Source organism: Callospermophilus lateralis, chromosome 3 (genome assembly GCF_048772815.1).
Source record: "Callospermophilus lateralis isolate mCalLat2 chromosome 3, mCalLat2.hap1, whole genome shotgun sequence".
NCBI classification, from domain to species: Eukaryota; Metazoa; Chordata; class Mammalia; order Rodentia; family Sciuridae; genus Callospermophilus; species Callospermophilus lateralis.
Window position 1 is genome coordinate 13,029,816 of NC_135307.1, and position 120,494 is coordinate 13,150,309.

The window sequence follows — 120,494 nt, forward strand, 5'->3', positions numbered from 1 at the left end:
TGTCATCTAATTCAATTCAGTTCTGACACTTGAGATTCTACCTAGAGATAGCAATAGATCCTCCGGGTAAGGGCTCAGTTGCATGGGCTGTCGCTCACTTCCGAGGCCAATTGCTAGTCCCAGGCTGTTTTAACTATGCTTCTGACCCACTACTCACCTCTTTGGGTTCAATTACTGTGTTAGAACAGCTCACAGAATTCAGAAAACACTTGTGATTTATTATAAAGGATATTGTAAAGATACAGATAAAGACATACATATGCTGTTCAGCTATCCAGAAGTTCTCCAAACTGGTCAGCATAGGTGGGTAGCTAGAGATAAGCAAGAATGGGAGAAGGGGAAAATGAGAAATGGGCAGCTGTAAAAGGACCCTTGACCAGCAATTGACCCAGAGGACTCAATACCTATCATGAAGGCCATAAGGACATAAATCTGCCCCCCCTGGTGTGGGGTGAGGCTGTGGAAGAAATCCATCTTAGGAAGGTAGGCAGACTGGTCAGAACCACCAAAGGTCCCACCACTCCTCGTTCCACATAGTCCACAAAATAGGGGCCTCAAATCCCTTGTCCATAGGTATCGCCAGCTGGCGAGGCTGATGAGATGAGCTGGGTTCAAAGGAGCTGGCTGTACCAATAACTGAGAAAACTGTGAAGAAACCACGCAGCACACAAACATGAGTTTCTAAGATGGAGGGCGGGTGCTGTGTGGGATCACAGGTAGAGTAAGAGAAAAGGCACATTTGCATCTCACAGTCCAGTCAGTGTGCAACGCCAGACCAGTCCCCTCATACACTAAGACGCACATAGCTCACACACACAGCCCATGGATGTCTCACGACACATAGGTTTATGGGCACACATCACAGTCCCATGTGTCCAGAAGCTGTTCTGAGGATCAGTTGACTATTACATGATCTTCCACCAGTGGCAGTAGGCCCCAAAGTGCAAAAGGACCCAGGTATGCAGATGCATACCCTCAATATTCACACAACACAGGCAAGCCTACAACATTCTCCAAATGGGCCAGAGCTGTGCAAGTTCCTGGGCCTGAAAAGGCCTGGCTACCTGCCACTCCAAAGTTTCCCACTGCAAATTCCCACCCCATCCTAACAAAACCCCAAGGTCTAATCATTCTGGTGCACTTTTGGTGCCTAGTCAATCTGCCCCCCCACCCCACCCCACCCCCGCCTTTCCCTCACCTTGCAATAATCCTGCTCCAATTACTCTCTGGGAACGTGTTGTACTTCAGTTTCTACACTGGGGTAATCGTCCTAATCTTAGGTATTACAACCAAGGCCCAACTCTCAAACTTCAGTAACAAATGCTGCCCTTTGTGGGTTTTATGAAGGTGTTATTACATAGGCATGTTGACTAAATCATTGGCCTTTAGGGATCAACCTAACCTTCAATCCCAGTCCTTTCCCCAGGGGTTAGGAAGTAGGGCTGGAAGTCCCAATTTTCTAATTCTGCCTTGATCTTTCTGGTAACCAGCCCCCATCCTAGAGCTACTTACAGGCTGCCTGACATTAGTAATTCTTTAGAATACAAAAAGACACCTATCACTTTGATGATTCCAAGAAAATTATGATTCTTATGCTAGGAAATGACCACGAAGGCCAAATGTATATTTCATAACATCATAATTTGTAAATTGAGTAAATTCAGTATTTCAAAAGTACAGCAAGTGGTACAATAAGAAAATAAAAAGTGGATGAATTAAGAGCAGAGAGAATCATGGAACACTTATGCATAGCCTCTGTACCAAAACAGTTTTCCAGAGTTCTCCAAATGTACAAATAGATAAAAAGATAAGGTGGAACCAGCAGCCAGCAAAACTTTTTGGCTTTTCTAGAAATCTTGGATAGATTTCCACATCAAAGGCAACATAACCAAAGTAATGAAGATTGTGAACAAATGACAAAGTGCTAAAAATGGGGGAATAATCTTGTTTAACATTTTAATAAATCATCAAGAAACAGTGTAGACAAGGAAATTTGTGGTGGTGGGGGTTTGCTGGAGATTGAACCCAGGGGCACTTAACACTGAGCCACATCCTTAGCCCTTTTCATTTTTTATTTTGAGACAGGTTCTCACTAAGTTGCTGAGACTAGCCTTGAACTTGTGATCCTCCTGCCTCAGCCTCCCAAGTCAGAGATTACAGGTATGCACCTCCGCACATTTCCCTCTACAAATATTAATGCCCCCGACCATTTGCTATCTCTTGTTTTGGAAATGACCTGCATTCTTATTTGAATGTGCATCTGCTTTCCCAAAGAAATATGTCTTTGTCTCTAACTGTAGGTGCTGATTTTTTTTTTCCTTTTTCTTCTTTTTGCCACATAAGTCAAGGATTCCAAATGTTCTGAAACCAGAACCCCTCTCTGGGAACTCCTCCAGTGATATTATCACTCAGTTACATTGCCAGTCCTTTTTAGTTTGTTTGGGGTTATAAATTTGTTTTGTTCCATTCTGAATTTTTAGATAGGGTCTTGCTATGTTGCCCAGGCTGGCCCTAAACTGTGATACTCCTACATCAGCCTACTATGTAGCAGGGATTACAGGTGTGCACCACAACAAAGGAGTTTTTCATTTTAGATCATGGCTAAGTACCACTTCAAGGTTTTATGCTACTGCAAATTCCACCCTATATCCTTACAAAAGCCCTAAACCTAATCATTTTGTCACATTTCAATCCCTAGTCAATTTGCCTGCCTTTCTTTTCAGGGTGTATCTAACTTTCTCTTGCCTTTTCAGTTAATTCAATAAAAACAGAATAAATAAAAGGAAGTAAAAGGAGATTACAACAATCTGAAAGCCTTGTGTTAAAGTTCCTAATATGTTTCCTCCCAGGCCAGTTTTTCTCCCAGGCTTGTCATTCCCAAATTTCTAAGAAATCTACAAATTTAAAAGTTATTGTAAATTCACTCATCTATGAAAATTGCCTCATTGTAATTAAAATGCAAGAGCACTGTTAAACACACAATGTATTTTCAGATTAGATCAAACACAGGGAGGTGCATTTTAAGAAACCTACACCATAGACACATTTCAAATGTTATCTAGATAAAAGAGGCAATGTCAACCTGAAGATCCTGAAAGATGAGACCACCACAAACCTCCTGGGATTGCCACACTCTGCTGTTCCCAGATACCTTCCCCTGCCCATGCCTAGATAACCTTCATTCTGCTCTGAGAATGTGTACCTCCACCTCTCCCTTTCTTTTTATTTTTATTTTTTAAAGAGAGAGAGAGAGAGAGAGAGAGAGAGAGAGAGAGAATTTTAATATTTATTTTTTAGTTTTCAGCGGACACAACATCTTTGTTTGTATGTGGTGCTGAGGATCGAACCCGGGCCGCATACATGCCAGGCGAGCGCACTACCGCTTGAGCCACATCCCCAGCCCCAACTTGTCCCTTTCTAATAAAAATCTTCCTCTTTGCTAAAATCTGACTCGTCCTTAAATTCTTTTCTGCAATGTGTCAAGAGCAGGAAAGGTCTAGGTGGAGATCCTCTGCCTTTGGAGAGACCACCTGGAACCCCTTAACAGTGACATAACGTTTAGTTGATGAGGACAAAGGTCAAATAATGGAAAATAATGGTAGGTGGCTTCAATTTATAATTTAAATTATAAATTTAGGAGAAGTATAACAGTAGGGGAATAGGAGGTAGACACTCAGAACTAATCATTGGCTCCAACTAGATGGGCCTATTTTCTTTGATTTTCTCAATTTTCCATCTACTTCTTTCCCATTATCTACAGCTGGGTGCACGGTTGGTAAGATTTGTCAGCTAGAGGGGAATCCTTTTTTGAATCCTTACTACAATATACTATAATCTCCAAATCTTCAAGGATTAAAGTAGGGGAGACACATAGGATAGAAGAGGAAAGAGTAAACTAATACAAATTGGAAAGAACTGTCTTTTCAAAAAGGGATGTGGTGGATGAACACAAGGAAGAAATAACAAATCTGAAGAAAGAACAAAAAAAAAGCAATGACGTTGGAAGATATCTTAAAAAATATAAGTCCTGCAACTGATTACAAAATGGATAAAATAATAAGGGATCAAGAGATGGTTTAAAACACATAACAAAACTCCACATTGCTTTTATCCCGTGGAGCTTGGAGTTGCATGAAACAGAGTACACCCAATACTGAAATAATGAATTTTGCAAAACAGAAAGAATCTATTCATGAGGCAGCCAAGCATGTGGAGACTAGAGAGTAAGACTTAAATCCACCTCCCCAAATAGGATTTGGGAATATTTATTAGACCAAACTTCATCAACTGTCACCATTATAATCTACACCTCAGAGGTGTTAACTTTTAGTCAACTAAATGACTAATACTTAGTAAAAAGAAAAATTACATAGCTCAGAGTATATAAAGTGGGTTAAGTCTAGAAAAGCAAGTAACTAAGAGCAACTTAAATCTAAAGGGTTTGTTCAGGTTTTCCCCTGGTTTCAGAGGTTTAAAAACAACTCAAAAGGGCTGGGGTCTTAGCTCAGTGGCAGAGCGCTTGAATAGTGCTTGCCTAGCACCCATGAGGCATTGGATTTGATCCTCAGCACCACAAAAAATAAATAAATAAAGGTATTGCGTCCATCTACAACTAAAAATAATTTTTAAAAAACTTAAAAGAGGCCTGCCAGCTACCCATCTTAAAGAGTGGATAGAGATGGAAAATACAAATACTTTTAAATAAATTCCTGGAAGAATTTACAGCAGTATTGTTTAAACCTGTCAGAGGCTAGTGAATGCAATAGTGCTCATTGGCCAGAGTCAGAAGCCTGTATGCTAGTCTTGGCTTGCTTATTTAGCTGAAAATTGGCAATAGTAACACCTGTTCCAACTACCTCAAAGGGTGGTTTTTGGCGTTCAAATGAGACCATGTATTTAACTGCTTTGAAAATTGTAAGAGTGCTTCATAAATATAAGGTGTTTTTGTTGTTGTAACGTTGAAATTATTGCAGACTCCCAAACAAGGTTTATCCAAGGAAGCAATTTGGCTCTTCCAAGTGCGGATTGTAAGCTTCCATGAGTGCTGTCCTGTGTTTAGTGGGATCTTGAGAGGGAAACCACAGTGCCTTTATGATCTGGGACTGGGACCCGGGGCCCTGTGCATGCTAAGTACGCGTTCTACCACGGAGTTCACCCCTAAGACTTTTTTTTTTTTATAGCCACTATACAAATTAGCAAGGTGGTGCCTGTAAAGGGATCACGCAGGCAAATGCTTAAGAAACACTGCCAAGAAGCAGCCACCGAAGAGCCAAGTCTGTCAGAGTACTTTTCCACGGAATTGCAGTTCCCTGAAACAATGATGCATCATGCCCGATCACTCCAAGGATGTCGGCCGCCGAGCAGAACGTGAACTGATAGAACTGATCGTCCAGTGACGCAGTTATTATGATTTCATTCTGATACATTTAATAATGTGCCACAGTTCCCTGAAATAAGCGAGATGCTACAACAAGCTGCAAATACAGAACGATCTGTCACCCCACACCTAGGAAATGAGCAGGAATAAAGAGCTTGCACTCGGCTCCCACGGGTCCAGGCCCCAAGAACGCGCCTCCCCAGTGCTCCTCGCCCCCGACTCAGGCGCAGGCGCCGACGCCGCATCACGTGACCCGGCGCGCCGCCGGCGAGGGCGGGCGGGGCTGGGTGGGCTCCGCAGCGCCGCGCAGGCGCCCCAGGGCCGCGCCGAGCCGAGCCCCTCCTGCTCCCTGGAGGAGTCAAAATGGCGGCGTGGGGAACCTGGAGCAGTCCCGGAGCCTGAGCCACTGACAGGAGAGGAGAGGAGAGGGCGGCGGCGGCAGGAGGAGGATGGCCGCGGGTGCTGGCGCTGGTGCGGACGGCGGTGCTGGGGGCGGCGGCGGCGGCGGAGGCGACGGCAGCGGTCCCAGCAGCAGCAGCAGCGGGAGGAGCCTCCGTGGTGAGTGTCCCTGGGTCTCTGAGGCTGTGGAGCCGACGCGCTCTCCAGCGGAGCACTGGGCGTCCAGGCGAGGAAGGGGATGTCCCTGGGCGTAGGGTCCCTCGGCTGGGCCGGGCCGCCGCGGGAGGCAGTGGAGCGCGGGGCGGGGAAGAGGGAGTCGTCCGTCTGGGGTTCGCGGCGCGCCGGCGCCGGACTGGCCGGTCCCGGTGCGCTCCGAGGGGCGGGCCGGGCAGCGCGCCGCCGTCCCGGGGGCTGAGGTTCGAGGTGTGGCGCTCGGGACAGGAGGGTGGCCCGAGGTCGCCTCGGCGGCGGCGGCGGCGGCCCTGTCGGCTTTGGGCTCAGGCTCTGGGCTCCGAGGGGCGGGACCCTCCGCTCCCAGGACACGGGGAAACCGCTCCCGAGCCCCCTGCGCCGCTTTACGCGGAGCGGGGCTGCGATCTCCGGGGGTGGGAGTGAGGGCGGCGGGCCTGGGCGTGGGGAGCCCGCAGGCCTTGGGCCGGCGAGTCTCAGGGGGAGAAGTTAGGTGGTCCGGTCAGCTGTTAATGGGGGGGGGGGGAAACTGGGACTGAGCTTTGACAGGTAGGGAAACAATACAGTGTGTCTGGTAATGAAGAGGAGGAAGGGGAATACAGAAACGGCTGAAGGGTGCCTTTTTCATTGCCAGGTCCTTTCCTGGCTGTTTACTACCTTACCGCCACCCCCCGCCCCCACCCCGAGAACTTTCTCACCGATTTTGGAGAAACTCTGAGGAATGTTGTTTGTGCTTTGAGCTACAATAGCACCCCTCCACATACCAGCACAGATAATAAGTACTGTGAAGTAGGCCTTCAGTCATTTACAGCAGTTTGTTATCTTTACCACAGCACTGTTTCCTCTACTAAAACATCTAACTGTGACGAGGAAGAGGCTTTTATTTTCTTTAAGAATCACTTAGCTTTTTCAACAGAATCTTTTGTCTCTGAATAGCATCCACATTTTTTGTATTGCTGAAATAAATTGTTTTCTTCCTGAAATGTGGAAGAGAGATTGAAATCGCTTTATAAGAATCATACATTTAACAGCAGCTACGATTAGACTTTTTTGGAGACAGAAAAACCTTTAGAGATCTGGTGTGACTCATTTTAAAACTGGAACTCTAGACCCAGGGAGGTAAGTGAGTTGCTTTGGGTCTTACTGCTGTGAGGAGCAAGCTCAAAACTAGGACCTAGCCCTTTAGAGAACTCTACACTGCTGAGCTCAGTCTTCATTGAATTCTTCACTACCACTACCAATTCCAGTCCTAGGTCTTTATGCAATAAAGTTGAAAGCAGAAAGGAGAGCTCCTGTCTCTGATTATGACCTTTAATAACTGATGAAGACCCCCTCCCTGACCTGAATCTATTAAAAATGGAGTGACATTTGGGCTTGGGTTGTGGCTCAGTGATAGAGGGCTTGCCTAGCACACAAGAGGCATAAAAATAAATAAATAGAGAAATTATGTCCATCTACACTTTTAAAAAAATGGAGAGACATTTAATTTGGAGTTTTCATAGGCCTGTGACTACATTCTATTTCATCCAAATGTAGCAGGGCTCCTCTTGCATGAATTCAGTGAAGCCTACAGGTCATTATTATGTCCACAAAAACCTAACTAGTATATTGTTCTGTGCCCAACACCAGCATTTGAACAAGTTCTTTGTCTCTGACTCTTAATTTTAGGATTTAAAATACCTGTGGTTGTTTTCCAAATTATACTGCCTACTTTCTGTCTTTTTGGACCACAGCAATTTTATTTATAGTGTGTTACAGGCAAACCTTCAGAATTACAATAAAACCAAGTGATTCTGATTTCATATTCTAGTTGCTGAAACACATCCAAAATTATACAGGTGATTCTTGAAAGTCTCCTTTGTGTTTTGCATTACATTAGCACTATGGGATGGAAAGGAGTACAATATAAAGATTTTTGCCCCCAGATTCTTGTTGGAAAGATAAGATGTACCTACGGAAATCTAGAAGACAGCCTAGTGAGTTCTGCTTATACAAAAAATGTGGGTATTCAGAGGAGAGGGAGATTGAGTGAGCCTTTAGGAGTATAAAGAACTTCCTGGAAGGATTGCAAGTTTAAAGCCAGCCTCAGCAACTTACTGAGACCCTATCTCAAAATAAAAAATTAAAAAGAGCTGGGGATGTGGCTCAGAAGTCAGTGAAGTGTCTTTGGGTTCAATCCTTGGTGCCATTATTTAAAAAAAAAAAAAAAAAAAAAAAGATGGGGCTGGGTTGTGGTTCAGAGTGCTTGCTTCACGTTTGTGAGGCACTGGATTCAATTCTCAGCACTGCATATAAATAAGTGAATAAAATAAAGGTCCATCAACACTAAAAAAAAAAAAAGAAGAAAGAAAAAAAACTTCCTGCAACACTTGAGACTTGAACTGACCAATGAAAATTTATAGGGAAAAACAGGACTATAAATTGAAGATTAGTTTTGGGAGGGGAATAGAGGGAAACTAAGATGAATTTCCTTTGGAGAATGTTTTCCATAAGGACATTAGACAGTTGGAATGTTATCTGCTTGTAGAAAGGTTTGAATGCTAAATTGAGATTTGGATTTTTATTCTCTTGCGCGAGGCATAGAGAACTTTTGAAAGTTTGGAGGCCAGAAATTAATGTGATAAACAGCAAAGTGAACTTATCAATGATCTATAGGTTGAGTTAGAATGAAGAGAGAATGGAATGAACTGGGGAAGGCAATAGCTGGCTGTTGAGTTACCTACCTATGAGTAGATAAGATCCTAAACTAGAGTAAAGTAAGTAGGAAGGATTGTATAGCAAGTATGTGTGTACATGTGTGAATACTTACTGTGATAAAATACATATAACATAAAATTTAATCATTTAGTCACTGAATGTTGTATAGTTCTATGCATTTATACATTCACATCACTATGCACCCATTACTCCTATCCATCTACAAAATCCTTTTTTGGCGGGGGGTATGCTGGGAATTGAACCCAGGGCCCCACACATGCTTAGTATGCGCTCTACCACTGAATTATACTCCCAGCCCCCGTCTGCAGGATTCTTTCCGTCTTCTTAAACTGAAATCTGAACTCGGTAAACACTTTGTTACTCCTACCCCCTGACAGCCACCATTCTACCCTCTGTCTCTGTGAATTTAGCTACTCTAGGTATCACATGTAAGTAGAATCATGAAATCATGAGTATTTATGACTGGCTTATTTAACTTAACATCACATCTTCAAGTTCCATCCATGTTGTGGCATGTATCCAAATTTCCTTTCTTGTTTCTTTTTGGTACTGGGAATTGAACCCAGGAGCACTTAACCACTGAGCTACATCCTTAGCCCTTTTATATATTTTATTTACAGACATGGTCTTGCTAAGTTGTTGAGGCTGGCTTTGAACTCACAATCCTTCTACCTCAGTCTCCTGAGCGCTGGGATTATAGGTATGCACCACCACACCCAGCTCCTCCCCTTTTAAGGATGAATGATATCTATTTTGTGTATATACTACATTTTGTTTATTTATTTGCCCGATGAGAACACTTGAATTGCTTCTAGTTTTGACTGTGTATTATGCTGTGTATTATGACTGTGTATTATGAACATGGATATTAAAAAATCTGTTCAAGACCCTGTTTTGACCTGGCTCAGTGGCACATGCCTGGAATCCCAGTGGTTTGGGAGTCTGTGGCAGGAGGATTATGAGTTCAAAGCCAGCGTCAGCATTTTAGTGAGGCTCTAAGTAACTCAGCAAGACCCTATCTCTAAATAAAATAGAAAAATGGCTGGGGATGTGGCTCAGTTTAAATGCCCCTGATTTCAGTCCACTAGTACAAAAAACAAACAAATGACCCTGTTTTCATTTCTTTTGGGTATAATACCAGGAAAATTTTATCATTCCCACCAGCAGTGCATAAGGGTTCCATTCTAGCCATATCCTGGCCAACTCTTGGGTTTTTTTTTTTTTTTTTTTCTTTTCCTTTTTGATACGCCATCCTAATGAGTGTGAAGTAGTATCTCACTATGGTTTTGATCTGCATTTCACTAATGATTAGTGTGTTGAGCATCTTTTCCTGTATTTATTACCTTTTTGTGTATCTCCTTTGGAAAAATAATTTTTTACCCATTTTTAAATCAGATTGTTTTGTTATAGGATTCTTTGTCTTTTTTTGAATATCAGTCCATTATCAGATATGGTTCGCAGACATTTTCTTCCGATCTATGGGTTGCCTTTTCACCATCCTTTGATGTGCAAAAGTTTTTAATCTTGGTGAAGTTCTACTTCCTAGTTTTTCTTTTGTTGCTTATGCTTTTGGTATCATATCCAAGAAATCATTGCCAAATCCAATATCATGTCATGAAGTTTTTCCTTTTGTTGTCTTTTAAGAATTTCATAGTATACGTTTTTATTTTTTAAGTCTTTTCCAATTGAATGGTCTTGGCATCCTTATTGAAAAATCATTTGAGAGGCTGGAGGTGTTGCTCAGTAGTAGAGCGTTTGCCTAGCATGTGCTAGGCCCTGGCTCAATCTCCAGCATTAAACAAAACAAAACAAATGAAGAAAAAAGAAAGAATAACAACAAAAGTCTTTTTTTTTTTTTTTTTAATGGTGCTTGGGATCAAACCCAGGGTCTTGTGCATGCAAGGCAAGCATTCTACCAGCTGATCTATATCCTCAGCCCAACAACAAAAGTCATTTGACCATAAATGCAAGAGCTTATTTCTGGGATCTCTATTCTGTTGCATTGATCTATAAGTCTGTCTTTATGCCAAAACCACACTTTTAATTATTGTGGTGTTATATATATAATTTTTTTTTTTCAATAAAAGTGTGAGACCTCCACTTTGCTCTTCTTTTTCAAGATTGTTGTGCTATTTGGGAATCCCTTGATATGACGTATGAATAATTGGATAGTTTTTTTTATTATAAAAAAAAGTTATTGGGATTTTGTTAGGAATTGCATTAAATATGTAGATTTCACTGGGTAGTTTTAACATTTAAATGATATTAAATCTTCCAGTGAAGGAACACTGGATGTCCTTCCATTTATTTGTGTGTATGGTTGTTTGGGGGGTATCTGGGATTGAACTCAGGGGCACTTGACCATTGAGCCACATCCCCAGCCCTTTTTTGTATTTTATTTAGAGATAGGGTCTTGTCTTAGTGCCTTGCTGTTGCTGATGCTGGCTTTGAACTCTCCATCCTCTGGCCTCAGCCTCCTGAGCCACTGAAATTATAGGTGTTCACTACTGTGCCTGGCTTTATATGTGTTTTTAACTTTGCCAGCTTGCTTTTCTTCCTTTTCTTTCTGCCATACTGACCCTCTACGTCATTTTCATTTTAGGACATGTACTGCTAGAACAAATACCTTCAGCAACATTTTATGGTTTTCAGTAGAAGAGTTTTTAATCTCCTTGATTAAGTTTATTTCTTATTTTGTTATTTTTTAAATGCTGTTGTAAATAGGACTGTTTTCTTATTGTTCTTGTCAGGGTATAATAATGCAACTTTTTTTTTTCCTGTTGATTTTTGTATTCTTCAGCTTTGCTGAATTTGTTTATTATTTCTAACTTTTTTTTGTGAAATATTACATATAAAATCTGTGTTCTATAAACAGAATTAATTTACTACTTTCTTTCTAATTCAGATGCCTTTTATGTTTTTCTTCCCCAGTTGCTCAGCCTGGATTTGCAATACTATGTTGATTAGAAGTGTTGAAAATAGGCACTTTGGCTTGTTACAGATAGAGGGAAGTTTTTCCATTTTTTGCCATTGAGGATGATATTAGCATGAGTTTTTCCATGTATGGCATTTATTATGTTGATACTTTTCTTACATTCTGGATTTCTTTGAGTGTTTTTTTTTTTTTTTTTTTTTTTAATTTACTTTTTAGTTTTCGGCGGACACAACATCTTTGTATGTGGTGCTGAAGATCGAACCCGGGTCGCATGCATGCCAGGCTTGAGCCACATCCCCAGCCCCTCATTGAGTGTTTTAAAAAATCAATTGTGAGTGCTGAAAGAGAGCTTCTGGCTTGGTGAATAAGAAAATTCTGGTGTCATTGGCAGAATGATATCTTCTTACCTGACATTAATCAAAAAGTCACACAGATGTATGCATGAATAACTCTAGTTCACTTTTACTTATAATAGTATTCATCTAGTGTACTATGGCACATTGGTACTCACAAAGATATTATTAATTGAGTTGAAAAGCAGAAGACCAGAAAGCTAAAAAGTGTATAGTTTATGTTTTGTTAGTGGAAAAAATGCTTATTTTTATTTTAAACCATCTTCCCTATTAACCCACTCTTGGTACAGTGGTAATAAAACAAAGTCAAACTTGTCCATTCTACATAAAAATAGTCACTTTACAAAGTGGCTTTTTCTAAAACAGGTATCTTTTTTTAAAAAAAAATTAAATTGTAGATTGATTGATTTATTATTTATTTTTATGTGGTGCTAAGGATTGAACCCAGTGCCTCAGACATGCCAGGCAAGTACTCTATCACTGAGCTATAAGTGGTACCCCCCAAAAACAGATACCTTCTTAAAAGTGAGTTTTTCCTTAAGTTGTTGCAAGTAGCAGTCAGTTATCAGAATGCAAAATTTCAAAGGGAGATGATTTAGAAGAAACTTTTCTAATGCTTTCTGACTCCAGATTTTTAATGAAACACATTCAGTACTTAATTTATTTTCAAAGCATTAAACAAACATTCAATGCAAGTTTTAGTAGTTTTAGTTTTCTTTTTTATTTTTAAAACATTTCAGTCTATAAATTTGACATTTCAAGCTGAATCAGATATTCTTACTATCTCAATTTATATAGAAGCTTTAGAAACATAATGCTCCAACTTTTATAGATTATCTTTAAATCCATGTCATAAAATAACACATGATTATGGTTTGTTTGGTTTTGTTTTTTTAGAGATTTTTGGTACTAGGGATTGAATTCAGGGTCTTTCAGCCACTGAGCCACATCCCCAGCCCTATTTTGTATTTTATTTAGAGACAGGGTCTCACTAGTAGCTTTAGCACCTCACTTTTGCTGAGACTGGCTTTGAACCTGCAATCCTCCTGCTTCAGCCTCCCGAGCTGCTGAGATTGCAGGCATGTGTCACTGTGCCCAGAAAATATTATGTTAAGGGTGGAATAAATAGGAATCACTTTAACATAGAGAAATCCTTTAAGCTGCAGGATTCAAAACCATTTTCTTTCTTGATCATTCTTGGGATTTTTTTAGCTATAATTGTGATGTAATAGAATACTGACCTGGGAATTGGACCTCCATGCAGATTCTACTACTTTTATGGTTTTAGGAGCTTAAGCAAATCACTTTAAGCTATCTGAAGCCTAATTTCACCTGTTAAAAAACAAATAGGTATAGAAAGGTCTGTCTTAGATTTTCTACCTTGGTTTTTTTTGTTGTTTGTTTGTTTGTTTTTGTTTTGTTCCATCCTTTTCTTCTCCACTACCCTAACCTTATTAGTCTGGACTATTTATTGAACTGAGTCTTTGCCACTTGTTCTCCTACTCTCCCTCTCTGAATGTTCTTTGTATTGCTACTAGAGCCCAGTTAGAGCATGTTACTTCTCTACTTTAAAAACTTGTTATCTTTAGGGCTGGGGATGTGGCTCAAGCAGTAACACGCTTGCCTGGCATGCACAGGGCGCTGGGTTCGATCCTCAGCACCACATAAAAATAAAATAAAGATGTTGTATCCACCGAAAACTGAAAAATAAATATTTTAAAAAAAATTCTCTCTCTCCCTCCCCCCCATTAAAAAAAAAAAACATGTTAACTTCCTGTTGTGTGGGATAAAGTCCAAACTCAAAAGTTTATAAACGGTGTCCAACCCTAGCTTTCCCATCACTTGAGCCATACCAAACTCTTTCTTTTTCCCTGTGTTGTGGTTTTCATGTTTATCCCAGTGCTTGGAGTTTGCTTTGTTCTTTGTCATCAACTCTATTACTGTCTGTCTAGTATCTGTTTTCCTAATAGAAATCTGCTTTTGGTCACACACATAGGAGGTTTGGAGAAGGTGATTCATTACCAACTCCAGGGATTGATTTTGACTAGTCCAAGCCAATTAAATCAGTTCATAGCATTTCCCTGTAAACTGTTATTTGTCATAATAATTTGAAGGGAAAAAAATCACCATTTCTTGGGGGAAGACTTGTTTCCCTTCTTGTTTAAGAACAAGGCAGCTTGGGGCCCCTTTTGCTCCAGAGAGCTGTGAAAACAGGGAATCAGACATTCCTTGATGATGGCAGAGAGGTAGAAGGAATCTCGTTCTTTGATAACGTTATTCAGTCACATACTATTGAGTCTGGAGTCTTCCCTACCTCGAGACTTCTCATGACAGATAAATTTCTTATTGTTTATGCCAGTTCTTTTTTAAATATATATATATATATATATATATATATATATATATATATATTAGTTGTAGTTGGACACAATATACAATAAGTGTATTGTGTTTACTTATTTTTATGTGGTGCTGAGAATCGAACCCAGGGCCTTGCACATACTAGGCGATCACACTACCGTTGAGCCACACCCCCAGCCCCCCCAGTGCCCCCATTCATGCCAGCTCTTTGGAATTGTTTGTCATTAAATCTTCTGGAAGTTATAGTGTCTTTTGTTCTTCAAAATTTAATTGTGATTCCTTTACCAATTGTGTTTTCAGTCTGTTGGTACTTTGGACCTGTCTTATAGGCCATATTGTAATCTATTATAGTCACTTGCTTGTATGTCTGATCCTTCCAAGTGACTCTGTATTCTTTGAACTATAGCATGTACTACAGTGTCTGGCATAATAGGTATTCAGTAAGTTCATTGTTAGGTTGAAATAATAACATGAAAGAGTACTGTGTAAGGAATTTTAAAATGAGCATGAGGTATGTTATTGTCTTTAAAGTGGAAATGGAGAAATCAATTAAAACATGCATTGTTCTTTGCTTGCCCTTTATTTTTGTCCAGACAGTTCCTCTTAGATAAAAAAGTTTGAGCTGCCTCTGGCCACTGTCCCTTATGGAAGGAGTGGTAATGAATTGTGCTATTATTGTGCTATTTTCCTCTCTTTCTCTAAGGACTTTTTTTTGGGGGGGGGGCGGATACCAGTATTGAACCCAGGGGCACTTAATCATGGAGCCACATTCCCAGCCCTTATTTTGTACTTAAATTTATTTAGACTTAGGGCCTCACTGAAGTGCTGAGGCTGTTTTTGAACTTATGATCTCAGGCCTCAGCTTCCTGAGCTACTGAATTACAGGTGTGAGCCTCTGCACCCAGTTAGGCAAATTCTTGCATTCTATGTATAATGTGTCATCTTAAAAGTTGCAAATAATTTTTCTTTAGCTGTAGATGGACACAATACTTTTATTTATTTTGTTTTTATGTGGTGTTGAAGATTGAACCCAGTGCCTCACACATGCTAGGCACACACTGTACCACTGAACTATAACCCCAGCCCTAGATAAAATTTTTGATTGATATAATATACATATTTATGAGGTGCAATGTGATGTTTTGATTCATGTATACATTGGATAGTGTGTCTTTTTCTCCCAGGTTTTGAACCATATTTAGGTCTGTTTTAACTAGCATTCCTTGTGAATTATTCTTTAGAGAAGGATTCTATAATATGCTTCATAAGACCTAATTATTCTTGTCTTAAACCTTCCCAAAATACTTTTTGCTTGCTTGAGACTAGACATGAGAATTTTCTTGTAGGCAAAGAGCTTTGTGGCATAACTAGATAAGTTTGTAGCAAATGTTAATAATAGCTAATGATAGAGAAGTCTCATTATAGCCTAATTATAGTCATAGTTCTGTCACATGCTTCAGCAATAATGTCTGACAAGAGTGGAAGGATGGGAAAGGAGTTAACATTTACAGACTTAGTGTACTTCATCATGTTTAATCAAATAAATTTCATAGTAATTTTTAAAACAATAAACTTTAAAACAAGGAAAAAGGGAATTAGAATATACATTTAGAAATTTGTTATATATTTTGGATGATTATGAAAAGATTTGTTACATACGGTTATAAACATCTTCTTATTTGTTGGCTTTTTACTTTACTAAGGCACAGTTAATGCTACTCTATGTGCCTTAGTTTCCACATTTGTAAAGGGAGTAGTATTACTCTCTATTAGGTCTCTCATTTGACTAAATAAGGTAATCTGCGTAAAAATATTTGATATGGCAAATGGAACACAGGTACCCAAACATTTCCTTTTTGTCCATCAACTTTACAAAATTATGCAAATGTCTTAATGCCGTTCAGATTTTAGATTTTGAGGGACTGAACCAAGATCTCTGCTATATTTTGCATGTGTTCTTTATGTCTATGGGCTTATTAATTCTTTTTTTCTTGTGGCCATGTTGAAGATAAATTCCAGTGCCTCATGCATGCTGGTCAGTCAGGCTACCACTAACTTATGCCCCCAGCATTATTAATTTTTCAATAACAAAAAGATTGCTACTTAATTCAAGAAATAGTATTAATTTTTAAAAAACAAAACAAACTCTCTCTAGAATCCTTCTCATGAAACACATAACTCATATCTTAGTACTGCTCTATTCCCTGCATACTGCACTCTATATGGAATTCTTTTATTTCCTTAGTGAACCAGGTTTTGTTCTGTCCTCGGGTCCTCACATAGATTCCTCTTCTGTTTGGAACATTGTTTTGGCATTCCTTCACCAAGAAAGGGGAAAAGTTCAAATTTATTATTATCGATCTTAGGTATGTCACTTTCTCAAAATCCCTATAAAGTGGGCATTTTTATTATCTGCCACAAAGAAACTGAAATATTTTCCCAAGATCATATAATTTAGAAATGGCTGAGCCAGATCCAAACCAGGCAGTTTGGCTCTAGAGTTCTTCATCTGTACCGATCTACACTTCCTCTACCTTGTAATCACCTATTTATTGATTTGCCCCACTAGATTTTAAACACTTTTTAAAACAAAAATTAGGCCTATCCTGTTTATGCCCCCTTTTGCATAGCATATAATAGGCATTTAGAAAATATTTAGATGAATAAAAAAAACTCTCGGGCTGGGGATGTGGCTCACGTGGTAGCGCGCCCACCTGGCATGCATGGGGCACTGGGTTCGATCCTCAGCACCACATAAAAATAAAATAAAGATATTATGTGCACCTAAAAAACTAAAATATAAATATTTAAAACAAAACAAAACCCTTATTTGAGAGCAGAAAGAGTGGTGGTTTTTGTTTGTTTGTTTTTTAGGTACTGGGGATTGAACCCAGGAGCACTTAACCACTGAGCCCTATCCCCCAGCCCTTTTTTATTTTTATTTTTGTAACAGGGTTTCACTGAGTTTCTTAGGGCCTTGCTAAGTTGCTGAGGCTGGCTTTGAATTTCTCCTGCCTCAGCCTCCTAAGCCATGGGATTACAAGCATGTGCCACCATGCCCGCCTTGTTTGTTTTGTTTGTAGGATCTTTTGAGAGGGTGGTTGCCCACATTGGCTCAGAACTCCTTGGCAAGCAATCCTCCTTTCTAAGCCTCTGATGTAACTAGGACTGCACCCACCTAAGAGACATAGTTTTGATTAAATTTTTGAAGAGCCTTTCACAGAATAATTCTTACTTATGACACAAAGTCAAATTTTTATGATCAGTTATTTTAGGAGAACTAATTTGATGGTGGTATACTAGATGAATTAGTGTGGGAGCAGAGACCAAGTTTGTTTTGTTTTGTTTTATTTATTTATTTATTGTAATATTGAAATGATTAATGAATTCTTGATCTAAGTTGTTTGCATTGGGATTGGTGAACCAGGTTGTTGTAGAGGAGAGAGTTTTGACTCTGATTGCCCAGGGTGTCTTCAGCAAAAACGAGATGTTTATATAGGGAGAACTGATTGAGTTTCCTTTTCTACCTTTATCTTTCACACATTCATAGAAAGCCTAGTGTGTATCAGGTGCTTTAAAAAATTATCCTTTAAACTTTTGGTATGCTGAATTTGAGCTTTTGGTAATTCATCAGAGATTAATATCCCACTGGAAATTTAAGATTTAAGATTGGAGATTGGGAGAAGAGATGAAGCTGGAATTGTATTATTTTCAACTAATTTTTTTTTAATTTTTATTTTTTTCAATGCAGGGGATCAAACACAAGGTTGTGGCAAGCATTCTATCACTGAACTAACCCGTGGCTTCAGTATTTATTCTTGTGTTACTAATACCAATGATGTTGATTCTCAGGAAAGAGTAGAGAGAAATAGAAAAGACCACACCAAGAACAGAGCATTGGGGCAGCCTGTGTTTTGGAATGAAAGGAAAAGGAGTCATAAATGGGAAAACCATAACATATGATGTCCTGAGGGAAGTAACTGTTTCAAGAAAAGTGATAATTCTTAATGTCATGAAGACTTCAAAGAAGGAAAAACTGGGGAGAAACATTCAGTTTGGAAAGTTTCATTAGGGAAAGGTTTGCAAATTAACATCTCCAGCTTCATTTAAAAGGGATTAAGATGTAGGATATTGAGAAGTGAATACCAGAATATATATATTACTTTTAAGAAATAGTTGGTAAAAGGAAGGAGAAGACTTTAACAATATTCGAAGATATTGAGGTAGAAAGAATACTTGTTTGACTTCAGTCGTTGCTTAGGGCCTCTGTCTCTCAAGCCACTGGGATTACAGGCATGCGCCTCTGCGCTGGGCTTGACTTCAGTCTTATCAGTGAAGTAGGAAATGAAGTTATCTGCTGAGCGAGGTAAATGAGCAGGAGACTGGAAAAAATTGGAACAGCTATAAAAGGAAATTCAAAAATAGTTAAATCAGATTTTAAGATCTCATGCAATACAAAAATTAAAGCTTGCTTATGAATTTGATCAAGTCTGAATTATCTATATAGACAATTTCTAAATTTTCCACAGCAAAATTAATGATCCTTTTACCATCCTGAATATAAAATATTCCTTTATCTCTGCTAATTAGTGTGTTCGGAGAAAGGAAAAAAATTTTACTAATCATGCATTCAGCAAAGTATATTGTGCACTTACTATATGCACCACACAAAGTTCTGGCTCTGGAGATAAAACAGTGAAAAAACCCCCAAATCCACCCTTGTATAGTTTATGCTGGAAAAAGGAAAAGAAAGAACAGAAAGTAAACAAAAAGGCAGTGATTCCCAAGAAGCTGGCTCCTGGCTCAGCTTCCCACATATGATACAGTCTAACTGAGTTTTCCACATGGACCTCAATATTGTGACCCTCTGGTCTCAGACTCCCAAGTACCTGGAACTACAGATTTCCTAAGGGTGCCGTCGTATTTGTCTTTAGATCTTCAGTATGCCAGGCATGATGGTTAGATTAAAATTGTTTACCAAGCCTGTTGATGTCAATTTTGGACCATTGTAAACAGGAATCTTCTAGGAAATAGCTTCAGATACTTCCACATTCTCATTCCATTTTGTGGGGACAGGTAGGAGGTAGAAAGGACTTCTGCTTAATTATCAACATATTCACCAGTACACCTCTGTACATAAATTATATTGCTGAATTCCTACCAAGCTTTGTCTGATTTCTTAAGGGTAGATTTGGCTTTGAAACTGCAGTATCTGAAATAGTGCTACTTACATAGAAATTGTTCATCAAAGACTGTCTATGAAAGTTGGACAGTGAAAATAGAAATCTTTCAGCAAAATAACCCCAACATACCCATTTTCACAGTTTTTTTATGGAAGTGCAGATTTGTGAGGGATTTCATAGTATGTATCCTGCACCCACATGGCCTTTGTTCAACTCATGTCCCACCACTTTCTAGCTGGGTGAACATGTCATTCTTATGTAATTACTTCTTCCTCAGTTTAAATCATGAGTAAAAGGAGATTGGATGGTACTTTGCTGCTACTGTTATTGGAGCGTGCATGCCAATATGTGCGTGACCCATATGAAGCACTATAGGAGTGTTAGTTATTGGTTTATTATTTGTCACTATCTAATCTTGGCTTGAGAGATTTAATTAGTATACTGAAGATTTCCTAGCTTAGATAAAAAAAAAAAAAATCCTTATATAAGATTGGCCTTGTTTGTCAAACTTTAATTATTGGGTATTAGTAATATTATAGTTTCGGATGTTATTTTTTTTTCACCTTCTATTTTCTCCAGCAATTCCTTTTTTGATGTTTTTACATTCATAATCTCTTCCAGAAAAGTACATAGACACCTTGTAGGGCCTCCTTCTCAATTATTTGTAGTAAGAAATGCCACATGTTTTCATTTTGTTCCCAGATGTGTGTGTTAGAGAAAATAGTCCCACCATTTCAATAGTGCTGGGGCATCTTTTACATAAAATACAGGTTATTCAGTCAAGTCCTGAGAGATATTCAGCTGCTGGGCAGTAGGAACCACATCAAGTGTTCTTCAGTTAATCTTTCATATGTGTCCAGAGTTCTGTGGGTACATGGTGACATCACACTGAATAACAGGGCTATGGGTTGACTCAGGAATTTTACTCAATCATTTTATCCCACACCTAAAATTTTGGATCTGTATAACACTGTGAAAGTGGCTAAAATTTCTTCCTCAGTCTCCATATGAATAGTAAGAATGATGGAATAAATGATTGAATGGTCAGAATGGTCAAAAAAAGAAAATAATCAAAGATACATTTTAGTTTCACTCCTAGTTATATACTCAGAAGACATGAAACATGTCCATACAGTTTGTACAAAATGTTTATAACAGCATTATTCATAATGACAAAAGTGGAAACAATTCAAATATAATCTATCAATGCATGGATGAATGAATAAAAATAAATGTGGTATATCCATACACTGGAATATTATACAACAGATAAAATAGAAATGAAATGCTCGTACATGTTCCATTTTGGATGAACCTTAAACATTATATTTAAGTGAAAGAAGGTAGTCACGAAAGACCATGTGTAATATAATTCCATTTATACCAGTGTTCAAAATATATAGAGGTAGAAATTTGATTAGTAGTTTTTCTACAGTTAGGGAATTAAGGGGAAGTTGGGAGTAACTGCTAATGGTTATGGACCTTTTTGGAGGTGATAAGTGTTCTAAAATTGGTTATGAGGCTCCATGAACATAATAAAAAGTACTGAATTGTGAAAACAGTTTTTTTCTGTGATTTTAAAGAAGATTAAGTAAACTTAGAAGTTGAGAATAACTGAAGTCATGTGAGCTAGAAAAAAATAATAGCTTGTTTGTCTTAGGTTTTCAGAGGTTTGTTACCAACTGATTAAATCCATATTTCTCTTAAGAGAAAATGTAATCGGGAATACATGGAGAACTATACTCTGAGAGTCACATCTTTACATAGCACAAGAGAATGACATTTGGTTCCTTAAGAATCAGCAAAGGGGGGCTGGGGTTGTAGCTTAGCGGTAGAGTGCTCGCCTAGCGCGCCCAAGGACCTGGGTTCGATCCTCAGCGCCACATAAAATAAATAAATAAGTAAAACAAAGGTAAAAAAAAATCAACAAAGAGGGGCCAGGGTTGTGGCTCAGTAGTACAGTACTTTCCTCACATGTGCAAGGCACTGGGGTTTGATCCTTAGCACCATATAAAAATAAATAAAATAAAGGTATTGTGTTCATCTACAACTAAAATAATTTTAAAAAATCAACAAAGATGCCACTCTTTGGAAGTTGAGTGGTTAATTTATCAAATCAAACACACAGAAGGGATTATGCAAGTTTAAAATATATACATTGCAAAAATAAACAGATGTTTCAGATATTCCTGGTGCAGGACAGTGTAAAGTGCGTTTTTGCCAGCTGGTGATGGAACTCAGGGCCTCACACTTGATAGGTGCTCTACCACTGAGCTAAGGGCTTGTGGGTTTTTTTTTTTTTTAATGGTTCTGTCATGGAATACTGCTGATAACGGTGACTGGGCATGAAGGAGGAGAGGAATGAGCTGTTTGGCTATTTGGTCGAAGGCTTTTTCAGTTGGAAGGGTAGCAATTACTAAAGCTCTGAGGTGAGAAAATGCATGGCATGTTTTAAAAAAGAACAGCAGGGAGAAGATTGTTTAAAGTGGAGCAAGGTAAAAGGAAAGTGATAAGGTGAGTTTAGAAGGTAATGGATAAACATAACAGAATTTTTGAAGCATATCTATTAGAAAAAAATATGTGTATTCCAAATTTTATGTGTATTTGCAGTTCAGGGAATTGTTCATATTGCTTCAGTTTTTTTTCCCCCCCCCCAGGAAAGTTAATAATTGACTATATAAGAATGACATTTTGGGACTGGGTCTGTAGCTCAGTGGTAGAGCTTCTGTTTTGCACATGTGAGGCATTGGGTTCCATCCTCAGCACACCACATAAAAATAAAAATAAAGATATTGTGTCCATCTACAACTAAAAATATTTTTTTTAAAAGTGATATTTTTCCATGGAAATTTAATAGTCTTTTAATTTTATCTTGAAATTGCTTAACTGTAAACTATTTGTGTTTACATTAAGAATGGAGCCAAATAAAACATTTTTGGCTACTACTTGAGTTAAAATTTGACATATTTTTAAAAATGTGAAAAATACAAGGCTGTTATTTGAGAGATTATTTCAGTGTACTTTTTCTGTTTGTCATTTGTGTTTAAAATTTATTATTATTTGAAAACCTCATTAGCATTTAAGAGTTTGTGGCATAGGCAAGCTCTCATCTGCAGTGTTGTCCATCTTTTAGTAGTGTGAAGCTCTACAACCTTTAATACCATTCACTTATCTGTTAAGCTTCTGGCAACCTCAGCTTACATGAACATCTGCAAAGTTATGAGTAAGTAAACTTTTAAAACTATCAGGTTAAAATAACATGAATCCTGCCATGCACAGTGGCACACACCTATAATCCCAGCAACTAGGGAGGCTGAGACAGGAAGATTGCAAATTTGAGGCCAGCTTCAGCAATTGAGCAAAGCTCTGTCTTACAATAATAAGGGCAGGGGATGTGCCTCAGTGGTTTAAATGCCCCTGGTTCAATCTCTGGTACCAAAAAAATTAATAGTAATAAAATAAAGAAATAAGTATACTTGAATTTCTGAGGTATAGTGATGACAAAGCTTTTACTTTACCACTACTTGAGGATAGAGATTTCCTTATTTTGGCATAATGTTTTTTCATCTGACCCTTGTCAGTCCTTATGTGTTTTCTAGTTTGTAGTCAAAAACAGAAAGGCATTAACAAAAGCTTAGGAAAGGCAGTTTAGAAATGGTTTAGGTAGTACTCTAGAGGTCAGGCCTATTGATGACTGAAGAGAAATACCTGTTGTATAAATAACAGGACAAAGGGCTCAGAGGACTCAGGAAGTTGAAGTGGAGGACAGACTGAACACTGTGCATTTCTGTGGCTACTCAAAGCATCCTTCAGGTATTTAGGAAAACTATCCATATCATTTCCCAGAAACAGGTAATTGAGTTATAGTCATATTTAGGATTTAATAAAAATATTTGAAATGGTACACTGAATTACCTAAGCAATAATAATTGTACTATAAATTCTAATTTGAGCTTTCTGTCCTGATTAAAGTGTTTACCCTCGTAGTCTAATTTAGAGATTATAACACAAATTGAAAGAATTTTATCAAATATTGTCCTAACTCCTTACATATAAATTTGTTTTCTGACAAAAACGTTTACAGCAAGAAATGTGAAAGCCAGAAGTTGAAAAGGAGAAGACTGACAATATTGACTATGTAAAAAAAAAAAAAAAAAAAAAAAAAAAAACTGGGCTGGGAATATAACTCAGTTGGTAGAGTACTTGCCTTGCATACACAAGGCCCTGGGTTCAAACCCTAGCACCACCAAAAAAAAAAAAAAAAAGAAAGAAAGAAACCTAAAAATTTATGACAAAAGCCATGAAATTTTAACAAGTTAATTTGAGTAGTCTCTTTATATTTTCACATTAATATAGAAAATGTTGCAAATCAATTAAAAGAACAGCCGAATAGGGGGAAAAAATGGGCAAAAATTATAAAGCAATAAAGGGATGGGCTGGGATTGTAGCTCAGTGGTAGAGCGCTCACCTAGAATAGGTGGGACCTGGGTTCAATCCTCAGCACCACATTAAAAATAAATAAATAAATAAATAAATAAAGGCATTGTGTTGTGTTCATCTACACCTAAAAAATAAATATTAGAAAAGGGACTAATAAATATATTGAAATTCAGTTTCCCTAATAATTAATAATTAAAATAACAATGGCATCATTTCTCATCTATCAGATTGCAGAAGTTAGTAACACCCAGCGTTTTGTACATTTTCATGAAAGGAGCCATAAGTATAAATTGCACCTTTTCTGACAGCACATCTCAGAACTAGAAATATATATCTTTTAATCTAATAATCATACTTTTTGAAATTTATTCTAATGAGATCAAATGGGTAAAAATGTAACAGCATTGTAACACTGTTTATAATATTGAAAACTTGGATGTGAACCTCTATAGATTTGGCTGTGTAAATTATGGCATATATACATAATGCAGTTCTATGTGGACATCTATTTTTTTTTAATTTTTTTTTAATTGTCAGTGGGCTTTGTTTATTTATATGTGGTGCTGAGACTCAAAATCAGTGCCTCACTCGTGCTAGGCAGTCAGTATACCACTGAGCCACAATTCCAGCCCATAGTTTTGAAAGAGGGGCTCACCATATTGCCCAGGCTGGTCTTGAATTCCTGAGCTCAGATGATTCTTCTACCTCATCTTCCTGAGTGTTGGGATTACAGGTTCATGCCTTAGGATTTTTAAAGGCAAAGTAAAATTTTTCATGTGGCAGTGTTCCTACAATGCTGATATGCTATGAAAGTAACTTTTTACAAAACTCTTGTTATATTCTGTTTAAAGTTATGTTAAAACCCTAGAAAAATTGAAATTAGATTGTTCAAGTTATCTTTGTGGGGAGAGTAGATTTTAGGGAATTACCTTTCTCTATATTCTTATGAGTAATTTTTAAAACTTAAAACAACAAACGTATTATTCTTCTAAATGAGGTTAGGAAAAAATTAAGATTTTGGGGTAGATGGAGAAGAGAACATTTAGCAGATATGCTCTGTGTATTGTGATATGTTCCTGTAACCTTTAAAATTGTCTTAAGACTCAGAACAAATCCCAACTTTGCAAACTCTATTAATAGAAGGCAAAAACATTTCCTTAAGGGTAACCGTAAATATTGACATACTAGTTAAATTAAATCTTAATATACATCTGATTACACAGTAGTTTTCAAGTTTAGTATTTAATATAGATTTAATTTTCATGAATGAGAAAATACATTTACCACTCCTGGTTATTTACCTGAAGGAATCAAAATGGGCATATAAAAGAGATAACCTGTGTATCCATGTTTATCGCAACACTGTAAGTTATGGAATCAGCCTAGATGCTCATTGGTGGATGAATGGATATAGAAAATGTGATACACAATGGAATAATAGTATTCACCCAAAAAGAAAGATTTGTCATTTGCAGAAAATTATGTCATCTCCAGGATGGAACTAGAGACCATCATATTCAAGGAAGTCAGTCAGACTCAGAAAGACAAGTGTTGATGTTTTCTCATGTGGAATCTGGGAAGAGGGGATGACAATGTGAAATTAATAGGGGAACTATCAGGAAAGAGGAAGAAGACCAGGGTTAGGGTGAAGGGGTTACAGGAGATAATAGGGAAGATGTGATCAAAGCATGTTATATGCATATATGGAAATCTCACAGTGAAACTCATTATTTGCTACAATTAATATACACTACTGCTGATAATTACTTTAAAAACATCATTTTAGAACTCTAATAATTGAATATCTCTTTTAATGATTCTTTTATTGATTTGGGTTTTCTTACCCTCTTTAAGAAATATTATCTATAAGACTTCCTTAGTGACTATTCCTAGGTTATAACTCTTTGAAGATTTTCTTTTTCAAATAATTTTTAAAAGCTGAGAGAATGAACTTTAGACCATGCTTATTACATTTATAGCAGATATTTTTTTCCATAACTGGGTTAGAATGCTTGGTTAGAATGTGATGAGGATTTACTTTCCATCAACAACACCACAAAACATTTTTTTAAAAAATTATAACTAGAAATACTAAGAGAACACTAACAATATATAATTTTATTTTAGAAAAGTCAATCAAACATACCTCCTACTCCCAAAATTAAATTAACTCCTCACTAGAGCCAAAATTCTAAACCATGTTCATCTCATGTCTCAGTGTTCTTTCCCTCATTTTTTTTTAGCTTGAAAATTCTTAGTTACACCTAAAAGACTGTTGCATAGATTAGTATTAGTGTGATATACTTTAATCTTCTTTGAAAAATGCATTTTAATAGGGGAAAAAGATATCATTGGGACAGCTGTTTCAAATAATAGGTTATATTAGAAAAACCCCCACAAATGTCTGGTAGAATTCAGCTGAGAATCTATCCTGTCCTGGGCTTTTCTTTGTTGGAATGCTTTCAATAGCTACTTTAATTTGATAAAAAAAAAAAGTGAATCTTAGAACATGTCTGGCTCCAAAGGTTTCTACTTCTTAAGGGGCCCTTTATTCTTTTTTTATAAGGAGAATATTATACATTTATTTAAGTATGTATTCAGTTTGGGATATCATTTCTGAAAAGAAAATTGAATTCTAGTAACAATGACAAAAACATTTTAAATTAAAAAAATATTTATCATATAAAAAAAGACTAAAGGGTTTTATCTAAACAGGAAAAGCCGGAGCCTTATTTAATTTCTGCATTCACTCAAAGGTTTTTTCTCCTTCACTGCTATAAGGGAAACATGTCCCTTATTTAGGGAAGAATTTCTCAGTATTGAATGATGAGGAATGGGAATGGGCAACCGAGGGATCTTAGAGAACTTCATTTTCCAGAGAAGCATGGATTAGGCATCAAGTTGATTTATGACAGAGGCATGAATAAGATCATCTTTCCTTGTGCTTTTCAGTGTTATAGATAAGTGAGAGACCAATTAAAATAGACGGTTTCTAGCTGCTTTGATAAAATGAATATCCACTTGATGATGGTTGATATATTCTATATATGTCAGTTAAGTCTAGGTTATTGATTATGTTATTGAGTTCTATAGTTTTTTTATTCAACTTTTGTTTGGAGGATCTGTCCAATGGTGAGAGAGGTGTGTTGAAGTCACCCATAATTTTTGTGTTGTGGTCTATTTGATTCTTGAACTTGAGGAGAGTTTGTTTTATGAACGTTGCAGCACCATTATTTTGTGCATACATATTGATAATTGTTATGTCTTGTTGGTGAATGATTCCTTTTAACAGTATATAGTGTCTTTCTTTATCCCTTTTGATTAACTTAGGTTTGAAGTTGATTTTATTTGAAAGGAGTATGACCACTTCTGCTTGCTTCCGTGGACCATGTGAGTGGTATGATTTTTCCCAACCCTTCACCTTCAGCCTGTGTATGTCTTTTCCTATCATATGAGTCTTGTGAAGGCAGCATATTGTTGGATCTGTTTTTTTTAATCCAAGTTACTAGCCTATGTCGCTTAATTGGTGAGTTTAAGCCATTAACATTTAGGGTTACTATTGATATTTTTTGTTTGTACTTCTAGTCATGTTTGTTTGTTTGTTTGTTTATTTATTTTAATTTGGCTTGTTTTTCCTCTTTGATTATTTTCCCCCCCTTTACTGAGTTACCTCCCACTGTTGGTTTTGGATGCTGTTTTTCATTTCCTCTTCTTGTAGTGTTTTGCTCAAAATGCTTTGCAGTGCTGGTTTTCTGGCTTCGAATTCTTTTAACTTTTGTTTATCGTGAAATATTTTAATTTCATTGTCAAACCTGAAGCTTAATTTTGCTGGATACAATATTCTTGATTGAAATCCATTATCTTTCAGTGTTTGAAATACGTTGTTCCAGGATCTTCTCGCTTTCAACATCTGTGATGAAAAATCAGCCGTTAACCTAATTGGTTTACCCCTGAAAGTAATCTGCCTCCTTTCTCTTGTAGCTTTTAATATTCTCTCCTTGTTCTGTATGTTTGGTATAATGTGTCTTGGAGTTGGTCTATTACGGTTTTGTATGTTTGGAGTCCTGTAGGCTTCCAGGGTTTGGCAATCCATTCCATCTTTCATGTCTGGAAAGTTTTCTAAAATTATTTCATTCAACAGATTGCTCATTCCTTTGGTTTGGACCTCTCTATACCTTCCTCTATCCCAATGACTCTTAAGTTTGGTTTTTTTTATGACATTCCATATCCCTTGCTCGTGGTTTCTTACCAGCCTTTCTGCGTTGACTATACTCTTTTCGAGTTGATATACTTTGTCTGCATTATCTGATGTTCTGACTTCTATTTGATCTAGTCTACTTGTAATATTCTCATTTGAGTTTTTGATTTGGTTTATGGTTTCCTGCATTTCTAGGAGTACTGTTTGATTTTTTTTTTTAATCTCTATCTCCTGGTAGGAGTTGATTTTTTGCTTCTGTTTATGTAATTCATTTTCAAAATATTCTTTCATTGTTTGGACCTGCTGTCTAATGACTTTTTTAAGATTCCATTCCATCTGAGTCAGGTGTGCCTTGAGTTCTTTATCTCTCCATTTTTCTGATATCTCTAGGTTCTCCTGTAAATTTAAAGTTATCCTGCATTGTTTGTAATCCTTTTTTTCCCTTGTTTTTTCATGGTGCTCACGTTACTTTCCAACTCTGTTTGACTGCTGTGTTTCTGTTTTCTTTTATAAATTTGTTTTGGTTTTGTATAGCTCCAAGATCTCTCCTTTGTGTTGGGAGAGAATGTTTAGAGATGCTGGATTTAATTGTGATTTAAGGTAAATTCTTTAGTTTCATTAAAGGCCTACAGGTTTTGATGGCATATAGAGAATTAAGGTTTGAACTTAGGATTTTATGTTAAGGTCGGGAGATATGGTGGTATGGAGGTTAGTATATCTTAGCTTCTTTGGGGGTTGCTCAAATGCAGGCGGATATTAACAAGAGAATAGACAGGAGTATTTGGGGATAGTTAAGGGCTTAGGCGGACTATAGACCGACTCATAATATTCATCTATTTGCATTTAGTAAATTACACATAATCAGAGTGATCATGCTTGGGAGGAAAGATAGGGAAAAGGTAAGGAAGCAACCAAGAAAGAGAGAGGGAGAGCAGAAAGAGAAAAAAATAGAAAAGAAAAAGGAAATTTGTTTGTACTTCTAGTCATGTTTGTTTGTTTGTTTATTTATTTATTTTAATTTGGCTTGTTTTTCCTCTTTGATTATTTTCCCCCCCTTTACTGAGTTACCTCCCACTGTTGGTTTTGGATGCTGTTTTTCATTTCCTCTTCTTGTAGTGTTTTGCTCAAAATGCTTTGCGGGGGGGGGGGGGTCCAACCTATAGTTTGTTGAGGGGGAAATAATAATAAAATAAAGTAAAATAAATTACAATTTAAAAAATGGACTGTTGGGCTTCTATTTTCTTCGCTTCCAGAAGGTGGACCTGTGCTTTCCTGACCAAGATTTTGCCCTTCAGGCTGTAGGAAACAATCAGTATGGGGCCGCTCCCTCCTCCCCCACCTGGTGTCTCTCCAATCCAGTCCACTTAGGGTTGTTCCTGGCCTCTAGTTTCCTCGCTTCTCCTGCCAGCTAGGCCTTCCCCAGTGTGGTACCTCTCCACAGTTCAAGCTACACTCTGGGCCTGCAGTTTCCTGGATGTGGAGCGCTGGAATCGGGAACCGGCCCCCTATTCTTTCGATTCCTTCCAATAGCCACTCCTCCGAGAGCTGGCGAGACAGGTTTCGTTTTCGCTGCTGGTGGGAGAGGGGAGTTGAAGGTCAGATGCCTTTACCTTTCCCCACGCCTCTATTCACGCTCACTCTGATAATCAGGGCCCCGGAAAGCTGGGGAGAGATTTTATGCGATTTCCCTGCTGTATGGGAGAAGGGCTAAATGTCACACACCTATTCTATCACTGAACTTGCGATGGGGTCTGATCTGTCGGAAACTGGCGATGGTGAAGTCAGCTCCCCACTATGGTGGCCGCTGGCTTCCTCCGTGGGGTGTCCGGTGTGGAGGGCAGATCTGGACTGTTTCTCTCCCCCATCACAAACTCAGAACTCAGCCTGGAGCACCGTGAGGGCACAGTTGGCAGGACCCCACAGAATACGAAGCACCATTTCTCTGAGTTGCTGGCACGTCCGCGCGAAGGCTAGGCGCACAGACTCCAGCTGCAGGGTGGGCCGCTGATCAGTCAGCCTGAGTCTCCAGGTGCATGGTTCACTCGCGATTGAGCCTCAGTAACTGATCCTCGGGTGTTGAAATTCTTCCTCCAGGTTTCAGTGCACCCCAATTTTGCTGGACATTCCTAACAAGATAGCTTCTGGCCGTTCTAAACTTGCTCATCACCTGCACAGTGACGCGGTGGCGGGGGGGGGGGGGGGGGGGGGGGGGGTCCAGCCTATAGTTTGTTGAGGGGAAAATATTAGTAGCTAGTCACTGTCTAATAGTCCTTTACTATATGTCAAACATTCTGATATTTTATTATTTGTTTATTTATTTAGAGTACCCAGGATTGAACTCAAGGACACTTGACCACTGAGTGACATCCCCAGCCCTATTTTTTTTTTTTTTTTTTGTATTTTATTTAGAGACAAGGTCTCATTGAGTTGCTTAATACCTCACTTTTGCTGGCTTTGAAGTCACGATCCTCCTGCCTCATCCTCCCTAGCTGCTGGGATTACAGTCGTGCACTACTGCACTCGGCTGATATTTTAAATGCCTGATTTTATTTAATTTTTACAATAATCCTAGGATGTATGTATTAACCTTATCTTCATAATACAGATATAGCAACAACAATCCAGAGGTTTTGAGAGGCAGAAGAACTCACTCAAGGGCCCATAACTAACTTGTGGAGCCACAATTCATGTAAAATGTACGAGCATGCATTTGATCATTACTCCACATCTCATACTATACTCTAGATAGGTGATACTCATAATAACAATAATAGAATGCTTTCAGGAGTGAGGATGAAGCAATCGATTTCAATTTGGAATCATTGGAAATTTTTGATAAAAAGTCATTGTTTTGGAAGATAGCTAGCTGTCAGCCATAATGTGTGTTCTCCCTTTCACAGTGGAGCTATCAAATTGGGAGTAGTTGCTCAATTACCAATGACATTTCCTGACCTTGTCCTGGATGGCTGGTTCTCATAGTCAAATCTGAGTGGAAGTGATGTAAAGTCCCTTCTTTATAGAGGCAGCAAAGATGCAGATGTACCTCCACCTTTTCCTTCTTCCTACTGGCCAGGATAACTATAGAACTGCTGGTTTCAGAGGGTCTCAGTCCATAGGTGACTGGTTCCATTCCTCTGGGCCCAAGGTAAAGCAGAACATCATGTCGGAAAGATGTGGAGGAGGAAAGTAGCTCTCAGGATATGACAATCAGGAAGCAGAGAGCTATATTCTTTATAATGGTCTTTAGTACTTTAAACTGGTAATAAATGTTAAATACATATTTTGCTGATAGAACTAAGATTGACTCTGAAGTGTATAATCACTATATAGTTTTATAAATTAGTTTATCAAAACTGGAGAGAACATGTAAAATGTACAGTAAGCTCACTAATTACCTATAAGCATTAATTAAATAAAAACATATTACTTTAGCCAGGCGCCTGTAATCCCCATAGCTCAGGAGGCTGAGGCAGGAGGATCATGGGTTCAAAGCCAACCTCAGCAAAAGTGAGGTGCTAAGCAACTCAGTGAAACCCTATCTCTAAAAAAAAAATACAAACTAAGCTTGGGATGTGACTTAGTGGTCAGGTGCCCCTGAGTTTAATCCCTGTACCACCCCGCCCCCCCAAAAAACTATGTTACTTTAGATACTGGGGAGAGACAGGAGGAAGAAGTTACTAATTTCAGTATTGCTCACTGTAGGAAACCAATGGATAGTAACCCCAAAAGAGAATTTGGAGTATGTGATAAAAATATAGAAAAATTATCTATGGGGCCAGGAGAGACTAGTATAGACAGGGATAGCAACTAGTTCTTTTTTAAATTTTTTATTTTAACTTGAAACCCACTTAAATATTTATATAATTAATGTAATAAAGTTAAATTGAAAATACAATAACTAAAGTCAAAGGTAGTAAATCATAAAGTGATCTATTTAGTTATATATATAATCAAAGTTAACTAGTCCAGGTGACTTACATTCGCAGTAATTTGTAAAATATTCCAAGTTGGTCATATCCCAAGGGTAATTACTCAACAAGAATTTTAATATATCACATTGTTGATGGTAGTGTTGATGCTTTTATACTTAGGCTGTTGTTTGAATATTGTGAAATAAAGTAAATGAGCAATTTATGGGCAGCATTGAGAATAGTGAGTTTTACCATATGAGAGGGGAGAAACAGATATGAGATCAACGAGTAAATAAAAATCCTATAAACCAGAATTTGAATTGGAAGCATTAGTATAAATTTATGACGTGTATGTCTATGTACATGTGTAAATACATATGTGTGAATATAGTTTTCTTAATTGTGTATGCTGAGAATGTCATGAGCATCCCTCACATCGAGACTGGGGCTTCTGGAATTAGATCTTCTTTAAAGAAATGACTGGTCCAAGTCTAAGGCAAAAAAAAAAAACAGAAAAAACAAGATATGCCTAGAATAAGATATAACCTCAGAAAGTAATGATTCTTCATCAAAGGTGAGTAAGGTTGTGTTATAAGGTCCCAGGAGCCAATTTGAATAGACTTATACTGTTCAAAGATAAGATAATTTGGGCTGGGGTTGTGGCTCAGTGGTAGAGCGCTTGCCTTGCATGTGTGAGGCACTAGGTTCAATTCTCAGCACTGCATATAAATAAATGAACAAAATAAAGGTCTATCAACAAGTAAAAAAAGTTTTAAAAAGATGAGATAATTTGAGATAAGGATAACTATATAGGGTTAAAATATATCAAATGTGTAAATTTAAATCCATGAATTCATAAATTATTTTTTTAAACTCACTATTTAAAGGATACTAAGAAACTAATTGCTGATGATTATTTGGAATGATTCTTTATTTACCAATTTTCATTTATTCTCCATCTATACAAACTGCACACAGAAAAAATGAAGCTCTTGAGTTTCTATAGAACTATTCCAGCAAATGACTATAGAAGGACTAGTAGTTCACCATTTTGCAACCTCTAATGAATTAGTGACTCTGGTGTTGATCATTGATTTCTGTTAATGTCCCAGAATGAGAATCCAGTAGATACTTTTTTCCTGCTATTGGAAGCACACACTACAACCTCTGAGGCAGTCTTATAACTACCAGCTGATAATATTTGGCAAAATCCAGACTATGAGAACCTACCAGATAATCTGATTTCTTTAATGACAACTTTTTTCACATGGAAGAAAAAGAAAGGAGGGAAAAATTAAAGAAGATTCAAGAGACATGGTGCCGGGAATGGTGACGCACGCCTCTAATCTCAGCAGCTCAGGAGGCTGAGGCTGGAGGATCACAAGTTCAAAGCCAGCCTCAACACCTTAACAAGACCTAAGTCTGCAGCGCAACCAGCACTCGAGCTTCATAAAAGAGGTTCGAAGCATAGAAATTAACTAGTGAGTTTTAAAATTGAAGAGACATACTCTTGTTACCTTTAATGCCCAGCTCCGGAGACGGCTTCTCCTAGCTCCCGCCTCCAGCCACCTAATGCGGTGGTGAGGTTTACGAGGGCGGGGGCATGCCAGGGAGAGAGCTTTTATTGGGGAACAAAAAATTCAAGGGAAAAATCCCATCCAGTGAAGGTTGAGGAGGGGCAGCATTCCAAGGTCAGGGTCAGTGATTGGTCTTCGGGTCAGTGGCCAGGCACACCTCTACAGGGACAAGCCCTCGCACCTGGGACAGGGTGGGGAAGGCTCTGAGACAGTTGTCTAAGCGCCTCTCACCCAGCCAGGGAGGTAACTCAAATCACGTGTGAGAATGGCTTCCCACACCTAAGCAACTCAGTGGAGGACAATCAGATGCGTCAGGGAGACCAGTCAAGGCTCCCAGCCAGTGACAAAAAGCTGGACGGTTAGCCATGCCCTGGGGTAACACCACCCACTCATATCTTTGGTTTGTCCCCTGGAGGTTAACAGAGGGAACAGAGAAGGCAAACTTCTTATAGTCTGGGGATCAAGGGGAATAGAAAAGAAGCAATCCTTGATATCAATCACAATGAGAGTCAAATCCCGAGGGATGGAGGGGATCCAGGGTAGCCTTCGCGAGGGAGTACCCACGGGAGTCATCCGCTTATTAATCTTTCTCAGGTCCTGTAACATTCTCCATTTCCCTGTGGCCTTTTATATAACAAATACAGAACTATTCCAAGAGCTCAGGGGGCCTTAATATTCCTAGGGTCAGTTGTTCTGGTATTATCTCTTAACTTTTGTAGTTTATCTAGGGGAAGTGGCCACTGTTCCACCCACACTGGAGGGCCCGGAAGCCATTGAATGGTGGGTTCGGTAGGAACAGTGGCCTTTAGGATTTGGGGTGAGGCCTCACACGGGGTGCAGGAGTGCTCCGCCTCAATGTCTCAAAAAATAGATCCCCCTGGTAATTGCTAAGGGGACCTGATAGGCCAAACTGTTCCTGGTACTCCTCTTCTCTGGGATATCGTCATCTATCCCTTTGTGATCTGTGGTGATAAACACCTCAGCTTCCCCCAAAATATCCTGTCCCCAGCAGATTAGCTGTTAGGCCAGATGCCACCAGAGGGCGAACCTCTCCCTGACTACCATCTATATCCTTCCAAGTAAGCCAATCCTTGGTTTCTTCAGACCTTGTATCACCCCCCACCTCCAATAACTGAGGTCCGGGAATCAGCTTCTATTGTGGGGGAACCTCCTCTTTCTTTAATACTGTCCGATCCACTCCAGTGTCAATGAAGCAGCGGAACTTTTCCCCTGCTATGAAGATATCCATTTTTGGCCTAATTCCCGGGATTATTGGGACTGTCCAGTGGGCCCTAGGTGGGGCGCCTCCTTTGGGTGATGGGGCTGGAGGGCACCCCGTTATTAGTTTAAAGGCTTCCCCTCAATATCAAATTTGGACTTACAATCCCTTTGCCAATGAAATTCCTTTCTACACTGGGGGCAGGGCTTCTTAGGCGAATTTTGACCTTTAGTCTGGCCTGGGGGATGTCCGGCACCCAGCCCTCCCTCTCCCGAGGACAATCAGCAGGGAGACCAGTCAAAGCAGGATCTCAGTTTATTGAGAAAACACTCACAGCTAATATAATGTACAGGAGCCAGTCAGGATAAAGATCAGCAGGGTGGGGAGAGTTCACGTGTACACCCATCCTCCAGGCACAAGCTGTTCACCAGGGCAGAAGGGTTCTGAGCCTATCCTAGAGGTGGTCCAATCTTTTGTCACACCCACAGTAACACATTCTGGCTGATCGCCAGGTGCTATCTTAGCCACATGTGGCCCCCAGACCGGGAAGCGAGTAGCAAGTTAGTTTTCCTCTTTTCTGATGCAACATGCCCCACATGTTATATCATGCGCTATAGTGGTAGGGTATACTCCCTAAATTAGTGATTGGTAGATCTGGTATCTAGTCTTGGCTTGGACATTTTTCTGTTTTTGATTTGAGTTAAGTCATTTTATCCTCCACCTTAAAATGATCCAGGAATAGAGAGTGATGTCTGTACTGTCTACATGGAGGACCTGGTGTGAGAAGAAAATGACTTAATGCATGAAAAAGCCCTTTGTACACTAAATACTTCTGGTTTGATATAAAATAATCCCATTATAGTTGATGAAAGAACTGTTGATTGGGAAGAATATTCTTTAAAAGAAAAAAAAAGATAGGTTAGTGCTTTTATGTTTTAATGTTTTTTCTTTTTTTTTTTTTTTTTAAAGGTAGATTCAAAATATATGACATGTCTGTATCTGTTTTTCTTTTTTGTGGTGCTATGGAGGGATCACATCTGGGGTTTTGAACATGCTAGGCAACTGCTGGACCACTGAGCTATACCTTAAGCCCCCAAATACATAACATGATATTTGCCATTTTTACCAGTTTTAGGTTCATAGTTCTGTGATATTCACATTGTTGTGCAACTATCTGTCTTCAGAACTTTTTCATCTTCCCCAAATGAAACTCCACAACTCCCTAAACCCTGGTAATCACCATTTTACTTTCTTTTTCTATGAATTTGACTATTTTCCTTATATACATCATATCAAGTGGGATCATACAATATTTGTTCTTTTGTGACTACCTTATTTCATTTAACATAATGTCCTCAAGATTTATGAGGACATGTTTTAGTATGTGTCAGAATGTCTATCCTTCCCTCCCCCATTCCCTCCCCTTTTTTTTTTCCAATGCTTGGGGAGCAAACCCAGGGCCTCAAGAATATTAGGCAAGTGCTCTACCACTAATCTAGATACCCCTAGATCTCCTTTCTTTTTAAGGCTGAATAATATTCCATTATATGTATAAAATACATTTTGATTATCCATTCATCCATTTATGCATACTTGATTGAGTTGCTTCCACTTTTTGCTATTATGAATAATGTTACTATGAATGTGGGTGTATAAATATTTGTTTGAGTCTCTGTTTTCACTTTCTGGGGTATTTATCCACAAGTAGACTTACTGATCATATATATATAACTGTTTAATTTTTTGAGGAAGCAGTGTATTTTCAAATAATTTTTGCTTATATATTTGAAACATCTCAGCAGCCATATTTGAGGCTCTTTTTACACTGTGATACAGGAGTCTTTTCCAGGAAATTATCCGCCCCCCCTCCAAATACTAGTTGGATTTTTAAATCACATTCTTCCAAGAGGCTTAGATTATAAATAAATATGAATCCCAAGAAACAGTTTTGGGACTAAAAAGATTAAGGAATTGTTACAAATAAATCTTATATTGCTTGATGTGTATTTTTTAAAACTGATTTCATTCATCTATTTTTAACTTAATGCCTCCTAAGTCACTGTTCTGTGTGGTCAAGATTCAGTGTTGAATAAATGAAGTTCTAGCCCTTGTAGAGTCTACTTTGAAATGTGTTAGACAGTTGACAAGCAAACAATATATAATGTAATCTCAAATGATGAAAAATAAATGGAAGAAAGGATAGAGAGTGATGGATGGGATGGATTGTTACTTTTTGTGGGACAGTAAATAAGAAAGGTCTCAGAGGGGTTGGCATTTTAAAAATGCAAAGACTTGAATGAAATGAGAGCAGGAACCACATGAAGAGTGCATAGAAAAGTTTTCTAGGCAAAGGAAATGTCATAGAAACAGGGAGTGCACTATAAGGAGGCAGTTCGGTAACCAAATAGCCTATTTCAACCAGTCCCCATGTGAGGAAACATGTTGGTTTAATATCACCCAGAAAGAAAAGCAGAGAAAAATTAAACCTAAGAAAAGGCCAGGGGTAATTTTTTTGTATATTATGTTAAAAATTTTAGAAAACAGCATGTTCATTTGTGGGGTGGGAGATGCTGGCAAGATATTACTACTGACAAGATATTCCAATAATAATTACCACATAAAAGACATGTCCTCTTCCTGTGAGATGTTATTTTCTTGGCATGTGAACATGTGCAATAAACCCAAAAGTATATTATCTCTGTTCAGATAAGGCAGAAATGAGACAACTGGTAAAGAGAATCTTGATTTCAGGAAGTGATATCTAAAAATCCCATTTAGGGTAAGATATGTAACTCAGTGGTAGAGCACTTGCCTAGTTTGTAAGAGGTTCTAGATTCAAAATCTCCAGAATTATAATAAATAAATTATTTTAATATAATTGTCAAGATATTTTACTGATATTATATATGACAATAACACAGGTATTATTGGAAGACCACAGAGATCTCCAATAGAGCTTGGAGATCACCTTTATTTTGCTGGATGCTGTGCAGTAATGCGAAGTTATGCCAGAAATAACTTTGACCCTCAAGGAAATTATTACCATCACTTTCCAGACTCTACATTCATCTTTTTGCAAATGATGATAGGATTATTTTGGGGGGGGGTACTAGGGATTAAACCCAAGAGGGTTTAATGCTTTACCATTGAGTCATATCCCCAACCCTTTTTTTTTTTTTTTTTTTTTGAGACAGGTCTTGCTAAGTTACTTAGGACCTCACTAAATTACTAAGGTTGGCCTCAAACATCATCCTCATCCTCATCCTCCCAAGTCACAGGTGTGTGCCACTGTGCCTAGTTATAGGATATTTTAAATCATACCCACAGGCAGAAGTAAATAATTATCATCTGTAGAAAATGCTGCATTTTAATATAAGACCCTTATCTCTAGAAATGAAATATTAGTTTTAGGAAACTCTTGTTTAAATTTCTATGCATGTTCTCTTTGCTTTCTGGGTTCTCACACCCAATACCGCAGTTCACCCACAGATTGCTTCACCTGTATTTCTTCTTGGTTCACAGCATTGATAACCACCCAGTCACTCATGCAAGATAAAGAGAACTCGGTCATCTTTTCATCCTTTCTTTCTACCACTTGCAAATTTAGTGAGCATTCATTGTGAGCTCTATGACAAAGATTTGATATGTATTATCTTAAATTTTTATTATAGATGCCCTAAACAGATGCAAAAATAGGGTTTTAAGATACAGACTGGGGCTGGGGATATAGCTCAGTTGGTAGAGTGCTTGCCTTACATTCACAAGGCCCTGGGTTCAATCCCTAGCACCCCCCCCTCCAAAAAAAAAGATGTAGACTTTCATTGCATAAACAAGCCCTAGGATATCTGTTCTAGTCTGATATCTGAATGGTAATAGCCTCTGCCAGTTCTTCTAAAAGGGCATAGCATAGGATGAATGGTGGCGGTGAAGAAAAAAATTATTCTAGTTCTAATATTGCTTATGAGGGTTAGAGTTTTGTCTTTTTTTTTTTTTTAACTTGTTTTTCCTAGGAGGTCTTGTTTTCTTTGCAAGCATCGTTTAGAGCCAGTTCCACTGGGTTCACTGTATACAAGATTCCTTTTTTTTTTCTTTTCCTTTCCCTTCTTTTTCCTTCCCCTTTCTTTTGTACTTGGGATTGAATCCAGAACTTTGTGCATACTAGGTAAGCACTCTACCACTGGAACTACCCCCCTACCGAAGTAAAATAAAGAAAAAAATAAATTTTTACTTTATTTTATTCTGAAACAGAATCTCCTTAAGTTGCCCAAGTTGGCCTGGAATCTGAGATCTGCCTGGCTCAGCTTCCCAAGTCCCTATGATTATAGGCATGTGTCACTGTAGCTGACTATAAAATTCTTTCTAACTGTAGACTTCAGGAGAAGTTTAGGAAGATCAGGCAACTTAGCAAGACCCTGCTCAAAATAAAAAAATAAAAAGGTTTGGGGATATAGCTCAGTGGGCAAATTCTGTAGGTTCAATTTCTAGCATTATGTATAAAAACAAAAATCTTCATTTGACATGCCAACAAAGATTCTACAATATAGGAACTCAGATGGGCAGAAGATCATGAGAGTGGAGTGCCATTAATAAGCCATTATATAGAGATTTTATTTCCTTTTCACTGAAAATTTAAAGCAGTGGGTTTTCTTTCTATACATATTTGGTCTCTTTTGGTCTCAATGTGAGAAAAAATTGAATTGAATTATCTCCAGTTCCTAATTACTATATTCCTAATTATTAGAACTTGAATAATTCATAGGACCATGCACATGACTATTCCCTTGAATAGTTTGGAATTTCAACTGTCCTAATGAAGACTGCCATGGATGAGAGCACTTTAGGTGTCTGAATTCATGTTTCTGTTTTCTTTATTTGCTTCTTCTCCATGTGCGGGCTTACTATCAGGTTCACCCAGCATGTTTTCTTATTTTATCTCTCCAACTCTACCAGTGGAACTCATAATAACCTGTCATGAAGAAATACACCCTTGTTTGTTTGTTTGTTTGTTTTTTATAGTTGTAGATGGACAGCATGCCTTTGTTTGTTTAGTTTTTTATGTGGTGCTAAGGATCGAACCCAGTGCCTCACACATGCGAGGCAAGCGCTCTGCCACTGAGCTACAGCCCCAGCCCACACCCTTGTATTTTTAACATTTGCTAGGTCAATGTCAGAAACTTTTGAGTATTTTGGTTTTTAGTGGAGTTTATGAGAGTTTTTTTTTTCCTTCTTTTAAATTCAGTAGCTTAAAATGTATTCATTTTTAATTATTTTTTATTCTAATATGTTATATATTTTACAATTCATATTATACATATAGAACACATTTTTTTCATATCTCTGGTTGTATACAAAGTATACTTACACCATTAGTGTCTTCATACCTGTACTTCAGGTAATGATGTCCATCTCATTCCACTATCTTTTTTACCCCCATTCCCCCTCCAATCCCCTCCCACACCTTTGCTCTATCTAGAGTTCGTCTGATCTTCCCATGCTCCCCCTCCCAACCCCACTATGAATCAGCCTCCTAATATAAGAGAAAACATTTGGCATTTCGGTTTTTGGGATTGGCTATCCCAATGCTAGGCTTCACTTAGCATTATATTCTCCAACTCCATCCATTTACCTGCAAATGCCATGAGTTTATTTTCTTTTATTGCTGAGTAACATTCCATTGTGTATGTATACCACAGTTTCTCTATCAGCTTTGTTTCGCTCTTCAAATCCTCTGTAAGCACAAAGCCAAACTCAGATTTCTTATCACCTTCTCTTAATCATCCAGAGCTGCCTTTCTGTATTGCTAAATAGTAAAAACCATTGCCCCTGATTTATTTGGTTAAATATTATATGCCTGCTTCCGAGCTAGTCTAACAAACACCATTACTCTGCTTATAGCTTTTTTTTTTTTTTTTTTTTGTAGCTTTTGAGAAAAATAATTCCTACTCCTTTCAGAGCTGCCTCAGTTTGCAGGGAGATAGCTGCTAGGAGAAGACAGCAGAAGCTTTGATGCTGTTCATGACTGGACCAAGGCCATTCCTGTGCTAGCTGCTATGGGCATCACTGCTCTGGCCCTGATTGCCCCACTAGGTCTCAGCTACCTCTCTGGAAGACCCACCTCCTTCTTAGAGGTGGCCTTTTCTGCCCTTTTCCCATTTCGTCCCTTATTTCAGAAGGATTTACTTAGATTGTAGGTAAGGTGAAGCATTTTGAGTGTAAGATCTGTAAAACTCGCCCCGTCTTCACAGTACAGCCACATAGATACTTTACTCACAGCTATTTAGGAAATACTCTTCAGCTTTAAATGCCTAGAAACCAAACTTTTCAGAACACCACAACATCTTTAAGATGTATTTTATCCATGCCAGGCCTGGCAGAAGCCCAGGCCCCTTAAAAGATGGCATTTCTCTTGTAGTAAGCTGCTGCTGTGGCTTTCTAGTGGCAATCAGTATCATTTTATTTAACTCTTCAAACAGTCTGGTGAAGTAGATAATATTAGCTCTGTTTTGGATATGAAAAAAGCCAGGTCCTTTTAACACTTTTCTGAACTGTAAGCAATAATTCTGTAATAAGTCTTCCGCAAAAGGGTTTTTGCTTTAAGGATCTTGCCTTCAAGTCATACATAACCTTTTTTAAAAATTTTTTTAGAGAGAGAGAATTTTTAAATATTTATTTATTTATTTATTTTAGTTTTTGGCAGACACAACATCTTTGTATGTGGTGCTGAGGATCAAACCCGGGCCGCATGCATGCCAGGCGAGCGCGCTACCGCTTGAGCCACATCCCCAAGCCTGTACATAATCTTTGTAAAACACAAATATGCTTCTCTCTGACTAATCTTTGCTTTGCTCCATTAATTCCCCTGTTGTGTTCTGAACAAAACCATCCTTATTAAAGTGTATTCTTTCCCATTATTCAGTCAAATATTGTATGTCTGACCCAAAGCTAGTCTTTTGGTAGTATGGCATTGGTATTTGAGATTTTTTGATCTTTCTCCTATGTATGTTCACAACGTACTTGAACCTCTTGGGCCTTAGACGTGTTATTTATCAATATTCATGGCGATAGCTAACATGTTTTCATTCACATACTATGTGCCCACTTGGTGTTCTGAGGTTGATGGTAAGGATTCTAAGATTACTAAGCAGAATACCTATCCTTAGGAAACCTACAATTTAGTGGAAATATAAATAATTATGCTACAATATTAGTTGATGATACAGGGAAAGAGTTTTGAAAACTGGGATTGGGACCAAACTGGAACATGAGTTATGCTACTTATGTATCCTCTGTATTCTACCTTGAATGACCTTTCCTTTTTACTTGAGACACTCCTGCCAGATGGCAGTGGATGGATGGGTGGCTGGATGGATGATCCAGCATAAGAAAACTGTCATCCTATCATCAAGGAACATGTATTCTAGATGTGAAAATTCAGAAAGGCACTTATTGTTTTGCTTTGATTTCAGAAGCTCTCCTTTCAGTTAAATCATTTTTGCTTTATTTGAGAGAGCTTCTTTTTAGTACCAAAAGTAAAAATTAGGTGTGTACTCATTTCCCATTTCTGGAGTGCAGCTGTATTTGTCTGCCTGTACATTTTATACAGGCAAACTGTATTTGTCTGCCTGTACATAAATATTTGGGAGGAAAAAAAATGCAAAGATATGATTATAAATTTAATAACCTGAAAGCCAAGCCTGCTTCTGTAACTTACCTGTCCTTAAACTCAGATACCTGCCTAAGCCTTTCATGCCTCATTTTCCTAAACTTCCAATCTCCCCTTGTATAAAGTAATGATGATAATAATAGACCTTTGTTGGGAAAAAAAGAAGTCCTTAATTCACTTAAATTGCTTAAGAATGGTTGGCTTATAGTCAGTATTCAGTAACTGAAGAACATTATGATTATTCTTTTAATTATATATGTAGGTAGATAGATAGCTTTTCTTTATTTCTTTCTCTCTCTCTCTCTCTTTCTTTAGTTGAATACAATACCTTTATTTTATTTATTTTTATGTACTGCTGTTGAGAGCCACAGCGAAGGGGCCCCAGCAAACTTTCAGACTGCCAGCTGATGAGCTGAAGGGGCCCCAGCAAACTTTCAGACTGCCAGCTGATGATTGGCTCACAGCGGCCCCAGCAACATCTAGCTGATTGGCTCCTCTGCGGTGATGCTCATTGGGCTGTTTCCCTGCCCTTTCAGACCACGGAGCTGCTCATTGGGGGACTTTCTTGGCTCCGCCCATGCGACCCAGCCAATCGGCCTCAAGAGCAGGAGGATTGTGGGAGGAAGAGGTTGTTGGGGTGTGTGGCTTGTGGGAAGCCAGTGGTGTTAGTTGGGCTCTGAGGGTTTTTTCCTGAGGAGCTGTTTTGTTTATCGTGTGTGGTTCCAAAAATAAAGTTAGTTTCTTTTGACAAGTGGCTCCTGAATTATGCCCAGCCAGACTGCGGCATACTGCTAAGGATCAAACCCAGGGCCTCACATGTTCTAGACAAGCACATTACTGCTGAGCCACAACTTCAGCCCAGCTTCCCTTTATTTTTATAACAAGACAGTAACATTATTTCTAGTATCAGTTGCACCCTGTACTCATTAACCATCTCCATCCCCTCTCCATCCTCCCCTCTTCTGTACTCCTCCCAGGCTAAGGTAATTATTATTCTACTTCTTTGATATCAACTTTTTAAGCATCTTCTTATAAGAAAGAATATATGATATTTGTCTTTCTGTGTCTTACCTATTTCATTTAACATAACACAGTTCCATCCATGTGGCTGCAAATGACAGAATTTCATTCTTTTTTGTGGGGGGAGGATTGAACTCAGAGACACTTGCCATTGAGCCACATCTCCAGCCCTAATTTGTATTTTATTTAGAGACAGGGTCTCACTGAGTTGTTTAGCACCTTGCTTTTTGCTGAGACTGACTTTGAACTCTCAATTCTCCTGCCTCCCGAGCCACACAGATTACAGGCATGCGCCACGGTTCCCGGCCAGAATTTCATTCTTTTTACGACCCAGTCATTTTCCATTGTGCTTATATACCATATTTTCTTTATTCATCTGGTAGTAGATACCTAGGTTAATTTCATATTTTAGCTATTATGAACAGTGCTGTAGTAACATGTAAATGCAAATGACTCTGACATACTATTTTCAGTTCCTTTGAATATATACTCAGTAATGGGCTTGCTGGATCATATGGTTAATTCTATTTATAGTTTTCTGAGGAACCTCCATTCTGTTTTCCACAGTGGCTTTACTAATCTACATACATACCATAATTTTTTTTTTTCTTTCTTGGTACTAGTTCTAACTGGGGAATGGCAGCCACCATTCTACTATCTATGAATGACTACTTTAGAGGTACGGCATGTAAGTGGTACAAAATCTTAACAGTATATGTCTTTTTGTGACTGACTTTTTTCACTTAACATAATATCCTCAGGGTTTATCCAAGCAGAATCACCTTCCTTTTTTAAGACTGAATAACATGCCATAATATGTATATACCACAATTGCTCATCATTCTCTGTTGAGAGGTACTTGGGTTGTTTCTACTTTTTAGCTTCTGTGAATAATGCTACTATGAACATGGATGTACTGATGCCACTTCAACTTCCTGCTATATCAGTCAACCAACTGTTCACAGAGATTCCAATTTTTCCACATTCTCACCAACACCTTTCGTGTGTTTATAGTAGTCATCCTAATGGGTATGAAGTGGTATCTTGTTTGACCCAGGGCACTTAACCCCTGAGCCACATTCCCAGCCCTATTGTTATATTTTATTTAGAGACAGGATGTCCCTGAGTTGCTTTAGGGCCTTACTAAGTGCACAGTCTGGCTGGGCACAAATCATGAGCCATTCAAGCAGGAACAAACTTTATTTCCGAACTCCCGCGAAAGCCACCCACACGGCCCTCCTAGACACACTACACACCAACTGGAACTCCCTCCACCGGAACTTCATCAACCAACACGACCTCCCCAGGAATCCCCGCAAGAACTCCAAAGTATCGGGCGCCCAAGGCGGACAGCAGGGGTCTATATACAATTGAATACACAGCCTGTTTTAATCCAGCATCATCTTAATGGCTCGCCTCTCAACCATTACTTCTGGCAAAAATCCAGGGGCCATTCCAACTCAGCTGTGGCTCTCAACATCTCCCCCATTCTGTTTAATTAAACAACAAGCATGTGGCTTGGGGACCTTGCCTGTCTTAGGTTGTCCAATACTACATATGGTTCTTACCCATCATCGGATGAGCTGACTTCAAGGCGTCAGCCTCCTGTCTTAGGTTGGTACCATTGCAATTGGATCTTACCCATCATTGACTACCGGTCCAGCATACAGCCATACTTGTGGATAGGCCTTTGCACCAGTGGGGGGGTAAGGTTCTTTGCCTCACCTCTGTTGGCCCCCAAATTTGGCCTTTGCACCAGTGGGGGGGGTGAATTTGGATCTGATGGACCTTTTAGGATATCAAATAAAGGTCCCAACTCTCCTGTTGGTATGCCTAGATAAGGCCTTATCCAATTTATGTCTCCTAATAACTTTTGAAAGTTGTTAAGTGATTTGAGTTGATCTATTTGTATTTGAATTTTTGGTGGATGGACCATGGTTGAGGATAATAGAACTCCTAAATACTTAATTGGAAAATTTAGTTGTACTTTTTCTATTACTATCTCTAGATTATAATTTTTTAATAAGTTTGTAAGTGTGGCATAATATTCTAGCAATGTGTTTTTATCTTTGTGTGCTAACAATACATCATCCATATAGTGAAATATTTGTAGTTCAGGATTTTGATTTCTAAGTGGCTGGATTGCTTTGTTAACATAAATTTGACACATAGTTGGGCTGTTAACCATCCCTTGAGGGAGTACTTTCCATTCGTATCTCTGATCAGGACCTTCATGATTCATTGCAGGGATAGTAAATGCAAAATGTGGACTATCCTCAGGATGAATTGGAATTGAAAAAAAAAAACAATCTTTAATATCTATAGCTAAAACATACCAGGTTTTTGGCAAAGCAGACAATTGGGGAATCCCCGATTGAGCAGGTCCCATAATGACCATCTCATTATTAATGGCTCTTAAATCTTGAAGTAACCTCCATCTACCAGATTTCTTTTTAATGACAAAAATGGGAGTATTATGGGGAGATATGGAAGGTTGTATATGTCCCTCCACTAATTGTTGTTTGACCTGGTCATGGGCTGCTTATATCTTTTCTTTACTCAGGGGCCACTGAGGAACCCATACTGGCCTTTCTGATTTCCAAGTAATTTTTATTGTCTCAGTGACCACTCCTAAAAATCCAATCCATGTCTCTCTGTTCCTTTATCTATTTGTATTGGTGCTGCTATACCTTGTTCTTGTTCTCCTAATCTTTTTCCTTTCCTAAAACCTTGTCTAGCCATAATAGTGTGCGCATTTGGATTGATGTTATTTGTTAATGTCAAACCTAATTGATCTAGGACATCTCATCCCCATAAATTTATAGGAAGATGATCCAATACACATGGCTGTATAGTTCCTTCACATCCTTTAGGATCCTTTCAATCTAATACCATTGCACTTCTATTGGGATTAGTTGCCACTCCGAGGCCTCGAATCGTTTGAGTGGTTTGTTGTAACGGTCAATGTTTTGGCTATTCTTGACGAGAGATGATGCTAAGATCTGCACCTGTATCCAGTAGCCCATTAAATTCATGTCCTTGAATATTTAGTTTTAGCATGGGGCGAGAATCTAAATTTAAAGAAAGCATAGCCCAATCTACACCTGTGGAGCCTAATCTCCTGGAACCTCTTTCTATACTACTACTGGAAAATGTATCATGTAGGCTGGGTATTACTAATAACTGTGCTATTCTATCTCCTGGTGAAATTACTGATATACCCTTTGGAGAACTGGCTATAATTTTTATTTTACCTTCATAATCAGGATCAACTACCCCAGACTTATCTTAAGTCCTTTTAGAGTAGAAGAACTGCGTCCCAATAATAAGCCTACTGTTCCTTGGGGAAGAGGTCCTTTTACTCCTGTGGGAATGATTGGAACTCCCATCTCTGGAGTTAGTACTGCTCTGGCAGAGGTGCAGATGTCCAGCCCTGCACTCCCTCTGGTTTGTCTGATGAGAGATCTAATGGATAATGTGTCCTGGGCACTACCCTGATGGTGTTGCTGGGTTCCTCCAATGCCCCATATATTTGTAGTCGTGGACCCGGAGCATTGGGCTCCCCTGTCTGTTTTTTGGCACTGGAGCCCGATGCCTTTCTCCACGATACCGTGGGTAAACACCTGGTCCTTGTCCATTTTTTGATAACGGAGTATCCTCTGTGGTGGTTTGAGAACGGCATTCATTAGCCTAATGTCTCCCTCTATGGCATCGTGGGCAAATACCCGGTATTCTACCCCTTTGATACTTAGTTTTGTTAAACCCTCCTCCTATGGGGCAACTCCTTTTAAAATGTCCTGTTTGTTCACAATTGTAGCATGTTTTTTGTCTGGCATCTAAAACCTGTTGTACTACAGCTGCAAAGACTTGTCCTTATTCATTAATGTCTCTACATAATTTAATATGTGTGTTTAAATCTTCATGTTTCCATGGTCTAATGGCCTCCTTGCACCATCGATTTGCTTGCTCAAAGGCTAGCTGTTTAATTAATGGCATTGCTTGTTCTGTATCCCCAAAAACTCTGGTAGCTGTTTGAATAAGCCTATCTACAAATTCAGCGTAAGGTTCATTAGCTCCTTGTATTACCTTAGATAACTGACCTTGTAAATCTCCATGTCCTTGTAAAGTCTTCCATGCCCTAACTGCATCTGCAGCAATTTGTGAGTATATGGCAGGATCATATGCAATTTGTTGCTGCTGACCCTCATAAGGTCCCTTTCCTAACAACATATCTAGATTTCTCTGAGGATAACCGGCTGCTGCTTTTGCCTAGCCATCTCTGTGCTAAATTCCTCATTGGCAACCTTCCATAACAGGTATTGTCCTCCATTTAGCACAGCTTTACACATGCTAGCCCAATCTGCTGGCGTCATGTCCAAGTTGGTAATGGATTCGACCATGCTTACAGTGAAGGGTGCTTGGGGACCATAGGTTGTTACAGCCTCTTTTAACTGTTTCACTGTTTTGAAATCTAAAGCACAGTGAATTCGCTGCCCTCCTGTCTGCTCAAATACAGGGCATGTTAATCTTTGAGGTCCTGTCTCAGGATCCCATCTATCAACTACGGGGGTTGGGGGCCCCCCAGCATATGTTGTCTCTCCATAGGTGGAGCTGTTGGTTGGACACTTACGCCCTCTGGTGATAGAAAGGTATTAGTAGCAGTCTCCTGTTGTAACTTTATCCCTGATAGCCCTTCCTCCTTTAAATTTTCTTCCTCTGTCTGACTAGCTCGAGAGACCTTCTCTTTTATTTGATCTAAAATGTCTTCTACCATAGTCTGAACTTAGGCAAACAAGATCGTATCATCACCCAGAATGGCAATGTGCCAACTGGCAGAGTTCCTGGGTTTTTCTTTTCCCTCTCCCTTAAATCTTCACCATGATGGTCCCATTGTGATATATTCAACAACTCCTCCTTAAAAAGCCATGGGCTACATTTTTGTATTGTATCAACATATGCCCTAACTGTTCTTGATTTTACTGGGGTGCCTCCTTCCTCTAACAATTTACTTAACAATCTTTCAGTTTGTTTTTTGCTAATTTCTGACCCCATATTTCTGCTACAAGGATAATGCAACTCAACAAGATAACACAAAACAGAACCGAAACAGAATGAAACAAAAACGGAACAAAAAATCATTGTATCAGTTTTTCTGTTTTCTTGATATGTGTAGCCATGGTTTATCTCTATCTCTTCCTCAGGGCCGAACAACTTCAAACCCTGAGCTAACCATTTTTCCCAGTTTGCCTGAGAAAGTTCTAGGGACAGGCAGCTTGAAACAAAAACAAAACAAATCAAAACAAGAACACATTGTTTTTTGAAATGGTCACCCATTCTCTCGCCTTCCCTCAGGGGCAAGCAATTTCACTTACCTGCAAGCTTCAGGTGTTCCCCGGCTGGGCCACCAAATGCTGCAGTCTGGCTGGGCACAAATCACAAGCCACTCAAGCAGGAACAAACTTTATTTCCGAACTCCCGCAAAAGCCACCCACGCGGCCCTCCTAGGCACACCACACACCACCCGGAACTCCCTCCACTGGAACTTCACCATCCAACACGACCTCCCCAGAAATCCCCGCGAGAACTCCAAAGTATCGGGCGCCCAAGGTGGACTGCAGGGGTCTATATACAATTGAATACACAGCCTGTTTCAATCCAGCATCATCTTAATGGCTCTCCTCTCAACTGTTACTTCTGGCAAAATGCCAGGGGCCATTCCAACTCAGCTGTGGCTCTCAACAACTAAGTTGCTGAGGCTGGCTTTGAACTCACGATCCTCTGATCCTCTTGCCTCAACCTCCCGAGCTGCTGGAATTACAAGTGTGCACCACTGCAGCCTCATTTGGTTTTGACTTACATTTCACTGATTATTAGTCATGTTGAGCATCTTTTCAGGTTATAGCCATTCATAGATAATCTTTGTAGAAATAACTTCTTTTTCTAATTTTGAATGGAGTTGTTTATGTTGAATTTTAGGAGTACTCTATTCTGGTACGTTTTCTCTCATTTTTCTGTTTAAAATAAGATTGATAATAAGTTTGAAACCTCTTTCTAGTTCCATGATTCTGACTTCCCTGCCTTAGTAAATATGTGTGGTGGAATACAATTTAGCCTTTCCTTAATGAATTGCCACTATCATAAATATTGTTATACTATGCCATTTTAGGGTTTTCTGTGCAGGGTAGAGGTCATGTGTCTCTATGTTAGAATGCCCCAGAGAGATGTATTAGTCTAGTTGTGGCATTCTAAACTTCCCATTCAGTCTCATCTTTTTGAAGATGGCCTTCAAAAGGTAAGGGTTTATTGCTGACGGCTTCTGCTTGCTGTTCATGGTCTCTTTTTGTCTTGTTGGACTTGAACCATACCTAAGGATAGAACTTCTGAAGGTATACAGAGAAACAAAATAATCCTAGCTCTTTCAGAAAACATCTGTGTGCCTTAGGCAATTTACTTACCTCTCAGCTTCATCAGTAAAAAAAAAAAAAAAAGTTATCAGGAGAATGAAATGAGTTAATATGTGTGGAAGCTTTTAGACCAGAGTGACACAGTAAACTTCAATAAGTGAGTTGTTAAGTTAGCTAAAACATGCTTGTCATATTGAAACTGGAGTTTTTCTACTACTATTGGCAGGAGGGGTCTTTGTAGGCTACAGGCCTCTATAGCCCAGAAAACCCACTTTAGTGTTAGTAGCTAATCAAGGCAGGGGATACCTGCCAGCATCAACTCCGAAGGTCACAGTGGACAAAGCCAGAGAGTGACACTTTGTAGTTCTTAATGCCAGACTATGCCCTCCAGTGTTGAAGTAGACCTTAGTTGCTCACCACCAATTTTTTCTTTCACTGTTCTTGTCTCTCTAAATACACACACAACAGAAGGCAAGAGTAAAAGGAGTAAGATTTATTGAAATTGGAAGAATAGAGAACTCTTGACAGGATGAAAGGGGACCTGATTGCAGGTTACTACTTGAGTGTGCTAGTTTAGGGCTTTCTATAGCTCTTAGGTCAGCTATTGGTTCCAAATTTATGCTAATCAGGTCTTGGAAAGTACCAATGCTATTGATTGGCCCTTGAGTCTGAACTTTCAGGTCTGCCTCTTCTGTTCTTTCCACTTAGGGAAACAGAAAGTTGAGGATCATGGATGCTTGGTCTTCTGGGCTACCATGTTTTGTGGACCAGGAATCCGCACTGGCCCAGACCAAGTTGCTGCTGTGTGATACATCAGAGTGTTTTGGCTCACCTCTGTTCTGGCTTGCTGGGCCTAAGGCCTGCACTGGCACAATGAGCTCTCCACGGCCACAGCCCATGCTTGCCACCCCGTACTCCAGCCCACCAGGTCTGTTGCTCCAGGACAAGGGCTTGGCTTCGTTATGAGAAGAATATAGGAAGTCATTTTCTTTTAACTTTGGTTTTTGGGTTTCCTTTTTTAATATAGTTTTATTTCTAACTCGTCTGGCAATGTGAGGTTTAGCTACAAGTGACCATCCTACTTTGCTTGGTCACAACTGGGCTACACATGTGCTGGCTTCCCATCTGGTTTGTATGCCTTTTCACTCACATTCATTCTAGTTTGAATGATACATTCATTATACGGTGACCTTAGATTTCACACAAGTGAAAACTAACAAACTGTAGTTTTGAATTATGAATTACTTTTAATATTTGCATTTGCTCCACATTCTTATCCTCTGCATAATAATAAGACAAAGGGGAAATATGTTTAAAATACAAGGTCCAAGTGCCATTTCTTTTCTCTGTACACTAACATTTAGTATGGAAATAACCCCCATCCCCATATTTATTTCCTAAGTTTTAGGAAATCTTTTTCAGCTTCCCTATTTTATAGATGGGGAAACTGAGGTTCATCAAGCTAAGTGACTCTTTCTACATACTTTGTAAATCAGTGACAGAGAACTCAGTCTGATACTTTAATTCCCACTATTCTCTCTACTATATAAAGCAGTAAAAAGTGTATTATGGCGAAGAGATGCAATTTTTCCAAAGTGTTTTATGTAAGTTTATTCCTTTGGTTTTAGTCAAGGAACAGGATTCCTGTAGATCACGTACCCTTCATACTTTTAAGGTGCTAAAAAGTCTTGAGGTAAAGAGCCCTATCTGACTTTGTTTAACACTGCTTTTTTCAGAGTTTGAGAAAACTCTTTGGAAAATACTGACCTAGGATTTTGTTTTGTTTTGTTTTTGATGTTGTTGTTTGTCTTGGAGGATGGGGAGGAAAGAAGGAGTTAGGGTGTACATATGTGTACATGTTTCAATTTCTCATAGGATTTTTATTCTTGTTGTTGCATTCAAAGTGATTTTTTCTGTTGGGTTTGCTGCAATTGCTGAAGCATGTCACGTTATCTGATTGGGATCGGTCATGCATAGGATTAATAAAGGGAGCTCCCTAGGATGGTGGTTCTGGAAAAAGGATATATCAGCTTCTGGGACCATTTACATCCTTTGAGCCTCTCTTGTCCTGTAAGCCCTCCCTTTCCTTTCCTTTCATTTTATTTTATTTTGCTTTGTTTTGCTTTCCTTTTCCTTTCCTGTTACATCATTCAAAGATTGGGTTTCATTCTGTTGTCTGTAGGAAATGAAGCAGACTTGCCTGGAAAAAAAAACATCTCCTAGAGAGATGAAAATGTTATTAATTCTCATTTCTATCATCTAAATGCATCAGATTAGATTAAAAAATAAATAACATTCTGCTCCATTTGCAATAGATATTTGGTTACCTGAGAAGCAGTGAAATTATTCCCTGGGGATTTTGAGAAGAAACATGGATTTGGAACTGGAGGATACAAGGTGGATTTAAGGGTTATAGCTGACAAACCCACCCCCATTTCTATATCTTTGTAAAGCCTCTGTTTATTTTAGTATTCATGCTTCCATAGGGGATGTGAATGTCACCCAAATCAGTTTATCCTAAAGTGGAGGAAGAGCTACTACCACAAAGAGAGCTACCACAAATTTGTCCCTAAATTTTCCAAACACCCTTTCATTTCAGTCCACCTCTCCAGGTGAAACCCCCAGCTCTTCCCATACTACTTATCAGAATGGTGAATAGCCAAGCATCCTTAGCTCAGCTTCTACTCTCCTAATGCTTGTTATGTGCTTTTGTTTCTCTGTTGCTAGGCTGGCTTTGAACCTGTGATTCTTCTGCCTCAGCTTCCCAAGCTGCTGAGATTATGGATATGCACCATTGCACCTGGCCAAAAAGCCATTAAAAAAAAAAAAAAAAAAAATATATATATATATATATATATATATATATATATATATAATTTTTTTTCAGTTGTAGTTGGACAACAATACCTTTATTTTATTTATTTTTATGTGGTGCTGAGAATTGAACCCAGTGCCTCACATGTGCTAGGCCAGCGCTCTATTACTGAGCCCCCCTCCGCCTCCCCCCCCCCTTTTTTTTTAATGGTGCTGAGGATTGAACCCAGGGCCTTGTGCATGCAAGGCAATCACTCTACCAACTGAGCTATATCCCCAGCCCTCCAAAAAGCCATTTTTGATGTGGTTTAAATCCCAGACAGACCAATGTAGTAGTGTCTTGACTCCTTACAAATTATTCAGAATTTTCAGTTGAAAATAATTCTCATGTATGTGTATGCACATATTTGTGGAACTAAGAGAAATCAAGTCTGTTCACTTCCCTGGACCCTCCTTATATTTCTTCATCTGGAAGCAGCGCTCATTCTTCCTGAGTTTTAGCAAACTCTGTGCCATTGGCAGGCTTTGAGTTCTTAATGAATTTGCTGTATAGTCAATAGAAATTAAGAAAGCAAAACTAACAAAAATGAAGCAGTAGAGAACTCCAAGAATGCGTACAGGAAGTAAAAAGCAGCCTACCGCAGGAGTGACATCATGAATTTGTTTATTCGGAAACTTCTTTGACCCATAATTTTCATATCTGCCATTACAACTAAATTCAAATTTTATTTTTTTAGCTATTTTTTCTCCTTCATTTTGGTAAAGGCTTTTTATTTTGCATAATGTTTTTATTCTGGATTTTTCTTAACATATTTCATACATTTTGAAAAAGTTTTGTCTGTGCTATTTTTGCTTTAAATGTAAATTTTTAATGAGTAAGATTAGGATCTGACCTGTATACAAAGCACACATTTGGTTTCTAGGACCCTATTTTATTTGAAAGAATGCCTAAAAATACCTGATAAAATCTTTCTTTTTTTTTTCCCCTGGTACCATAGATTGAACCTAGGGGTACTTAACCACTGAACCACATTCCCAGTCCTTTTTTATATTTTATTTTGAGACAGTGTCTCTCTTAGTTACTTAGGGCATCGCTAAATTGCTGAGACTGGCTTTGAATTTGTGATCCTCCTGCCTCAGCCTCCTGAACTTCTGGATTACAGGCACATGCCACAGTGCCTAGCTTGAATCACCTGAGTTTTCTTTAAGGCTCAACTTGAAAACTAGGATTTATCAGAGTTAGAGTTTAAGTTTGAACTGAAATTGATAGTCTCAATTTCTATTTTGCAACATTCAAAATGAATTACCCAGGGGGGAAAAAAGGCATCAACTTTTTCTACATTTCTATTATTCAGGGATGGAAAGCTGTGACACTCCCCACCAGACTTTTTAAAAATTATCTATTTTCAAACAGACTTTGCTGGAAGAGTTAATTTATATATGTAGTGCTGGGGATCAAACCCAGAACCTCACAAATGCAAGCACCTTACCACAGAGCTACATCCTCAATCCTATGGGGTGTTTCTTGTTTGTCTTATACCACTTAATATATAAAATAGTATAATAAATTCTTTCGCTTTCTTGCTGTACAGTTCTTTTGAAATGCACTGTAATGTCTTATCCCATAGCCATTCAGATTTCCCATAATATACACTGAAGCAAAATGTGGGGGGGATTGTATTCCCATAGATAGGCAGGTAAGTTTCAATAGGAAATTTATTCATAAATGATTTAGTGGAGTTAATTACCATACTGCTACTTTACATTATCTACATCTAGTTACTCGGAAGTTTCCTGGTCTTATCCTGAATACTATAAGTAGAGGTCTACATGCTTAGGTAAATAAATTTATACATACACAAGTGTTCACACACACACACACACACACACACACACACATCTGTGTGCATGTGTATAATAAGAGAATACAAATGTTAATAATGATTTTTTTTAAATGTGAATTTCCCCTACCCCCGTACTGGGATTTAACCTCAGGGGCACTATACCATTGAGTGGTACCCCCAGCCCTTGAAAAAAATGTTTGTTGATTTTTGAGACAGTTTCTCCCTAAGTTGCTGAAGCTGGCCTCAAACTTAAAATCCTCCTGCTTTGGCCTCCCAAGTTGCTGGGATTACAGTCATACACCATCTTACCCAGCTTAAATGTGTATTTTTTAGGTTATGCTATATCAATAATGAGGATCACAATACATTTCAAGAATCTGGACACCATTCTGTTTTCCAGTGATTATTTGTATTTATTTGTTAACAACTTGTTAAAATACTTTGTTTTCATTTTGAGTCTGGATTAGCTGCCTGCTTGCTGATTTATTTTCCTAACAGTTTCAATAATAGATTTTAAGTTATTTTTATTCTTCTTAAATCATTATCCCTTTGAGTCAGATAAATTTTATATAACCAGATGGTATAAAGGTTTAGGTGTGTTCTTGTTAACCCTGTGTCCTCTCTTAAAGAGTTTCTTCTCTTTCAGCATGTATCCCCTGCTAGTAGCTCTGAGAGTTGAGATTCTGTGATTCAGAATTCAATCTGTAATTGCTAAAATTATCTCTTATTGCTTAGATGCCCTATCCATGCTAATCACAATATCAGATAATAGTAGTATTTTTATTTTCAGGTTTTATGAGGAGTATAGGTTAAAAATTTTTTTTCTTATGTGTCACTCCATTTATAATAGCTTCTCTCAAAATTAAACTCTACTTAGCCAAAACATATTTAGCTTTGTCCACCTTTACTTCCCCCTCTTTTAGTAAAATGCCCAATTACACAGATGAAAGATCAATTTAAGCAATTTTATCTTAAAGTAGAAAAACAACAAACCAATCTTTTAATTATCCATCTTTGTATATGTCTAGTACTGGTATTGACCTGTTAAGTGTTTGTAAATTTCCTAGAATGTTAGATTATGATTACTGGTGATTGCCTCTAAGCATTTTTATAAAAATTTAAAAATACTTTTCCCTGCATTTTCAAATACTCTTCCTATAACTGTAATTTAAATTAGTCTGATATGTTTCTTGTTTGCTCTCTTAGAAAGTACCTAATTGATACATTTTATGGCTCAAAATTGTAGCTAGCACAGTCATAATTCAAGGTTAATGGTTCCTTTACATTTTCTGAAAATTTTATGTGTGAACTTGACAGCATATCATTATTTGCAGTAAAAGCAGTTTTCAGTAAACTTGCCTTGTTTCTGTGTGACTTTACATACATTTGGAAAAAATAAATAAAATTATTTTTGTTTTATATCAAGAAATGGATGAAAAGAGGCTGCTGGATCCAGGGTTGAAAGTGCATAAAAGCCATTGGGATTATACTTTGAAGAACCAGCAGATGAAATGCCTGAGTGACTGAAGAAAATGGGTGCTAATGCATCTAACTATCCTCACTCATGCTCCCCGAGGGTAGGGGGAAACTCACAGGCCCAGCAGACTTTTATAGGTAAATTTTAGTTTTTCTAACTATATTTTCTTTCGCAACTATAAGTAGAATTGTGTTTTCAGTGGTCTTTGTGGATAAAAAGAGAATTGAGGTATGGGAAAGTTATTGTAAATCATAATTCTACAGCATTTAGATTTCCCGCAACATATTAATCTGATTTGTGTGAGTTTTATTATAAATAATCTGCTTATAATACAACTGACCTTTTCTTTGGTTATCTTAACCAAAATTGCCAATTACTTACCTAGACAAACTAGTAATCTCCATTTGTGTGTCCTGGTCTATTTACTTTCTCTATTCAAGTGCAGCCTTAGTGTAGTTAAGAAAAAGAAGTATTTCACAATTATATACAAGTGATATTCTTAATTTACAGTTCTACCTATGTTTCATTTCCTAAAAATTCATAATTAAGATCCATGATATCAGCCTTTGATTGCCAGAGAAGCAAAGGCATTTTAAAAAAATTTGGACTGATTCATTCTATTTGTCTCTTTCTTTTTAATATAAAAATTATTATAATTTTAATATAAAATTGTTTGAAATTTTTATGTTCCCTTATAAAAATAAAAGATTTATTTGAGTGGTTCAGAAGTGTCTATAACATTTTTGAGCATTCAAACAGGTTATGTGAAAATGAATGTTAAAATAAAAAGAAACAAATTATCATGTATTTAATTTTCTTCTTAGGGACATCGTCCTATTCTCAACAAGGCTATGGTTGTGAATCAAAATTGTATAGCCTTGAACATGGCCATGAGAAACCACAAGACAAAAAAAAGAGAACCTCTGGCCTTGCCACCCTCAAAAAGAAGTTTATTAAGCGTCGAAAATCTAATAGGTCTGCTGATCACGCCAAGCAGATGCGAGAACTCCTCTCTGGATGGGATGTTAGAGATGTCAATGCATTAGTGGAGGAATATGAGGGAACATCAGCCTTAAAGGAGCTTTCTCTACAAGCCAGTTTGGCTAGACCAGAAGCCCGGACATTGCAGAAAGATATGGCTGATCTTTATGAGTACAAGTATTGTACTGATGTAGACTTAATATTTCAAGAAACTTGTTTTCCTGTTCATCGTGCCATTTTGGCAGCAAGGTGTCCATTTTTTAAAACACTGCTTTCTTCCTCACCCGAGTATGGGGCAGAGATAATAATGGACATCAATACAGCTGGTATTGATATGCCCATGTTTTCTGCTTTGTTACACTACCTTTATACGGGTGAGTTTGGAATGGAGGACTCGAGGTTTCAAAATGTCGATATCCTTGTTCAGCTTAGTGAAGAATTTGGAACACCGAATTCCCTTGATGTAGATATGCGTGGACTTTTTGATTACATGTGTTATTATGATGTCGTCCTTAGTTTTTCTTCAGACTCTGAGTTGGTTGAAGCTTTTGGAGGAAATCAGAACTGCTTGGATGAAGAGCTCAAAGCCCACAAGGCTATTATTTCTGCACGGTCCCCATTTTTCCGAAATTTATTACAAAGGAGGATACGGACTGGAGAAGAAATCACAGACCGAACTTTGAGGACTCCCACAAGAATTATATTAGACGAGTCCATTATACCAAAAAAATATGCTAAAGTAATACTACACTGTATGTACACTGATGTGGTTGACCTCTCCGTTTTGCACTGTAGCCCCTCTGTGGGGAGTCTAAGTGAAGTTCAGGCTCTCGTTGCAGGGAAGCCAAATATGACCAGGGCAGAAGAAGCCATGGAACTTTACCACATAGCACTGTTCTTGGAATTTAACATGCTTGCACAAGGTATGAAATCCTGATTTTTAATTTTTATTTCTAAAATTACTTCCTAATTGTACATACAACCAATTTCTTTCTATGGTTTCAGTGTTTGGTATGTTCAGGGTCAGTTTTGAGCCTACAATTATGACATCTGTGACAGATGAAGGGTCAGTATTAATGTGGTTCTTTATTTAATATTAAAATCAGGCATTCAGTAATAGTGACTAAAAGCATTAGATGCAATTTGAGGCTCTTTCTTTCCTAATGTAATATTTAGGAATATGTAATTTAGATTTAGGAATATGTAATTACCCACCTGTACTCTGTCTGGTATTTATATTTTTTGCTTTCTTGATCCTTAAATATTTGGAATTAGAATAAGTTCATTACAAAATGAAAACAACAAAATTTAGATATAAATTTATTTGAATCAATTGGGGTTTCTATTTTAAATTTTCAAATATTTAGTATCTTATTTTTAGGCTTAATTTGTATACAAAACAATAGCCTATAACACAGAACTGAACTCATTTGCCTTTTTCAATTACTTTTTTTTTATTATTATTGGTTGTTCAAAACATTACAAAGCTCATGACATATCATCTTTCATACATTTGACTCAAGTGGGTTATGAACTCCCATTTTTACCCCAAATACAAATTGCAGAATCACATCGGTTACACATTCACATTTTTACATAATGGCATATTAGTGACTGTTGTATTCTGCTACCTTTCCTATCCCCTACTATACCCCCTCCCCTCCCCTCCCATCTTCCCTCTCTACCTCATCTGCTGTTGTTCAGTTCTCTCCCTTGTTCCCCCCCCTTTCCCCTCACAACCTCTTATATGTAATTTTGTGTAACATTGAGGGTCTCCTACCATTTCCATACGATTTCCCTTCTCTCTCCCTTTCTCTCCCCCCACTCGTCTCTGTTTAATGTTAATCTTTTCCTCATGCTCTTCCTCCCTGTTCTGTTCTTAGTTGCTCTCTTTATATCAAAGAAGACATTTGGCATTTGTTTTTTAAGGATTGGCTAGCTTTGCTTAGCATAATCTGCTCTAATGCCATCCATTTCCCTGCAAATTCCATGATTTTGTCATTTTTTAGTGCTGCATAATACTCCATTGTGTGTAAATGCCACATTTTTTTTATCCATTCATCTATTGAGGGGCATCGGGGTTGGTTCCACAGTCTAGCTATTGTGAATTGTGCTGCTATGATCATTGATGTGGCAGTATCCCTATAGTACACTCTTTTAAGATCCTCAGAGAATAGTCTGAGAAGGGCGATAGCTGGGTCAAATGATGGATCCATTCCCAGCTTTCCCAGGAATCTCCATACTGCTTTCCAAATTGGCCGAACCAATTTGCAGTCCCACCAGCAGTGTACAAGTGTACCCTTTTCCCCACATCCTCACCAGCACTTATTGTTGTTTGACTTCATAATGGCTGCCAATCTTCCTGGAGTAAGATGGTATCTTAGGGTGTTTTGATTTGCATTTCTCTGACTGCTAGAGATGGTGAGCATTTTTTCATGTACTTGTTGATTGATTGTATGTCCTCCTCTGAGAAGTGTCTGTTCAGGTCCTTGGCCCATTTGTTGATTGGGTTATTTGTTATCTTATTGTTTAATTTTTTGACTTTTTCAGTTACTTTTAAACTAAAAAATTTAAATTAGGAGAGGACTTTTTTATGTTATAAGTGAATGGAAACATGAAAGTTAAATTAAATTAAAAGAAATATATTGGAGCTGGGGGAGCTGGGGGTGTAGCTTGGTGATAGAGCATGTGCTTTAGCATGCTCAGTACTTTATGTATGATCCACAGCACCAAAAGGAAAAAGTAAGGGGGCCGCGGTTGTGGCTCAGCAGTAGACCGCTCACCTAGAGGTGGGAGGCCCTGGGTTCGATCCTCAGCACCACATTAAAATAAAGGTATTGTGTCCAACTACAACTAAAAAATAAATATTTAAAAAGAAGGAAATGAACAAAGTATGTATCTGTTGGTAAATGTTAGAATCCTAACATTTTAGAGATGGAAAGAGATCTTCGGTGCTGGGTACAGTGGTGCACACCTGTATTCTAGCATTGCAGGAGGCTCAGGCAGGATTGCAGATTTGAGGACAGCCTGGGCAACTTGACCAGTGAAACCCTGTATCAAAGTTTTAATAAAGGCCTGGGGATGTAGCTCATTGGTAGAGTACCAGAGGTTTAATCCCCTGTACTGCAGGTTGGGGGTGGAGAGGCTTTTTATGGGAGAGCAAAAGGAGTTTACTAACTTATGCAAAGAGAGAATACACACTTAGCATGTTCAAGACCCCTAGGTTTCATTCCCAACACCCCAAAAAAGGGAAAGAAGGGAAAACATATGAATCAATTAATAGGGCTTTGAGAAATTAAAAAATAAAAGTCTCAGTTAAATAACAAGGCCAATCATAAGATGGGAAGAATAGTACAGAAAGCACCAATAAAAATAAATACAAAAATGCTATGGTTTCTTTTATGTAAACAATCTTTTTAAATATTTTATTTCACCATTATCTTTTTAGTAATAGTTTATTTTTTTTTGCCACAATGAAAATGTCATTAAAATACATTTTTACTAATTCAAAATAAGAGTTATTATGTTAGTAAGACAAAAAAAAAATGTTTTTGGAAGAAATCTAGCAGTTGACCTACCATTTCTTTGTTGTATAAAATCAAATTTGTCAGAGGTTTTGAATGAGAGCCAGATGCAGTGATGCATACCCATAATCCCAGTGACTCAGAAGTCTGAGGCAGGAGAATGGCAAGTTCAAAGTCAACCTCAGCAACTTAGCAAAGCCCTAAGCAATTTAACGAGATCCTGTCTCAAAATCAAAAATAAAGGCACTGGGCTTGATCCTCAGCACCATATAAAAACTAAATAAAGATACTGTGTGTCCATCTACAACTCAATAAATATTTTAAAAAATATAATAATACGGGCTGGGGTTGTGGCTCAGTGGTAAAGTGCTTGCCTAGCACATGCAAAGTCCTGGGTTCAATCCTCATCACTACATAAAAATAAATAAATAAAATAAAGGTATTGTGTCCAACTACAAATAAAAAATTAATAATAATAATAATAATAGGGCTGGGATGTAGTGATAAATTGCTTTTGGGTTAAATCCCAGTACCAAAAAAAAATAAATAAAAGAAGAAGAACTGAATAAAGAGTAAAATTGTAAGCCAGTTTTGGATCTTTGAATGATACTGATTACTTATCTTTTCATAAATGAGAGGGGGTTTTTTGGCTTTTTGTTTTGTCATTTAGCTAGAAATTGTATTTTATGTGTTATATGAAACAAATCTTGTATTAATCTAGTTACTCTAAACAAAAACAATATTATACCTGCTTCTGTTTCCTTCCATTATTCAAAATACAGTTGGAGGTTTTTTAAGTCTGCTGTTTTGTTGTGTTCCATGTGGGATATATCTTTCCTCCATACCTATGATAATATTCAATTAGAGTTTATAATGCACCATAACTTTGCTTAACTTTTACCTCATTTCCATGGGAAGTAGACTATTTGGTCATTTGGGGAGTGATTTTTATACCATAAAACTTAAGATCTCAGGTTGTGGAACCAGACAGGCTGGGTTTGAATCCTTTTCCATCATGTCTTAACTTTTTTGTCCTTAAACAAATTGCACAACCTCTCTAAAGCCATTTTCTCATTTTAAAAAACAATAATATTAATAATAAACTGCAAGCTTTATGAGGATTAAAGGAAATGATGAATGGTGCCTGATAAATTCAATAATTGTTAGCTGCAAAGTGATAATCATTATGGCAACATCTGACTGTATTGAGTACCACTGAACTAAACACTTATAACATTAAATTTACCACTCTATTTTTATGTATTTTACCATAATTTAATTATTTAATTTTGGTACTAGGGATTGAACCCAGAGGCCCTCTACCACTGAGCCACATCCCTAGTCATCTTTTTAAATTTTTTAACAGAGTCTCAGTAAGTTGCTCAGGGTCTCACTAACTGGCCTTGAGATTGTCATCCTCCTGCTTCAGCCTCCTGAATTACTGGGATTATAAATGGGTGCTACTGTGCCTGGCTTACCCCAATTTTAAGAATTGAAAAATAAAAATAAAGCCCAATTTGAAAAGGATACACATTCTAACAAGGGGGGCTGGGACCCTGAGACTACCTACACTCTTCAAGGTAGACAAAGAAACTTAAGAGCAATATTTAAAACAAGCAGTAGAAGCAGACAACCAGGGTGGTTTGGCAAGGAAGTAAAAGAAACTTGTTGCCCTACACAGACTGCTTTTTATGCAGTGGTATTAGGCAAGAGCAGCCAGGAGGCAATCTCAAGTAGGTAGGAGGGCCTCAACTACAGCTCTATGCCTGGCATTTTAGGACCAGATTTAACTTCACTTGATTTCCATGTATATGTCACAAATTGAACTTGAATTTATTTTTGTTTCCCTCAAAGCCCTGGTATTCTTCTAAAAGGAATAAAAAAAGTATAATTTCTCCAGGAAAGGGGCATCTAGAAGAAAATAGCAGTTGGATAAAGGGATATTGAAAATTTTAGAAGATAAAAAGTAAATAGAGAAATAATGATTAGCATAACAGAGACAGGGGCCTGTAATTTTAGAGCTTAAGGGGGCTACTCCAGAGAAGGGAGGTCATTCATCCGCAGAACTCTGGAATGACCTAGACCAGTTGGTACTAAGTACTCTGGAAAGAAGAGAGAAGCAAAGTGAATAACTAAAGATAGGGATTCAGATTTAAGTCTCAGTATGGAGTGTTTGGGCCCTTTCCTCCGCCCTGGAATTCATCTTTGTATTATGCTATTAGAAAGGGATGCAGTTTTGCAATACTCTATATATTGAGCTGAGTATCCTCTTTTTTTTTGGTACCAGGGATTGAACTCGGGGGCACTTGACTACTGAGCCACATCCCCAGCCCTATTTTGTATTTTATTTAGAGACAGGGTCTCCCTGAGTTGCTCAGCACCTTCATTTTGCTGAAGCTGGCATTGAACTTGTGATCTTCCTGCCTCAGCCTCCTGAGCCACTCTGATTATACCTCCCAAGCCACTGGGATTGCATGTGTGCACCACCACACCTGGCGAGTATCCTATATTAAACAAGCCATTCCCCCTTAATTTGTGCTACCCTTAAAGTTTCTGTGTGTACATAAATTCTATATATAGGTCAGTACTCATTCTTTTGTTTTCTTCCAATAATCCATTTGCCTGTTTTTGTATTAATAACACTCTAACCAAGTGATAAACCCTTTTCTTCTCCCTCACTTACCCTATCAATTGCCCTCTCCAACCAAACATAAAAACAGACCTGAAATTCCCTAAAATTTTCCGAACTTTGTAAAGAAATTGAGCTAGAGAGATTCTCAATTTGGAAATATCTGTAGAGGAGTATTGGAATGAGCCACAGGATTGAAATTGGGAATTATGTGAAAGCCTACAAACTAGATGGTAAGATCACCTACTCCTTTCCCCTGCTCTAGTACTAGCCAGGCAAGTATAAGAAGGAATTGGAGCTCTGGAATGATGAACAGCCCAAAAGTATAGACACTTATAGACACTGATGTTTTGGGTTTCCACAATGAGATTAGATTCATTGCACATTGAAAACTCCAGTTTGCTTCTGTTTGTTGTACAAGTAAGACTACAATCAGCAATCCTTCCTACACAGCAACGTTTCCACTTATTTATTGTTTACTTGAACTTATATATATGAAAACCTGTCCAAGGTAACTAGACATTTGAGGAAAGCTAACTAATTGAGACAGATCAGAACAAAAATAACAAATTAATAGCAGAGACAGAATGGAGAAGAAAATTTCCATGGAATTAAAATTGTCCATGTATAAAAAACAACATTTAATGGAATCAGTGAGTCATATGTGGGATGATATAAAAGTAAAAACATGGCTCAGGGTATAGTACAGTAGAGCGCTTGCCTACTGTACACAAAGCCGTTGGTTTCATCCCCAGCACTGCAAAATAAATATTGAATTTAAAAAACAAAAAAGCAAAAACAGGAGCTCTTGGAAATAGCAGAATGAAAAGTAAAATTAACTGTAGAAAGTAGCTAATAACAAAGATGGTCAAAAAGGGTGATTATGTAAGAAAACTAGAGTATTTATCTGGAAGATCTGACATCTTAGAAAATAGGAATTTTAGAATTTTATATACCAGAGAAGAACAAAGAAAAGATGATATCTAATAAGTAATGTAAGAATTATGGCCCAAACTTAAAGGAATTTCCATATGAAAAAGTTCCTTCCTTTTTAGAACACTAAGCCAAAAGAGATGATTCTAAAATTATAATAGGGGAAAAAATAGGCCTTATAATAGAGAAATAGGAATCAGATGGTTTTAAACTTTATCATAGCAGCTACTGAATACTACAATACACAGGTGTAGTGCCTTCAAAGAGCTGACGGAAAATTCTGTATTTAGCTAAATCACCAATCAAGGGTAAGACTAAATGAGGACATTTTCAGTCATGCCTCAAAAAATCTATCTCCCCTGCTTCCATACTCAAGAAGCTACTGAGGATGTGTTCCACCAAAGAAAAGAGAGGTATGAGATCCAGAAAACTGGGGTTCAGCACAGGAGAGAAGCAAAGGGAAACCTTAGTTTGAGCTGAGTAGTTGCTCTAGTGAATGTCCAATCCAACTGGACTAGGAGGGTGAAAAGCTTCAGGAAGGAGGTGTCTGGGAGGAAATCTGAAACTCACATGTTTCAGCATTTAAGTAGCACTGAAAGAGATTTTATGGATCTTTTGCATTCATGAAGAATTAGCATTAAATTCATAGACAAGCAAATGGTTAAGAGAAAATATCTCTAAGTAATTTAAAATTGCATGTGAAAGAAAATATAATTCTAGTATACAGCTTTAGAGCAATAAGCAATATTTAATCATGAACACAGAATAGTACTTTAGTAAAACTTATAATATGGAGGTAATATCAGAAGAAAAACCAAGGAACTGGCAGTAGTTGCTTCTGGGGAGGAAAACTAAGAGTGGAAGAGATACTGTAGATTTTCTTAGAACTTTAACAACCCACAGGCATAAGTGCTACTGACCTCAGAACAAAATAGCTCAGAATTATCAACATCTACATGAATATTTCAGTGCTGGACATTTTACAGAAGACTTTAAACTTTTTCTCTGGATCAAAAATGCATTTTTAATCTTTGGAAGATGAAATTTATTTATAACTTTCATTCCAAAATGGACTTCATATTGCATTTGCCATATTTTTAATCATGAACATGATTACATTTTATTGAATTAAAAATCTGACAGAGAAGCAACTGAACAAAATGACCTAATTTTTCTTTAGCAATCTGGTCAGCTTCCAAGAGTGTGTGACTTGAAATAAATGCAAACTAGCAGACTCACTGTCCCCACTCACCCACCCATTACTCCCTCTTCTCCTCCTCTCCATTGTTCCAGTGTTCCAGTGGATTTGGCAGTTCATTTTACTTCTGTTTGTAATTGTTTCCTCTTCAGCAGATTAGTCTGAATGTACTTCCTAGAGAATAATGGAACTAAGCTAAAGACCATTATCAATAGATCAGAGTAGTAAATGCAGGTTTCAGTTAAACATACAACAGATTAAAATTAATTTTAGTTTCTTGAATGACAGTTAAGGGACTCTGAGATTATATATCTGTAATCATAATGAAATAACATTTTAAAACAATTTTTACTTAAAGTCTGAGTTTTAAAGCATAGTACTTGATTGCATATTTTATTTTCAAACAAACCATTTTTTATAAACTCTCCCTCTGGGCTTTGTTTTTCTTTTTCCTGGAGTAGATTTGCCTTTTATTGCTAAATCTTCAAATTCTATCTAAACCTTTTAAGACCAAACTGACATGCTACTCACATACCTTGTTTCATCCTAGTCATTCCAAGTTAAAGATATTTTCTACTTCCTGACAACTTTCAAAACATTTATTTTTCTTAGTTTTTTTTCATTTTCTAACTTGTTTGCAATTACATATGCACCTGCTTCATTTACTCTGTCACCTAGTATATTATTATATTGTATAATAAGAGTTGGTCATCTTTGAATCACCCAAGATATTACACAGAGCTTTGCTCTTACTAGACTCATATTTTGAATTATTTTTAATACCTATGAAAACTGAGTAACCTTTTTACAAAAAAGAAAAAGGGGGACTTGAGAGTGTGGTTCAGTGGTGAAATGCTTTCCTAGTATGCACAAGACCTGGATTCGATACCCATTACTGCAAAAAAGGCAAGGGGTGTGTGTGTGTGTAATGCTTAGCCCTAGAAGTTGCAAACAAAATGAAAACACTTTAATTCCAATCCAGGAGATAAATTTGAAGTATTTAGAGATATAAATTTAAATATAGTCTAAACAATGTGTAACTGTCTTCTAACTCAGAATTTTAAGTTACATTTCAAATAAAATTGTCTCATCAGCTGTTTACTTGTTGTCCATTGATATGAAGTAGAATATCAGTTGAATTTTAAATGTCACTGTTTTGTTTGTTTTTGTTTGGATTGAATCCAGGACTTTGTGCATGCGAGGCAAGCATGCTACCAACAGAGCTATATACTCAGCCATGTTCATATTCGGAAGCCAAAATAGTTTAATCCAAGGGCAACCATAACCTTTTGCACTAGTTTACAATTTAGATTAAATAATTAATCATGCATCTAAAATTCAGAAATAAAAATGTATTTACAGTGATTATGACAATGATTTATATTCACAATAAGTAATATAACTCAGCATTAAAGTAACTTGGAAATTCTTACTCTAAATTACCTTTACTTGTTTAATTTATTATGGGAAAATAAAATTGTAAGAAGTCGCCATATTTGTTTTCAGTCTGTTGAAATGGAACGTTCATTCACCCCTGTTTATAAACATAAAAGACAATACATATAAATGAATAGTATGGTTTTTTATATGACTTTTTAAATGTAAATGTATATCTTGTGTCTTATAGCTATAACAAGAAGTGTTTCTAAAATATGTACAGTTCATTTGTAGTAGAATCTGTTGTGTTTCTTCTTTTTTTTTGGTACTGGCGATTGAACTCGGGGGGCACTCAACCACTGAGCCAGATCCCCAGCCTTATTTCATATTTTATTTTGAGACAGGGTCTCATTGAGTTGTTTAGGGCCTCGCTTTCGCTGAGGCTGGCTTTGAACTCAAGATCCTGCTGCCTCAGCCTCCCAAGCTGCTGGGATTACAGGTGTGCACCACTACGCCTGTCTGTGTTTCTTATTTTTATTTAAAATTATGTGGAATTTAGTTAGAAGTCTTTTCTCAACAGTAAGCAAACCTTTTTTCTGTGATAATGAAATTCCAAGGATTGCTAAAAGGAAAAGGTAAAATAGCAGGAGATTTGTAAATTTTTGATACCACATTTTATTTTGAATTATTGAGAAACTGTCCTTCATTACCACCTTGCACATATCACTATTTATATATAACTTTCAAATTAAAGTATAATAGTTAATTAACATTGGTTGATCAGAACTTATGATGTCAGTCTTAAAATAAGACATAGAGTAAGCTAATTTTTATATTTAAGGTTACCATTTATTGAACATCATTGTTATGTTATTCCAGGGAAAAGAGAAATGAAACAAATAGGTTTTGAATTCCACTATCACTTAGCTTCATGACAGGCACTTCACATATGTTGTTTCATTTCCTCTTCATTGCCCTGAGAAGCTTCAAAAATGGGTTTTCCATTTGTACAGGTTCTGAGATAAGTAATAGTGCTCCTATACAATGGTATTTTGTAAATATGAGCTTTGAAATTAGACCTGTGCTCCAATCCTGGCTCTGCCACACACTAACCATATAAACTCCATCTGGGCTTCTCAATTTGAGCTAGTTTCCTTATAGATGTGCAGGCACTGACCACTCTTGTGGCTCACAGTGGGAGGGCCTTTTCACATGTGTTTTAAAAACTGACTTGTGTTAACAGTTCTGTAGGAGTTTTCTGTTGGTAAGAATTGTTTTCCTTGCACATATTTGACAGCACAGTTCCAAGTATAAAAGTTCACCAGATTCAGACTCTTTAAACATTCAGCCTCAGCACTTACATGATTACAGTTGTGAGGAACATTCCAATTTTGATGGTAGAACATCATAAAAAATGGTCCATAGAGCATTCCCAAGGTAGCATAGGTATTATTTGGTATAAACTCCCACTCTAGTTTAATTTGATGCACTTAGAGCCCCCTTTTCTCTTAGAAACACTCAGAGAAATGGCCTAATTGTCACCTTTCTTAAAGTCAATTTATTTTGTAACTTGCCATTGTCAAATTTTGAGTACTCTTAGGCCTTCCAGTGCAGAGGACAAAAACTAATGGGAGTCCAAGATGCAGGTTATTTGATATTAAATAAAATAAGATTGGGGGAGTATACAAGTGACTAAGGTAGGAAAATGACAGAAGGAGGGGCTGGAGTTGTGGCTCAATGGCAGAGCACTTGCCTAGCATGTGTGAGGCCCTGGGTTCTATCCTCAGCACCACATAAAAATAAAATAAAGCTGTTGTATCCAACTACAACTAAAAAAATAAATATTTGATTAAGAAAAAAGACAATGTCCGAAGAAGGAAGACACTCTGGGCTTTTCAAACCCAGAATTACGGTACAAAGTTGAAGTTTCAGCTTTAAAATCAAATTCTGCTGTTATCCCCTAAAATATCCAAAGGATTCTGACCAAATGTAAGCAGTCTGTCTACTTTTGGCTTTGGAAGTGCTTAGAAGAAAGTATTTAAGACTCTAGATGAGTAATGATCTTACTTAACTATTACTGTGGGAAAGGCACTGGGCTGAACTTTTTTTTTTTTTTTTTTTTAAGGGATACTTTATTTGTTCTTTATAGTGACCTGTGTGGTAGCTGCTGTCTTCTTCCCATTTTAAAGATGAGGAAGCAATTGCCTACATTGTTTTCTCTCCAAGGCTACTTCTGTTGACCAAAAGATGGACTTGAAAGCAAAAATAACTAAATACCTACATACACTCAGGATCTGAGCTTCCACATACAACTTGTACTTTGAAAGGCTTTAGATTATATGTTTTATAACATTTATAAATAAACCATCCTCAACAGCTCTATGCCAAAACTTTAAATTTGAGTTAATTCATTTCAACAGCAATTTGTGCTTATTGTTGAAAAAGTGGGAAATGATACAGAAATATGATGTAAAGTGTATTTTCACCCATGACCACTGCTTTCCCTGGACTCTTATCAATGATGCTCTGAACAGGGGTTTCCTTACAGATCTTTGTGTGTGCACGTGAATGTGTTTCACATACCTCAACCTCCCAAGTTACAGAGATTACAGGTGTGTGTTATGATGCCCAGCTAGAGTTTATTTTTAATAACTATAAAGTTATTTTCTAAAAATTATAAGCAATAGATGCACTAGTGGCTGGATTCAGGCAGTAATGCAGAATATTTCACAACTCCTAATCTCCCTTCCATTGATAAGTACTGTTAACAATACTACCTTTTTATCATTGTCTCCAAAGGACTGCTAAAACATTGAGTGACTGTAAACTGTCCAGAAACTACATGATTTTACATTTTTTCATATATTTCAGGGTAATGACTGTCAGGCTCTATTATTAAAATGATGTGGGTTAGTATGTCCCCCAAAAGGGGGATGACTTTGTTTTATTAAAAGACTTCAAGTTCTGTTGTAGTTCTTTGCACTAAAACATTTTTATTCACCTCATACTTAGTATTGACGTATATACAAAACTGCTGATAATGTTTTTACATCTCATAGTATTTAAAGGTAAATGTCCATATATCTGAAAGTGGCAATAGAAAACCAAAAATATATAATGACAAATCTTATCTTTTTTGTTGGGGAGGGGTACTGGGGATTGAACTCAAGAGCACTTAACCACTGAGCCACTTCCCCAGCCCTTTTTTTGTATTTTATTTTGAGACAAGGTCTCACTGAGTTGCTTAGGGCCTCAGCCTCCCAAGCTGCTGGGATTATAGACATGCACCACTGGGCCCAGAAAATCCCATCATTATTTATAACTACAATGCACCAATAAAAAATCTGGAGAGGGAAAAAAATACATTTATACATTTAGATGTTTTTGTTTGTCTTTGTTTCTAAACATATTTCTCTTCCGCCTCAATAGAATTAGGCCTTTACTAAAGTGATTTTTTTTAAGAATTTAACCTTTATTTTGTTTGTTTTTTAGGTAGTACTGAGGATTAAACCCAGTTCCTCACCTATACTAGGCAAGCACGCTACCATTGAGCTACAACCCCATCCCATGATTTGGTTTTAATATTAGGTTTCTACTCAGTTTTCCTTACTAATTGAAGTTTACTTCAAAGAGCAATGCTGGATTTTGAAACTGTGATCCATTACAATGATTCTAGAAAGTACATGAACATCACATTGTTTTTCTAAATCTATTAACATTTGAGCTTATATTTACTTATGAAAGGTTTAGAAATTTTCTTAAGCTAAACTGTATGACTAAATAGTTTTGTTATCCTTATACCTCATTTTTTAGTAAATTGATAGTTTTTTTTATATATATATAAACCTAAAGTCTTCACTGTGTGAATACTACTCCTAAGCTATTTTTTAGATGAATTGGATTAAATAGAAGTAAATGAGACTGGGAGTATAGTTAGAAGTGGAGCGCTTGCCTAGAATACAAAAGGCCCTGGGTTCCATCCCCAGCACTGCCAAAAAGTGGAGGGTGGCTTGAGGAGGGAGATGGATGCAATGTTGTAAGTCTTATTATCATAGCAGGCCTATAAACTTGAAGGAGGAGCTGCTGCGTGAATTTTCAAGCAAATAAAGGTAAAAATGGGACGTTATTGAAGCAGAAAATATATAGCCTGTCAATTCATACAGGCCCCTTGGCATAGAATTACATTATGAATTCCTGTATTTTATTTATTCTGCAAACACTTACTTAGCTCTTACTCTGTGCTAGGCCCTGAGGTTAAAGTAATGGGTACAATAGTCCAGTGGCAAGTACCAGCCAGCAATTATACAGAAGTGCCCTAATGAAACAGGGTCCTAGATTCTAGGAGAGCACCTAGGAGGAAGAGGAGTCCCAGACCCAGTGTAGAGTAGGAATTGGAGAACATCTTCAGAAACTTCCCAGAGAAGCAAGACCTGGAGAAAGAATAGGATTTGAGTAAAGATTGGAGGTAAAAGGAGCAAGTCAGACAGAAGGAACAGCAGCTATGAAAGCCTGAAGAGGAAGGCACTTTGGGCTGGGGGGAAAAAAATGAGGTTGCAAAGATAAGAGGGGTGGGTAAGAAGTGAGGCTACAGAGGCAAACAGGGCTAGATGATATAAAGAACTTTGTATGCCATGGTGAAATCATAAAGCCTCATCCTCCTGTGCATGGTGGTGCATGCCTATAATCTTAGCTATTCAGGAAGCTGAGGCAGAGGATTGAAAGCTTGAGGCCAACCTAGTCAACTTAGTGAGAACCCTGTCTCAAAATAAAATTTTAAAAGAACTAGAGATGTAGCTCAGTGTTAGGGCACTTACCTAGGTTGTGCAGGCCCCATGTTCAATCCTATCTACAGCAAGCTGTGTAGCCTGATCACATTTGCATTTTTCGAAAGCTCTTTTGGCTACCAGATTTAGAAACTGTAAGAAAGGTTCTAGAAATCATGGGTTTAAAAAAGTGCATACAGGGCTGGGGTTGTGGCTCAGAGGTAGACTGCTCACCTAGCATGCGAGAGCACTAGGTTCGATCCTCAGAACCATATAAAAATAAACTAAAGATACTGTGTTCACCTCTAACTAAAAAAAAATATTTTTTCAGAAAAAGATGCATAAAATTCTGTAAGCAGATTAAAATCTATAAATTATAGGTCACTTTTTTTTTCCTTTTTGTTTGGAATCACACTCAAGGCCTTGCTTGTGCCAGACAGGTGCTCTACTCCTGAGCTACATATCCAGCCCCTACTAATTCTTTAAAAAGTTTTATACTGTACTCACTTATTCAGAAGAATTTATTGAGTATCTGTTCCTTGCCAGCCACTGTGTTAAGCACCTTATTCACATTATTCTCTTTAGATATTATTCCACACATGAGCAAAGGTTCTATAACCTAGTTTACAGCTAGGAAGCCTGTGAGTGCCCCTTCTGACTCTGGAGCTTCTCTCATTTGGGATTAGAGGGAATATGTGTCCAAGAGATGCATTGTTGTAAAGTCAGCACATGATCATGTAAGAGGTGACCAACCAGGAGATGTCCAGAAGTTTTCTGAAAAGAATAATCATGGCTCTACCCCACTAAGTTCTAGACTTTTTCCTTTTTTACTATAATAGAAATAAGACTACTAATTTACTATTTGTCACTAGTGGAATGGTGGTTTAAGAATAGTGATCATGCTACAGTTATCTTTATACCCAAGGTAAACCACCATCTTCTGTTTTTAGATACAGAGGTATAAATCTACTGAGCTTTTCACACACTGAATAGAGTTTGTTGTGTGTTGTTGTTGTTGTTGTTTTTTAATTTAGTACTTTGACAAATCTGCAACAGAGAAGTATATAATACATTTGGGTTGTTAATATTTCAATTCCCTTTATGGATCTTTAATTAGCTCTGCTCTTAGGAGATTATACTCTCTTCCTACCCTCATATTCCCCACAAATCCTGTGCTTGCTCTTGAATTAGAACATACCAGTATTGTTGGTGTCCTTAAATGCCATTTATATAATATTTCCCTTAAATTAAACATTAGTAAGTGCTATGTATGTGTTATAAAATGCTCAAAATAACCAAATGAGATATACAGTATCATCCACATTTTTCAGGTAAGCAAATAGGTGAAAACGTCACACATCTCACAGATAAAAGAAAATTAGAATTGAGTCTCTGGTCAATTCTAGTGTAGTGGTGTATCCTGTATTTAAGAATGTGTTTATTTTCAGGGTATTCAGGCCTCCTATAGGTCCTAGTTTCACATTTCTCTCTTACACACACACACACACACACACACACACACACCCCTTCACCCCACCCAATCCTACCCTCTCCTCCCCCATATAGCAAAGGATTTTTACATGCTGTCTACATACAGAGAACTTATGCCCTCATGATTATCTTTCCCATTCATATGCTGCTCTCCCTCAGAGCACTCACTATAAACACTTAAAATGTCCTGCTTTATAAACACTAATTTATAAAGTAAAATAGAGGAATATCATTAAGTATCTTAAGGTTTGTTAAACTTGAGAGAGAAAGAGAGACTGTGTGTGTGTGTGTGTGTGTGTGTGTGTGTGTGTGTGTGTGTGTTTATTTCAGTTTCATGGTCTAAAGAGAAATTTTGACTCCTGTCAGTTTCCTGTGTGTTTTACCCTCTTCCTTTTCTGAGTTACCAAAGTTTTTCTCCAGAAGTTTTTAGCATCTTTTCCATCTTTGTCTGCTTTTCTCTCTTATAGGGCTTGGCAACATATATAGGAATAAAGAATATAGCATTCAGTGCATATATATTCATATTCTCATTCTCTCTCTCTCTCTCTCTCTCTCTCTCTCACACACACACACACACACACCATGAATGTCAGTGATTGCCTCCTTCCTGTAAAAGGAAGTAATGTTCTCAGGATACAGAACCTTCTCATTTCTTTTCCAACATTTGCTTGGGTTTTGTGGTCAGTGGTTGATTTTACTGAGTGGTAAGGGAAGGAATTCTTGGCAACTTCCATAGCATGGTGGTGGTGGTTAATTTTTGGAATAGATAATATCTTCACATAGGACAGAATTCAAAAAAAGTGAAGGTTCTTGCCCTTTCAACCTTGTCTCCCAGCCACTCAGTTCCTCTCCAGAGACAGTGTCACCAGTTTCTTGTATATCCTTCCAGATGGACAATCCAGAGAGTGTACATGACTTTTAAACCACATTAAAGGGGAACACAAAATATTTAGGTGATAGCTACAATATGACCAATTACTTCTGGCATTTAGCTAATGCAAGAAAATCTCATAAGATTATAATAGGACCAGACCTTGGAAGATGCACTTCCGTGTGGCTAAATGTTACATTTTAAGACAATACCTTGATCATGCCGCTCTACCCAAAGGAACAATAAAATTCTGAGTATTAGCTACATGAGTATGAGCAATAAAACCCAGAAACACCCAATTTAATTCCCCACCATACTCTGATGCATACCTAAAATATTGATAGCATTCTTACCTCTCTTTAGAGAAGTAAAATTAGATATTCTGCCGGGAAGAACAAAAATAGATGAAAGAGATGGGGGTGCTTAAGGGCAGAGTAAGTGATAAGGCTTGTCTGACTACATATTGCTTAGGTGGTCATAAATGTACTGGAACAGGTAGACAAAGAGGAGGCCTTCAGTGGTCCCTGTGTTCTGGTATTCAGACTGTTATATAATCCCCTCTTCCTATGTGTAATCTGTGATCAAAGGCAAAAACTATGGGGTGTCATTCCTATGATTAGATTATCTTATAGAACTCCATCTCAAAGCCAAGTGATGCTAGAAACTCTTCCCCAGCTTTAGTGAGATTTCATCTTTGGTGAGATGTCCTGATGAGAAAACCACAAGGTGAGAATTGGGCTTAGTCTACTGCCATAGAGAAAGAAGTCTGCCAACAGTCTGGATTAATTTGGAGAGGCGTATTCTTTATATATATATATATATATATATATATATATATATATATATATTTGTTTATAGAACTTTATTTTATTCATTTATTTATGTGTGGTGTTGAGAATCGAAACCAGTACACATGTGAAGCAAGCACTGTACCACTGAGCCACAACCCCAGCCCCTGGAGGCATATTCTTTCCCAGTTGAGCCTTTAGGTGACATGCAAGCCCAGTTGACACCTTCATTGCCCATGAACAAAACCCTGACTGAAGAGCCAGCCAGCTCGCCATGCCCAGGCTCCTTCTGACCCACACAGAAAGTACAGGATGATAAAAGTGTTGTTTTAGCCAACTAAGTTTATGGTAATTTTTACTCTGATAATATTTTCATAGGTCAGATCAGTTAATACCAACAATTTTTATGGATTAATTAAATAATTAGAAGAAAACAAATTTATTGAAGCCTTATACAAGTACTTTGATTTTGAAGAGAAAATTTTATTTTTTTTTTCTAGGAGAGTGGGTTCAAAGTATTTGAAACACTCCAGGTGACAGATTTATAATGCTGGTGGAATGTAGACAACTAGAATTGGTGAAGAGAACTAGATTTTATTATAAATATTCTTCTTCTTCAACAAACCATTTTTTGAAACTACGTATTCTGCGGTCACTTCAACAGCTGCTACATGCATGCACGCACATTCTTCCTTTGCCTGGAATACCATTTCTTCCCATTTCTTTAAAAAGGTGTATTTTCAATGTCGCCTCAACTGAAAAGCTATAGTCACCACAGCCTTTTGTCTATCCCTCTTATGGCTTTATGCATAGAGGTGAAATCACCTACTTTGTTTTCTGCTTCTCCTAGAATTTTGTTAGCTTCCTGAGATCAAGAACAGTATTGTTTATATCATTGTATCTCCTGCATCTAATATAGAATCTGGCACATGGCTCAATAAATAAAGATTTTTAAATAAAAGTCTAGAAAATTAACCTGAAATCTAGGGCTGAATGAACCATTGATTTGAGCAAAACCCAGAGTAGCAATTTAAAGTGACTTTCTTATTGACCATTGTCAGGAGTAGGGATTTTTTATCTGTATGTTAGTCTAGCTTTCCTTCTGAAAGTGAAATCTACTATAAGGATATCCATGTAGATAGTTAATTTGGGGAAATTCTTCCAGAGAATGGGAATGGAAGACTGGGAAGAATGAAATTAAATGAGAGAACCAATTCAGTTTTGCTCTGGACAACTGAGCTTTATCCTACTGGAACCCTCTGAGGAGCCACATGGAATGTGCTTCAGAATTGTCCACATGAGGAAAGAGAAAGCAATTATTCCCCCAGCCTCTTTGGAAAGTGTTTCTCATGGGGTGTTTACTTCCTTGCATCTCATGGTTTTCATATGTATGGATGCCTAGTCAATTCCTAGGAGTGCCTATTCAAGGTATCAGAATTTTCACACCTGAATATAGGAGGTACAAAAGTACGGTTGAGGTAAGGTCTTTTAGGATACTGGCTTTGAAACTGGCTTGCTGGGGGTGAAAAGCAGAAAAGACATGAGGTAAGCATGAAATGCCCAATTCAGTCTGCTTGAGTCACTCAAATCAGTTTGTGTACTCCATTAATCCAACTCATGTGGCCAGTCACAGCACAGCCAGAGACTTGCTTCAGGGAAATGGTGGAATTAGCCACATTCCAGCTGCCACATCTAGCTGGAAGCTCTAACTCATGATCTTACAACTATCAGAATTCAGTCAGGGAAGCTGAGCAACCACAACATATGGAATAAGGATTTGAAGCTTATACAGTTTCCAGAGAAGCTGAGGAAGTAAAGATCTGAAAGAGAGAGTGGCAAAGGACCAGATGAGTTGTGTACGTGAGAAGCCACACATGTCCAGCCTCCAAATTGGGACTGGGGAAAGGGACTTATGGAGATTGGCCGTTGTGTCAGTGGTACTGTATCCATGCATTTAGTGGTGGGCATGAGGATGGACTTGGGTGGGACATCTGGATGCAGAGAAGAAGCAAGGACAAGCCAGAATCCACTAGCACTTCTGTGACATGTGTCACCTAGCTATAGTAACTTTTAGAAGGTAATAGCTACTTTCTTCTGCCTTCTAAGTCTCACATATTTCTTTTTATATTTTTATATTTTTTATATTTTTATATTTTTATATTTTATATTTTTTTATCCCTACAGGGATAGAGATTATGAGAAATTATTCAGGTTAAAACCAGTTGGAATACTATAAATCAGACCGATCACCCTATTGTCCCCCTTTACCAATACTTCAGCACATCTGGGTAGTCTACCAGGTAAGGTAACCCAGACTTTTATCCCAAGGGTGTCTGAGCTCTTGTTTCGTCATTAACACTTGCTACAGTTGCTGAGTCTTTGTTATCAGGCAAAGAAGCACCAGAAGATGCCCCTGAGTATCCCTTGGGTTCTGAATGAGCTCCTTCTTACTGCAGCACACTCAAGATGCACAACCACAAGTTGGCCTGCCAGTACATAGATGGTCTTAGAATTCTTTGGGTGTCTGTACTCTTACCTTCCAACACAGGAACTGTATTTTCTTACTCAGATAGCTATAAACCTCATCTGGATTGTTGGTTTGGATGTAGTAGGAAGAAGCAGGAGCAAATCTTGAAGAAGACAGGCATGATCTTTTCAGGGTCTCCAGACAAAAATATGCTGTTGTTTTCCACCTAAGAGTTGGAGGAAGCTCCTTTTCCTAGACCAGAAAATTTGGGCAAATCTTGGGATGTAACAACATTTCAGGTCACTGACTCAAACATCCCCATTCTGGGTTTCTGTGTCCAAATATTCCTATCAGGACCCAGGTTTTATCATAGAAGATTTAGTGAGGCTTTCATTCAAATCTTCTATGTAGCTCTGATGTCCTGCAAATTAAATCTTGAGCGTGAGTTGTGGCAGTGTACCATGCAGTGGCAGGAATAGGGTTTCTTTAAATACTGACCTCAAGGTCTCCAACCTTGAAGAATGCCTAGGTTTAAGAGTTGGTTAAGCTGAGCCAATAGTTTTCTTTTTGCATGGCTTCTAAAGCTGTTCACTAAAGCCAGCCAGTATGAGGGACTTATGTGCACTAATGTTCTCATTCCATTTAAGTGCCACCATTTCTGCTGAGCTAATTCATCTTTCATTTACACATCATGTTAATCTGCTCCTAGTGAAAATCCTCCTGTTGTCCTGTTGCTGCCAGCAGAGGTTATCACCTCCCTCACTTATAAGTGTATGGGTTGTGGGGGGATCTAATTCTGGAATATCATTCAAGAATCTTGTTTTCTAGGGCCATTTCTAGCTATCTTTGGGTATTTCCTCTCATTCCTAATGATCCCTGATGCAAGCACAGCCCTACATCTGAGCTTGAATGCAGATCATGTATTTGGTAGGTTCTCCCAAGAAAGGGTGAAGCTGGGAAGGCAGGAGAGCAGTATATGTATGAGTGGTTCCCTGAGCTGGTCATGCCTGGGAGGTCTGGGTTTAGACTCTTCAGAATTGTACCCCGAGGGAGAGGGGAGCATATATGTATCCACCCATCTCCCAGATGTTACAATCTGAGGAAGGCAGTTTAAAACATTGAGGCACAGGTTGGCTTGTCTTCCAACCCATATGTCTTGACTCGCATTTTCTGCCTTAGATCTGGAATTCTTAGCTCCGTTGTAGGGATGATGTGGTAATAATGGCATTTCAGAAAACATAAACCTTTCAGCCATGTAGATTGGAATATCAGAGGGAAGGAGAAAGTAGGAAAGCTTTTCAAGAATTGATGTGTGAGGTGCTGAGAATTTGAAAAGAGGTGGTGTTTGTGCCAGTACGTATAGACATGTCTTAGAGGTAGAATTAAAGAGGCTAATCAAAGAGTATTTTGAGGGAAGAATCAGTGGAACACATTGATTACATATAAAGGTCAAAGGAAGATGGGTAGGACAGTAGAAATTTAAGGTTTCTGTCCTAGAGAAAGGTACAGTGTTCACCATAATCCTCTACACAGTAATGAATTGCTTTAGCCTGCATATGAAGAACTAAGTCTTTTGATCCAGCACAGGGTGGTAAGAGTGAGTCAAGAGTTAGTAATGCGGCTGTCTAAATTGAAAGCCTCTCTTTCTCTTGCTTTCTGCCACCCTCAATTCCTTCTTGCCTCAAGTCCCACAATCAGTCACCATAAAGATTATCAGGGAAGAATCGAAATAACTTTTCTTCAAGCTTGTTTGTACTTTTAATCATATTTCTAATCTGGCCATTAAAGGGTCACCATGCCTAAGGCCAAGTCTAGGGCCAGCCTTGTCTAAACTTATAATATTCTTTTATGTTGGTTGTTGAACTGTCATCTCCCTCCCACAGTCCCTCCCTCTCTTCTGTCATTCTCTTCCCAGCCAACCCCAGTATGAAACTCTGAATCTGGAAGCTACTTATATATTTCCTGATGGCCACAAGGCAAGGTGAGGTTTCCCTTTGGCATTGGTTAAACAAGTAAGATGTTATACCTAGGAATAATCACAAGTGAGAGTGGAGAGCAAAGACAGATCCTGACAGTGTGCCCAGAGAGCTGTCAACATTGAGGCTTATATTTAGTTACCAGAGGAACATAAACAGAACAATTTTTTACACTTTTTTTAAAAATTTTTTTTAGTTGTTGACAAACTTTTATTTTATTCATTTATTTATATGGAGTGCTAAGAATTGATCCCAGTGCCTCACATGCAAGGCAAGTGCTCACCACTGAGCCACAACCCCAGCCCCAGAGAACAATTTTGATAATAAAAACAGAGAACAATTCTGTTTAACATGCAGGATCTTTTGAAAAGGGGCATTTTTTGCCCACATTAAAGAACAGAAAGCATGCTGGCAAGAGAATAGAAGAAAAGACTAAACAATTAGGAGATGGATCTATAAAATTTGGTTATCACCCAAGCAAAAGAATTATAGAGGGCTAGGGTTGTGGCTCAGCCATAGAGTACTTGCCTAGCACATGCAAGACCCTGGGTTTAATCCTCAGCACCACATAAAACTAACTAAATAAAATAAAGGTATTGTGTCCAGCTACAACTAAAAAATATTTTTTAAAAATTATAGAAAGATGACTTCACATAATAAGCCAAGCTCACAACAGTATGGTTACAAATCTACCTAAACAGAATGTGTTGGTGCCTTTTTCCATCTATCAGATTTCTTGGCTACACGTGGAGTTTATTTTATTATAAGAAAAGTATCTTTTTAAAAATTTTTTTACTTGTAGATGGACACAACACCTTTATTTTATTTTTATGTGGTGCTGAGGATCGAACCCAGTGCCTTCCATATGTGAGGCAAGCACTCTACCACTGAGCTACAACCTCAACCCTATTATAAGAAAATTATTAATAAAAGCTTTTGAATTCATTCAGAAAGTTTTATGGGTTTTTGAGTCTGCCATCACTATGCAGAAAACACCTGAGAACCTCAGTGATGTGTAACAAAAAAAATGTTTAAATAATGTGTGCTTCAGTTTGCAGCAGCTGGGGCTACTGTAGTGGCCACTGTGGGCAGCAGGGGTCCTTTGTTCCCAGTGCCACTTGTTATCCTCTTTGGACCAATAAGCTAGTAACCACAGTGTCTTTACGTGACAGAAGACAAATCTCAGCTCAGGAGACTAAGGCAAGAGGATTGTGAGTTCAAAGACAGCCTCAGCAACTGCAAGGCGCTAAGCAAGACCCTGTCTTTTAAATAAAATATAAAATAGGGCTGGGGACATGGCTCAGTGGTCAAGTGTCCCTGAGTTCAATCCCGGGAACCAAAACAAAAAGAAGCAGCAGCAGCAGAAGGAGGAGGAGGAGGAACTCTTATAAGAGCAATTCTGTTCAAAGTATGTCCACGGTGAGATAAGCGCAGAGTATCCATATAGAAAATATTCTAGCAATTTGACATTGCCACAACTTTCAAGTAGTATTTTTGTTGTATTTTATAAAAATATTAGATCCATGACAGATTGGAAGTTTATCCAATATTCTATCTTATTCTAGTTTATCATATATTCTATCTTAGCAATTCCCAAACTATCCTTGACCAGAGATAGTTTGAGAATTGCTAAGATAGAATATATGATGTTCTGATCAGTAGAAATAAATACCTGCACTTGCACATATATGGTCATTCTCATCTAGGCACTGGGCTTAGATTTGTACAGTATTTTTTTTTTTAAGAGAGAGGGAGAGAGGAGAGAGAGAATTTTTAATATTTATTTTTTTAGTTTTTTTCAGCGGACACAACATCTTTGTTTGTATGTGGTCTGAGGATCGAACCCGGGCTGCATGCATGCCAGGCAAGCACACTATCGCTTGAGCCACATCCCCAGCCCAGATTTGTACAGTATCTTGTCACCAAAAATCTGTCTTTGCGCTAGGAATACAACTAGGTGGTGCAGTGCTTGCCTAACATATCTGAGGCCCTGGATTTATTAATTTTTAAGTTGTTGATGGACCTTTAATTTATTTATTTATGTGTAGTGCTGAGAATCAAACTCAGTCCCTTACACATGCTAGGCAAGTGCTCTACCACCGAGCTACAACCCAGCCCAACTGTTGGCATCTTGTTTGCTAGCCTTCCCTTGCCAGCCTCCCCTCTGCCTTGCTATTATCTGCATATTTTCAATCCAGTGTTTTTCACTTTGATAAAAAGTATATTATTGCTAATTTAGATAATTTACCATAACATGAAAATGTTAATTTTGACAATATAAGATAATTCTCTCTTTTAAGCTAGGTGGGCCTGCAGAACAGTCAAGGGCCAGATCATCAAGAGATACATAGTTAGGGTTTTTTCTTGAAGTCATTTGCAAGCTATTGAATAATTTGTTACAGAGGCATACATAATTTGCATTTTAAAGGATCATTCTGGCAGCAGTAGAGAACAGATTCAAAGGGACAAGACTAGAGATGGTTTTCTCTTTTTTTTAGGGTGTTTCAATTGTGTAATTGTATAGGGAGAAAATATGGAATTTTGAAAACAGTGATAGAAATTGAATAGAGATCCTGTGGAGGGGATGGATTTAAAAGTAAACGAAAAGCACTTGGTGATAGATTTAATAAGGGCTTCAGGAGAAGGAATCAATAGTACTCAGATCTCTGGCTTTGATGACTGGGTAGAAGTGATTCCACTAAAATGCATTAAGAAAGGGAGGAGGCTAGATTTCCCAGAGGAAATGAACTGACTTCTATACTTGAACTGTTTGTGGAACATCCATCTGGAATTGTCCAGTGGAAGTAAGGAATGACTAAAGGCATCAAGAGAGCACCCTGGGTTGGAGCAGTAGCTGGGAAGTCATAGAGGTGCAATGGGAGTGAAGGCTGTAGAGATGGACGACATCACCAGGAGAATGAGCAGGAAAAGGAGCTGTGTGTCAGTATCCCTCTGCCCCAGTGTGCATCCGAATGAGCATCAAGGGTGCAGCTCATTTGGACTTGTGACAACCTTGTAAGGTGGGAGATGTTATCTCAATGTTAGAGATGAGAAAATGTCAGGCTCAAAAAGTTAAGTGATCTGTCCAAGTGTCAGAGCTGGAATTTTTTTCAAGTCCAATCTGTCTTGATTTCAAAGCCCATTTTTTCCTGCCATATCCTGCTTCTTTGTAACCTCAGAAATTTAAATATATGATCCACATTATCTTCGATTCTTTTTCTTCACCTCTGCCAATATCCTGGTTTAGTAGGATTCTGATACATGCTTTCCTCCTACCTACCCCCACCCCAAGCACTGGGTTGAACCTAGGGTCTCATGCATGCTAGGCAAGTGCTCTTTGCCACTGAGTTACATCCCTAGCCCCACATTCTTTCCTCTGATATCCCCCTACTTCATTCCCAAGCGCATCTATAAGATTGCCTTTCCTATCAGGTTGACTTACCCTGCTGACTTCTATTCCGTCAATTGCTTTAAACATCAGCCCAACAGAAGTTGTCCACTGGCTGGAAGAGATCTGCTGTAGCTTGACATTCAAGGATTTCCATAAAATCATGAAGACTGTTCAGAACTTTTTTGTATTTCCCAGTTATCAGCACTTATTCATGCCTTTTGGTTTCATTTTCATGTAGATCTCATTGTGACCTCAGTGTTTCTTATAAAGTATTAATATTCAGACTAAATAAATGAATCTTTGTTCTCTTACCATATTCCAAAACATGATTCTATCTTTGTGATGGAAGCAGCTTGGATGTCCTTTGACCTTAGTTCTTACCCAGTGTTCAGTATGTCCCTAATGTGATGAGCCAGACTCTGCTGCTACTATTCTAGAAAAAAAAATTTTTTTGAGGGGAGTGGGGTAGAGAAATTTATAATAGTTATAAATTTCTTGTTATTGAACCAAAATTCTCCTTTAACACCATTTGTTTCCCAGGACCTGCCCTTGGAACAGCCAATGTCATTTATTTCTCTTCTACCTCATGAGGACTGATCAGATGTTTAAAAACTGCTCTTCCATCTCTACTCAGGTTTCTCTTACATAAGCCAAGTACCCTGTTTATTTGAAGCTTTTCTCCTGTGACAGGTCTCAAGCTCTCTTCTAGAAATCTTGTGGTTTGACCAGTGCGCATCCAAAATACAGGGCCCAAAACAGCACAGGAGAATAGGGTCACATGAGTCTCTGACAAGGTCTTGATGCTTATACCTTAAAGGCCTAAAATTGCTTCAGCTTTATAGCAGCTATGTTACCTTTTGCATTCATGCAACTAAAATAACCAGATATTATTTTATGTGGGTGTATTTAGGGTAGCTTGCCTCTCATCTACTATGCAGTTGATCTTCAGTTTTAAGTGTAGCACTTTCCAATCTTCCTAGTTACATTTCAACTTCATTTTGGCCAGTCTTTATATTATAGCCAGTTATGTTTCTGCTTTGTACAGTGTCATTAACTGTGTTTCCCAGTTTTAGGGTCATCTGGAGATTTAGATGCTTACTTTCATATCTTCATTCAAATTCTTTTTTTTTTTTTTTTTTAAAGAGAGAGGGAGAGAGAGAGAGAGAATTTTTTTTTAATATTTATTTTTTTAGTTATCGGCGGACACAACATCTTTGTATGTGGTGCTGAGGATCGAACCTGGGCCGCACACATGCCAGGCAAGCGTGCTACCGCTTGAGCCACATCCCAGCCCCCATTCAAATTCTTGATAAACATAGCAAGGACAGAGACTTCCACTGTACCCTCCAAGTTAAGTGGTGCTGCTTCTGAATGGTTTTGTTAACCACTGTTTTGTCATCACCTCATATCTGCAAGGATCTCATTTGTATGTCCACTACAGCTTTATTTGACACCCACCACGTGCAGGAAGATGCTCAGACACACTGAAGACAGCAGTCCCTATCTTGTGGTGCTAACAAATAGCAGCATTATGAAATATTTTGTTAAGTGCTTTGTGGAAACCACATTATACAATTATCTATGATATTTTTCCTTATCTGGTACCATAGCAGAAAAGGGAAGGGAAGCATTACCTTTTTTTTTTTTAATATTTTTTAGTTGTCAGTGGACTTTTATTTTATTGATTTATATGTGGTGCTGAGAATTGAACCCAATGCCTCACACATGCCAGGCAGTTGCTCTACCACTGAGCCAAACTCCTGAGGTGTTACTTTTTGTAGATGCCTTATTGGCTGCCACTGATCTTGTTTTATGGTCTTAGAGATAGCTTTGAATTTTGAAAGTCTAGAGCTCATTGATACCTTTCTTTGGGCTTTATCTTTTAAAACTCTAAGGTAATTGGAGAACAGTCTGTGTAACTGTATTTTTTTCATTGTTGGTGATGATATTTAAATGACTTTTTTTTTTTTTTTTCTTTTTTGAGACAGGGTATCTTTAAGTTGCTTAGGGCTTCATTAAGTTGATGAAGCTGACTTTGAACTTGCAATCCTCCTGCCTCAGCCTCCTGAGCTGGGATTACAGTTGTGCACCACTGCACACAGCATTTCTTTCTTTCTTTCTTTTCTTTTCTTTTCTTTTTTTTTTTTTTTTTTTTTTTTTTTTTTTGCACATTAATCAGAATCACATTTTATTTTATAGTAAATCTAGTGAAGAAAGAGTTTCTGCCCAACTTCAGCTATTTTCCTTTCCACAATGTCACTCAGATTTTACTTATATTTATCTTTATATTATCTTTTTCTAAGGAAAATAACTGACTATCCTCAGATTTCTTCCTTTTCTTCTTTGAGCTTTTAAAATGCCAGAAGTTACTTCTTCTAGGATCCTGGCCCTTTTTACTTAAGCCACTTATTTCTTTTTGAAAGAACTAAGGCCAGATGAATATAGAACTTTTGATATTTTGTCTGTTTTTGGAGAGATTATGAGGACAGAACAAAGAACAAATATTCCTTGTCTTCTCATTAGGTAGGGATGCTCTGTCCATCAGTTGTCACCCATATCCTTCTTCTGGCCAGTTCCCACAACTGTATCATTTCTTCCTACTCTTCTTTCTCTTTGGTCCAGTGCTTTCCATAATACTGTCTTATTCAAATTATTGGATTTGCATATCGATATTTATTTTCTTGAACAACTGGGAGGATTCTCTGCCTTTTTCTACAGCTCGCTTGCTCTCTCTATATAGGGCAGTATATTTCCTAAAGATGTCATAATCTATTGCTATCCCATCCCACCATGTCTTGGTGATTTCCATGAGATTTTATCTCCTTGAGTTCTTTTTTACTATTGCTACTTTTAAGCCTAACACACTGATGTTCAATAAGTAATATTTATGATTAATCTCAAGAAGTGTTTGCCTTCTCTTTTAGGCTGTGAGGATATCATTGCTGAGAGCATCTCATTAGATACCTTAATTGCCATCCTCAAGTGGAGCTCACATCCATATGGCTCTAAGTGGGTGCACCGGCAAGCTTTGCATTTCCTCTGTGAGGAATTGTCCCAGGTCATGACTTCGGATGTTTTTTATGAACTCAGCAAAGACCATCTGCTTACTGCTATCCAGTCTGACTATCTACAGGTAATCATTAACATCCCTCTCAAATTCATTGTCATTCATATATGCACCAAGAAATACATCTGTATTCCATTATTCTTCTGTCTGGGGTAGAGTAGGGGGATAGAAACAGGCTATGATCAAACCACCTAGGAATGCCCTTTTCATATTTGTACAACACAGGCTTCTGGCTCAATGGCTCCTCATGCACACTGCTACTGTGACTTGACATTATGAACAAAACCAGGACTTAACCAACTACACCAAAAGAGGTGAGGCAGTAGGCAAGGTCAGAAGCATATTCCAACAGCAATTTTCTTGGCTTCCACTAAAGTGGATTCCCTATAATAATATCTTACTTTCTGCAGTCTCAGATATTTAGATTGTAGGCAGTAGTTTAAGCAGAACAAAATACAAATAATATTCACTTTCTCATCTGCTTAACTGATTATAAAAACTCAGTACATGTGTTCTGCCAAAGTATACTAATGTTTTCAACTATTCATTTTTAGTAAAAAATAGTTTTTAGTATCTTGTATCTTTGACTATATGTTAATCTTATTTGGTGATTTAAAGTCATAGAAGATTTTAAGTATTGCAAGAAGTATTCAGGTAAAGTATATCCAGCTAAATTTGCTGGGGTTTTTTTTGTTGTTGTTGTTTTACATTGATTGTATGAATTTCATGCTAAAACTAAACAAGAGTTTTAATGCTGCAAACACACAAACTCATTGAGACAATTCCTATGTCTTTGTACTAGAAGAATTATACAGTGCTACCTACCATCTCAATCAGAAAATGCAGCGAAAAGTTCAATAATATACTTGGCATCAGTGCTTTCCTTCAATATTGATCTGATTGCAGTACAGATGTTGTCACACTTGGACTTGATGTATGGAAGGCTTTTGTTTACCAGCCTTCTCTCACTGTGCTGATCAAGCTGGATGCTTTGTGTTTAGGGGAGTTAGAGTTTGTCAGTTCTTTCAAATTATTGACTCTCGGAGCTTTGCATTCTGTTTTAGCAATTTAATCTCGGGGAGCAGTTTAGATTTGCTCTATGATTTTAAATAAGGTACAAAGAAATGAGGGGTACATTGCCACTTCCCAGGTTATACTTTGAGACTCTCTTACCAACCAATAAAGTGCTTTGTGGAGATTGCAGTTTCCTCTGCCACAAATTGCTATGTGTGTATTTCCCATCCTTGAAGGAGATAGTATAAACTCTATGACTGTACTTTTACTTTCATGTGTTTATTTCCATCTTGTTTCAAAAAATAAGGTAATTGTATAGAAACCATATGGTAAGATAAAATAAATAGGGAAAAACAGGACAAAGGCAAAAAAAATATGGAAATAAAAATGTTGCTGGAGCCAAGAGTTATTACTGGATAAATATCTATAATGTAGTTTTGCATATTTGTTGTTGATGGACAACAGATTTAACTCTAAAATTTCTAACAGCTGACAGAAAGAGGGAAACAATGGTAAGTTGCAGTAACCTAGGAAAAGTTATCAGTGAAATTGACCCTTTATCTAACTCCACTAAAATAAATACAAACCACTTTTATTGCAGGCAAGTGAACAAGATATCCTTAAATATCTGATTAAATGGGGAGAGCATCAGTTGATGAAAAGAATAGCAGACAGAGGTAAGTTCAGAAAATTAATTCGTGCTAATCAGCATGTGTAACTTTTTACAGTCAGAAAAGTAGAGTATAGGCTGTTAAAGTTTCATTTTGCAACTTTAAAACGTAACTTGAGGCTGGGGATGTGGCTTAAGCGGTAACACACTTGCCTGGCGTGCGCGGGGCACTGGGTTTGATCCTCAGCATCACATAAAAATAAAGATGTTGTGTCCACTGAAAACTGAAAAATAAATATTAAAAAATTCTCTCTCTTCTCTCTTTTAAAAAAATGTAATTTTATTATGTGTCTGTGCTTAATATGTTTAGTAATTCATGGAAATATTAGAATGAAAAGTTTCATGTAATGATTGAAGTGTTATAAAGGTGTAATGTTGCCACTTATGCTGTCGCATGCCTGTAATCGCTCTGCTTAGGAGGCTGAGGCAGGAGGATGGCAAGTTTGATACCAGCCATGGCAACTTTCTGAGACTCTTGTCTCAAAATAAAAAACAAAAGACCTCAGGGCATAGCTCAGTGGTAGTACACTCCTAGGTTCAGTTCCTAGTAACACCACACACACACACACACACACACACACACATACACACACACATTGTTGATTAAAATGTAGTATTCATAGATGCACAGTAATATGATGTCTAAAAGTCACTGAATTGCATGCTTTAAAATATTTAAAATCAATTTTATTCTAAAATGTTATGGAAGGTAAAAGAATATACTTGAGTGACCTCTAGCTGGAGTGTTACATAAGTAAGGGTAACATCATCATACACAGGGAAATGGAAATGGGCTTTTGACTTTGGCAACTTAGGATTCTATAGCAGTCTTTTATGTGTTAGCCACTCACCAGTTCCTCTCATCTCATACAGTGTTGTTTTTCTCTATATAATGAACCCAACTAAAAGATTTTAAATTGGAAAAATTAAATAAATTCCCCTTTCCTATCATTTTAAAATAGATTTGTTTACTTATTTGTTGTGGTACTGGAGATTAAAATCAGGGACGTTCTACCACTGGGCTATACCCCAGCCCTTTTTATTTTTATTTTGAGCCAGGAGTCTTGCTAAGTTGCTGAGGCTGGTCTCAAACTTGTGATCCTCCTGCCTCAGCATCTCAAATCACTGGGATTACAGGTATGCACCACCTCGCCCGAGTCAGTAGATGTATTTAGATATGATTTATAATACGTTCTAATTTGTAACCATAAAGTGCACCTATTTAAAATATTCAAGTAAGTGATTTTTAGCACGTTTAAATAGTTGTTCTGTCATATTTTTAAATAACATAAAAATTTTGTGCTAATTTAAACCTTCTTAATAGCGTCCCTTAAACATGCTATTACACAAGTACTAGGAAACAAAACCAGTCCTCCTATTGTATTTTTCCCAATTTATTTTTCTGTGGCCTACAAAAGCCTTTAGCCTTCTTCAGATTTGAAATTCAAAATATAAAAACTACTACAGTTAATTCAGAAAGCTTTTCAAATGCCAGTATACAGTCTATTATCATTTACAGATTCTGTATTAGTGAATTTACTTGATAAAATGCATTTTTAACCTCAAAAATTCATATTCATGGCACTTTCAAGATCACTAACGCACAAGCACAGAGCTGTAGAAGTTTTAGTAATCCACCGATCATGTTTCCAGCTAAGTCCAACAAGGCAGCAACATCTCACCTTATTCAGATTTACTATAATCAAGGGTTCTTTTCACAATCTACTTAGTGCCCTTTTTCACATTTTTGTGTTATATTTTTATGTTTTTATTAGTGTTCACACTGTTTGAAGTTGCCCCCAATTATGGTGCTAAAGAGTTGTCTTAGTGTTGGCTGTGATGCACCTTCTGGAGAAAATACAGTGATTAGTGCTATAAAATTAAGAAAAGCCTCATTCAGCATTCATGAGTTACAGCACTATTGGCCATGAGTTCAGTGTTATGAATGAATAATATAAAACAAAGAATCTTTAAACAGAAACACATAAAACAAAGTCATGTCTTAATCAGTTGAAAAAAATGTTGTGCCCAGAGGTGAATAGGAACCTAACCTATGTTTCCCCTAGGAGCACCAGTTCAGTATTTGCTTATCCATTGTTTTTGTCAGTATCACAACTATCACAAATTTGTAACTATCACAAATTACAATAATGGGTTGTGTAAAACTCTGCATAATTCTTAGAGGTCATAGGTGTGTTTACTAATGTAAGGCTGGTAATGATGAAAAGTCATAATTGGGGGGAGGCAATAATAAGCTTCCTCAAAGGATAAAATTTCCCTTTAAAGGTTTTCAGATTCGATTGGAATAGAGCATCCTGCACGGATAAGAGGGAAGCTAAGCAAACCACACCTTTATTTCAGAGTCACTTCTACAAAGGGTTCTTTCCTTACCCATTAGATATTTGGGGAGTTCCTGTAAGATTTTACATGAAAACATGATGCCATGTCTTTTTTTTTAAAATAATACCTTTATGTAAGTATGAAGCTAAATCACAGCAAGCAAAAGACTTTCCCACAGACTTACAATTTTATTTTGATTGACTCCAGAAATAGCTTAGCTTTTCAAAAAATCATACACACATACCCCACAATTTAAGAAAGATATCAGTTTGTTTATAGAATATTTAGAAATCCAGCATTTACATTTATGAATGATAAAGATCTTATTCAGTGTTGATTTTTTTTAAGGAATTAGAAGAACCCCTTAGATTAAAAGCATGAATAAATATTTCTAAAAGTATGGGTTTTTTCTTCCCATCTCTATCATAAGCACATAAATGGTTTAGATATTCTTTCACCAATAAAGAAACCTTTATTCTCTGCTCTAAACAGTGGACATACATCACATCAAAGATCGAAGGGTCCACTTACATGCAATAACATTCCTTTGTTACGGAAATTTAGGTTTTCATAAAAATCTTAAAATTAGAATGTACGTTAGGTTTTATTCCCTTGGGTACTAAGTGATTAGTGCTATAAAATTACTATTTAAACATATATAACCAGATGAACATATTGACAACCTACCCCCCCAAAATATATATATATATATATATGAATATATATGTATAAAAACTGATCACAAAATTGAGACCAGATTGATGTTAATAGATTGTCATCTTTTCTCCTTTGAGTTGGTTTACAAAGAAGAATCCTTTATCAAGACAGAACAGTCCCAAAAGAATATTATTGTTCCATGGACATGATGCTTTCTTTTTGTCCAAGCACATGTTTATTAAACAAGCTCCTTATGACAGAAAAATAATTGATTTACAGGCCCTTCTAAAGCAGATGTACTTAAGTAGCGGTTCTTAGAGCATATGTACTGTAGAAGAAAGCAAGCCTGTCTGAAAATTTGCATTTGGTTGTAGACTTCTCATTTTCTGTCTCATAGAACCAAACTTATTGAGTGGTACTGCTCACAGTGTGAACAAAAGGGGTGTAAAAAGACGAGACCTGGACATCGAAGAGCTTAGAGAGATCCTTTCTTCTCTCTTACCTTTTGTGCGAATTGAACACATCTTACCTATAAACAGTGAAGTCTTAAGTGATGCAGTAAGTGTCTTATTCGTTTTTCCCTTTCATGGAAAGAAAAATGCCAGACTTGCTTTAATCACTGGGAACAATCTCTTCTAATAAAGTATCAGTAAATTTCATGAGGACAGAAGCAAATGTCTGTTTTGAACAACATTGTGCCCCCAGTGTCTGTCACATAATACAAATGAATATTTGGTGGATGAGAGTTGAGTGGCTAACTAGGTGGTGCTTTTGCTAGACCCTTAAATTTCTAGAGGAGTTAATTCAGTCATATATCAGTGTATCACATGTATCCTTATTAAAAAAGGAAGAGGTAAAAATTGCCTCTGGAGTCTCTTTAAGAACAGCAATAAGTCAGAGAACAGAAGGGAAATTGGTTCAGTATTCAAGGTGTATTGGTCTTCTGAGATCCTCTCAGCCAGTTAAAATTAATGGAGCTGATTGTGTTACATTTATGTATTTTTTAAACTGATAGAACCGCTTGAATGAATAGATGGGGAAAAGAAATATTATAAATATACTTCATGAACTGATTTATAAAGTTTAATGTTTATAAACATAATTGTATTATTTTTGATTGTCATAATTGTAAGTATTTAGGGATATAATATGTTTTGATACATGTGTACTTTATATAATGATCAAATCTGAATAATTAGCATACCCTTCATTCTAACCATTTATCATTTCTTTGTGGTGAGAACATTCAGAATTTCCCCTCTTCTACCTTTTTGAAATATATAATAAAGTTATTTTTAACTGTTGTCTCCCTACTATACAAAAGAACACTGGAATTTATTCCTTCTAACTGTAATATTGTACCCATCAACCAATCCACCCAGCCCTTTCCCAGCCTCTTATAATGATTATTCTACTCTCAACTTTTGTGAGGTCAGCTTTTTTTAAATTTCCCATGAGTGAGACCATGCAGAGTTTGTCCTTCTGTGTCCAACTTATTTCACTTAATATAATGCCTTTCAGGTTTATCTATGTTGCAAATGGTAGGCTCCTTTTTAAGTCTGAGTAATATTCCATTATATTTTTTAAAACATTTTCAGGTTTATCTGTGTTGCAAATGGTAGGCTCCTTTTTAAGTCTGAATAATATTCCATTATATTTTTTTAAACATTTATTTATTTATGTATCTTTAGTTTTTTAGGTGGACACATTATTTTGATTTTATGTGGTGCTGAGGATCAAACCCAGTGTCTCATGCATGCTAGGCGAGCACTCTACCACTGAGTCACAACCCCAGCCCCAATTCCATTATATTTTTATACCACATTTTTTTAATGCATTCGTCTGTTGATGAACATTTAGGTGGAACCTACATTTTGCCTCTTGTAACTAGTGCTAAAATGAACATGGGAATGCAAATGTCCTTTTAGACACACTGATTTCACTGGATATATACCTGGTAGTAGGGTTGCTGGAATGTATAGTAGTTCGATTTTTTCTTTTTTGAGGAACTACTATGCTATTTTCCTTACTGGTTATACTTTAATTTGCATTTCCACCAATAACCCGCAAAGGTTTCCTTTTTTTCCACTTTCTTGCTAACACTTATTATCTTTTCTGATAATAGCCTTTCTAACTAGCCATTGTGGTTTTAACTTACCTTTCCCTGATATTGAGCATTTTTTCATATACCTGTTAGTCATTTGAATGTCATCTGCTTTTTTTACCCAGGGGTACTTGACCACTGAGCCACATCCCCAGACCTTTTTTTAATTTTATTTTTTTTTTATTTTGAGACAAGGTCTTACTAAGTTGCCCAGGACCTCACTAAGTTGCTGAAGCTGGCTTTGAACTTGCGATCTTCCCACCTTAGCCTCCCAAGTTGCTGGGATTACAGGTGTGCACCATGTGCCCAGCAGTATGTCATCTTTTGAGAAATTTCTATTAGAGGCCTTTTGCCTATTCTTCAGTCAAATTATTTGGGCTTTTTTGCTATTGAATTGAATTCCTGTATATTTTGAATTCCTTATCAGACATAGTTTGCAAATATTTTCTCCTACTCTGTAAGATGTCTCTTTACTCTGTTGATTGTATAGAGTTTAGTTTTATATAATTTCATTTCTCTATTTTTGCTTATGTTACCCATGTATGGGAGTCTTATCTAAAAAGTTCTTGCCTACATCAATGTCATGGAGTTTTTTCCCTATGTTTTCTTCTAGTAGGTTCATAGTTCAGCTTTTACCTTTAAGACATTAACCTATTTTTAATTGATTTTTTTATATAGTGTGAGATATAGGCCTGATTTCATTTTTCTGCATGTGGATATTCAGTTTTCCCAAGCACCATTTATTGAAGAAACTGTTAACAAACCAGGCTTCTTTTGCCCACCAAACAGTATATCCATCACTGAGATAAAAGTTTTGCAAAAGACAAAAGAGTTTATTTGCAAGGTGGCAAAGCATGATGGGAAAGACCCAAGTCTCATATCCTCCTCCCTAAGGATAAGGGTTTCTTGGATGTTTGCGGGATAAAGAAGCAGAGTAATTTCAGATGTGGGGAAAAGTGATTGGAAGTGAAATAATTGTGATCTATTTAATCAGACTTTGTGGCTTTTCATGGGACACATGTTCAGAAAGTGGTGGCACTAGCATGATCTGAGAGTAGAGGTTTTGACCTCCTGATATCAAAAGGTCACCCATTGGACACTTGGGTGGGCCCAAAGAGTCAGTGTTTCAAAGTGGCCTTCAAGTTCCTGCAAAGTAATTAGATAGTCATTATCATCATAACTCCTATATCAAGGTGTATCTACAGCAGAACTAGTGGGAGACAATAATAACATTGTTCAGTTGCATGACTGCCAAAATTAAAAATAAATCTATTTTTAAAGCCAACTGAAAGCAAGTAACTAAAAGCATGCGAAGCTAGAGGGTTTATTCTGGTCCTCAACCCTCTTACCCTTCCCTACCACAGGTTTTAAGACTGTTCTATGCCCTGCATATGTTCTTGTACCTTTATCAAAAAATCTGTAAGTGCATTCATCTGTTGTCTCTGCTTACGCCAGGACCATGCTGTTTTGGTTACTATCGCTTTGTGGTATATTTTGAAATTAAGGTAGTATGAGGCTCCCTCCAGCTTTGTTTTTTGTTGTTGTTTTTTGTTTTGTTTTGTTTTGTTTTTTTAACTTAATATTGCTTTGGCCATTTGAGTCTTTTGTGGTTCCATATGAATTTTTTGGATTATTTTTTCTATTTCTGTGAAAAATGGCATTGGTATTGTGATACGGATTTCATTTACTCTAGATTGTTTTGGATAATATGGACATTTAATGTTCTTCTAATCCATGGGCATAGGATATTCATTTCAGTCATTTTTTTTTCAGTTTCTTTCATCAATGTTTTATATTTTTCAATATAGAGATCTGTTACTTCTTGATTAAATTTATTATTCGGTACTTATCTATATTTTGTAGTGATTATAGATGGAATTGTTTTCTTCTTTTTCATATACCTCCCTATTATGCATGGGAATGCTACTGAATTTGATGTGTTGATTTTGTATTTTTGCTTATTAGATCTAACAGTTTTTTTCATGGAGCCTTTAAGGTTTTCTTTATATAAGATCATGTCATCTGTAAACAGGGACATTTAACTTCTTCCTTTCCAGCTTGGATTCCTTTCCTTCTCTTGCCTGATTGCTGCAGCCAGGATCTCCAGTGCTATATTGAACAGGAGTGACAAGAATGGGCATCTTTGTCTTGTTCCAGAACTTTCTGCTTTCGGTGTGAAATTAGCTATGGGTTTATAATATTATTATGTCCTTTATTGTGTTAAGGAATGTTCCTTATCTACCTAATTTATTGAGTTTTTATCATGAAAGGATGTTGAATTTTGTCAAATGTCTTTTTCTGCATCTATAAGAATGATAAAATGGCTTTTGTTCTTCATTCTGTTGATATGATATATCACATCTATTAATTTGCTTTTATGGAACCATCTTTGCATCCCTGGAATGAATTCGACTTGATTATGGTAGATGATCGTTTTGATGTGTTGGATTCTGTTTGCTAGTATTTTGTTAAGATTTTTGTGTTTATGATTGTCAGGAATATTGGTCTATAGTTTTCTTTTTTTCATTTTTAATCATTTATTTATTTTAATATGTTATGCATGACAGCTATTTGTTCATTTTTTACATAAACTCAGTTCTTTTTTTTTTTTTAGTTGCTCATTACAATGATCTTGACATATCATACATTTGATAAGTTTTCTTTTTTTGTTATGTCTTTATCTGGTTTTGATATCAGGATGATGTTGGCTTCATAGAATTAAGTTTGAGAGTGTTACTTCCTCTTTGAGTTCTTGGAATAGTTTCATAAAATTTGGTATTAGTTCTTTAAATGTTTTGTAGAATTCAGCAGTGAAGTCATCAAGTCCTGAGTTTTTCTTTGATGAAAAACCTTATTACTGATATAGTTCCCTCAGTTATTGGTCTATTTGGGTTTTCTGCTTCTTCATGATTCAGTCTTAGTAGGGTTGTATGTGTCCAGGAATTCATCCATTTCTACTAGATTATCTGCTTTGTTGGCATGAATTATTTATAATATCATTTTATGATTGTTTGTATTTCTGTGATATTAGTTATAATGTTTCCTTTATTCTGGTTTTATTTATTTGAGTTTCCTCTCTTTCTTAATCTAGCTAAATTATTATTAACCTTATATTTTTTAAAAAATCAACTTTTGAGCCAGGTAGTGTCATAATGCCTATAATCCCAGGTCCTGAGGAAGCTGAAGCAGGAGGATTGCAAATTTGAAGCCAGTCTGTGTATTAGTAAAACCTTGTCTCAAAAATTTTAAAAAGGGCTGGGAAAGTGGCTCAGTAGCAGAATGCTTGCCTAGCAAGATAGAATGTGGCTCAGTGGTTAAGCGCCTTTGGGTTCAATCCTTGGTACAAAAAAAATGCCAAAAGATCGCATATCAACATAATTATAATATTGAGTTTTTTGTTTTTGTCTTTTTTAAATACCATATAATGTTGTTTTGGTGATTAGAAATAATTTTAACGTTAGGCTGGGGATATAGCTCAGTTGGTAGAGTGCTTGTCTCACATGCGCAAGGTCCTGGTTCAATCCCCAGCACCACAAAAATAATAATAATAATAATAATTTTAATGCATTAATTAGGTATTATATTTAACAAGAGTAATGGAGAAACAATTTTTGTCAAACAGCTGGAACTCAAACCAAACTGAACCCTGTCTTTAATAGTTCCCTTAGGAGTTTGTTAAAAATATATATATGCCTTGTAAAACTAAAAAGAACAAATAAAAAAATTTTTTAAAGAAAAGAAAATATATATGCCTTACTCTTAATTCCATGCTTAACATGTAAGTCCCCTGTAAAGGTTTGGTAATAATGGTTGCTAACCTTCACACTATCTTAGTAGATGCCAAGCACCCTGCCAGGTGCTTTTGTCTGCATATTACCTTTGTTTTCATTTTTACTTTTATGGTACTAGAGATGGGATCCAGGGCCTCCAGGATCTGTATATATGTATATATGCTAAGTATATACACTCTACTACCAAGCCACATCCCAGCCCTTATGTTACTTTTGTTTAATACTTACCACCACCTCAAGAACTAAACATCCTCCTGGTATCACTGAGGAAACAGCAAGGCTACCACATTTAATTAGTGGTGTAGCACCCCACTTCCCAGAGCCTTTAAGCTAAAATAAGATCTCCATGGTTGCATGACTAATAAAAGGGGAATGGGGCTTGAGCCAAATTGCTTCTTGAAAGCCCACTGTGCTAGATTGCTGGTGGCCTTGTACTATAGATACATGCCAAGTCAGCAATCTTAGTTTGTCTTGGGGTAAGAGAGAATTGAGCAAGGTATAAAGAATCAGTTTTTCATTAAGAGTTCTACTACTCCATCAGTTGGGCATGGTGGCACACCTGTAATCTCAGCAACTAAGTGAGGCCCTAAGCAATTCAGTGAGACCTCTCTCAAAATAAAAAATAAATAAATAAAAAGGGCTGGGGATGTGGCTCAGTGGTAAAGCACCCCTGGGTTTAATTCCTGGTACCAAAAAAAAAAAAAAAAAAAGATTTCTACTACTACTCCAACTTATTACATTTTAATTAATATTATCTTTTTTTAATCATTCCTCTATTTAGAAAAAAATGAAAGTATAGGACCTTTTATTATTACTAAACTTTTAAGGTATTTCTAAATTTCATGTTTCTAAATTTTTATTTAAATATGAAGGTTTGTATGTTTTGATTTATAGATGTAAACATTTTTATCTTGATGATATTGTACTACTACACAGATCTGTAGTCTATTTTTTTATTTTATTTTATAAGATGAAAAGAGGCTTGATTAGTACTCCTCCATCAGATATGCTTCCTACAACAGAAGGTGGAAAGTCAAATGCCTGGTTGCGGCAAAAAAATGCTGGCATATACGTTCGTCCTCGGCTGTTCTCTCCCTATGTGGAAGAAGCAAAGGTACTAAAAACCATTTGAAGATATTAGAGAACTTTATTAGAAACCATATGCACAGATATTTATTGTAGAATTATTTAAATATTTGGTGTAATAGCCTAAATATCCAGTAATAGGGAACATGAAAGTAAATTCTAGTTCAACTACTCAACAGAGTAGATTTTTGAAATGTTTTAAAACAAATCATAATACATTTTACATTTTTCTCATCTTAGTTGCCTTGTGAATTGTTAATTGCCTTGTAGATTATCAGTTTACTGAAATAGAGGAAATGTTCTGAAATTAAATTGCAAGCATTTTATCTTCATAAACTAAAGAAATGCATAATTTTTGTTGTTCTATAATAGCTGACTGAGTTTTGAGTTTAGTTTTAGAGTAAATATACAAACTTATTATAATTTCAAACCTATGAAATAAACAGTTGGCATTATTTATTCTGTAATATAAAGAACTCCCCAAGAAATTATGATAATGTGAAAATGAAACTCTGTAATTTTTGTTAAATATATTCACATGTAAATACTTAAGAGTAGCTTGTGAGGAGCTAACAGTCTTTGAAAGTCAAAAATCATCAGTAAGCATTCTGAAGTAACAGGCAAAATAATGTATTTAGGGACAGAATTACATTGCCTTAAAATTTTACTTATTTTTATTTCCAGACTTCCTAGCTTTAAGATAAATGAAAGGAGTTTATGAGATCTCTGTTTTATTGACTAGGTTGATAATATTCTTCATATTAAATGGTTGACATTCTAAATAGATCTAAAACAGGAAGAAAGCAGAATGGTCAGATCTGGTCTTTGTGCTTGAAGTGCTCATGCAGCTGAGCCTTCACAGGCCACATCTGGTGAGAATCTACACCAATCCCCCATTTCCTCTGCCCCAAGATGGGGTGGCTCAGCAGAAGGTCCTCTAGAACTGCCCTGTTCTCAGATGGCTGTGGAAGAAGGAATTCCCCCATTGGAAATGTTTATATAACACCTCATTTTTGCTGTTCTGTAGTTGGATGAGATAGATGCAGCTGAAACTACTTTAACAAAATTGGGTTTATTTATAGTCCCATTAATCAATCTTTACTATTTCATATTTTGAACATTTTTTAATGTGATACTTAGCACATGTATACATGTTCTTTTTTATTATAATAATTTTTTGTATTATTTATTTTTGATTAATTTTATATGCTTCCATCAGATTTCAAACACTTCTAATTAAAAATAAGCCTTTCCAATGATTATATCTATTCAAAAATTCTCCTGGGCTGGGGTTGTGCTCAGTGGTAGAGCTCTCGCCTAGCATGTGTGAGGCCCTGGGTTCGATCCTCAGCACCACATAAAATAAAATAAAGATATTGTGTCCATCTACAACTAAAAAAAAAAAAAAAAAAAAAATTTTAAATTCTCCAGAAAGAGTCTTTAATTAAAGAGAAATGGGTATTTTCTTCTACCACCGATTTTAGACTTTACATAAGTGAGAAAACAATTAATGAATCCCCCTTTTCTTTCATTTATTTATTTGTTTGTTTATTTTTGGTTGTGGATAGGCGCAATGTCTTTATTTATTTATTTTTATGTGGTGCTAAGGATCGAACCCAATGCTTCACACGTGCAAGGCAGGCGCTCTACCACTGAACTACAACCTCTGCCCCTTCTGTGATGGAGATGATAATCTTACTCCAACTGTGATTTAACACAAAGAACGGGTTGACTGTTCATCCTGAATTCTCATTTCAGTCAGTGCTAGATGAGATGATGGTGGAACAAACAGACCTTGTGCGTTTGCGAATGGTGAGAATGTCCAATGTGCCAGACACGCTTTACATGGTCAGTAATGCCATGCCACAGTGTTGCCACATGATCAGCCATCAGCAGATTAGCAGCAGCCAATCAAGCCCACCTTCTGTTGTAGCCAATGAAATTCCAGGTAAGGCAATGCCTTTGGTGAGGCACTTATATTGAAATGAATAATCTCATCCATTTTTTTGTAATTGCTGATGTTTGAACCCCTAAGTATGCTAATTGTTTCCACATTTCAGTACCCTTTATGCATTTATTCCCCTAGTTTTTAAGGATAAGAGTTTTGTTTTATATTTTATCTTAAGTTAATAAGTGTATGTAGGTTTTTGCACACACACCCCTACCTTTGTGACAGCCTTTTGGAAACTTTCTTGTGTTTCTAGACATTGCCACATGTGCTCAATGCGGCAGAATTGCCCTTGTTTAGAGAAATTCAGTTTTTTCATCACTGCAGGGTAGTTTGCACACGTGGACTTATATCTTTGAATCTGCTTCTGTCTCCCAAAGATGTGATCACCATTATTTTCTTAGAGGTTCAGTTTCCCATGATCTGCTCTATAATGTTCACCGTAGTTTTAGGTTTATGTCTTATGACTTTGAAGGAATTGGCCATAGATTGAAATTTAGCTGTCATATCCAAAAACATCTGTTTGGGGTTTTTTTTGGGTGGGGGGGACTGGGGGTCGAACCCAGGACTTTGCAAATGCTTTGCCACTGAGCAACATCCCAGCCCCCAAAAACATCTGAATATTACTTCATGTTGACTTTTAACAGTAGTCTCTAGTATCAGTTTCTAAGATAAAATAAACACTAGTAATCTGGTGGTCAGAAATTTGTAGCTCCTGCCAATTGCTTTTGCAAGATGCATAGTAAAAACCAGCAGCCAGGCATGGTGGCACATGCCTATAGTCCCAATTACTTAGAGACTAAAGTGGGGAGATTACTTGAGCCCAAGAGTTTGAGACCAAACCTTGGCAACCTATCAGAACCCTGTGTCAAAAATTAAATAAGTAAAATCCAGCAAACAATGTGCAATGGAAATAGCACCATTCATTTCTGCATCCATATACCTGTTTCGGTTAAGAATAAATAAAAAGCATAATGGCAGAACTTCTCACTGAATACATACATTTTATTTCACAACTAGTATTTTTCATCAATTGTTGCCTTAGTAGATTTGGCTATTGTATATTTGCCTAAGGCATTCATTGGATAATAGTAATAAGATAAATATGTCTTCAATTGGGTTTTGTTGATTTTGAAGCTTTGGTAGTAGCACTGTTTTTCAGGCTTGAATTAATGCTATTGAATATCAGCATAATTTCATCCTAGAACTTAATCAGAAAATCCCAAAGACACCCACAAGTAAGTATTCTCAAGAAAACAAGACTTGCCTGTGGCTTAGTTAACAAGGCATGCCCCATTTTAGTGTCACCCAGTTTCTCCCATCCTTGCCCATCGCACTCAAAAGACAAGGCTGTAGCTTGTTGGAGAGGACTTACAGGCTCTCAGCCTGGCTCTTTCACTTTGTGGGACTCTGGCATTCTGTGATTTCTTCCAAAACATCAATTTTCTCATCTATGAAATGAAGATAATGTTTCCTCCTAGTGTTGTGGGGATTTAATGAAGCGCCATGAAAATTAGCATTCACCAAACCCTGGCTCCCCTTCCCCCAAAAATAACATTCAGTCAACACTGTGGTCAGTTCATATCACAAATGTTTATAGACTTCATTGCCTCTCTCCAGCTTGTGACCACGGCATAGCTCAGGTTCCTAACTGCTGTTCCTGCCTCTTCTTTTACTTCTGTCCTTTACCCCAGGGGTCAGCACACTTTTTCTGTACAGGACCAGATAATGATATTTCAGACTTTTTGAACTATGCAATCTCTATTGCACTGACTAACTCCCAAATAACCACGGTGGTTCCTAAACAAATGGTAAGGCTGTGTGCCAATAAAACTTTACTTAGAAAAACAGGTGGCAGGCGGCCAGTTTGCCTCCCCTGCTTCACATAACTTCTGCCTGCACTCACCACGTCACAGCTCTCATTCTGTCATCCCCTGCACAAGCAGCTCCCTGCTATACACAGGATACAACTCATTCAGATCTACCCCACTCATATTTCCAGCCTCCTTTCCCAGTTCTTCCTACTTACCTGCTGACCCCAGACTCTGCCAGTGAGCCTCCTCCGTGTGTTGTGCTATTTTTCATTTGATACCATGTACATGCCTAGACTTCCTGCTCAGAAAGCTTCACACTGCTTTCTTTACATGCCTGATTTTCTATCATCTTCAAGGCTATGCTGGGGTTCCCCCTTGTCTAAGAAGCCTTTCCCACCTGCTTTCCATCTGGGCTGGGTGCCCATTGTTTCCAGTCTTCCAGTGTTCTTGTTTATTTTTCTCCATGAACTTTTCTGACCCTGTACTATACTTATGGACAGAGATCACATCTTTCCTTCTGTGCACCCCAATACCAATCCTTGGTGCATAGTCAGCATTTAAACAATTGTTTGAATACAAGAACAACTTTCTTTATTTTATTTATTTATTTACTTATTTATTTATTTATTTATTTATTTATAATTTTTGCTTAGGATCAAACCCAGGGCCTTGTACATGCAAGGGAAGCACTTTACTACTAAACTATATCCCCAACCCTAAGAATGAATATATATTTTTAAATCATGAAGTATCCTAAGATTCAGAGTACATGCAAGTAAAATCTTATTTGAGCTGTAGACTAAACTAATAAAATTCTGGAGCTGTTTGATATGTCCAAGAGCCTTCTGGGCACTATGAAATTTAAAATCTTGAAAATTTTCTATTTTTCAAATATAAATTACTATGTTGCCAAGAAATTAAAATACTACCTAAAAAATTTATGAAAAGATTCTGATACCAAACATTTGCATTTTCCTTGTGCTCACTGGGCAGTCTTTCGTGTAGCTCAGGAATTTTGCCTACATGCTCTTTCTCCTTCTAGTTCCTCGTCTCTTCATTATGAAAGATATGGTCAGACGCCTGCAGGAACTACGGCACACTGAGCAGGTGCAGAGAGCTTATGCACTGAACTGTGGGGAGGGAGCCACCGTCAGCTATGAAATTCAGATTCGAGTACTGAGAGAGTTTGGTCTTGCAGATGCTGCTGCAGAGCTCTTGCAGGTAAGACATTGCATTGAACTGTTGAAAGGAGGAAGCCTTGATCATCAGTCAGGCAGTATATGAGACATCCCAAGGAGTGCCCCACTGCTGCTTTTTCTTCGTACGTGCCCTTCACTGCCTCTGATGTCTTCAACAGGCTGCAGGTTTCTCCTCATGAGAGGCAGCACGGTGGAGTGGGCTGAGCACAGAGCTGGCTCTGCTCCTTACTAACTGGTTAACTTGGATGAGTTACTTAACCAGTGAGCATCAGTTCCTTACCCATAAAACGGATTGTTATGAAGATAGAAGGTGCTGTGTGTCAAACAGCTGTGTATACATAACAAGCATCCAAATGGTGACTGCTACAAAGTTCCATCCCAACAGAGATGGCAAAGGAAGTAGGAAATTCTGAACCTCACTTGCTTGCTCTCTGGTCACCAGATTTCAGGTTAGGCCTACTATCAGATGCCCACTGACCTTTCTCCCATAAGAAATGTTGTGCATGAAGGTTCAAATGCAAGCATGAGAATCATGGAGTGAGTGCTTTTTTTTTCAACCTAGTAGGAAACAAATTCGTTTCTAGTAATTATTAAGCATAAGAACAATAGCATTGGTTTTATAGTTAAGATAGGATTTGTGGCATAGTCTTATCAGAGCCTTACATAAAATTTGATTTGATCTGGTCAAGTGGGGCACTTTCTTGCCACTGAATCCAAACTCCATTAACCCTGACCCTTTCAAAAGGAAAATGTGGCAGCCACCCATTTTTAGGTTCTTAATTTTTATTTTTTGCTGTGGTTTCCATCCCTAGAGTACATAGTCTGGTTTTTTACTCGTTTCTCTTCCCTTTGCCATCCTAAATTGTCTTAATTAGATATCTTAAATTGTATAAAAATCATTGTTCTCTTGCAATGGTTTGAAGTCTTAATCCAGCTTGGTTGTGTATAATGAGCAAGGAATGGTTATTTTGAAGTTATTTCACATAGAACATATACAGATGTTGTGTCAGAGTTTCTAGGAAGCTCCTCAGTTGTATTCCTTTTCTTCCTTTGATTTAATGTTAACTTTTTTCTTAGCAAAATCATATTTCAGTTAGGTTTTATGAACTTGTTTTTGCTTTATCACATATTGCTACAAGAGATGTCTGACTTGCTTACTGGAATTTTACCTTTTACTTAATGTGGTCTTCTTAGCTTCTTAGGTATTTTACTTAACTCTCTCAGCTTGTACAATTCCATGCGTGAAATCTCCTTTTTTTTTTTTTTTTTTTTTTAATCTAGAATCCTCACAAGTTCTTTCCTGATGAACGTTTTGGGGATGAAAGTCCACTCTTGACAATGAGACAGCCTGGAAGATGTCGTGTTAACAGTACCCCTACTGCAGAAACCATGTTTACAGACCTGGACTCTTTTGTGGCCTTCCATCCACCCTTGCCCCCTCCACCCCCTCCATACCACCCCCCAGCCACCCCAATCCATAACCAACTCAAAGCAGGTTGGAAGCAAAGACCTCCCAGTCAGCACCCTTCACGTTCCTTTTCTTATCCCTGTAATCATTCGTTGTTTCACTCCAGAACAGCTCCTAAAGCTGTTCCTCCCCAAGTTTATCTGCCAGGTGTTAAAGCAGCACCACCTGACTGTACCAACCCCACAGGACTGGGGAGGCAGACAGTTGCTGCTGCTGCTGCTGCAGCTGCTGCCGCCTCTGCTGCAGTAGCATCTGAGAAACAAATGGTAAGTCAGCACTTAAGTCACCTGCCCCAAATCAAAAGTCTGTGGGATATTAGGAGCTGTTCCCCTGGCTCCAAGAACCCTACGGGACTCAGCAGTGCCCAAAAGTGTTATTGGCAGGCTGAAAGCATGCACTCAAGGGTCATGGGGAAGAAGAGAAGAATGTTAGTGTCAGCAAATGGGAAAGGACAGGAGCAGAGAGACTAGAGGTGTGTGTAAAAGGCACAAAGGCAGTGTTCTTGTCTGTAAGTCCATCTGCCAATAGCAGGAGGAGAGCAGTGACAGGTGGATCTGCATGCGTCCTAATGTTCTGTTCAAGCCCGTGTTTGGAATCTTCCTGACTTCTGTCCTATAGCATCTGTTATTCTACCAAATGCTCTGGTAGAACAAGAAGGGAAAATTACTTAGAGCTAATTGTACCACCAGGACCAGTGTGACAAAGCCTCCCCATTCAGAAAACAGTCAGAAAGTGAGTCTCCCCAGCTCAGCCCTCAGACCCTGTCTGACTCAGAGCCTTAGGAGCCAGGGCAACGAGTAGAGAGCCTCCACGTCAGACACGAATCTTCACCTGGGTTGCACTGCAGAAGAGATTGAGCTTATGTTTTATGTAACACATTTGAGAAAAACAATAGTGCTTTTTAAGTCTTCCTACTCTGTCACATGCTGTCAGCAGAATTCAATAGAGAAAAGGAAAGATCTGTTATTTCAGGGAGGCTTCCTTATAATAGAGCTCACCAGAAGTGATGGACTGGTACACACCTTGGGTCGAATTATGATCCTTCCCAACCTTCCTGTCCCTCTCTACCTTGTTCTCCCTGCTCCCCCCAATTCCCCAAAATAAGAGATTGGTAGTATTTGATAAACCACATACCCATTCTGTTGGTCTGGCCCTATAATTACAAAATTCTACTCTTTTGTATCTTAAATACAATTCCTGTAAAGGAATATTTTGGTTTTGTATTTATTTTTTTTCTTTTGGTACTGGGAGTTGAACCCAGGGTTGCTTAACCACTGGGGCACATCCCTAGCCTTTTTTTGTTTTTAATTTTGAGACAGGGTATTGAAAAGTTGCTTAGGGCCTCGCTGAGTTGCTGAAGCTAACCTCAAACTTGCAGTCTCCTTGCCTCAGCCTCCCCAAATTTCTGGGATTACAGGTGTACACCACCACACCCAGCCTCTAAAGGAAATTTGTTAGTACATTCATTGTACTCTTTATTATAATAAAAAATTGGAAATAACTTAAATGTCTGATCATAGGAGACTGGTTTATGATTTATCAGTACAATGGAATGTATTTTTAAATGATGATATCTGAGAAAAATTAATGGTAGAACTATCACTAAATAATATATTAATTATATATGCACTAAAACTATATATTCAATAAATTTTGTGAAAATATATGCAAAGAAAAAAGGGGAGAGAAATACTTCATTATGTTAGCAATGATTATCTCTGTATGGAACTTTAGGAGTTTTTTTCTGCCTTTATAATTTTCTGTATCTAAGTATGCATTATAACATTTATAATCAGGAAACCAAATCAACAAAATCAGTGAACATTGGTGGGCCTTTTTTTTTTTTTTTTTTTAACCTTCTCTGCTTTGTCTCTGTCTCAGTGTACCCAACCTGTGCTGAATGATCTAATGCCAGATATCGCCATGGGAGTATCCACACTGTCACTCAAGGACAGGAGACTTCCAGAACTTGCTGTAGACACAGAAGTGAGCCAGCCAGTTTCTGAAGCAGGACCGGGGCCTCCCCAGCATCTCTCGTGTGTTCCACAGAGGCATACACACACTTCTCGAAAAAAACACACACTAGAGCAAAAAACAGATGCTAGAGAAAATCAGCAGGAATACCCGGATTTCTATGACTTCTCAAATGCTGCTTGCAGACCTTCTACTCCTGCTCCTGGCAGACGCGCCCCTTCCCCTTCGCAAGGTGGATATTTTGGTCCTGATTTGTACAGCCACAATAAGGCATCACCAAGTGGCTTAAAGTCAGTCTACCTACCTACTCAGACCCCTCCTAAAACCCAGGAAGAAGCCAGGAGAGAATATCCACTTTCCCCTGATGGGCATTCACACAGGCAGAAGAATGAGTCCATACGCCTGGATGTCGTGGAGCAGCCTCCCCAGCGATCAGACTTCCCTTTGGCAGCCCCAGAAAATGCTGGCAATGGTCCAGCCCACATCAGGGGACGAACTGCAGTAGAAACTGACTTGACTTTTGGGCTGACTTCGAATAGGCCTTCTTCACAGTCTGCATGTAGCTCTGAGGCTCCAGAAGAGCGATCCAGCAGAAGGCTGGCAGACAGTGAGTCTCTGAGCCACGGAGCTCAGAGAAGCACAGAGCTAGAAAGAGAAGATTCCATAAACAGAGGAAGGAGGTCACCCAGCAAGCCAGACTTCCTCTACAAAAAGTCTGCCCTCTGAGAGCAACCTCCAAGTCGCCTGTGCCTGAGATGTGAAACATCCATTCTATTCCGTAACCCGACAACTCACTGACCAGTTTATCAGTGCCAGCTCAGTTCCACGTTATTTTATTTTCAGTTTTGTGTGTGTATATGTTTATTACACATGGCATGCTAGGAGGGTTATTTTGAATGCTGCATCTGTCTGTTTTATGTTGGAACAATTATGTGGAGAAGCATTTTGAACAGCAAGCAAGCTGGCACTTTTTTCCCCCTCTCTTTACAAATGATGGAATTTTTTTGCACTTGTACATTTATTTTATCTGTATTGATTTTATATCAGTATGTTAAACTTTATTGCCACATTTAAAGGACTGTATTTTCATACTTTTTTGCATTTTACCTTTCATCTACCAGTTTTCATGTGCATTGTATTGCACACTAAGATGTATTTTCTTATGAAATAGTTCTGTTTATTTTTAATTATAGAAATTCCAAAGAACAGCACATCAAAATGCTCCTCTCTTTTAAACAGTTGTTTTGAGTTCAAAAATCTTCCTGCTCAGTCTCTATAGATCTAATGTCATTCTTCTTTAATAAGTCTTGGGAGCTAGTCTTTATTCCCACTGTGGGAGTCCAATCAGGGTCCTGAAGTCTTTGGGTGTAGTAGAAGCAGGAAGGAGAATAGCCCATGGTGCCCAGCCCAAAGCTGTCACTTTACTCACAGTGTGGACACTGTCAGGGTCCCTGTAGACCCTGGTGGTACAGGTTAAAGTATTGCTCCCTGGATATGGTTCTGAGAAGATCAGATTCCTTGGAATTAGAAAGCAGGGGAGAGAGGAAAGTCAGCTAAAGGGCACAGCAAAGGGATTTCAGGATTTCTGGCCCTGCAGGACTTTCTGTCTGAGCTGGGGAAGTGACTGCCTGCTGCCTTCAGTTGTCTTGCTTTCTATGGGAAACAAAGGGCTTCAGTCTTATGGATGTAATGTGGTGTTTGTAAGCATATGTTTTCTTTTAAATATTTCTCAAAGTATGTCTGAACTTTGGTGTCCTATAAAAAACTTGTATAATGCATAATGCTTTGTCACCAAAAAGAAAAAAAAATTGTTAAACACTACATGTCCTACTTGAACTCCACTGGGGATGCTGGTTTAGCATTTACTGAACCACTGAGCACATGAGGTCTCTCTGATCCTCTCCCTTGGAAGGGCAATGTGTGAGCTAAGGACTGTTTTGTTTTGTTTTGTTTTGTTTCTTACTCTTCAATGTAAATATATTAGTATTTGAGTTTAAATCACTTCAGCATTATTTAACATTCACTTTGTATTTTTACAAACACAGCCGTAGCACTTAGAAGAAAAGAGACTTCCTGAACATTCTCTCAAAGGATATTTGGGAACCTCTTTTCTATGTATATGTGTGTGTGTGTGTGTGTGTGTGTGTGTGTGTATATATACACATACATATATATATAAATATAAATAAAACTATGAATCACACTCACTATAAAACTATGCAGGGCTAGGGAGCCTTCACAAGCTACCATATAAATGAATTACATGCACTTTGAAGTGACTAGGTTTCTATTGGGTGTCAGCAACTCTAATTTCTCCTGAAACAGTAGTTTTTCTTCTGGTCTTTTCCTACTTTACCCTGTGGATATACACTCAGGAATAATTTGACATTTTTTAAATTCCTAACAATAGATAATCTCAAAGATGGGAAGTATGTCTGTATCTTCTGTGAGCTGCTGCCGCCCATTCTTCTGCCTGGCCGGTTAGCTGCTGCTGGTGCATTCAGTTGTCGACCCTGGTGATGTTGCATACTGAGCTCCCAGCCTCCAGCGGTCACATGCATCTGCTGTAAAGTCTGCTCGCAGAGCCTGTAAGGCTCCTCTTTTAAAGATAGAAAAACACAGGACTCTCACGTTTAAGTCTTATAATAGATGCTGGTGTCTTCTGAAGCCCAGTCTCAGTCTGTCTTCAGAAGCAAATGTTAATTCCATCATTCTTCAGTATGTGTTTATAATACACATGTTGACATGAATTAATCTGAGAGCTTTAGATTTCTGTCTGCATTGGACTGGACTGGACTGGTACTGCAGAGGAGAATGAGTAGACCTAATTTGAATGAGGAAGAAATCTCATCTCTGACCTATTTTGTTTCCCCAATATGTTAGAGAGACCAGGGTTAGTGGTTTTTCTGAAAATTCATTAAATAGTCTTTAAATATAATTATAAAAACTAGTGGCCACTATTCATAGTATTACTTAATTTAAGATGTTTGCTTTTAATAATTTAGCTTACCTGGCTAAACTATGTATAGAGGGGAATCTTGCTTTAATCCATGGGATTATGGACTGATATGACTTGCAGAAGATGAACAGATGTGGTTTTGTGTGCATTAGGCTAGTGTTGGTGGACTCTTAATGGATCTCGTGAAGTGTAATTAATAGAGTAGGTCGATAGCTCTGTGCCTCTGGCTTTTGAACCCATCTATTCAATCATTTCTAATGCCGAACTAAGACAAATGTAAAGTGTGAGTAAGATTGCTCTTTAAAAAAAGTATATATAAAATTTAAATACATAAATTGGCATTTTACTTGATATAGAAATTTTATGCGAACCAAATCACAAAAATACCAGATCTCCTTTTGAGGCCCTGGACAATCTGGCCATTTGGACAATCACTGCTCCCAGTGCCCACTGTGTGTTGAAGTTAGCAAACTACCGTGTAGATGCTAGTGCAAAGGAGAAGAGTCAGATTAAAAGATGCTGTTGGTCCTTTTCTTATATAATCATCTTAGTTTTGTGATTTTGAAAAATAATTTTACTAAGTTGCCCATGGCCCCTAAAGAGAAAAATAGCATCATGAAGAACAAAAACCATTGGAACATGGCTTTTCTACTACACAGACCACACCCATTCTCATGCCCCATCAGCTGGGCACATGTCCCTAGACCTGAGCTAGCTTGGCATTTCAATAACCCGTTAGACTTTAAGGATTTTTAGTGAGTTCTTTTTACTTTTGACTGCCCCCCACCCACCCCCCGCTTTAGTATTGGGGATTGAACCCAAGGGCGCTTAACCACTGAGCCACATCCCCAGCCCTTTTATTTTTTATTTTGAGACAGGTTCTTGCTAAGTTGTTTTGGGCCTCTCTAAGTTGCTAAAGTTGGCCTTGAACTTGCAATCCTCCTGCCTCAGCCTCCCAGGTCACGGGGATTATAAGGCGTGCGCCACTGTACCCAGCTAGTGAGTTCTCTTGTTTATTTTTTTGTAGAACTACCTATGAAACTTGACCTAGTCTTGTTTTGGCTTTCTCACAATCTCTGGGGTTTTTTTGTTGTTGTTTGTTTGTTTGTCTCATAGTTCAACTTCTAGCAATGGACACAATCTTTGTACATTTGAATGAAGCTCATGCTGCAGAATGTAATGGAGAAACAGCAAACGCAGCAGAGCCCTGGGGCTTGGTGCTGACCTCTGGTAACATTCTCTGTAGTTGAAAGGTCAGCATTCCCCAGTCACTACCCAGCAAGGTTTATATTTTCATAATGGTGAATTTGCCTTTTAGGGAAAAATGAAACACTTGTAAAATTGTCTTGCAATCCTAAGGATTTGTGTTTTTATCCTAGGACTGAATTAAAAGGGAAATGCCTCTTTGACTTTTGCTTCTCTGCAGTCACTATTAAAGCCGCAGTGATGGGTGCTCTTCCCGGGTCTGCAGTGGTTCACTTTGTCTACTATGTGACTCACTTCCAAACCTCATTACAGGTATTACTAAAGCGTTGCCATGCACACCACTAGAAGGTGTCTTGCTGTTCTCTCCATGAACACCTTGTATGAACCGTGCTTCATGGAGCGTTGTCTTTGTGCCTATCAGTTGCAATAGCTGTTGTCATTGTCTGGCAGTCTTTTGGTTTTTTTCCCTCTAGAGAATCCTCTGACTGTGTTTCAGTCTTTCATATTCTGAATATTATAATGCTGTGGCCATTTCTACAGAAAGATTACTTGCAAGTGCGTGTCTTGACAATAACCTCTTGTGTTTGTGTGTTTACGGGGGTTCTAAGATCCCATAAGCGCTGGAAGCTTCCTCGGGTGTACCTGCACGTGACTCTGTGCCTGGGTCACCTGGGTGGAACCCTGCTCTGAGATGGGGTGGCTGAATGCTGAAGTTCCTGGGCTCCACTTGCTTGTGTATGTACCACATCTGTACTTGGGGACGGGAGACCTTCTACGCCACTGCATTTCTCGTGGTTGTGCTGTTACTGGTATAAAGTCAAGTGCCTTCAATGCTCAAGGCTCAGAAATTTTTCTTAAACTGATTTCATGTCCTATGCAAGTGTTTTCTACAACCTGCATAACCAGTACTTTGTAAAACTTGTTTACGCTTCAACTGTACATAGTGTTTTTTAAAGAAATATATAGTATTTTTATTTAGGTACCTCCAAACTTGAATTCGTCTGTGTGAAACATTGTAAAACGATACATTTCTCTTTTGAGTACCATTGCAGTTGTACAGAGGTTTTCACTGGTTCTATTTTTCTACTGTTACTGATAAAGCATGTAACACTGACTTTATCCTACATATAGTTGGCATTTCAAATAAATGGCTTGTATAGAACCTGCTGCGTTGGATACAGTCTGTTTTAGCGGTGGGGCAGACATACATGCGTTACAGACAGGGTGGTTCCCCTCAAGGGTGGAATTGGGAGGGATTCCACAATGATCTTCTGTTTCTGGGATTTCAGCCGTGCAGAGACATTTGTTATTTTTATGGTTTTCTTGGAAATCTCATATTTTATTCTGAATCATCAAGTTCATTGTTATTATTTCACTGGGACATTTGTGAGGATTTCATTTTACAAATTTCAACAGAAAGTTACTTGGGCAGGGGTCTCCAGAGGAAGTTTAGCTTTAGCCTTCAACCATGTGCCCTGGGAATCTGGAACATGTGGTGGTCAGTCAGTAGTGAGACAAGACAGATGTGCTGTGCGGGGGCCTCCGAGCATAGAGACTTGGCTGAGATACTAAGCCACCTTTCTCTTTTAAACTCGGGCTCCTTAATATTTTTCAATTGAAATGGGAAATGGAGTTATGATCTGGAGTCTAGGGTTCTGGAAAAAAAATGTAAACTGGAAAAGATTTCTAATTTCGGGGTTGGGGATGTGGCTCAAGTGGTAGCGCGCCCGCCTAGCATGCGTGCAGCCCGGGTTCGATCCTCAGCACCACATACAAAGATGTTGTGTCCGCCGAAAACTAAAAAATAAATATTAAAAAAAAAAAGATATCTAATTTCCATTTTTAAAAGTTGCTATAAACTAGCTCATTTTAAAATGTTTTAATGATTTTATTGACAAGTGCTACCCAAGCATTTTCACCCTTCATGCCTTGCCAGGCAGTTCTCTATATTTTGTTCCATTGTAGGGTTAACTGGAGTAGCATGGTAAAATCAGGTTTGTGTAGATGAGTTTCTTAGAAACCTGAAAAAGGACTGGGGATGTGGCTCAGTGTCAGAGTGCTTGCTGGGTTCAATGCCTAGCATCATAAAATAAATAAAAAATAAAAAGTGAATTAACCTTCATTTCTGTACTTAGGATTATCCTGAGAAACAAGGATAATGGCGCTTCCCCACCCACCTGGGCCTCACCTGTCCTCAGGACACAAGGAGATCCTTCTTGAGACCACAGTCCCATGGTCAGGAGTGTATAGCAGCAGGCAAAACAGACAAGAGACTTTTTCAACTGGCTGGAAATGACTTCTGTCCTAAAAACAACCAACACAGCACAGGGCGGTATCACAGCTGAGGGAAAAAGTAGCTTGAAGTGGCCCAGGAATGGGTGGACGGAGGGAGAAAGGCTACAGCCAGAGCCAAGCACTGATGTTCTTTTTCTTTAAATCTTTGATGAAGTAGGTATTGAAAGGGAAGTGACCACAACACTCAGAGCAACCAAGAGATCTTTATTGCAGCAGTGCAACAGAGGAGAAGAGAGAGAGAGAGAGAGCGCAAGAGAGAGACAAAGCAAGAGAGAGAGGGGCCTGGCAGGAGGGAGTTTTATAGCCCAAATCTAATGAGGTCTCTGGGTCTGCAAGCTGCCTTGTTGGCACAAGGGGGGTTACGTGTTCGGCCTTGAGCGGGGGCTTGGGCGTTTGGGCTTGAAGCAAATAGTTGATAAAGAACCAGACAGAGGGTTTGAGAGGCCAGGTCATCCTGCAGCTAACTTTGTTTGGCATGACCTGCAGACAGCTTACTCAGCCTGTCCTGCACCTAACAGGTATCATTACCATTAATACTCCATGAATCAAGTACTCTTACTTGTGCCATTTTACAAAATAGAAAAACCAAAGCTCCAGGTCCTGGGTACCTCATCCCAGCAAGGAAGTCAGCAAGGCTTGGCTCACCCAGCCTTCTGAGCTCTAGGCACCAGAGCCCCGCACACCGCAGGACTGGTGGAGCCGGGCCAAGCAGGGTGTCCATTTGTTCATGATACCCCTCACCTGGTCCCCACATACCATGTGAGACCGAGACAGAACTGAACAAGACAGTCACCATCCCACCCTTAGCATTTCAGGGTTTCTGGGGAGGAGAGACATGGGAGAATTATGGAGAGAAGGCTGGGGTTTGACAGGCCCAGGGGCAGGCCGGCTTCGGGTGTGGCCGTTCAGACCCAGATGAGCAGCAGCCAGGGTTGGGTAGGGGCTGGAGGGCTGAGCCCTGATAGACTTCAGGGCCCAGCTGGACTACCTGGTGGACCAGCTGAGGGGCTTGGGGTTGGCCCTGATGGCACCATGGCAGCTACGACAGGATTTTCAGCCGGGCATGTCAATCAGATTTGCTTCTTCTAAGTGACTAGCCAAATTGAAGAGAAGCAGGAGTGGATTCAGGAAGCCCAGGAGCCAACCAGGGTGAAGCTCCAAATAGCCAACAAAAAGGGCCAATTTGGACCAGGCAGGGTGCCATGCCTCATGGCATGGTGACTGGGAAAGGGTGGAGGAGGCCATCTAGGGGAAGATGAACTGAACGTGGACTGCGTCCACTTGGCAGCGATTGCTAGGTATCTGGCTATGGAATGGCAATTGGGTGTGAGCTGGTGCCCAGAGGAGGGGGGCCACATACATGGGTGACAAGTAACCTGGGGAGTCCATACTGTGAGGACAGGGCTGTTGAAAGGAGGGCTCGGATGAACTTGGAAGAACTCCACCCTTCCCAGGTCCGCTAGAGGGAGGTGTGGCCCAGGCAGCCTGATGGCAGAAAGAACCAGCAGTAGTGGCCGGAAGGCAAGCAGGGACTATAAGCAAAAGGGACATGAGTGCATGCATATGCTCCTGTGTGTGGATAAGAGGAAAGGGAGATATGACAATAAGTGTGTGTGTGTGTGTGTGTGTGTGTGTGTGTGTGTGTGTGAGAGAGAATAATTTTCCATTTTGGGCTGGGGACACTTTCAACTGTACTTTTTGTACTGGTTCAATTTTTTTGTGCTGAGGATGGAACCCAGGGTCAGGCTTGCTGAGCACATGCTGTACTACTGAACTGAACACCCAGCCCCGGTTCCGTTTTCAAATGATGTCTGTGTATTACCTTTTCAAGTTGAATGTCAGAGACAAAGGATCAATTCCTCTCCGTCCCAGAAGTGAACCGTGGCTTCTGCTCAGAGGTTTGAAAGACCAGGCCCTGAAAGGCTTTGGTCAGCTCCACAGGCACCGGGAATGGGATGCTGAGAGTGGAGTGGTGGCGGGCTGAGCAGAGAAGCCGAAACAGAATGGAGGAAGCGGAAAACTGGAATGGGAGGAAGAGCAGGTGGCCTGTGTAGACCACCAGCTTAGAGTGGAGAGGAGGAACCTTTGACAGCAGTCATGGGAAGCTGGGTGGTATCATTAGGCCCCACCCCTCACCTGCTGGTCCCCACAGGCCTGTCGTGGAGGACTGCCACACACTGGGGCTTTCCCTACCAGAAGACTCCTGAGGTCAGCTCAGCCTCATCTGCTTTCAGGGACTCTCTTTAGTTCCCACCTGAAGCCACTTTGTGAGCTGAGAAATCATTCAGCAACAGCTTCCAGTTTGTTTTAGAAGCCTCTGGGGGACATTTGTCAGGTCCAGTCATAGTTTCCAGAATCTACCATCCCCTAGCCACAAAAGCAAAGAATTGAGATGATGGATCCTTTGTAGGGTTTGGGCCCCTTCCTGTCTTTTTTTTTTTTTTTCTTATAATATACTTTAATTGTAGATGGACATGATATCTTTATTCCATTTTCATGTGGTGCTGAGGATTGAACCCAGGGCCTCACATGTGCAAGGCAGGTGCTCCACCTCTGAGCCCCAGCCCAGCCCCTCTGACCATTTCTTGATCACGCTGCCCAGATGGCCAGTAGCATGCAGAGCCACTGATCACTCTTGCAGGCCCTGTTAAAGCCCCAAGGTCCTCCCAGCACCTTCCTGCCCGGTCTCGCTTCTTTGTGTTGCTGGGTTCACGGGGTGTGCAGGAAGGATGGGAGTGAGCTGCATGTTCTGCCCTCCCTGTCAAGTCTAGCCTTGCTCCAAAGAGGGCTTTATACATGACACTGATGATGTCATTAGGCTTTTTCATGGGGCTCAACTCTCTTGCCTTCAGCTCTTGGACCCCCTAACAGGGGCCTTTGTCAGAACCCCTTGCCCATGGACTCCTGTTTGTGTACCAGTTCCTCAAATGCCAGCCCCGTGCCTTCCCGCTGCCTGAGGAGTAAGACATCTGTCCTTTTGTGAGGCCTGGCTGGTGGCCTGAGCCCCATCTTGGAAAGCTTCAGATCTGGGGCCATCATGACATCTCTAAGGAGAAGCTACATCCACGAAGTCCCGTGTCCAAGTGTGCCTGCGACCACTGCTGGACTGTGGCAGGGCCTGGCAAGACACAACAGAGGCCAGGAAACTTGCTAGGAGGAAGGACCTATCAGGGCACCCACAGGGTGCTGCCTTTACTACTAGGGGCCATAGCACTGGGGCAAGGATCCCAACCCTCAGCTCTCTCAGACCTAAGATGGAGATGACATAGTTCTCTCGCTGGGCGCTGATTCCAGACTTCATGTCTTGGTCACCCTGAGCTACAGGTCTTATTCCAGTTCTCGGGAAGAAGGGCCTCACAGGGCTGCTGTAGGCTCTCGTGGCACCTGTTGACATTGTGCTCTCCTCCTGGCATCCCTCATCTTCAACCCATGCACCCACAGGGAGCCTCCCCTTCTGGAATCTTCTACTGGATACACCATAAATGCCTCCCCACCCTCCATGTCTGAGATAAAAGCAAATGTTCTTCCCCTTCCTCTGTGTTCTGGCAGAAGTACCCAAATTGCTGAGGGTGGCTTGGGTAGTCCAGGTGACCCTGAGAGGACTGAGTGGCCCATGTCACCGTCCCTGGGTTGACTGGGGCTGAGGGCTCTGCCGCGTGCTGTCGGCCGACTCCTTCCCGCTCCAGCTCAGTGCTCCCTAACTCAAAGGAGGTCAGCTTCAGGCACAGACTGCCCCCAACTTTTGGGCCTCAAACTAATGCAATGACCAATGTAATGTCGCCTACATCTCCTGCCTGCTTCTGCTCATCCCACCTCTGTCCACCCTCTGACAGCTGTCACTCTTAGGAATCTCACTAGGCCAAATGGGTCTCAAATCAGCTCCTAGACCAACACCCTCCCCTGTCCCTCCCTACTCATCCCCCCCACACTGCTGCCCACAGCTGTCAAGCATCCCATTGTCCCCATCCCCACTCCCCACGTCTGCCCACCACACACACCTAGCTCTGGCCAAGGTCACCAGCTAATGACCTTCATGTTGTTGAACTCAGTGGACATAGTCCGCAGACCCCTGCCCACCCTCGTTTTCCTTTCCTCCCTCAGGCCCTCCTGCCTCTCCATGCTGCACCCGCCCTGGCTCCTGTGTTGGATCAGGAAGGAGCCAAGATGAGGCACAGATTGTGAGCTCAGCCGAGAACCAGGTGCCCAAAGATGGCATAGCTCTGGGAGTGGGCAGCAGGTGTGTCCTGGAGTCCAGGCGCTAGGGATCAGGAGTCCACTAACTTCAGGGAAAGCCACCTTCTCCACAGTCAGCTTTTTCAGAAATAAAATGGCGGAGGATCTTTCTGCCTTACATTTTGTCTCATTTCTAAGTTGGTTTAGAATTTATTTAATCTCAACAGACCCTTTTCCTGGCACTCAGCTTGGGCCCTGACTCCATGACGCCTATGGCTCGGCAGCACCAGACCCCAGGTCCCCTCCTCTCCCTCGGGAGCTCCTAGTTCTCTTTCTTCCTCATTGGTGTTGCTTCCCTGGCATCTACTGAGCCCTTTTCTCCTCCCTTTTCATGTCCCCAAGGCTCATTGACCATGGGTGCTGCTAATACCTCCACCCAACCCCTGCTGTCAGGTGTCCAGCAAGTGTCCCACCAGCCCAGCGCATCCTGGCTCCTCGTCCACCTGTCCTGCACCACAGCAGAACCGGAGGCTCCTCCCAGGGCTCTCCCAGTCACGTGCTGTCTGTGCCAGGGAGGCAGAGGTTGCTGTGCCCAGTTTCCTGCCAAGACTCCCAAGTAGCTGCACACTGGTTACCACGTACTTTGGCGGGTTCTTCGTCTCTTAGACATTATGTCCTCCAGGCAGTCAGCAGCCCCCAGTGAGTTGCGTGGGGCCTCTGGCGTGTCCTCCAGTCCCCCAGGTCTCTGCTTGGTCTCTGTCTTCCTCTTGAACCGTCCTTACAGTCCTTCGCCTTCCTTGAGACTGAGATGGGGTTATAGGACCCATGATCCCACAGGAGAGGACACACGCAGGAGGCCAGGTGAAGGTGACCGGGTGTGATCTAAGTCTTGTCCAGCTCTGAGTCACCAAACCTCAGACACTGACAGAAACTGTACGCCTACCCAGGACAGGGAGGGATGGTAAAGGGACACTGGTCCAAGTGCCCGTACATTCATTTTGAAATACTTACGGTGTGTGCCTCCTGCACCGTGGAGAACATGGGACAATCAGAGCCACTCCTGCTTGCAGGCTGCTTGGTGCAGAGTGTTGGCGTTTTCAAAATTCTTCCACCCTGATTATCCACCCACTCAGCAGCCTCTACAAAAACCCCTCACCAAACAGACTGCATCTCAGAGACCTGGGCTCTGCCTCCACCTTGCTTAGTTACCTTGAGCTCGTCTCTGCTCCCGGGGCCTCAGTTTCCTCACCTGTCAAGTGATGATAACACTAAACGGGCACCCACTCTGGGCCAGGCACTAATCCCTACCACGACCAGGGATGGCAGAAACATTATTGTTCCTCAGGAAACTGAGGCACAGAGACCAGCAGAGCCAGTGAGAATGGGAGCAGGTCTACCCAGCCTCTACACTGCACCCTATCCTTGTCAGAGTTGAGGTGAGGGCCAGGGAGTCAGTGGTCCTACCACGTAGAAAGGACTTCCACTCACTCCGTCTCCCCGCTCAGCTGCCAGTCCTGCCCTTGCTGGTGGAAGATCCCAGCAGAGCCTGGGCCTGCGCTGTGAGCACCAGGATCTGCTGGGAGCCTGGGGCTTCCACTTGCCAATGGGCCGTGACCTTGGGGTGAGATGGCCCCTTCCCTTCTTCTCCTCCATCTGAGTGCACATGTATCACCAGCCACCACCTCATCTTGCTTCCACCTGCCTCACTGCCACTGTCCCCTCGTCCTCTGTTCTGTGTGATACTCCTGAGGTGCAAAGGTAGGCATGACCTTCTCCTTCTAGGTCACCTTCCACACCAGAGTCACTCAGGGGGAAGCTGTGCTGGTCATGCCTCTGGGAAGGTTTAGAAAAGCCTATGATGCTGGAAGAGTCCAATTCTGTCCTTGAATTAATTTACCAAAATGAACTCCCTCTTTCCCCAGGGCAGCGATGGTACCCTGTGACCTAGGTGAAAGGAGTCAGTCTCCTCCTAAGGCTGCCAGGTGCCCACCTCCAGGAAGTCAGGCTGGTGGAGGAGAGCTAGCGCCTGGGGTCAGGTGCACTGCTTTTCACCAGGTGACACTGACTAGCCAGGGCACCCCAGCCTTGCTGAGCCTCAATGTCCACACTTGCAAAGTAAGGCTGGGTCATTTGTGAGCAGCAGTGAGGTAATGCAGGAGCTCCCAGCCACAGGTGCTTGGCAAGCTGTGGGTACATGAAAGCGCGCTCCTGTCAGTGTACTTGACAAGCCATGGGGCACCTGTCACATCAGGGCTGGCAGTGGCAGTGGCAGTGGCACTGCCAGCTTTATGAGTGGGGAAGCCTGGCTTTACAGTCTGGTGGGGCAGATCCCAAGCAAATGAACCCTCCAATGTGTCAACCCCAACTGAGCGAAGTGCTGCTCCACAGTAGAATAGGGCCCTGAGCATCAGCCACCTCTGTGTCAGTCATCTCCATTTTGAGTTAAGTGGTCACCAAGGGCAGGAAAGCCTCAATCTGCAGCATTTGACCTGCAAAGAGACCAAGGAGGGAAGCCAGGAAATGGAATCAGTGATTTGTGACTCTGGCTTTTGTGAAGAAACCTTGTGGAGGTGACACCATCATTTCCGCAGTGGGTCCTGTTGCCAGTTTGCTCTGCTCTGTCCATAGCCCCAAGTCTGCTCACTGGGGTGACGTTTCCCTGAGGTGGGTCCTGTGATGGTCACTCCAACACTGTGTACCTCAGCTGGCCTCTGACACTGGGAACCAACTGGTTGCACTTGGGGCAAAAAAGGACATAAGAATATGCAGCGCCCAGGCCACTGTGATCCCAGCCTCAGGGTGCCCAGGACTCTCCCCACCTAGGGGGCCTCTCTTAGTCCATAAACAGTATTTGCTGTGGAAAGAGACCAGATAAATGGGTTGGTTGTAGACCTTCTCAGTTTGGCTCATGTACTGCTGGTCAGCTGGGTTTAGGAGCCCTGAGGCCTAAGGCAACATCCTAGGGAGCTCAGGATGCCGGTCTGGGAGGGAGGGAAACAGTAGCGGGAGTAGGAGAAGCCCAGGTGGGGCCTCAAGTGGACAGTCAGGCAGCGCAGCCACCCGGGGGCTAATGAGCCCCGTTGAACAGCATCTCTCACCAAAGCAGAAGCACTTAGAGAAGGCCGGAGCCAAGAAGTGGCTGGAAAGCTTCTGGCCTTTGTCCTAGGAAACTTCAAGGATTGGGAGAATTAGATGAGTGCTCAATGATGAGAATGGTGTCTACAGAGTGCAAAAGCAGAAGCTAGGAACTGTACTAGTATTCCTTACTACCACACAAGCTTCAGGTGAGGTTTGACCCAGCACTCAATGCCCATATCACTAGACCTGTTTCTTTCTCTTCACCTTCCAGGATGTTGATTCCTTGAGATTGGTTTCCCTAGTGATCATACATGCTTGTGGCTGGAAGAGGGACATGGTTAGTGTCCCTCAATCACATAGCAAAGAAGTAGAGGGCCAGAGGGCTAGCCAAAACTTGAGGCACTATCAATAAGGTCATGGAGGCATGGAATTTGTATCCAAGCCTAGGGTAGGGCCCCTGGGAGCCTCATCTGCAGAGGAGGACTCTGGTTTCCAGGGATGAGGCTGGAGAAAAACCTGTGATCTCTTCCAACCTGGGGACCGTATCCATGGAAGTACGGAGCACCCCATTATCTCAAGCCCATTTCTAGTCACAGAATTCCTAGGTTGGGAGGGGCAGGAGTGAGGTACCATTAGGAATCAGTGCTGGAGGTCCCCCCAGACCACAGCTTGTTACTGGGTGGAGCTAGATGACCTCCATGGCAGGGAGGCAACCTCCCTGGCTTCCAGATCTGCTGGTGTGGTTTCCTTTATTTCCATCTTCCCCAGGTGACACCACTTTTCAGTGGAGGAATGGATCAGGCTACCTCTGGTCCCAGAGTCACTGGACTTACTCCTTCAGTTTTTTTTCTGCTCTACTAGGGTTCTTTAAGGGAGCCAGGGCTGGGTTCTCCAGCATGGATGATTATATAATCCAAGAGCTGAGCAGCGTCAGGGCTGCAGAGAACACTCCTCTCACCTCAGTTTAACTTGCCATGGGTGACAACCACACTTGCAGAACTTGTAAGGAAGCAAGAGTCGGGGGAGGCCAAAGATGGGCTTTCTTTTCTTTCTGATTTTTTAGTTATAGATGGACACAATATATTTCATTTTTATGTGGTGCTGAGGATTGAACCCAGTGTCTCACGCATGCTAGGCAAACACTCTACCTCTGAGCCAAAACCTCAGCCCGATGCGCTTT

General features: G+C 38.9%; 1 protein-coding gene across 1 annotated transcript; it reads left to right on the forward strand.

Annotated features, from left to right (window-relative positions):
- The first annotated feature begins 5,737 nt into the window (after nt 1-5,737).
- Btbd7 (BTB domain containing 7) lies at nt 5,738-110,911 on the forward strand. The gene is made up of 11 exons (XM_076849725.2): nt 5,738-5,935; nt 56,032-56,219; nt 56,907-57,986; nt 85,396-85,604; nt 87,154-87,229; nt 90,617-90,777; nt 97,085-97,228; nt 98,959-99,148; nt 102,005-102,183; nt 103,443-103,895; nt 105,511-110,911. Exons 2-11 carry the CDS (start codon nt 56,138-56,140, stop codon nt 106,327-106,329), a joined length of 3,393 nt encoding a protein of 1,130 aa, XP_076705840.1. The 5' UTR covers nt 5,738-5,935; nt 56,032-56,137; the 3' UTR covers nt 106,330-110,911.
- The last annotated feature ends 9,583 nt before the right edge of the window (nt 110,912-120,494 follow it).

Excerpts from the sequence above, each read along its gene's own strand:
- Btbd7 (XM_076849725.2), top strand. The coding sequence starts at position 56,138 with ATGGGTGCTAATGCATCTAACTATCCTCACTCATGCTCCCCGAGGGTA. Across the intron at positions 87,230-90,616 it reads GAAAAGAATAGCAGACAGAG|AACCAAACTTATTGAGTGGT; the intron begins GTAAGTTCAGAA and ends TCTGTCTCATAG. Across the intron at positions 102,184-103,442 it reads CTGCTGCAGAGCTCTTGCAG|AATCCTCACAAGTTCTTTCC; the intron begins GTAAGACATTGC and ends TTTTTAATCTAG.